This window comes from Equus asinus, chromosome X (genome assembly GCF_041296235.1).
Source record: "Equus asinus isolate D_3611 breed Donkey chromosome X, EquAss-T2T_v2, whole genome shotgun sequence".
Lineage (NCBI taxonomy): Eukaryota > Metazoa > Chordata > Mammalia > Perissodactyla > Equidae > Equus > Equus asinus.
Window position 1 is genome coordinate 60,880,028 of NC_091820.1, and position 144,179 is coordinate 61,024,206.

General features: G+C 39.0%; 1 long non-coding RNA gene across 1 annotated transcript; it reads right to left on the reverse strand.

Annotated features, from left to right (window-relative positions):
* Nucleotides 1-4,435: 4,435 nt before the first annotated feature.
* LOC106846919 (uncharacterized) lies at nt 4,436-105,310 on the reverse strand. Its single transcript, XR_006522865.2, has 5 exons — nt 105,032-105,310; nt 103,335-103,387; nt 7,706-7,905; nt 6,786-6,975; nt 4,436-6,280 (listed from the first exon to the last, which is right to left on the reverse strand). It is a non-coding gene; the product is annotated as an uncharacterized lncRNA (long non-coding RNA).
* Between the last annotated feature and the right edge of the window lie 38,869 nt (nt 105,311-144,179).

A 144,179-nucleotide genomic window follows, 5' to 3' on the forward strand; every position in this document is an offset into this window, starting at 1 on the left:
TGCTGGATCATATAGTATTTCTACTTTTAATTTTTTGAGGAACCTCCATGCTATTCTGCATAGTGGCTGCACCAGTTTACATTCCCACCAATAGTGCACAAAGTTTCCCTTTTCTCTACATCCTCACCAACACTTGTTATTTCTTGTCTTTTTGATAAGTCATTCTGACAGGTATGAGGTGATACCTCAATGTGCTTTTAATTTGCATTTCCCTGATGATTAATGATATTGAGCACCTTTTCATGTACCTGTTGGCCATCTGTATGTCTTCTTTAGAAAAATGTCTATTCAGATCCCCTGCCCATTTTTTAATCAGAGTGTTTGATTGTATGAGTTCTTTATGTATTTTGGATATTAACCCCTTATCAGACATATGATTTATAAATATTTTCTCCCCTTTGGTATGTTGCCTTTTAATTTTGTTTATGGTTTCCCTTGCTTCACAGAAGCTTTTTAGTTTAATATAGTCCTACTTGTTTATTTTTGCTTCTGTTACCTTTGCTTTTGTGTCAAATCCAAAAAATTGTCACCAAGACTGACATCAAGGAGGTTACTGCCTATATTTTCTTCTAGGAGTTTTATGGTTTCAGGTCTTATGTTCAAGTCTTTAATCCATTTTGAGTTAATTTTTGAGTAAGGTGTAAGATAGTGGTCCTATTTCACTCTTTTGCTTATGGCTGTCCCAGCTGACTTTTTCTTGATTTAGCATTTACTCATTTGCTATAAACTTTTGACTATTTTACAGAGTTCTTAAAAAGTTGATTCTGACAGATTTTTGCTCAGTTATTCAGTGTTTCTTTGGAGGAATAGGCTCTTGGTGCTACCCACTCCACCATTTTTGCTTCCCCTCTGATTCTTTTAAACTGTGCCAAAGGCTTTTTTATCCTCCAGTGGCAGCTAGAGTAGGCAACTCTGGACCTGTTTTGCATTAGCCCATTCAGAAAGCCATGAGAACCTCGGCCTGATGCCTGAGCTATCATATTGAGTGAGATGTCTCTAGTGAGTGTCAGCCCAATCCAAAATTATGTTTCTCACTCTCTTGGTAAAGAACTTTCAAAATCCACACTCACATATCCCTTCCAGGATATCTTCCTATATTCATTATAAAATCCTGTAATTGTTTGCTGGGTGGCATTCTTTTTGTTCTTACTCTAATTATTCATATTACTCTGTGGATATTTAGTTTTAATTATATTTAGGTGTAAGCTAAAATTATCATGGAGCACATCAGGAGGAAATAGCACTTTCTTACCACAAGAAGAAGAATTTTGATGGGGTCTGTGTGAGAAGTCATTAACTACTCCAGTACTCCCAAGTATCCCCCTTTCTAGTTGCCAGGTTACAAAAATCAGAAACCAATTTTATCTTAAGCAGAAAAAGTAAATGGAATTTATTGGAATGAAACTAGGATATGTCACAGAACCTACAACAGCAGTTCTGGTGACCTCAGTGAGAGGCATGTTTGAGCCTTCTTTCTAATGCCTTGCCATTAAAGTGATACGGTTATCCACTTTTAGTCTCTCTGTGTCTAAGTTCAAAATTACACTTTTACAAGAGAGAGAATCTGATTTACCCTGTTTGAATTAAGTGTATCTACCCCTAAACTAATTGTCTATGGCCAGGAGGAATGGGAACAGGATCATGTAATACTTGTTATATATTAGGGAATATATTATGCATAATATATGCTTTGGTCTGAATGTTTGTGCCTCCTCAAGATTTATATGTTGAAATCCTAATGCTCAATGTAAAGATATTACAGGTGGAGCCTTCAGGAGGTCTTTAGGTCATGAGGGTGGAGCTCTCATAAATAGGATTAGTGTTCTTATAAAAGAGATCCCACAGAGCTCCCTAGCTCCCTTCCACAATGTGAGGACACAGTGAGATGTCGGCAGTCTGCAACCCAGAAGAGGGCTTTCACTAGAATTTGACCATGCTATCACCTTGATCTTGGACTTCCAAGTTTCCAGAACTGTGAGAAATAAATTTATATTTTTTATGAGCTACCAAGGCTGTGGTATCTTGTTATAGCAGCCCGAATGGACTGAAAATAAATCTAGAGATATATTATATCGATATTATAGATAATAATACATGTAAGACATATATTAAGAGATTTAATAGGAATTGGCTTATGTGATTGTAGGGGCTGGCTAGGCAAATCCAAAATCCACAGGGCAGGTCATCAGGAAGTACAAGTTAGATGCCTTGGGCATAAGCTGAAGCTGCTATCCACAGGCAGAATTTATTCTTCTTCAGGGAAGCTTCTGCTCTCCTCTTAAGGCCTTTCAACTGATTGGATAAGAGCCATCTGTGTCATGTAGCACAATCTCCTTAATTTATTACAGACTTTAATCACACCTATTAAACACCTTCTACAACAACTAGATTAGTGTTTGATTGAATAATGGGGGACCATAGCTTAGCCAAGTTGACACATAAAAATGACCACCACATTGAGTGACACCCCGTCTCTGTGACTCTAGGTTCACCTCTGTAGATTAGAACAAAGTAGTAACCAGAAAAGGAGGAATTGCAGAGATCTGAGGAGGCAATCCTATTGGTAGTACCCTTAAAATGCCCACTCAACAGCTCTAAAGTTCACATAAGTAGCAGTATAATTTATTGAGACATTAATTTGTGGAGGGTTTCCATCCATCTATTTTGTCCTATCTCATTACAAAAACAAAGTCAGGCCTTTTGGTACTCTCTTGCCTCAGAGGAGTTAGAACCAAACCCAGAAGATATCTACAGAAAATTTCCTTTTTTGGTAAAAAAACTTCCTCGCTCATAGTTGACATAGAAGCTACAGAGCCACCAGATTTCAAGGGTAGTAAGCAGGCATGGACAATGAGGATATCATTGGTAACCTCCATTGTTCAAGCACCACACAAGCCTCTCATCTTCTTCTCTTAGGATTTATAAGAAGGAGGGACCTCAAAAATGACTTCATTTAATTTCCCACCAGCTTAGTGGGGTAAAAATTTGAAGGTAGATTTAAATAAACATAAATAAAATAATGTGGCATTTCTTGCACATTCATTTGTGAAGTTAAGACTTATAACTTTGTAGTTATGCTACACATATAGTAAGTTTAGCCACAGAAAAATATTTCTCCCCCCATCCCAATTCTAAATTTGTAGGGAAGGGACTCTAAACAGCTCAGCTGATGTCCACCCTTGATCCAGTCAACTATGATCATAGGAATAATGTAATTACTAGAGATCATAAGAATAGTATAATATTGGGGCTGACCCCGTGGCCGAGTGGTTAAGTTTGCTCGCTCCACTGCAGGTGGCCCAATGTTTCGTTGGTTCGAATCCTGGGCGCAGACATGGCACTGCTCATCAGACCACGCTGAGGCAGCGTCCCACATGCCACAACTAGAAGGACCCACAACGAAATATACAACTATGTACCGGGGGGCTTTGGGGAGAAAAAGGAGAAAAATTAAAAAAAAATCTTTAAAAAAAAAAAAGAATAGTGTAATATTGATCATTATGGTGATAGGAATAGTCTTATATAGAAACATGGCCACTAGGAACCCATCCCTGTGACCACGTAGATTGGGAATGTTGTTTCCCAGAGGAAGTGTGGGGTCATCAGTTTAAAACATCAATTACAGGGGCCAGCTCGGTGATGCAGCAGTTAGGTTTGCATGTTCTGCTTCAGCAGCCCAAGGTTGGCTGGTTGGGATTCCAGGTGTGGACCTAGTACTATTCATCAGGCCATGCTGTGGCAGGCATCCCACATATAATATAGAGGAAGATGGGCATGGATGTTAGCTCAGGGCCAATCTTCATCAGCAAAAAGAGGAGGGTTGGTGGTGAATGTTAGCTTAGGGCTATCTTCCTAAAAAAAAATTTTTTAAATAAATAAAATAAAATAAAATAAAATATCCACTATAACACCATCATTGACTTCTTCCACTCAGTCAATTCAGAGGGTGTCATCATATGCCTATTTATTATCTGGTCTCTTCAGAAGCTTCAGTTTGAGTCATCTTTTAGAAGTAATGCAGCTCCAAAATCTGACTATTTTAATGCCAAGTCTCTCTGCCCCATAGCTCCAAAGTTAATATCCTAAATACCCAAATCTTCCTCCTGATAGGTACCATTGATAAAGCCACCTCTAATTGGCCTTCCAGGGATATAGGCAGATATCCCATGTCGACATCTACTATACATTTTTCCTAACAAAAAAATGTAAGCCTGGTGTTTCTAGAATCTTGACTACTAAGGAAGTTGTTGAGATGAGTGGACCTGTTCATTCTACAGCACATGGGAGGATATTTTTTCTCAATTGGGTATGTGAGGATTATTCGTGGCTTCTGACTACCATCTGATTGTTTATTTTATGTGTCTGGCATTTATGAGGAAATACTAGATAAATAATGAGGAAATACCACATAAATTATCACTCAATCAATCATTAATTCAATCAACAAATATTTATTAACTGCTTTCTACTACTAGATACTGGAATCGGTACTAAGTATACACCCCATCTCGATCCATCGATCTTAAGCAACAAGGTTATACATTTCACAACCATGATTATACTGCAAATAATATGATAGCATCACCTTAAAATGCCACAAATACTCCCCCTCACATTTAACCATATAAATACCCTTCTCTTCTCACAAAGCTTACCAAAGAAGAATATATGTTGTCCAGAATATAATGGTATCAATATAGTTCAAATAATACAATGACATCAATATAAAATGCTAATGATATTCTCCTTCACATTTAACAATACAACCCCTCACCCCAGGAAGCTCACTTGAAAGGTTATACATGTTATACTCTAAAGGAGCATTATCAAAACCAAGCAACATAAAATGTCAACTATCCTTCACTTTGTAACATTTAAAACTACTAGCCCCCTTCTATCAATTCAACCATTTCTTCACAAATGAATTAAACTCCCAAAATATTTACAAAGAATCTTCCTTCTTCCCCCTTGCATTATCTTCTCAGTCTTCTCAGACCCAACTACAGTATTCAAAGTCCTAGCTGGAGCCAAGGTCTCTTCTTCAGTTGTAGACTGTAGTGCCCTCTGGTATAAGTAATGAGCCCTGCTACTATGTTATTCCAACCCCCGTCTCTCATGTGTCTTGTAATTTTCAAGTTTTCTGATCTGATACCAAGAATCTCCCTTCTAGCATCTACTGCTGCAGCAGATAACAACAAAAACATATTTCGAATACTGTATTTCTATACAAATCTCTTCCCACTGTCAAGTCAGGCTCTTAATCCTCCAGATAAAGTCCCAACATAGATAGAAGATGTTTTTATACAGCTTTCATTTAAAATGTTTAATCCCAGGGAGAATGATCTCATTCTCAAGAACTTGGTTTGATTCTGGGTCTCTTTAGCAATTGCACCCTGTGATTTCTTCCACTGAAAGTGACAAGGCACCTCCAAAGTCTTTCATGAGTTTCAGCTTTCTAAAGTTCAAAGAATAGCTATCAGAGCATATAAGAATATAACATCAGTCCCACCTTCATAAAAGCTCGTAAACAAAATAAAATTTCTGAACTAAATGTGATCCTTGAAGTGGCTAATACTCTAAAGGCCCATCTCTTATATAAGAGCATTTCCCAAGCAAAAGTGATATTCCTAGAGCTACATTTTTATTAGAAAAATAGTCCATAACAGAAACTTAATGTTATTTGGACAAAGGGGAGAGAGAAAGAACCAAAGAGAAAAAACAAGTGCCATTAAATTCATGACAGCTTCTCAGCTTCTACAAAGTTTTAATTTAAATCTTCCATTTAAAATTCACCACTCATTCAAAATACCTTCTCTCTTAAGAAGGGCACCTAAGAAACACTGAAACACTCCAGTATTTTAGAAAAATTTAGAAATTTGCAATATTGCCACCTCTCTTTTTAGGTTTTTCCTATGACCCCTACCCTACACACACTGCCTTTTAGTTTTCAGCTTACGTACTTAAATCTATTTTTCCACGGTGCCTGACATACTCTCCATTTTGGCCTGCAACGCACTCCTGCTTCCTGTGTTCCAGCCTTCTTTTATTCCGAATTAGGATATGTATACAGGGACCTGTTAGGGTCTTTCCCTACTCACTTCTTAGGCACGCTACTGGAGAATTAGCATTTATGGCAGTATGTAGAAGTAATGCTTGGTGTCCAGATGTTCTTGGGGCTTTGGTTTGCGAACAGTCCCTGGGCCAGTTGTTTGAATGTAGTGGCATGCTGACTGGCTGTTCCCCCTGGCAGATCTGATGAATGGCAGCTGGTCAGAAACACCTGGGTGGGACAAGCAAATATTACCAGATTGTAGTCAGAAACCATGAATAATTCTCACATGCCTAATTGAAAAAATATCCTCCCAAGTGCTGTAGGATAAACATGACCAGTCATCTCAACACCATCCTTAGTTGTCAAGATTCTAGAAACGCTAGCCTTTCAGACTGTCTTAGGAAACGTGTATACTAGATACTTTTGAATTTTATCATCTTCGTAATTTTTTTATAAGGAAGCCTTTCTATATAGATTTCCCACTTTTATTTTCTGAGGATGGAGTTAGACTGGCATTGAGGGTGTTGCAGGTGGTCTGTGGAAAGAAGAACTTATGAATACACATTGATCACCTCTAGCTCTCCTTTGTATCTGATAGTTAGCTTTTACTTTCCTATTTAGGTTAGTGCTATCCTCCATTTGTACAGTGTATCCAAGCTTCTAATTCATACTGTAGGGGATTTAGGGAAAAAAGGTGACCCAGACAGTTGGGTGAAAATAAAGAGAGTCTTACCTGAAATTATAGTGTGTAGCTCTCCAGTAGGAATACAAAACATCAGGTCTGAAGGAAGGTGCCAGATGAAGCCAGATATGCACATCCATAGTAACTGATCAAGCTTTTAAGCAGGCATGAGTTGAGGATCAAAAGCCAAGGTGTAAAGTCAAATGAGGTTCAGAGATGTTGGAAACAAGGAGCAGTAGGCCTAAGCAGAAGTGGTTCATATTATTCTCAAGAAAAGAGCATTTCACCTTCACCCACAGCTGACTTTTTGAAAATTAATAGTCTGTGTTTGCTTGGACAAGTTGGTCCAATGAAGAGGCTGAGTTGAGATAAACATGTGTCCTGAAGAAACCCTTCCCTAGGCAGAGCTTGGGTTTTTACAGGTTTACCCATAGAAAGCTCTAATGCACTATAATGCATTCCTGGGGTGGTAGAGGGTTTCCATGACTGCTTTTGTGATCTTGACCCCTTCAAGGGAGCCAAGTACCAAAATTGGCCATTGTCTCACCATGATTATGGCATCTTTTCCATAACTGAATGCTCCTTCTTAGGTTGGAGAAATTAGTAGGATATATGGTGGAAGGGCATACCAGCTGAAGCATAAAGCATAAAAACTGGAGTGAATGTTTATAAATTGGCATGGATATACAGTATAAAATTGTAGGGAGGAGAAACAAATGGGGTCTCCCATTCAGATATCCTTGCCCACGTCTTTGTATTGGTTAGAATACTCTTTATATGTCTCTCTATATACTGTCAAGATATTGGTGAAACTAGGAGATACAAGGAGGTAGCAAGATTGGCAATCAAAATTGCTCTGAAAGAGAATGTTCAGGGTGCAGAAGTGCAGTGAATTGTTATAAGGGAATATCACAATGGATACCCCAGTTGGATTATCATTAGGAGACATAGCAGCAGTCATATTCCAGTACCTTGTTTGGTACACATGATCTGGACATTAGTCTGCAGATGTTTGGCAGGATGATGTAGATACATGAGGCTTTCACCAGCAGGATTCTTATGTGCAATAAAAGCAAGGGATACAAACTAGGCACAGTAGTTAAGATCTGGCAGTTGTAGATCCCATAAAAGTAGAAGGTTTTCTTCAGGAATGAAGTATCCATGGCCTGTGCTGTAAAGGAGATGAAAGAATGCAATTTTCATGGATAAGGTAGCCATGGAGTTATATTCTTCTTGTGAACAAGATGGCCATTACTAAGACAGTGAAAAAGGTGAAAGACTCTTATTATCAAGGTAACCATGACTGATACATACAGAAGATGTAAGTCTTCTTTCATGACAAAAGTAGCCATAGGCCATTGCAAACTGAAAGTGAAAGATGTGAACAAAGTAGCCATGGTCAATGCTGACAAAGAAATAGAAGATTTGTTCATGAACCAAGTAGAAACACTGGTTGGAGCAGTAAAACAAATGGAAGATTTCTTTTTTGAAAAAAGTAGCTAGGTGGTGAGTACAAAGAAAATGATGAAAGATTTATTTTGTGAAGCTATGGTTGGTACAAATCGGGAAACCAAAGACATTTTATGATCCAAGTAGACATGACTAGCACAGACTAGAAAGCAAACCACATTCAGGCTGATATAATAAAATACCACAGATTGGGTTGCTTATAAACAACAGAAATACAGTTCTGGAGGCTGGAAAGTCCAAGATCAAGTCACTGGCAGATTTGGTGTCTGCTGAGGACCCACTTCCTGGTTCATAGCTAGCTGTCTTTTTGCTATAATCTCACATGGCAGAAGGGGCTGAGGAGTGATGTGGGGTCTCTTTTATAAGGGTACTAATCCCCATTCATGAGGTCTCCACCTTCATCATTTAAGAACCCCCAAGAGCCCCACCTCCTAATACCATCACCTTCAGGGTTAGGATTTCAACATATGAATTTTGGGGGGACACAAACATTCAGACCATAGCACACATCTTTTGTGAACAAAGCATTACCAATGATGTTGAGAAAGAGGTGAAAGTCTCCTTTCCTAAATAAAATAGCCATGGCCAAAACAAGGAGCAACAGGGAAGACTTTCTAAAAAAAAATGTATTCATGGTCATTATAGGCATGGGAGGTTGAGCAATTATTCACGAACAAAGCACTTGTGGCTGGAGCTCTTTATATAGTTTTTATTGTTGATTTTCAATAATATATAATGTACAAAAATAGTACTAGCCAACACTTCAAGTACTTTAGTTTTAGGTGTTTTATATACATTATTGTATTTAATCTTGAAAAAAACAAGGAAGTAGGTATTACTGCTACTGTTATCCCCATCTTACAGATGAGAAAACTGAGGTGTGAGGTAACTAAATTAATTGCTCAAGGTTATACAGTTGGTAAGTGATGGAGCCATACTTCAAATCCAAGCAGTATAACTGTAAACATTCTACTCCTAATCACTTTATGATACCTTCTCTACAGGAAAGTTGGAGACTTATTTAGTGAAAAAACTAGCCATGGCGAGTTCAAAGAGGGAAAGAGGAGACTACTTTTCATAACAAAGTAGCTATGACTGAAGCATGTCAGGAGGTTGAAGACTTCTTTCATGAATACTGGAGCCATGATTGGGGCAGACAAGGAAGTGGGAATATGTATGTGGGGGATGGGTGTGTGAGGTGGGAAAGAAGGGAGAATTTGTCTCAGCAAGGTCATAAAGATGGAATACTTTTTCCTAAATAAGGTAGTTATGTCCTTTGCAGGCATGAGAAGAAGAGTCCTTTAATCAATAAATTTGCTGTGGCTGGTGAAGATCGAGAGGTTGGAGATAGAAGATGTGTTTACTAAGTATGTTGTCTATATATATTGCAAAAGAAATATGAAAGATTTACTTCATGAACAAGGTGGTCAGCTATGACAAGTTTAAATTGGGAATTAGAAGACCTTGAATGAGCGAAGTAGCCATAGCTAGGCAGATATGAGGGATGGAAGACTACTCTTTTGGACAAGTGACCATTGCTGATACAAATGAAGATGTTGGAAAATTTTCTTTAAGAATGAGGTAACCTTGTCTAATTTATAGAACAAAACAATCATTGCTGAGATGCTCAGAGACTAGGAAGACTTGCTTCATTATTTTAAAAAAAGAAAAAGAAAAGAAATTTATTCCCAGTCCAGGACATAATGATATAAGACTTTTCATTAATAAAGTAACCATAGATGAAGCAGGCAGGGATGAAAGGTAGAAGACTAGTCACGAACAAAATAGTCACTATTGTGACAGCCAACAAGATGAAATAAATTTTGTTAAGTTGCTATAACCAGAACATATAAGGAAATGGAAGACTTTCATCAATAAGGTAGGCATCTCCAAGGTAAATGGGGCAGTGGGATGATAAGATTTATAAATAACATCCCTGCAAGCACTGCACAAAAAAGATGAAAATTTTCCTGTAAGACCTTTCTCTTTTTCTGAACAAAGCAGCCCTGTTCAATGAAAATTGGCTGATGAAAAATTTCTCTCTTGAATCAGGTTGTCATTGACAGGGTAAATTAAAAAAGTCAAAAGCTTATAAATAAAGCACCTGTAGCATTTGAGGCTAGGGAAATAGAATGATTCTTTAATTAAAAGAGGAGGGGCTTGCCTTGGTCAATCCAGACATAGAAGTAGAATAAATACTCAAAGAAACAGTGGTAAAAATGTTCCAATTTTAGCAAAATCATAAGGCTACAGATAAAAGAAGCTGAATGAACCCAAAGAAATCTATGCTGAGATACATCATAATCAAGCTCATAAAAACTAAAGAAAAAAAACCTTGACACATTTGTCAGAATGGCTATTATCAAAAAGAAATAAATAACAAGTGTTGGTGAGGATGTGGATAAAAGGAAACCCTTATAAACTTAGTGGGAACATAATTTAGTGCAGCCACAATGGAAAACAGTATGAAGGTCCCTCAAAAGACCAAAAATACAGGCCAACCCAGTTGCCAAGTGGTTAAAGTTCTACATGGTCCACTTTGGTAGCCCAAGTTTGCAGGTTTGGATCCCAGGTGCAGACCTATTCCACTCATCAGCCATGTTGTGGAGGCATCCCACATACAAAGAAGAGGAGGATTGGCACAAATGTTAGCTCAGGGCTAATCTTCCTCAAGCAAAAAAAGAAAAATAGGAAGATTGACAACAGATGTTAGCTTAGGGTGAATCTTCCTCACCAAAAAAAAATAATCAAAAATAGAACTACCATATAATCCAGCAATTCTACTTCTGAATATTTATCCAAAGAAAATGAAAACACTAACTAAAAAACATATATGTACCCTTATGTTTATTGTAGCATTATTTAAAATAGCCAAAATATCAAAGCAACCTATGTCCATTGCACTCTTGGTGGAATGTAAATTGGTACACTTGCAATGGAAAACAGTATGGAGGTACCTCAAAAAAACTGAAAATAGAACTACCATATGATCCAGGAATCTCATTTCTAGGCATATACCTAAAGGAAATGCAATCACTATCTGGAAGAGATATCTGCATTCCCATGTTCTTTGCAGCATTATTCATAACACCCAAGATGTGGAAATAACATATATTCATTGATAGATGAATTGATAAAGAAGATGTGGTGTGTATATATATATATATATATATATACACATATACATACATATATACACGATGGAATATTACTCAGCCATGAAAAAGAATGAAATATTGCCATTTGTGACAACATGGATGGTCCTATAGAGTATTATGCTAAGTGAAATAAGTCAGACAGAGAAAGACAAATACCATATGATTACGCTTATATGTGGAATCTAAAAAACAAAATAAATGACAAGCAAAACAAAACAGAAACAAACTCATAGATACAAAGGACAAACTTGTGCTTTCCAGAAGGGAGAGGGGTGGGAGGATGAGCAAAATAGGTGAAAGCAGTTAAGAGGTACAAACTTCCTGTTATGAAATAAATGTCATGAGATGTAATATACAGCATAAGGAATATTGTCAATAATATTGTAATAACTTTGTATGGTGACAGATAGTTACTAGACTTGTCATGGTGATCATTTTGCAATGTATATGAATGTTGAATCACTAAGTTGTATATGTGAAACTAATAATATTGTGTGTCAACTATGCTTCAATTAATAAAAAAGAAAAAGTCTTGACAACAGTGAGAAAAATGACCCTTTACCTCTGGAAAAACAGCAATTCGAATGACAGCTGGTTTTTAATCAGAAATTATGTGGCCCAGGAGGAAATGGTACAACATTTTTTAAGTGCTGAAAGAAAAGAACTGTCAACCCTACTCTGCATCCAGGTAAATATTCTTTAAAAATAAAGGGGAATGTAATTCTCATGAAGTGCTGTTGCAAGGTAATATCGATTTGGGTATTCACATAAAAATATTACTTAACAAGTAAAGAAGAATACTAAAGAGTTTTCCTTTACAATTATTTCATTGCTGGTGAGGCTGCATATATATTTTGGGTTTCTTTGCCTTTTCCTTTCTCTATTGAAAATTGACTGTGAAAGTTCTTTGCACAGTTTGTATACTGGAGTCTGAGTGTTTATTCTTGTTTTTGATTGCATACTTTCAAACAAAAATTGAAGTCTTTTTCACCAAAAAAGAAGGGTAAATACATTCTCAGAAGAAAAACTAAGAAAATTTATTGCCAACAGACCAAACCTAAAAGAATGGCTAAAGAAAGTTCTCTAAACAGAAAAGAAATAATAATATGCTTCAATGAGCAATATGATGATGCTTAAAAGTAAAAAAATAGAAAGTTTTAGTAAAGAAAATGAAAATCTCAATAAAGAAAAGATATAATGAAGAATCAAATAAAAATTTTAGAATTTGAAATATAAGAAAGTAAGAAAAACAATAAAAAGAGTAATAATATGAGTAAATACAACAGACTTTCCTTCTCTCCCTGAGTTTTATAAATTATGTTTAACACTTGAAGCAAAATATTAAAATGACATTTTCTGATGTGATCCTCACTGAATTCAGAGGAAACATTTAAGATAATTATATCATAAATGAGGAAGGATAAAAGGCTATAAAGGGAGGTAAGATTTCTATGTTTCACTAGGACTGGTAAAATGTTGACACAAGTAGACTGTGGTAAGTTGGGTATATATAATGTACTAACAAAGAACAACCACTAAGAGATACACACAAAAACACCATAGAAAAATAAAAATGGAATTCTAAAGATATGTTCAAGTAATCCACACTATGGCATAAAAAAAGAAAACAGAAACAAAAACCAATAATAAAATGGTAGACTTAGGCCCTAGCATTTTAATAATTATACTACATGCAAATGGTCTCAATACACCAATTAAAAACTAGAGATTGGAAGTGACATCAGGAAAATGGCAAGTGGACAACTTCAAACTCCTGTATCTCCATAGAAACATCAACTCCCCAAAAAATCAAGAAACTAACTGTCAGAACTCTGGATACCAAAGGTTTACAGTAACCAAGTAAATGCTTAATCAAGAAAAAGCCAACTTCAAAAAGGCAAGAAAGTTTTGTACGTTTTTTACTTTCTCTTGCCTCCCCTCCAGCTTGGCACTAGTCTTGAAAATGGGAGCCCATATTCCTAGTGTGAGACCTTGGTCTTCTGTTCCAGAGGGAGCTAAGTAGAAATGATTTGCAAATTATTGTGTTTTTCTGTTCTAAACTGCTTGGAGACTACATGGAGGACTGACACAAGGCACTTGACTCTGTGTTGCCCAACTGGAAACCCACTTATGGTGAAAAAGTGTCAGGCATTGCTCAAAAAACATTTTAAGGCTACTGAAAAACCCAGAGCAGCCTGGAGCAAAAGATTACAGTTGAGAAATACAATAGACCTCCTATAACTACAGGGAAAGCCATGGAGGAAGTTTATTTGGGAAATTCGGGCATTAAAAAGGGCAAGCAAAAGCACCAGGACAGTATGCATGCTCAGAAAAGACCTGAGAAGAAGACCCTAAGCTTTCATCACTGGATGATCTGTATGTTCAATGGAATAAGGAAGTGAGGGATGAGATAGCATTTTAAATGGCCTAGCTAAGTATTAGAGGAGTCCCCCAGCACAAAACTAATCTACACAGACTGAGAAAAGTGTTTCTTTTATTAAGCTACTGGAGTTCAAGTAAAATTCAGCTACAACATGCATTGAACACAAGCTAAGCTTTCAACAACCAAGAACGGCATGCCCTAGGGAAAGTGGAGAATCTGAATTCAAGAGTTACCATGTTATAATATTCAAATATCCCATATTCAATAAAAAATTACAAAGAATGCAGAGAAACAGAAAAGTATGGCCAATTTGAAGGAAAAATTAATTGAAATAAACTGTCCCTGACGAAGCCCAGGCATTGAACTTACTAGAAAAATATTTTAAATTAACTGTCTTAAATATACGCAAGAGGCTAAAGGAAAGCAGACACAAAGAACTAAAGTAAACCAGCAAGATGATATATGAACAAAATGAGAATATCAACGAAGAGATTTAAATTATAGAAATGAAGCAAATAGAAATTCTGGAGCCAAAAAGTACAATAACAGAAATGATTTATTCAGTAGAGGAGATCAACAAAAGATTTGAGCAGAAAGACAAAAATCAGAAAACTTAAATATAGGATAATTAAAATTATTCTAAGAATAAAGGAAAAAAGAAGAAAGTGAACAGAGGCTAATAAACTTGTGGGAGAGCATCGAGCAAACCAATATATACATTATGGCAATTATAAAGGAAGAAAGAGAAAACAGGACAGAACAATTATATGAAGAAATCATAGTCAAAAACTCCCAAATTTTATGAAAGATATGAATCAACACACCCAAGAAGCTTAAAAAACTTCCAGCAGGAAACACTCAAAGAAATCCACAAGACATGTAATAATCAAATTGTCAAAAGACAAAAACAAATATAGAATCTTGAAAGCAGGAAGAGTGAAGTGACTTATCACATAAAAGGGATGCTAATAAGACTAACAGCTTATTTCTTATCAGAAACCATGACGGCCAGAAGACAGCTTAATCACATATCTAAAGTGCTGAAGGAAAAAAATTGTAAACCAATGTTATAGACTGAATTGTATCCCCTAAAATTCACATGTTTAAGCTCTAAGTCCCAATGTGACTGTATTTGGAGATAGAACCTTTAAGCTTGTAATTAAAGTCAAATAAAATCTTAGGGTGCCCCTAATCCAATAGGATTGGTGTCCTTATGAGAAGGGACACAAAGAGTGTGCACACACAGAGAAAAGGCCATGTGAGGACACAAGAAGACAGTCATCTACAAGCCAAAGAGAGGAACTTAATGAGAAATCAACCCTGCGGGCACCTTGATCTTATACTTCCAGCTTCCAGAACTGTGACTGTGAGAAAATAAATTTATGTTGTGTAAGCCACCTAGTCTATAGAATTTTGTTATGGCAGCCCTAGTAGTCTAATACAGCCAAGAGTCCTATACGCAACAAAACTATCTTCAAGAATGAAGAAGAAATTATGACATTCCCAGGTAAAAAAAAAAAAAAAAAAAGCAGGAGCCAGCCCCATGGCCAAGTGGTTAAAGTTCTGCACACTCCACTTTGGTGGCCCAGGTTTACAGTTTTGGATCATGAGTGAGGATCTACTCCACTCACCAGCCATGCTGTGGAGGCATCTCACATACAAAGTAGAGGAAGATTGGCAACAGATGTTAGCTCAGAGGAAATCTTCCTCACACACACAAAAAACAGCTAAGGGACTTTATTACTAGTAGACCTGCCCTACAAGAAATACTAAAGGGAGTCCTTCAGGCTAAAATGAAAGGACACTACACAGTAACTCAGTCATCTGGGTGAATAAAGAACACTGGTAAAGGCAACTATGTAGGTAAGTATTAAAGCTTGTATTATTGTATTTTTGGTTGGTGACTCTACTTTTTTCCCTATTTGATATAAAAGGCAAATTCATAAAATAATAATCATAAGTCTATGTTACCAGGCACACAACATATAAATATGTGATTTTAACAATATAAAATTGTAGGTACAAAGATACATAAAAGCATGTTTGTATACTATTGAAACTAAGTTGGTATTACTCAAACTAGGTTTTTGTAAGTTTAAGATGTTAATCATAATCCCTGAAAGAGAAACCAAGAAAATAACTAAAAATTACTCAGAAAAGGGGAAAAGGGAATAAAAATGGTACACCACAAAAAAAGTCAAGTAAATACCCCCAAAAGGCAGTAATGGAGGAATTGGAGAGCAAAAAGCATATAAGATATTCAGAAAATAATACCTAAAAAGAAGTCCTTCATGTAATTACATTAAATGCAAATAAATTAAACTCCAAAATTAAAAGGCAGAGATTGGCAGAGGGATTTTTGAAAATGACCTATTGATATGCTGTCCACAAGAGACTCATTTTTAATACAAAGACACAAAGAGGGTGAAGGTAAAAGGATGTAAAATGATATTCCATGCAAATAGTAACCAAATAAGAACTAAAGTGGCTATGTTATGATCAGAAAAAAAATAGATTTTAAGTCAAAAAAGGTTATAGGAGACAAAGAAGGACATTATATATTGATAAAAAGTTTGATCCATCAAGAAGATATAATGACAGTGGCATCATCATTATGGTGGCACAAGACATCCCATTTGTCTCTTCCCTTCAATCTGCAATAAGTAAAACTTCCAAAATTCAACAAAGGCTACATTACCCAACACATCAGGACATAAGACAGATCCACATATTGGTACATACAAAGGTGGGTGGATGAGAGCACATAGAGGAGGTAAACTAGGGGGACAGGAGAGGTGGTGCCCATGATCCTGGCTGCTCAGCTGGTGCAGCTAAGTCAGCTGTTCTTAGCCCAGAGAACCTGGTAGAAGCATCAGAGGCACACACACAACTCTGGCCTCCCAGCCACTGTGATGCCTATGGACGCAAGGAGCAGGGTACCAACAGAGGTAGAACCCTGCTATCCAAACCCCTTAACCATGGCTCAGAGCCCAATAATAGCAGCAAAGGCATGCACACAACTCTGGCCTCCCAGCCACAGGAATGCCTGCAGCCACAGGGAATAGAACAACAGTAGAGGCAGAGCCCCATAATCCTGAACTCCTAGCTGTAGCTCAGAGCCCATTAGAAGCAGTCTAGGTGCATGCATGACTGGCCTCCCAACCACAGTGGTGCCTGCAGACACAGGAAACTGGACACCAGCAGAGGCAGAGCCTCACAATCTCAACCCCCCAGCCACAGGTCAGAACCTAGTAGCAGCAGCAGAGGCACACACACAACTCTGGGATCGCAACCACAGCAGTGCCTGCAGCTGCAGGGAACCAGGCAACAGGGGAGGTAGAGCCCCATAATCCCAACCCGTTGGCGATGTCCCAGAACCAGGTAGCAGCAGGAGAGGCATGTACAAACCTCTGGCCTTCTGACTGCAGCAGCACTTGAAGCCACAAAGAATCAGACAACACCTGAGGTGGTGCCCTATGAACTCAGTGTCCTCCCTCTTCCCTCACCACAGTGGTAGTGCTTGTGACCCAGGTATCCTAGATGCAGTGGAGGCATCCCCATTCCTGTGCTCTCAGCAGTGAAGTTAGTGACCATAGTGACACCAGCAACAGCAAAGCATCAGTGGCCCCCAGAGGCACTGGCAGCAATTATGAGGGTACCAGTGACACCCCTAATAGAGGCAGTGGAGAATGGAAAGCGCTGATCCTCAAATATAACCAGAGGCATATCAGGTAAAAGAGACTGGTGCTATAGTACCACCTACTGAAAATCAAAAGAAAGGTCCCTGATCACCAACTGCTTGAATAGTTCGAACCAAAGCAAACAAAGCTATACTTCAATAAGAAAAGTGTTTGCTACAACAAATGCACTGGCAGAAGAATAACTCATCAAACACCACAAAAAGCCATGTAACACGGCAGAACAAAAAGAAAACAACAATTCTTCATAAACCAGACATAAAGTCATAGAAGAATGTGATTTGAAGAATGTAACTGACAAAGAATTCAAAATAGCTGTAATGAAGAAACTCAACGAGCTACAAGAAAACTCAGAAAGGCAGTTAAATGAGCTCAGGAATGAAATTAACGAACAGAAGGAATACTTTGCCAAAGCAATTGAAAGTCTAAAAAATAAAATTCTGGATCTGAAGAACTCAATAAATAAGATGAAGTATATATTTGAAAGCATTGGAAGTAGACCAGACCATATAGAAGAGAGAATTAGTGAGCACAAAGATAGAAATCTAGAAACGATGCAACTATAAGAGAGAGAACTGTGATTTTTTTTTAATGCAAAAATTCTATGAGAACAACCTGACTCCATTAGAAAGAGCAACATAAGTATAATGGGTACCCTAGAAGGAGAAGAGAGAGAGAAGGGAGCAGAGAGTTTATCTGAAGAACTAATAGTTGAGAACTTCCCAAACCTGGGGAAGGAATCTGATATACAAATCCATGAAGCAAATAGAACACCGAATCATCTCAATATAAAAAGACCTTCTCCAAGACACATGATAATAAAACTGTGAATGTCATTGACAAAGAAAGAAGATTAAAGACAGCCAGGAGGGGAAACAATGATCTACAAGGGAACTCCATTAGGCTATAAGTAGATTTCTCAGCAGAAACTCTCTAGGCCAGGAGAGAGTAGAATGATATATTCAAAATATTGAAAGCTAAAACTGTTCCCAAGAATACTTTATCCAGCAAAGTTATCCCTCAGATATGAAGAAGAAACAAAGGCTCTCTCAGACAAACAAAAGCTGAGGGAGTTCATAGCCAGTAGGCTTGCCCTACAAGAAATGTTGAAAGAAGCTCTCTTACCTGAAACAAAAAGGCAAAGGTAAACAAAACCTTGAGCAAAGTGATAAATAGATAGACAAAAAAAATTGCAACTCTATATAAGAATAGGTTGGTAAACAATAATAACACAAAAGTTAAAGGGAAAGAAAGCATTAAAAAAACAATAACCACTTCAATTTGGTAACAAACTCACAACATAAAAAGGGACAATTTGCAACAACAAAAACATAAAAGAAGAAGAGAAAAAGAAGAGAACCTGTACAGGCAAAAGAAAATAAGATGCTATCAGCAGAAAAAGGACTATCTTATCATCTATTAGATCTTTTATACAAACTTCGTGATAACCACAAAACAAAAAATTAGAACAGAGACATGAGACAAAAAAAGAGGAAACTGAGAAAAACATCACAGAAAACCACCAAACTGAAATGTCAGACAGAAACAAGAAAAAGAAACAATGGAAATAGAGAGCAACCAGAAAACAAAAGACAAAATGGCAGGACTGAGTCCTAATATATCAATAATCACCCTAAATGTAAATAGGTTGAATTCATGAATCAAAAGACACAGAGTGGCAGGATGGATTAGAAAAGAAGACCAAACAATATACTGCCTCCAGGAGACCAATCTCAGCTCTAAAGACAAACATAAGCTCAAAGTGAAGGGGTGAAAGATGATTCTTCAAGCAAGTAGCAACCAAATTAAAGTCAGACAAAATAGACTTCAAGCCAAAAAAGATAACAGGAGACAAAGATGGATTTATATAATGATAAAGGGAAGAACCCATCAACAAGACATACATTTATGAATATATATGCACCTAACATAGGCGAACCAAAATACATAAAGCAATTATTAACAGATATAAAGGTAGAAACTGACAGCAACGCAATAATAATAGGTAGGAGACTTTAATATCCCATTGATATCAATGGATAGTTCATCTAGACAGAAAGTCAACAAGGAAATATTGGCCTTAAAGGAAACATTATACCAGATGGACTTAATAGATTTATAGAGAGAACATTCCATCCAAAGGCAGCAGAACATACCTTCTTCCCAAGCAAAACAAATTAGGAAGCAAAACAAGTCTCACTAAATTTAAGAAGATTGAAATCATATCAAGCATCTTTTACAACCACAGTGGTATGAAACTAGAAATCAACTATAAGAAGAAAGCTGGAGAGGGCCAGCTAAGTGACACAGTGGTTAAGTTTACACTCTGCTTCAGTGGCTTAAGTTTCACAGGTTCGGATCCTGGATGCAGACCTATGCACCACTCATCAATCCATGCTATGGCAGCATCCCACATACAAAATAGAGGAAGATTTCCACAGATATTAGCTCAGCAACAATCTTCCTCAAGCAAAAAAAGAGGAAGATTGGCAATAGATGTTAGCTCAGGGCCAATCTTCTTCACCAAAAAATAAACAAACAAATAAATAAATAAATAAAAGGTGCCTCAGGAAAAGCAAAGCAGGAACTTGTGGTGGAATCCTAAGCTCAGGTCCTTAGCTCAATGTCAACTTTGGATGTGGGCAGGGTTGTCATACTGTAAAATACCTAGACAGCAAGAAGATTTAATATCTATCCTTCTCAAATGCTTCCAAAAAATTGAATAGAAGCAGATGCTTCATAACTCATTTTACGAGGCCAATGTTACCCTGATAACAAAACCAGAAAAGGAAAACACACAAAAAATAAATTACAGGCAAATATCACTGATGAACACAGATGTAAAAATCCTCAACAAAATATTAGCAAACCAAATACAACAATGCACAGAAAGATCATATACCACGGTCAGGTGGGAGTTATTAGAGTGATGCAAGAATGGTTCAGCTTCAGAAAATCAAACAATGTGATATACCACATTGACAAAATGAAGGATAAAAATCATATGATCATCTCAATAGATGCAGAGGAAGCATTTGACAAGATCCAATATTCACTTGTGACTTTAAAAACTCTCAATAAAATGGGTATAGAAGAAAATTACCTCAACATAATAAAGGCCATATATGACAAACCCACACATAACATCATATTCAATGGTGAAAACTGAAAGCTATTTCTCTAAGAACAGGAAAAAAGCAAGGATGCCCACTCCCATGACTCTTATTCAATATAGTATTGGACATTCTAGTCATAGCAATTAGGCAAGGAAAAGAAAAGTTATCCAAATTGGAAATGAAGAAGTGAAACTATCACTATTTGCAGATGACATGATGTTATATATAGAAAACCCTAAAGAATCCGCCAAAAACTATTAGAAAAAATAAACAAATATGGTAAAGTTGCAGGGTACAAAATCAATAAACAAAAATCAGTTGCATTTCTATACACTAACAATAGACTAGCAGAAAGAGAAATCAAGAAAACAATCCCATTTACAACCACAACAAAAGGAATAAAATACCTAGGAATAAATTTAACCAAGAAGGGGAAAGATTTGTACACTAAAAACTATAATAAATTGTTGAAAGAAATTGAAGAAGACACAAAGAAATGGAAAGATATTCCATGCTTGTGAATTGGAAGAAATAACATAGTTAAAATGTCCATAGTACCCAAAGATATCTACAAATTCAATGCGATCCCTATCAACATACCAGTGACATTTTTCATGGAAACAGAACAAAGAATCCTAAATTTTATATGGAACAACAAAAGACCCCAAATAGCCAAAGCAATCATGAGGAAAAAAGAAGAAAGCTGCAGGTATCACACTCCCTGATTTCAAAGTATACTACAAAGCTATAGTAATCAAAACGACATGGTACCGGAAGAAAAACAGACACACAGATCAATGTAATAGAATTGAGACTCCAGAAATAAACCCACAGATATATGGGCAGCTAATTTTCAACAGAAGAGTCAGGAAACAACAATGGAGAAAGGAAAGTCTCTTCAATAAATGGTATAGGAGAAACTGGACAGCCAGGAGCAAACGAATGAAACTCACCCACTATCTCATGCTATACACAAAAATTAATTAAAAATGGATTAATGAATTGACTGTAAGACCTGGAACCATAAAACTCCTAGAAGAAAGCATAGGCAGTACACTCTTGGATATCAGTCGTAGCAGTGTATTTATGAATATATCTCCTTAGGCAAGGGAAACAAAAGTAAAATTAAACAAATGGGACTACATCAAACTAAAAAGTTTCTGCACAGCAAAGAAAACCATGAACAAAATAAAAAGCCAACCTACCAATTGGGAGAATATATTTGCAAATCATACATCAGATAAGGAGTTAAGATGAAAAATATACAATGAACTCATACAACTAAACAACAACAACAAACAACCCAATTAAAAATGGGCAAAGGATCTGAACAGATATTTTTCAAAGGAGATATACAGATAGCAAATAGGCACACAAAAAGAGGTTCAACATCACTAAGTATTAGAGAAATGTAAATCAAAACCACCATGAGATATCACCTCATGCCAGTCAGAATGGCTATTACTAAAAAGACAAGAAATAACAATTGTGGGAGAAGATGTGGAGAAAAGGGAACACTCGTACACTGATGGTGAGACTGTAAATTGGTGCAGCCTCTTTGGAAAATAGTATGGAGATTCCTCAAAAAATAAGATTAGAACTACCATATCATCCAGCTATGCCACTTCTATGCACTACTATGTTCATTGCAGCATTATTTACAATCTTCAAGACATGGAAACAACCTAACTGCCCATTGATAGATGAATGGATAAAGAAGGGGTGGTATACATATATACAATGGAATACTACTCAGCCATGAAAAGACAAAATCTTGCCATTTGCAACAACATGAATGGACCTTGAGGGTATTATGCCAAGTGAAATAGTCAGACAGTGAAAAAGTCAAATAAAGACAGATACCGTATAACTTCACTCATATGTGCAGATAAAAAAGAACAACAACAACAAGCAAACACATAAATACAGAGAATAGATTGGTGTATATCAGACAGGAAGCAAGTGGGGGGGGCGCAAAGGGGGTTATTTGTATGATGATGGATAGAAACCAGACTTTTGGTGGTGGATACAATGTAGTGCACGCAGAAGTCAAATTATAATGATGTACACCTGAAATCTATATAATGTTATAAATCTCAATAAAAAAGAAAATATAACAATTATATATGTATATGCACCTAACAACAGAGCCCCAAAATGTAAAAGCAAAAGTGAACCACGTTGTAGAGAGAAGTTGACAGTTTCACAATAACAATTGGAGATTTGAGTATCCCATTCTCAAGAACAAATAGAACAACCAGACAGACAATCAATAAGGAAATAGCGGACTTGAGCAAGACTATAAACCAATTAGACCAAACAAATATTTATAGAACACTACATCCAACAACACAGAACACATTCTTCTCAAATGCACATAGAACATTCTTCGAAATAAGTCATTTGTTAAGCCACAAAACAAATCTTAATAAATTTGAAAAGATTGAAATCTTACAGAGTATCTTTTCTAGTCACAATATAGTGAAACTAGAAATAAATGACAGGACGAAAACTAGAAAACTCACAAATATGTGTAATTAAATGATACACTTATAAATAACCAATGGTCAAAAGAAGAAATTAGAAAATATCTTTAGATAAACGAAAATAAAACCAGAACATACAAAATGTATTGGTTCCAGTGAAAGCAGTGCTCAGAAGGGAAATTTTTAGCTGCAAACGCCTCCATTAAAAAAATCAAGAAAGATCACAAATCAATAACCTAGCTGTATACATTCAGGAACTAGCAATAGAAGAGTAGACTAAACCAACAGCTTTCAGAAGAAATAAAATATTAATTATTATAATGGAGAGAAATAAAATAGAGAATAGAAACAAAATAGAGGAAATTACTGAAGCCAAAAGTTATTTCATTGAAAAAATTCAACCAAATTTACAAACTTTTAGTCAGATGAACTAAGAAAAAATAGAAAAGACTCAGATTACTTAAAATCAAAAATGAAAGTGGGAACATTACTAACAACCTTAAAGAAATAAAAAGGTTCATAACAGAATAATAGGAAAAACTGTATGCCAAGAAATTGGATAACCTCAATAAAATAAACAAATTTCTAAATACACAAAAATACCAAATTCACTCAAGAAAAAACAGAAAATCTGAGCACACTTACAACAAGTAAGGAGATTGAATCAGTAATCAACAACCTAACAACAAAGAAAAGCCTAGCTCCAGATGGCTTCACTAGTAAATTCAATCAAACTTTTAATGAAGAATTAAGACCAATTATTCTCAAAAACTTCCAAAAAATGGAAGAGGAGGGAATACTTCCTAACCATTCTATGAGACCAGCATTACCTTAATACAGAAGCCAGACAAAAATATTAGAAGAGAAGAAAACTAGACTAATATCCCTTAAGAACATAGATGCAAAAATTCTCAACAAAATACCAGCAAACCATATGCAGTAGCATATTTAAAAGATTATACACTATGGGGAAGTGGGATTTATCCCAGATATGGAAGTGTAGTTCAACACAGGAAAATCAATCAAGGTAACACACCACATTAATAGAATGAATGGGGGGAAAAACATGGTCATCTCAATTGATGCAGAAAAAGCACGTGACAAAATCCAACACCCTGTCATGATAAAAAAAAAAAAATCAATAAACTAGGAAGAGAAGGGAACTTCCTTAACATGATAAAGGCTGTATATGAAAGCTCACAGCTAACATCATACTCAATGGTGAAAGACTGAAAGTTTTTCCTTTAAGATCAAGAACAAAACAAGGACGTGCACTTTCATCACTTCTATTCAACAAAGTACTGGAAGTTCTACCCAGAGTATCAGGCAAGAAGAAGAAATAAAAGGCACCCAAATTGGAAAAGAAGACATAAAATTATTCTATTTACTTACAACATGATCTTATATAGAGAAATACCTAAAAAAGTTTTTAAACTAATACAGCTAATAAATCTAATCAGCAAAATTAAATTCTACAAAGTCAACACTCAAACACCCTCAAAAATCAGTTTTATTTCTCTACACTAGCAGTTGTATAGTTGTATTTCTATATACTAGCAATCTGAAATGGAAATTAAGAAGACGATTACATTTACAATAGCATACAAAAGAGTAAATTATATAGGGATAACTAGCCAAGGAGGTTGCTATAGACTGAATGTTTGTCCCCTCCTCACCAAAGTTCATATGTTGAAACCTTAACGCCAATCTGATTGCATTTGGAAGTGGGGCCTTTGGGAGATAATTAGGTAGTGAAAGTGGATCTTCATGAATGGAATGAGTGCCCTTATAAGAAGAAAAACAAGAGAGAGAATTTCTCTATCCACCATGTGTGGATACAGTGAGAAGATGGCCATCTGAAAGTTTGGAGGATTGCCCTCACCAGGAACCAAATTGGCTGACACCTTGATTTTCAACTTCCCAGCCTCCAGAACAATGAGAAATAAATTTCTGTTATTTAATCCACGCAGTCTTTGGCATTTGTTATGGCAGCTCAAGCTGACTAAGAAATGAAAGCCTTGTACACTGAAAACTATAAAGTATTGTTCAAATAAATTAAGAGATCTAAACAGAAATACATGTCATGCTCATGAACTGCAAGACTTAATAAGTTAAAATGACAATAATACCAAAAGAAATATACAGATTCAATGCAATCCTTACCAAAATACCAATAGCGTTGTTTTTGCAGAAATTGAAAACCTCATCCTAAAATTCAAATTGAATTTCTAGTGACTCAAAATAGTCAAAACAATCTTGAATAAGAAGAAAAAAAGCTGGAGGACACTCTTGCTGATATCAAAACTTACTACAAAACTATAGAAATCAAGATAGTATGGAAATGGCTTAAGGATAGACATAAATCAATGGAATAGAATTGAGAAAGCAGAAAGAAACCCACACATCTATGATCAATTGATTTTAGCAAAACTCTCAAGACTATTCAATGGAAAAGAAAAATAGTAGTCTCTTCAACAAATGGTGCTGACAAAACTGGATATCCATATGCAAAAGAATGAAAGTGGAACCATACCTTATACCATATAGAAAACAGCTCAAAGTGGACCAAAGACTTCAATTAAAGGGCTACATCTGTAAAACTCTTATAGAAGAATGCATAGGATTAAATCAGCATGACTTTGGTTTCTTAAATATGACATAAAAGCATAGGCAACAAAAGAAAAAATGGATAAACTGAACTTCACTAAAATCACAAAATGTGTGCTTCAACTGACACTATCACGACAGTAAAAAGACAACCCAGAGGATGGAAGAAAGATATTTGTAGGGGCCAGCCCCATGGCCAAGTGCTTAAGTTCGTGTGCTCCACTTCAGTGGTCCACAGTTTCACCAGTTCAGATCCTGGGCACAGACATGGCACCGCTCATCAGGCCATGCTGAGGCAGCATCCCACATAGCACAACCAGAGGCACTCACAACTAGGATACACAACTATGTACTGGGGGGCTTTGGGGAGGAGAAGGAGGAGAAAAGAAAGAAGGAGAAGGAGGAGAAGAAGGAGGAGGAGGAGGAGAAGGAGAAAAGAAGATTGGCAACAGATGTTAGCTCAGGTGCCAATCTTTAAAGAAAAATTTGTAAATCATTTATCTGATAAGGTTTGTTATGGGCTGAATTGTGTCTTTCCAAAATTCATATGTTGAAGCCCTAATCCCCAGTACCTTAGAATGTGACTGTATTTCTAGATAGGGCCTTCAAAGAGGGAATTAAGTTAAAATGAGGCCGTTAACATGGGCCTCAATCCAATATGACTAGTGTCCTTATAAGAAGAGATTAGAACACAGACAGAGGGACAAACACATGAGGACATAGTGAGAACGTGGCCATCTGCAAGCCAAAAGCAGAGGCCTCAGAACAAACCAAACCTGTTGATACCTTGATCTTGGACTTCCAGCCTCTAGAATTGTGATAAAAGAAATTTCTGTTTAAGCCACCCAGGCTGTGGTATTTTGTTATGGCAGCCCAGTCAAACCAATACAGGTTTAACATTCAGAATATATAAAGAACTCCTAAAATGAAACATCAAACAACCCAGTTGAAAATGGGCAAAGGATTTGAACAGAAATTTCTTCAAAGAAGATATATAAATGAATAATAAGCTCATAAAAAGATTCTCAACATCCTTTACTCCTAGGAAAATGCAAATCCAAACCACAGCAATGAGACCACTTTACACCTACTAAGAGGGCTATTTAAAAAAATGAAAATAGCAGATGTTGGCGAGGATGTGGAGAAACTGGAACACTCATGCATTGCTGATAGAAATGTAAAATGTTACAGCCATTGTGGAAAACTGATTGCTCCTCAAAAGGTAAATATAGAACTACAATATGACCCAGCAATTCCACTCCTAGGTATATACTCAAGAGAATTGAAAACAGGGACTCAACCAAATACTTGTATGTCAATGTTCAAAAAAGAATTATTCATAATAACCAAAAGATGGAAACAGCCCAAATGTCCATCAATAGATAAATGGATAAACAAAAATGTGGCATGTACATACAATGGGATATTATTCAGCCATGGAAAGAAATAGATTTTGATACTTCTTGTAACATAGGTGAACCTTGAAAGCATTATGCTAAGTGAAAAAGGCCAGGCACAAAATGTCACATATTTTATGATTCCATTCATATGAAATATCTAGAACAGGCGCACTCACAGAGATAGAAAGTAAACTAGAGTTTACCATGGGCTGGGGGAATGGGGTTTGGGAGTTACTGCTTAGTGGGCACAGAGTTTTCTTTGGGGTGATGAAACATTTTGGAAATAGCAGTCATGGTTGCACAACTATATTAATATAATAAATCCCACTAAATTGTACACTTAAAAATTGTTAAAGTGGCAACTTTTACATGTATTTTACCACAATTATTTTTTTAAAGATTTTATTTTTTCCTTTTCTCCCCAAAGCCCCCCGGTACATAGTTGTGTATTCTTCGTTGTGGGTTCTTCTAGTTGTGGCATGTGGGACGCTGCCTCAGCGTGGTCCGATGAGCAGTGCCATGTCCGCGCCCAGGATTCGAACTAACGAAACACTGGGCCGCCTGCAGCGGAGCGCGCGAACTTAACCACTCGGCCACGGGGCCAGCCCCAAACCACAATTTTTTTAAGTTAAAAAAATAGAGATTGGCAGAGGGTAAAAAAAACTGTGACCCAATTATAGGGAGTCTACTACAAGTTCACTTCAAATATAACGATATAGGTAATGATTTTAGCATGATACAACCATACAGACATTGGAATTATAAAACTATAATAAAATAAATTCACGTGGTTTTATGCCAGTAAGTTTGTGATAATTCATTATGGCAGCAATAGAAAGCCGATAGAAATACAAATGACCACATATCACTGATTATGAAATACATCATTTTGAATAACACTAAAAGTAATAAGAAAATTGAATTTTTAATTAACAAGTCCACCTAAAAGTATTTCCAGGTTTAGAGGCTTTCACTGCAGAATTCTAACATGTATTTAAGAAGAATGAACACCAATTCTACACAATGTCCTCCAGAAAAAAGAGCAAGAAGACATACTTCCCAGATCATTTTATAAAATCAGTATTATGCTGATACTAAAACCAAATAAAGACAGTACAAAAAGGAAAACTAGAGACTAATATTACTTATGAATGCAGATGTAAAATCCTGAACAAAATGTTAGTGTGGTAGGCTGAAAAATGGCACTCCAAAACATATTTCCATCCTAATCCTTGTTTATCTTATATGGGGAAAAAAAGGGGAGGACTTGAAGATATGATTAAATTAAGAATCTTGGTTTTGGTTTTTCTTTTCTTGTTTTTTGTTTTTCCTTCTTTGTTGGGTCTTTTTATTTATTTATTTATTTATTTATTTATTTTTATTGCAGTAACATTGGTTTATAATATTATATAAATTTCGGTTACACATCATGATATACTTCGAGTTCTGTGTAGATTACATCATATTCACCACCCAAAGATTAATTACCATCCATCACGACACACATGTGCCTAATCATCCCTTTCAACCTCTTCCCTCCTACCTTCCCCTCTGGTAATCACCAATCCAATCTCTGTTGGTATGTGATTGTTTTCTGTTGTTTTCATCTGCTACCTATGAGTGAGATCATACGTTATTTGACTTTCTCCTGCTGACTCATTTCGCTTAGCACAACACCCTCAAGGTCCATCCATGTTGTCACAAATGGCAGGATTTCCTTGTTTCTTAGGGCTGACTAGTATTCCACTGTGTATATATACCACATCTTCCTTATCCATTCGTCCTTTGATGGGAACCTAGGTTGCTTCCAAGTCTTGGCTAGTGTGAATAATGCTGCAGTGAACATATGGGTGCACGTATCTTTATGCATTCCTGTTTTCATGTTCTTTGGAAAAATAGCCAGTAGTGGAATAGCTGGATCATATGGTAGATCCATTCTTAAATTTTTGAGGAATCTCCATACTGCTTTCTACAGTGACTGCACCGGTTTGCACTCCCAGCAGCAGTGTAGGAGAGTTCCCTTCTCTCTACATCCTCTCCAACACTTTCTGTTTCATGTCTTGTTAATTATAGCCATTATGAGGGGAGTGAGGTGATATCTCCTTGTAGCTTTGATTTGCATTTCTCTGATAATTAGTGATATTGAACATCTTTTCATGTGCCTGTTGGCCATCTGTCTATCTTCTTTGGAGAAATGTCTGTTCAGATCTTTTGGCCATTTTTAATGGCTTGTTAGATTTTTTTTGTTGAGCTGTATTAGTTCTTTATATATTTTGGCTATTAACCCCTTATCTGATATATGGTTTGCAAATAGCTTCTCTCAATTGTTAGGTTGCCTTTTCGTCTTGTTGATGGTTTCCGTTGCTGTGCAGAAGCTTTTTAGTTCGATGTAGTCCCATTTGGTTATTTCTTCTTTTGATTCCCTAGTCCAGACCGACATGCTACTTGAAAACATGCTGCTAAGACCAATGTCAAAGAGCATAATGCTTGTTTTCTTCTAGAAGTTTCATGGTTTCAGGTCTTACATTCAAGTCTTTAATCCATTTTGGGTTGATTTTTGTGCATGGTGTAAGATAATGGTCTACTTTCATTCTTTTGCATGTGGCTGTCCAGTTTTCCCAACACCATTTATTGAAGAGACTCTCCTTTCTCCATTGTATGTTCTTGGCTCCCTTGTTGAAAATTAGAGGTTCCTAACTGTGTGGGTTTATTTCTCGGCTACCTATTCTGTTGCATTGATCTGTGTGTCTGGCTTTGTGCCAGTACCATGCTGTTTTGATTACTATAGCTTTGCAGTATATTTTGAAACCGGGGAGTGTGATACTTCCAGCTTTGTTCCTTTTTCTCAGGGTTCCTTTGGCCATTTGGTGTCTTTTCTTGTTCCATATAAATTTTAGGACTCTCTGTTCAATTTCTGTGAAAAATGTTGTTGGAACTTTGATAGGGATTTCATTAAAGCTGTAGATTGCTTTAGGAAGTATGGACACTATGTTAATTCTTCCAACCCAAGAGCAGGGAATATCTTTCCATTTCTTTGTGTCTTCTTCAATTTCTTTCAACGTTTTATAGTATTCAATGTACAGATCTTTCACCTCTTTGGTTAAGTTTATTCCTAAATATTTTATTATTTTTGTTGCAATTGTAAATGGCATTATATTCATAATTTCTCTTTGTGCTACTTCATTTTTAGTGTATAAAAATGCAACAAATCAGTTGGGATTTTGTATCCTGCCACTTGACTGTATTCATTTATTATTTCTAAAAGTTCTGTGGTGTATTCTTTAGGGTATTCTATATATAAAATCATGTCATCTGTCACTATTGTGACAGTTTCACTTCTTCTTTTCAAATTTGGATCCCTTTTATTTATTTTACTTCCCCAATGGCTCTAGATAACTTCCAACACTATGTTAAATAAGAGTGGTGAAAGTGGGTATCCTTGTCTGGTTCCTGTTCTCAGAGGGATAACTTTCAGTTTTTCTCCATTGAGAATGATATTAGCTGTGGGGGTTGTCATATCTGGGCTTAATTATGTTGAGGTGTTTTCCTTCTATATCTATTTTATTCAGAGTTTTTATCATAAGTGGATGATGTACCTTGTCAAATGCTTAGTCTGCATCTATTGAGATGCTCATGTGATTTTTATTCTTCATTTTGTTAATGTGATGTAGCACATTGATTGATTTGCAGATGTTGAACCATTCCTGCATCCCTGGAATAAATTCCACTTGATCATGGTGCATGACCTTTTTAATGCATTGTTTTATTCAATTTGCTAGTATTTTGTTGAGGATTTTTGCATCACTGTTCATCAGTGATATTGGCCTGTAATTTTCTTTATTTGTGATGTTCTTGTCTGGTTTTGGCATCAGGGTAATGTTGGGTTCATAGAATGAGTTAGGAACTTCCCCTCCTCTTCAATTTTTTGGAAGAATTTGAGAAGGATAGGTATTAAGTCTTCTTTGAGTGTTTCATCGAATTCACCAGGGAAGTCATCTGGTCCTGGACTTTTATTTTTTGGGAGGTTTTGATTACCAATTCAATCTCCTTACTGGTGACTGGTCTATTGAAATTCTCTGTTTCTTCTCGATTCAGTTTTGGAAGGTTGTACGATTCTAAGCATTTATCCATTTCTTCTAGGTTTTCCAATTTGTTGGCATAAAGCTTTTCATAGTATTCTCTTACAATCTTTCGTATTTCTGAGATGTCCATTGTAATTTCTACTCTTTCATTTCTGAATTTTTTTATTTGAGCCTTCTCTCTTTTTTTCTTGGTGAGTCTAGCTAACGGTTTGTCAATTTTGTTTATTTTTTCAAAAAATCAGCTCTTGGTTTTGTTGATTTTTTCTATTGTTTTTTCAGTCTCTATTCAATTTATTTCTGTTCTAATTTTTATTATTTCCTATCTTCTACTGATTTTGGGCTTTGTTTGTTCTTCTTTTTCCAGTTCCTTTAGGTGCACTGTTATATTGTTTATTTGAGATTTTTCTTGTTTGTTGAGGTAGGCCTGAATCACTATAAACTTTCCTCTTAGAACTGCTTTTGCTGTATCCCATAGATTTTGGCATTGGTATTTTCATTTTCATTTGTCTCCAGGTATTTTTTGATTCCTCCTTTGATTTCTTCATTGACCCAATCATTGTTCAGTAGCATTCTGTTTAATCTCCACATATTTATGGCTTTTCTGATTTTCTTCCTGTAGTTGATTTCTAATTTCATACCTTTGCGGTCAGAAAAGATGCTTGCTATTATTTCAGTCTTCTTAAATTTATTGAGAGTTGTTTTGTGGCCTAATTTGTGATCATCCTGGAGAATGTTCCACGTGCATTTGAAAAGAATGTGTCTCTTGCAGTTTTTGAATGGAGTGTTCTATATATATCTACTAAGTCCATCTGGTCTAATGTGTCATTTAAGGCCAATGTTTCCTTATTGATCTTGTGTTTGGATGATCTATCACACCATATCACACCATAAGTGGTGTGTTAAATTCCCCTATTATTATTGTGTTAGTGTCCATTTCTCCTTTTATGTCTGTTAATACTTGCTTTATACATTTAGGTGTTATTATCCTACATTGGGTTATTATCCTACATATTTACAAGCGTAATATCCTCTTGTTTGATTGTTCTCTTTGTCATTATGTATGCCCTTCTTTGTCTCTTGTTACAGCTTTTGTTTTAAAGTCTATTTTGTCTGATATAAGTATTGATACCTCAACTTTCTTTTTATTGCCATTTATATGCAATATCTTTTTCCATCCTTTCACTTTCAGTTTGTGAGTGTCTTTAGATCTGAAGTGTGCCTCTTGTATGCAACATATATATGGGTCTTGTTTTTTAATACATTCGGCCACCCTATGCCTTTTGATTGGATCATTTATTCCATTGATATTTAAAGTAACCTTTGATAAATATGTACTTACTGCCATTCTATTACTTTTTTTCTGGGTGTTTTAGTAGTTCTCCGTTCCTTTCTTCTTCTCTTGCTCTCTTCCCTTGTGGTTTGACGTCTTTCTTTAGTATTACGTTTGAGTTCCTTTCTCTTATTTCTTTATTTATTATCAGTTTCTGTTTCATGGTTACCATGAGGTTGATATATAATCATCTATGTATATAGCAATCTATATCGAGTTGACGGTCTCTTTAGTTTGACCTCTTTCTAAAAGCCCTACTCTTTTGCTCCCATCCTCCCACATTTTATGTTTTTGATATCATATCTAACCTCTTCGTGTGTGTGTGTGTATCCATTACTTTCTCATCATTAAAATAGGTAATTTTAGTACCTTTGTCTTTTGACCTCCATATTATCTTCATAGGTGGCTGATCTGCTACCTTTACTGTATTTTTGTATTTACCACTGATTTTATTGCCTTTGTTTTTTGATAATTTTCTTATTCCTGTCTGTGGTCTTCTCTTCCACATTTAAACAAGTCCCTTTAGCATTTCATGTAAAACTGGTTTCTTGGTGATAAACTCCTTTGACTTTTGTTTTTCTGGGAAACTCTATCTCTCCTTCCATTCTGAAAGATAACCTTGCCATGCAGAGTATTCTTGGCTATAGGATTTTTCCTTTCAGCACTTTAAATATATCATGCCACTCCCTTCTAGACTGTAAAGTTTTGGCTGTGAAGTCAGCTGTAGCCTTATGGGGTTTCCTTCTTTGTGTCACTTGTTGCCTTTCTCTTGTGGCTTTTAGGATTCTCTCTTTATCTTTAATTTTGGACATTTTAATTATAATCTGTCTTCATGTGGGCCTCTTTGGGTTTATCTTGTTTGGTGCTCTCTGTCCTTTCCATACTGGGTGTCTGTTTCCTTCCTTAGGTTAGGAAAGTTTTCAGCTATTATTTTGTCAAATAGATTCTCTGCCACTTTGTCTTTCTCTTCTCCTTCTGGGACACCTATAATACGAATGTTAGTGTGGTTGATGTTGTCCCAGAGCTCCTTTAGACTGTTCTCATTGTTTTGAATTCTTTTTTCTTTGATCTGTTCAGCTTGGGTGATTTCCTCTATTCTTTCATCCAGCTCGTTCATCCATTCTTCTGTATCACTCTGCTATTTAGTCCCTCTAGTGAATTTTTCATTTCCAGTATTGTATTCTCCATTTCTGATTGGTTCTTTTTTGTTTTCCAATTCTTTGATGACATTCTCACTGTGTTCATCTATTCTTCTCCCAAGATCAGTGAGCATCCTTATGACATTTTGTTTGAAATCTTTGTCAGGTAGATTGTTTATTTCTGTTTCACTTAGTTCTTTTTCTGGGGTTTTGTCCTGTTCCCTAGCTTGGAATGTATTCCTTTGCCTCCTCATTTTAACTCTTTCTCTGTGCTTATATCTATGTATTAGGTGAATCAGCTATGACTTCTGATCTTGGAGAAGTGCTCTTATGTAAGAGATGCCATTTGAGGCCCAGCAGTATGCTTCACTCTTGTCACCCATTCCAAATATTCTAGGAGTGACCCCTGGGGGGACTACATGTGTCCTTCTGTTGTGGCAGGGTTGCTCTTGCTGCAGGTGCCCAGGAAGTCTAGGCTTTCCCCCTAGCCAGCTGGTTGTAATTCTCAGCTGCTTGTGGCTGCTATGGACCCTTCAGTTGCTTTATTGGATTTGGGGTGCCCCAGCACAGTTGGCTGCAAGGTCTAATAGCAGACTCCTGCTGAAGTTTTTCTGTTAAGTGAGTAGGCCCCCAGTGTGACTGGTTCCTAGGCTCAGGGGCTTACAATTGCTTTACACCTCCAGCCTGCAAGGCTGTTGTCAGCTCCCTCAGGATTGCAGCTGAGTGGGACTGGCCCCAGGCATGTGAACACCTAATTGTTTCAGGCTTTGGAAGGCAGGTCTGATCCCCTATGTGGCTGTTTGTGAAGCATAAGTCTTCTGTTGCTGATAAGCCCCACAGCCCACATGTCCACACATACTGTTAACACAGTCCTGGGCTGTGCACATGTCCCAGCTCCCTGGAGCATACCCTGATGCCCTACTGCAGAGGCCCCCAACACACTCCACCAATGCCCAAGCCACTCCACCACTCCTCACACATGCCCTGCACCACAGATGCAGATCTACTTGCCTGCCTGCAGAGGATCCAGGCACCCAGTCTATGCAGGCTGACAAGTTACCTGAGGGCATGCTGTTGGGTGGAGCCAGTCTCTAGGGCAGGCTGCCTGCCCTGGCTGAGCTGGATTAAATCGGGCACTTTAGCTCTTGGGGCAGACCCTGGGCTAACTGGCCAGGGGAAGATCTTCAATGGTGTCTGCCAGTGTCTGTGTCAGCACGACTGTACTAGGTCACAGTAATGGCTGCCACCAATATCTCTTAGTCCCTGGAGAGGTCTCACCACTCACCAAGATGCACCCAGAGCCTATCAGGTGGGTCTCTTTTCATCACAGGACTTTTCACCTTTCATTCTGTTTTTTATGACTTTATGTTTTTTTCTGAAATGGGTGAATTTGTGTGTGGGTCCTTTAAGAGTCAGCTTTTTTTTTTTTTTGCTTATGTCCAATAGCTTTTTTAGGGGTATTCCCCATTGTAGTTAATAGCCAGCAAAGCCAATATTATAAGACTTGTCTCAGTTGTGCTGAGTCTGAAGGATGCTTATAGTGGTAATTCTCCCCCATTCAGGTACTCCACTCCTCTAGGGAATGCTGCATACCTTAGGGTGCTCCTGGCCAGTTGGGAAGTGCTGCAGCATGTCAAGGTGGCCTTTTCCTCTCCAGAATGAATTTCTGCCTCTTCCATCTCATTCAGGACTGTCCCTTGTTGCAGGGCTTATTTTTATCCAGATTTCAGTTGTCTCTCAGGGGTAATTGTTCCAAGATTAGTTGTAGCTTGGTTGTGTTCTTGGGAGGAGGTGACTTCAGAGTCCACCTACACCACCATCTTGACATCAACCTCCTAAACTAAAGATCTTGAGATGGAGAGATTATCCTGGAATATCCAGGTGGGCCCTAAGTTCAATCATGCATATTCTTATAAGAGAGAGACAGAGGGAGATTTGATACAAACACATATGAAGATGAGAAGGTCATATGAAGATGAAACAGAAAGAGATCTAAAGATGCTACACTAGAAAATTAGAGTGCTGCAGCCAAAGATAAGGAATGCCAACAGCCACCAGAAGCTAGAAGAGGCAATGAATGGATTCTCCCCTACAGCTTGTAGACAGAGTGGGGCCCAGATGGTAGTTTGATTTTGGCCCAGTAATACTGACTTTGAACTTCTGGCCTCCAGAATTGTGAGGGAATATATTTCTGTTCTTTTAAGTCACCCAGTTTGTGGTAATTTGTTGCTGTGTCCCTAGGAAACTAATACAATTAGCAAATATAATTGAGCATCATAAAAAAAATCATACACCATAACCAAGTGGGATTTATTGCAAGGATGCAAGGTTGGGTCTATATTCAAAAAGTAATCAATATAATCTACCATATCAACAAGCTAATACTCAACAAATTAGGAATTGAAAGGAAATCCCTCAACCTGATAAAGGGCATCTACAAGAAACCCACATCTAACATGATACTCATGGTGACAGACTGGATGCTTTCCTCTAAGTTACGGAATAAGATAAGGATACCAACTTTGGTACTTCTATTCAACATTGTGCTAGATGCTCTAGCCAAGTCAATTATACAAGAAAAATAAATAAAAGGTATCCATACTGGAAAGGAAGAAATAAAATTTCTCTATTCACAAATGACATAATTTTGTATATAGAAAATCCATGAAAAAAACTATCAGAATAAACGAGTTCAGCAAGGTTGCAGGATACAAGGTCAATATAAAAAATAAATTGTATTTCCATACAGTTACCATAAACATCTGAAAATGAAATTAAAACAATTCCATTTACAATAGCAAAAAAAGAATAAAATAGGAATAAATTTAATGAAAAAGTGCCAAATTTATTCTCTGAAAGTGATAAAATATTGTTAAAGGTGACTAAAGAAGATCTAAAGAAATAGAAAAACATCCCATGCTTATAGATAAAAATATTTAATATGGTAGGAGGGAAATACTTTCCAAAATGATCTACAAATTCAATGCAATACCAATCAGAGTCCCAGCTGAGTTGTTTTTTTACACAGAAATTGTTTTATTCATTGTAATGGCTTCACGTGGTATACTTTATTTTTAATTTGGTTTAGTTTAGTTTATGATCAACAATTACAATTCCAAAGGTGATTAAATAATACAATCTATTGGGTAAATGATGCTCTCTACACTTACCTTATGCTATGTACAAAAATTAACTCAAGATAGATCACAGGCTTAAAGGGAAGAGCAAAACCTACAAAATTCTCAGAAGAAAACATAGGAGTAAATCTTTATGATCTTGGATTTGGCAAAAGCACATACAATAAAAAAAGATAAATTGGACTTCATCAAAATTAAAAACTTTTGTGTTTCCAGGGATACTGTGAAAAAGGTGAAAAGATAATCCAAAGAATGAGAGAAAATGTTTGCTAATCATATATCTGATAAAGTACTATATCTAGAATACATAAAGAACTCTTACAATTAAATAACAAAAAGACAGATAACCCAATTAAAAAATGGGCAAAGGCTGTGAATAGACATTTCTCCAGAGAATATCTACAAATAATAAATAAACACATGAAAAGATGTTTTCCATTTCCATATGAAAGTCCAGAATAAGAAATATATAGAGACAGAAGTAGATCAGTGGTTCCTTAGAGATAGAAGTGGGGAGGAATAGGGAGGTAATAGCTAAAGAATATGAGTTTCTTTTTCAAGTGATGAAAATGTTATAAAATTGTGGTGATGATTGCACATATCTGTGAATATAGTAGAAGTAATTGAACTGTACACTGTAAATGGGTGAATTGTATGGTATGTAATTATATATCAATAAAGCTGTTTTTTAAAACAACTAAAGTTATTGTTTAATGGTTACAGTATTTCAGTTTTATGAGATGAAAGAGTTCTGGAGATGGATGACGGCGACGGTTGCATAACATTATGAATGTATTTATTCACACTGTACTGAACACTTAAAAATGTTTAAGGTGGTAAATTGTATGCTACGTGTATTTTACCACAATAAAAAAATTGGGGAAAAGGTAAGGAAGAAAAACAAGCTAAAGGAGAAAAATCATAGGATCTTATCATTTGATGCAGAAAAAGTGTTTCACAAAATTCAACACTATTTCAGGCTAAACACTCTCAGAAAAATAGGAATAGAAAGAAATTTATTCAATTTGACAAAAAGCATCTACAAAAATACCTATAGCTAACAATATATGTAGTGGCAAAAGACTGAATGCTTTCCTCTTAAGATAGGGAACAATACACAGATGTCTACTCTCAGTACTCTTATTCAACATAGAACTAAAATTTCTAGCCAGTGCAATAAAGTAAGAAGAGGAAAGAAACAGCATATAGATCACAAAGGAAGAAATAAAACCACCCTTATTTACAGATGACATGATGGTGTACATAGAAAATACCAAGGAATTTACAAATTAAACTCCTAGAAATAATAAATGAGTTCAGCAAGGTAACAAGATACAAGATAACATACAAAATCAATGGTATTTTTATATACTGACAATGAACATGTAGACATTGTAATTACAAATATAATACCATTTGCAATCATTCAAAAAGTTAGTTGTTGCAAGAAGTCTTTAAAATCATTGTTATCCTCATTTCGCAGATTGGAGTAATGAGGACCTAAGAGATGCAGTGACTTGCCCAAGATTATATACCTAAGTAGTAGATAGAAGATCTGGGACTAGAACCCAGAGTTTTTGCTTCCTAGTTGGATGCTCCTTCTCTACATTTCATAGTATTTCTCATGCCATGCTCCCTCACTAATAATAGAATAAAATGATACCTAAAAGAGATTTTTTTTAACTCTTCCAGTTGATATAATTTGTTGTATATAAAATTCAGTAATATATTCATTCATCATTTCAACAAACATGTACTGAGATATTACTATGTTACAGGTCCTGGGCTAAGTAGCGTGGAAATATCTGAGGTATTCGAAGAGGAATCACTACTCAATAATTCTCATTAAATAAATCTCTAGGAACACTGCTAGATATAGCGGTTTGACTGTTTCTGAGACCTATTTATAATTCCACATTTAAAAGAGGTTACCAGAGATCACACTATTCATTTCCTACTGCCAAGTAGAGGTACACCCAACTTAAGATGACTATAAGATATTATCAGTGCTAATATAGCATCAAGCACTGATCTAAGCACTACACACACACACACGTGCACACACATACCAGAGTCATTCAATCCACACAATAATTCTAAGAGATAGGTGCTATCATTTCCACTTTAGAGATGATAAAATTAAGGCATAGGATGATTAAGTGACTTGTCCATGACCATATAGCTAGTAAGTAGCTGTATATACAAAGTAGCTAGTAAGTATGTACAAATGTTAGCCTATTGCTACAGACTTACAAAAGAAAGTTTTGTCCTCCAACTTCTTCCTCTGGTCAAATCCACACTTCTCTTAGATGCCAACAAAGTCCAATTCCCTTCAGATAGTCTGTCTGCCTGGGCTTGGGTTTGGAGTTCAGGAATATTCAATCATGCCATAGTAGATTCCCTTGACTCATCCTTCTGATTACTCCTGAGATGGGGTGGGCCCCTAGTAAGACCTTGGAAGAGGATGGCTCCAAGATGCTTATCCCCACTGACCCCTTAGGTAATCCACCCACAGCCTGGATCCAAAGCTCCCATTAGTCTGGCCTTATCTGGCATAGCTGCTCCTCTTATTCTTGGCCAAGATGGAAATTACAGCAAACTGTTTCATGGTTTTTGGCAGGCTCAGCAGTGAGGAAAGCTGAAGGCTCATGGCAGACAGGTGCAGAGAAACTGAAGGTGGAGTATTCCAGCCACTGCCTTCATGGCACAAACACAGTCAATTTGGGGGTTAGAAGTAAGGAGTAGGGTGTGGAAACTAGAAAAAAAGATCAAAGACTAACTTTTTAAAAACCTTTTCACTAATTGTTTGTATATCCTAAGAAACTGCTTTATATCTTGAAGGTAAATTTTTGCCCCAAAGGTAGATATATATATATATCAGACTCTACATATGATTCCAAAAATAGACAATACAAAGATAGGATTGGGAAGATATGACTTTTCAACAGCACGGATTTTGCAGACTCAGGCCCAGTTAGTTTATTTTGAGTTCAGGATGAGTTAGCAAGATGTTAAAAATGCTAATGTAAAGTTAGGTTGTATCAATAGGAGCATAAGTCTCAGAATTAGAGAGGTGATATCTTCACTCTATTCTGGGCTGCTAAGACCACTTGAGATATTGTTTTTACTACTGGATGCCATACTTTATGACATAGGTAAACTGGATCATGTTACAAAACAGTAACCAGAATGACTGGATGAGGAGGAGCCTGAAAACTACTTAATGTGAGGAACAATAAAATGACCTAGAGATATTTATCATGAAGAATAGATTTAGCTATTTTTAAGGGCTATAATAGACAACCGAAATTAGGCTTGTCCTATATAATACAAATAAGAGCAGGACTACTGGGTGGAAATTCCAGATAAGTGAAGATTTTCTAACAAATCTGGAAATGTGCCAGAACTCAAAGAGAAAAGTCTTAAAATCGGTTTTAAATTGACTGGCTACAGTGATTTCTTACCAAAGGCAGGAAAAGCAACAATAATCTGGCAGGAAGAGGTATCATCAGAGGGCCCAGAATGCTAATAGGCAAGGCTATCAATTTCATTGAGTTGAGAATGAAAGTAAACTCAGAAAGAACCCAAAAAGTCAGAGTGGGAAAACAAAAGAACAAGAGCAAAGCAAGATGGAGTCCTAGACAATATGAGTGGAAACCAAAAAATGAGAAGAAATGCACACAGTAGTTGCAGACAAAGTCCAGTTAGGAGAACCAAGAGAGAAACTAGCCACAGCCAGAAACAGCAATGGCAATTGAATTTTACCTAGCAAGCTATGTTATGGCTCCTTCAGAAATAGAAACTTTTTGAGAGGGTGACTCAAAATGACAACTGATTATAAAGGTCTCTGCCCCCAAGCTGTTGAGGAATCTTAAAGCTAGAAGACACCTTAGAGAGCATATAGTCTATCCTCTGTTTCAGTTCTATGTTTTAAACTCTATTTTATGCAGTGTTCAGTGCACCTGTCCATAACATGCTAGTTTCAAACTGACAACCAGGCAAAGCACACAAACTTCACACTTGAGCAACACCCTTTACCCACAAGACAACTAGGTAGCCTTCCTCATTAGGGCAGAGGTCTTTTACAATATTGCAATGTACTTCATCTGAACACTATTTTGCATGCCAACTACAGGTCAAACTCCAAGGACTTCCTGCACCCTGTCTCTTTCCACAACTTTCTCCACTGCATACAATTAACTTAGGTACTAAAAGAAGTGTAGGTGGACTTCCAATTATTCCTTCAACAGCCAAAGGACTTATATAAATGACCAGAAAGAAATAGTAGTCCTCAAGTAATCCTACGATTCCGGAAATAATATGTAGCTGCTCAGCCAATCCCTTTTCCTCATGTTGCAAATTCCATAGCCTTTTGGTTAAAACAACCAGATAGTCTTAAGATCTGTCTCATCTTCCACTGATCCTCAGCCAAAGTTGGTTCCACACTCTAGTCACCATAAAAAAAATGGCCCTTTTTTTGTACAAGTAAAAGTAAAAGGGAGATGCATACATACAGGACTTCCTGTCTGGACAAGATAGTGTAGATACATATCTCTCTCCTTTTCCCCCACTAAGTACAATTGTAAGTGACAAAGGAGAACTCTGAAAGGTAGAACTAGTTAGGGACACCCAGAATTGTTAGGAAAACACAGCAGCAGGGTGCCTTACATCATGCCATTCCACAGAAGAAAGTAACCCAGGCCTGGCATTTCCTGACCCCCAAATTAACAACAGAAAATGGTGCAAGTAGGCTAATTCATTTCCCAGATCACTTGGAGTCCTGCCTACAACAAGAGACCAGCCTAGCACCACAGGTAAGGGGGATTGATCTCCCCACTGACAATAAGTAGCCAGGAGAAGAACTCCCCTTCCCTGTAGGGCCTGAAACTCTCCTCTCCCACCAAAAGGCACTGGTGGCCCTGAGGAAGAGATCCAACCACAGCAACCCATTGGATTAGGAAGCACTCTTCATCCCCACAAGCTAGAGACTCCATTCCCCTACTTAGAAGCACCAGACAGCCTTGCTCGGGGAAGGCCCTTCTACCCCTTCAATCAGCACCAACTAAGACCAGTAGGACGCCCAGTAGCACAAGATAAACCAAGAAGATGAGAGTAGCACTAGAAAGGTTCTGAAAATTACACTTTCACTGAAATCACAGCTTACAAAAGTAGACCAGGATCTGCATGTTAAACCTAAACAGGGTGACTAATTACTAAAATTGAAAATTTAAATGGGACCCAGAATCTGCTAATGTAATAGAACAACTCTCCAGGAAGCAATCACAAATCACCTGTCATACCAAGGACAATGAAAACCACACCTTGAATGAGAAAAGACAATCAACTGATGACAGCATCAAAATGATTCAGATATTGGAAATATCTGACAAGGATTTTTTTTTTATTAAGGTTATAAAAGTTAACATCATTGTGAAATTACAGTTGTACATTATTATTAGTCATGTTGTAGGTACACCACTTCACCCCTAGTGCCCTCCCCCCATCCCCCTTTCCCCTGGCAACCACCGATAAGTTCTCTTTGTCCATATGTTAACTACCACCTATGAGTGGAGTCATACAGAGTTTGTCTTTCTCTGGCTTATTTCACTCAACATAATACTCTCAAGGTCTATCCATGTTGTTGTGAATGGGACAACTTTGTCCTTTTTTATGGCTGAGTAGTATTCCATTGTATATATATACCACAACTTCTTTATCCAACCATCAGTTGCTGGGCACTTAGGTTGGTTCCATGACTTGGCTATTCTGAATAATGCTGCAATGAAGATAGGGGTGCATGGAGCTTCTGAAAATGCTGATTTCAGGTTCTTAGGATATATACCCAGTAGTGGGATGGCTGGGTCATAAGGTATTTCTATTCTTAACTTTTTGAGGAATCTCCATATTGTTTTCCATAGTGGCTGCACCAGTTTGCATTCCCATCAACAGTGTTTGAGGGTTCCCTTTTCGTCACAGCCTTTCCAACATTTGTCATTCTTGGTTTTGGATATTTTTGCCATTCTAACAGGTGTAAGGTGATATCTTAGTGTAGTTTTGATTTGCATTTCCCTGATGATTAGTGATGATGAGCACCTTTTCATGTGTCTATTGGCCATCCGTATATCTTCTTTGGAGAAATGTCTGTTCATGTCCCTTGCCCATTTTGTAATTGGGTTATTTGATTTTTTATTGTTGAGTTGTCTGAGTTCTTTGTATATTATGGAGATTAACCCTTTGTCGGATAAATAACTTGTGAATATTTTTTCCCACTTAGTGGGCTGTTTTTTGTTTCAATCCTATTTTCCCTCTCCTTAAAGAAGCTTTTTAGCCTGATGAAGTCCCATTTGTTTATTCTTTCTATTGTTTTCCTCATGTGAGGGGTTATGGTGTCCGAAAAGATTCTTTTGAAGCTGATGTCAAAGAGTGTTCTGCCGATATTCTCTTCTAGAAGACTTATTGTTTCAGGCCTAATCTTTAGGTCTTTGATCTATTTTGAGTTTATTTTAGTAAATGGTGAAAAAAATGGTTGATTTTCATTCTTTTACATGTGGCTGTCCAGTTTTCCCAGCACCATTTGTTGAAGAGACTTTCTTTCCTCCATTGTAGGCCTGCAGCTACTTTGTTGAAGAGACTTTCTTTCCTCCATTGTAGGCCTGCAGCTCCTTTGTTGAAGATTAGCTGTCCATAGATGTGTGGTTTTATTTCTGGGCTTTCAATTCTGTTCCATTGATCTGTGCATCTGTTTTTGTACCAGTACCATGCTGTTTTGATTACTGTGGCTTTTTAGTATGTTTTGAAGTCAGGGATTGTGATGCCTCCAGCTTTGTTCTTCTTTCTCAGGATTGCTTTAGCAATTCGGGGTCTTTTGTTGCCCCATATGAATTTTTGGATTCTTTGTTCGATTTCTGTAAATAATGACATTGGAATTCTGATTGGGATAGCATTGAATCTGTAGATTGCTTTAGGTAGTATGGACATTTTAACTATGTTTATTCTTCCAATACATGTGCATGGAATGTCTTTCCATCTCTTTATGTCGTCATCGATTTCTTCCAAGAAGGTCTTGTAGTTTTCATTGTATAGATCTTTCACTTCCTTGGTTAAATTTATCCCAATGTATTTTATTCTTTTTGTTGCGATCGTGAATGGGATTGAGTTCTTGAGATCTTTTTCTGTTAGTTCATTGTTAGCATATAGAAATGCTACTGATTTATGTATGTTGATTTTATACCCTGCAACTTTGCTGTAGTTGTTGATTGTTTCTAATAGTTTTTGTATGGATTCTTTGGGGTTTTCTATATATAAGATCATGTCGTCTGCAAACAGTGAGAGTTTTACTTCTTCATTGCCTATTTGGATTCCTTTTATTTCTTTTTCCTGCCGAATAGCTCTGGCCAACACCTCCAGTACTATGTTGAATAGGAGTGGTGAAAGTGGGCACCCTTGTCTTGTTCCTGTTCTGAGAGGGATTGCTTTCAGTTTTTGTCCGTTGAGTATGATGTTGGCTGTGGGTTTGTCATATATGGCCTTTATTATGTTGAGGTACATTCCTTCTATACCTATTTTATTGAGGGTTTTTATCATAAACGGATGTTGGATCTTGTCAAATGCTTTCTCTGCATCTATTGAGATGATCATGTGGTTTTTGTTTCTCATTTTGTTAATGTAGTGAATCACATTGATTGACTTGCGGATGTTGAACCATCCCTGTGTCCCTGGTATAAATCCCACTTGATCATGGTGTATAATCTTTTTGATATATTGCTGTATTTGGTTTGCCAAAATTTTGTTGAGGATTTTTGCATCTATATTCATCAGTGATATTGGCCTGTAGTTTTCCTTCTTTGTGTTGTCCTTGTCAGGTTTGGGGATCAGGGTGATGTTGGCTTCATAGAATGTATTAGGGAGTGCTCCATCTTCCTCTATTTTCTGGAACAGTTTGAGAAGGATAGGTATTAAATCTTCTTTGAATGTTTGGTAGAATTCTCCAGAGAAGCCGTCTGGTCCTGGACTCTTATTTTTGGGGAGGTTTTTGATTACTGTTTCTATTTCTTTACTTGTGATTGGTCTATTCAGATTCTCTATTTTTTCCTGATTCAGTTTGGGTAGGTTGTATGAGTCTAGGAATTTATCCATTTCTTCTAGGTTGTTCAATTTGTTGGCATATAGTTTTTCATAGTATTCTCTTATGATCCTTTGTATTTCTTCAGTATCTGTTGTGATTTCTCCTCTCTCATTTCTAATTTTATTTATTTGAGACTTCTCTCTTTTTTTTTTTTTAGTGAGTCTGGCTAAGGGTTTGTAGATTTTGTTAATTTTTTTGAAGAACCAGCTCTTTGTTTCATTGATCCTTTCTACTGTCTTTTTTGTTTCAATATCATTTATTTCGGCTCTAATTCTTATTATTTCCCTCCTTCTACTGACTTTGGGCTTTGTTTGTTCTTTTTCTAATTCCGTTAGGTGTCGTTTGAGGTTATTTATGTAAGATTTTTCTTGCTTATTGACGTGAGCCTGTATTGTAATGAATTTTCCTCTTAGGACTGCCTTTGCTGCATCCCAAATAATTTGGTATGGTGTGTTTTCATTTTCATTTGTCTCCCGATAATATTTGATTTCTTCTTTAATTTCTCAATAATCCATTGTTTGTTCAGTAGCATGTTGTCTAGTCTCCACATTTTTGGCCCTTTCCCAGCTTTATTCTTGTAGTTGATTTCTAGTTTCATAGCATTGTGATCAGAAAAGATGCTTGATACTATTTCAATCCTCTTGAACTTATTGATGCTTGCTTTTTTTCCCAAGATATGGTCTATCCTTGAGAATGTTCCATGCGTGCTTGAGAAGAATGTGTAACCTGCTGTTTTTGGATGAAGTGTCCTATATATATCTATTAGGTCCATCTGATCTAATTTTTCATTTAATTCTATAATTTCCTTGTCGATTTTCTGTCTGGATGATCTGTCCATTGGTGTTAATGTGGTGTTGAGGTCCCCTACTATTATTGTATTACTGTTGTTGTCTCCTTTTAGTTTTGTTAAGAGTTTCTTCATGAATTTTGGTGCTCCTGTGTTAGGGGCATATATATTTATGACTGTTATGTCATCTTGGTGGAGAGTCCCTTTTATCATCATATACTGCCCCTCTTTGTCTTTCGTTACCTGTTTTGCCTTGAAGTCTACTTTGTCTGATATAAGTATGACAAAACCTGCTTTCTTTTGTTCATCATTGGCTTGGAGTATTGTCTTCCACCCCTTCACTCTGAGTCTGTGTTTGTCTTTGGGGCTGAGGTGTGTTTCCTGGAGGCAGCATATTGTTGGATCTTGTTCTTTGATCCATCCTGCCACTCTGTGCCTTTTGATTGGAGAGTTCAATCCATTCACGTTTAGTGTGATTACTGAAACGTGGGGGCCTACTGTTGCCATTTTATCACTTGCTTTCCGGTTCTTTTGCATTTTGTTCTGATGGAGAGCTGTTACTTTGTGTTATTGTCCTTCTGTTTATCTCCTTTGTTCTAGATTTTGTAACCCCTTTCCTTTTTTTGATTTTTCAGGAATGAGGTTCTTCCTGAGCAATTCTTGAAGAGGAGGTTTTGTGGTGATGAACTCCCTTAACTTTTGTTTATCTGGGAAAGTTTTTTTTCTCCATCATATTTGAAGGATATTTTTGCTGGGTAGAGTATTCTTGGCTGCAAGTTTTTATCCTTCAGAGTTTTGAATATTTCATTCCAATCTCTTCTAGCCTGTAAGGTCTCTCCTGAGAAGTCTGCTGATAGCCTTATGGGGTTTCCTTTGTAAGTTATTTTCTTCTTCCTGGCTGCCCTTAGTATTTTCTCTTTGTCATTGACTTTTGCTAGTTTCACTACTATATGTCTTGGGGTTGGTCTTCTTGCATTAATAAAGTTTGGAGATCTATTGGCTTCTGTCACATGAAGTTCCATCTCTCTTCCCAAGTTTGGAAAGTTCTCAGCTATTATTTCTTTGAACAGGCCTTCTGCCCCCTTCTCCTTCTCTTCTCCCTCTGGTATACCTATAATCCTTATGTTGCGTCTCCTAATTGAGTCAGATAATTCTCGGAGAGTTTCTTCATTTCTTTTTAGTCTTAATTCTCTCTCCTCCTCTGCCTGAAGCATTTTTATATTCCTATCCTCCAAATTGCTAATTCTGTCTTCCATATTATCGACCCTACTGTTCAGAGAGTCCAGATTTTTCTTAATCTCCTCCACTGTGTTCTTCATCTCCAGTATTTCTAATTGGTTCTTCTTTACGGTGTCAAGCTCTTTTGTGACATAGCTCCTGAACTCATTGAGTTGTCTATCTGAATTCTCTTTTAGGTCGTTGAGTTTTTTCATAATGGCAGTTTTGAAATCATCGTCATTTAGGTTGTAGATTTCATTGTCTTTGGGATTGTTTTCTGGATGCTTATCATTTTCCTTCTGTTCTGGAGATTTAATATATTTTTTCATACTGCTTGATGGTGTGGGTTTGTGCCTCCGCATAGAGATAGAGTTTAGTCGCTGCTTCCACTTGTTGCGACTGGTATGGGGGGGGCAGCTGTTTAGACTGCCCCAACAAGGAACCCTGTCAGCTGTTACTGACTGGGTCTGGACCCCTCCTCGTAGTCACAGTGGTCCTATGGGGTCCCTCGTCGGTTGTAGGGGCTATACAGAGGCCTCAGGATGCTGGTGCCTACTGCTGCAGCCCACCTAGACGCGCTCCCTCCTTGTGGTCTGCAGCGGTGTTGTGGGCTTTCCCCTCAGCCAGGAGCAGGATCACCTATAATCTCCGATTTGTCCCTAACAGAGCCCACCAGATCACACTTGTCCACTATAGGTCCCAGCAGAGCTATGGGTATCTTCTGCAGTCTGTCATTAGCTCACTTAGCTGTGCTGCTTTTGCCCCAGGGCCTTCCTGCCTTGTGATTGCCAGTTGGGACCTCTCCACTAGCGCTGTGCAGAGGCTTTTCCTGAGGCTGCCGTCAGAACCTGGATTTCCCCCCTGGGCTACATAGTCGTTTCACCGGAGCTCTACTCTGCCCCACTTTACTCTCACGGGATCTCTGGGAGCCCCTTGCCTCGTCTGGGACATGGCCAGAGTCCATAGGCCTGGCGGTGGCTTGTAAGCTGCTGCCTTGCGGGGAATTATGCTCTAGGGAGCTTCCTGGTGTTCCAAATGCTGTGCAGGGCCTCCCTGCCGATGGCAAGCACAGGCCCTCCCTGCTGGGGGGGTGTGGGACCCTAGAGCAACCCCCTGGGCCACGGAGCCGGGTGTTGGAGCTCCACCCAGTCCCCAGGCACGTCCATGGGAAGTCCGGGCACCCCCTGTACCGACCTGTGCACAGAAGACCGTGAGCCCAGCAGAAGTTTGTGGCCTGGAGCCACCCCGGGGGATGCGCCCACTGGGAGCTTTTCTTTTTCCTGGATTCTGGGCGTGGCCTCCCTGCTAATGGCGAGCAGAGGCTTTCCCTGCTGGGGAGATGCGGGACCCCGGAGCCTTACCCTGCGCTGCAGAGCCAGGTGCTGGAGCTCCAACTATGTCCCCAAGCACATCTACGGGAAGTCTGGGTGCCCCTTGCACCAAGCCAAGCACCGGAGACCATAAACCCTGCAGCAGCTTGCAGTCTGGAGCCGCCCCAGGGGATCCATCCACTGGGAGCTTTCCTTTTTCCTGGATTCTGGGCATGGCCTCCCTGCTAATGGCGAGCAGAGGCTTTCCCTGCCGGGGAGGTGTGGGACCCTGAAGCCTTCCCCTGCGTTGCAGAGCCAGGCCCTGGAGCTCCAAACGTGTCCCCAAGCACGTCTATGGGAAGTCAGGGTGCCCCCTGTACTGAGCCGTGCGCCGGAGACCATGAGCTCAGTGGCAGCTTGCGGTCTGGTGCTGTGCCGGGCCCGTCAGGAGCTTCTCTTTGTTATGGCTTCTGGGTGGGGCCTCCCTGCTAATGGTGAGTGGAGGCCTTCCCTGCCAGTGGGTGCGGGGCCCTGGGGATTTACCCCTGGGCTTAGGTGTGATCGTGGGGGGCTTGGGTAGCGGTGTTGTCACCTGTTTCCACCGTTGCTCCACTGGTGAGTGCACACTCCTGCCCTTGGTGCTTGGCGATGCTATGGTGGAGTCTGCTGGAAGAGAGCCTCCTGCAGGAACTAGGCTGTCTGGGCGTCAGGGGTCGGGGGTCGGAGAGTTTTCACCTATTTCCACCTCCTCCTGGGGGGAAGTCTGTCCACATTCCGATGTGTAGTAGCACGAGACTTTTAGGCATCTTGAGATGCTATCTGGATATCCTTTGTTAATCGGTGAATGTCCAGTTAGTTGTAGATTCGACAGGGGAGAGACAAAGAAGACCTCTCACTCTGCCATCTTGGTCCCGCCTCCAAGGATTTTTTTTTTGGAGGAAGATTAGCCCTGAGCTAACATCCACCACCAATCCTCCTCTTTTTGCTGAGGAAGACTGGACCTGAGTTAACATCCATGCCCATCTTCCTCTACTTTATATGTGAGACGTCTGCCACAGCTTGGCTTGATAAGCAGTGAGTAGATCCGTGCCTGGGATCCAAACTAGCAAACTCTGGGCCACAGAAGCAGAGCACATGAACTTAACCACTATGCCACTGGGCAGGCCCCTGACAAGGATTTCTAAAGCAACAAGGATTTTAAATCAAAAAAGGATTCAACAGAGATTTCAAATTATTTCAAAACAAATGAACACAGAAAATCTCAGCAAAGAAAGAGAAGTTACAAAAAATGGAAATTATAGAACTAAAACATATAATGGAAAAATTTTAAAAACTCACTAATGAGCTCAATAGTCAAGTTTAAATGACAGAGGAATAAATCAGTGAATTTGAGAACATATCAATAGGATTTACCCAATCTGGACAACAAGAAAATGAACAGTTGAGGAACTTGTGGGACAACAGCAAGATCCAACATTTGTATCCAAATCCCAGAAGAAGAGGAGGAAGAGTAGAGTTGAAAACCTCTCATATTTGTTGAAGGATATAAACTCACGGATTCAAGAAGCTAAGCAAATCTAAGTTAGGATAAACCCAAAGAAATCTATGCCAATCCACATCGTAATTAAGCTTCTGAAAACTAAAGGCAAAGAAAAATTCTTGAAATAAAAAAAGTAAAGAAGGAATACATCAAGATCTGGGCAATTTTACACTAACATAGTCACCATTGCTGGCTTCTATACCTGGAGGTATGGAAAAAATGTGATCCAAAGACAATGTCTACCAATAATTTTATCCCTCACTTCATATTCATCTTTTGCCTCCCATTTCAGTTTCATTTCCATAATATCCAAAAGATTGTGGAGCAAATGTGCTCAGACTTCCTGAGACTGGAAGATCTACCCTAGAAAACATGCATCCTGTCACCAAGCTAGAACGCTCCATGTCTGCTCTCAACACTTTCCCATTTTATGCTTTATGTCCTTGAGCATTTTTTGAGTTCCAGAGCTTCTACCTCATCCCCTGAGATGATGACATCATTTGTTTTGTCTGCTAAGATATTTTGCACCTTGTCAGCATATATTCTACCACCCCTTATGAATTCCATGTTATTAATCTTACTTTTTCCCCTGGTACCAGTCCAAATAATTATTCTCAATTTCTCATATTTGTGGGCTATTATCATAGTCCGCTCCTCTCTCAGACCTTAGCAGTAAGCCAGTCTCCCTATCCTTAGAGCCTTCAAGCTGCTTCCATCCATCAGGAAGTCCTAGACTCTATGTGGCTGATCCCAGTTATCTTTCAATAACTACCTTGAAATTTCTCCAATTTGCTGACATCTGTTTAAAAGCAGGACACACCTGGGCCTTCCCTGGGCTTCCCAGTGCTAATGATACCAGAGTCGATAGAATGATAGAATATTTCCATGACAGCAGAATTAAGGAACTGATGGAAAATGCCACATTTGAACTCTAAGTTTCTCTAATCTTCCTGTACCTCTATTCATTCCTTGGTTTCTCAGGGAAAAGTGATTCAGGATCAAAATCAGAAAGTTGGTCCAACTTGCCATTCATTCCCATTTTATCCCATACTCTCTTGATGCTGCTAGTGCCTTCTGTCTCAGAGGAAATTGATCTGATAAATGTATTTATATCCAAGCACTGAAGACTTAAGATGATATACCTTCATGGGAGATTGCATTTTGAAGGAAGCTGGGAGAAGGCAATAATAAACCCAAACAGTAGGGTATATGACTAAATTGGCAATTCTGAAAAAGAACTGTGGTTCATCACAAGAAGCAATGTGATGTAAGTAGAAAAGGGCTAGAATAGGAGTCTGCCACTGATTTACTCCTTAAAGACTTAGCACTGACAGTGCGAATTTGAACAAATCATTTCACCTTTCTGGACCTTGGAGGACACTCATTGGTATGAAAGAGTTTGGACCAGCTGACATTAAGATTCCTTCCAATACTTAAATTCTATGAGTTGCCATGATGGAGACCTTCCTAAGAGGCTTCAAATAACACCACAAACGCTATTTCAATTGCCTATGAAAAAGCTGGTCATGAATATGAGCTATTATCTTCCCCAGCTATGAGAGTGCAGAGAGTGAGCAATTAATTCTGCCTAGGGGCCTTGAAATAAACTTCACAGAGAAGGTAATGTATGAAAGGCAAGTAGTATTTTTTTCAGGTGGCAAATGATAGAGAAGGACATTCCAGGCAGAGAGTAAAGTATATGAAGTAATTTATCAGTATATAAGAATGCACTATATTCAAGAAATAGGGAGTAATTGGGTGAGGCTGGAGAATAGGGTATATGGAAGTAACAGTGGGAGTTAAATCTAAGGTAGATTAGGTACAGATTGTGAAGGGCCTTGAATGAAATTCTCAGTGTTAGGAATTAATCCCATAGGGTTAATCCCAATGTATAGTTACTGAGGATTTGTAAACTAGGGAGTGACAGGTTCATATCTGCTCTTTAGGACAAAACCTCTGGCTACAGCATAGAGGTTAGATTTGAGGAGAGCAGCCTGGAGGCAGAGAGGCTTGTTGTTGCAGAAATCTAAATAGAATGTGATGAGAGCCTGAATCTCTCTTTCTAGGAGAGAATGAGGAGGTAATGGGGCAGAGAAAGATGGGTAGTACCTTTGGGGGGAAAGTAATATCAAGTTAACCATGTAGTTCTCCCAGGGCAAGAACAAAGCCTTTCACTTCTTTCTGTCTCCCATAATGCTCAGTTCTCTCCTGGGCTCACAATAGACATAGGATACACTAATCTCCAAGAGTTGAAGACTCAAGAAGTTTTGGCTAGTCTTCTAAGCTAGCTTTCACTTCAGGAAACACAGTATTGAGTATGGAGCAGTCCACATAGAGATGTTCCAAGAGAATCAAAAAGTCTGGTTTGGACAACTTTAAGGTCTTGTTTTCTTTCTTTCTTTTTTTTTTTTTAAGATTTTATTTTTCCTTTTTCTCCCCAAAGCTCCCCGGTACATAGTTGTGCATTTTTAGTTATGGGTGCTTCCAGTTGTGGCATGTGGAACGCCGCCTCAGCATGGCCTGATGAGTGGTGCCATGTCCGCGCCCAGGACTTGAACTGGTGAAACCCTGGGCCGCCAAAGCTGAGTGCGCAAACTTAACCACTTGGCCATGGGGCTGGCCCCAAAGTTTTATTTTCTTGATAAAGGATTAATTTGGCAGTCTCTATTGACAAGGCAGGACTAGGCTTTAGTAAAAGGCTTGTAAGGGCTTCCCAGGAGATTTTTGTGCATCTATTGATTAGAACCTTATTTCTTGGACCATATTATCTGTTGTTACTTTTATCAAAAATTACACTTTAAAGTTTATTTAACTACTCCCCCTTCCAGCTTAATACAGGGACCCCTTCCATAACATCCCTGACAAGTGTTATCCAGCCAAGCATCTGCTTAAAAGTCTCCAGGGATGGAATACCCACTACTTCCCAAGGCATCTAGATTCAGAACCTAAGGGGAGAGGAGTTTAGGTATTTTATGACCATGTACTAATTTTCCAATGCCAAGGCAAATATTTTGAGTATGCAGAAGTTTGTTCTTGGCACCTCTCAACCCTCTACTTCCACTTTAATAGCATTCTAGCAAATAAATATATTTAAAGCATTCTTTATTTTAGTAATACTTATTGAACTCTTACTATGTGCAGTGCACTGCTGTGGCTGGGCAAGGGAAGAAGAAGGTGGCAGGGTGGGGAATGAGAGGAGATAGAGAAGGAAACACATTACCCTCGATGAGTTTAATATCTAGTAGGACCAGATCACTGGTGCCAAGTACAGCCCAAGCCACTGGTGTCAAAGATCATTTACCAAGCTAGGTATGATTAGGATCATGGCTTATCCTCCTGAGAAGGGACAAAACCAACTTTTCCAATAAATCATCTAAATTTACCCAGTGGCTTTCCACATGATGAAAAGTGTTTATCTCCTGCTTTCAGTTTTTGTTGGCATACCACCACCTACTCTATGGCTGGCTTGCAGATTGTCATAGTGAATGATGACCTCCAAATACCACCCTCTCTTGGCCTATTAATCATGAGTACTGTCCAGTAGAGAAACTACATTTTAAAATGCTTCCTTAAGGTTTTCAGTATGTGTTGATGGTATGCAATCTAAAGAATATCTAAAACCATTACCCTCTCCCTGCTGGGACCAAAAAGCTCTCTACTTTCCATGAATTGCCAAGAAACACTATTAGCATTTGGCAGAAGGGGTAAAAAACCACTATATCACCATGTTTCTGTTTGTTATTTTTCAAAGTCCAATAGACTTTATTAGCAGGAGTATCCCATTCTGCCTTTTATCACCTGGACTGTTACTTACCCACAAATAACTTCTTCTTATGTTTGGAAATCATTTGTATCTTATGATTATGACCCTCTTTCTCAGTATGAAAAAAATCCAACGTGTTGTGGTGAGGCTTTCCAATTTTATTAGGAAGAGTGTCTTAGAGTTCTATTTGTAAGAACCATGAATTCCACATGAACAAAGTAAATGAAATATAATTTGTTTGTTTCAATGACTCAAGGTTACCATCATAAGCATGAATCACTGTACTATGCTGTGCTACTCTCAGGTGTAATTAAACTGTGTAGGTGAATTAGCCCCTGAGTTAACTGATTCCAGATTACTATTCTTTTTTTTTAATTTTTATTTTTTTCGGATGTACATCATATTTCAAATTCTGTAAACATTACATCATGTTCACCACCTGAACACTAATTATAGTGCATCCCCTCACATGTGACCCTAATCACCCCTTTTGCCCTCCCCCCTCCCCCCTTCCCCAATGGTAACCACCAGTTCAATCTCCAATGCTATGTGGTTTTTTTGTCATTTTTATCTTCTACTTATGAGTGAGATCATATGGTATTTGACTTTCTCCCTCTGACATACTTCACTCAGCATAATACCCTCAAGGTCCATCCATGTTGTCACAAATGGCCGGATTTCGTCATTTCTTATGGCTGAGTAGTAGTCCACCATATATAAATATCACATCTTCTTTATCCATTCGTCCCTTGATGGGCATCTAGGTTGCTTCCAAGTCTTGGCTATTGTGTATAATGCCACAATGAACACAGGGGTGCAAGTATCTTTATGTGTTTGTGTTTTCAAGTTCTTTGGATAAATACCCAGCAATGGAATAGCTGGATCATATGGTAGATCTATCCTTAATTTTCTGAGGATACTCCAAACTGCTTTCCATAGTGGCTGCACCAGTTTACACTCCCACCAGCAGTTAACAAGCGTTTCCTTCTCTCCACACCCTCTCCAACATTTGTTGTTTCCTGTCTTGTTAATTACAGCCATTCTGACCGGAGTGAGGTGATACCTCATTGTAGTTTTGATTTGCATTTCCCCGATAGCTAATGATGTTGAGCATCTTTTCATATGCCTGTTGGCCATCTGTATATCTTCTTGGAGAAATCTCTGTTCAGATCTTTTCCCCATTTTCTAATCGGATTGTTGGTTTTTTTGTTGTTGAGCTGCATGAGTTCTTTGTATATTTTGGATATTAACCCCTTATCTGATATGTGGTTTGCAAATATCTTCTCCCAATTGTTAGGTTGTCTTTTCGTTTTGTTGATGGTTTCCTTTGCTGGGCAGAAACTTTTTAGTTTGATGTAGTCCCACTTGTTCATTTTTTCTTTTGTTTCCCTTGCCCGGTCAGACATTGGACTTGAAAATATGCTGCTCAGACCAATGTCATAGAGCATACTGCCTATGTTTTCTTCTAGAAGTCTCATGGTTTTGGGTCTTACATTCAAGTCTTTAATCCATTTTGAGTTGATTTTTGTGCGTGGTGTACGGGAATGGTCTACTTTCATTCTTTTGCATGTGGCTGTCCTGTTTTCCCAACACCATTTATTGAAGAGACTCTCCTTTCTCCATTGTATGCTCTTGGCTCCCTTGTCGAATATTAGCTGTCCATAAACATGTGGGTTTACTTCTGGGCTCTCAATTTTGTTCCATTGATCTGTGTGTCTGTTTTTGTGCCAGTACCATGCTGTTTTGGTTACTATGGCTTTGTAGTATAATTTGAAATCGGGGAGTGTGATACCTCCAGCTTTGTTCTTTTCTCTCAGGAATCCTTTGGCTATTTGGGGTCTTTTGTTGTTCCATATAAATTTTAGGATTCTTTGTTCTATTTCTGTAAAAAATGTTGTTGGAACTTTGATAGGGATTGCGTTGAATCTATAGATTGCTTTAGGAAGTATGGACATTTTAACAGATTACTATTCTTAATTCTCCCCACTTTTATCTCTTCCTCACTGTAAGCTATCCCTTCTTGTTGCTATCAGCATGTCTGTTTCTAGACGAAATGGCTGCTGCTTTCTTCAAATGGATTAACTAGTTATTTTATTCTGTTTCAATGGATTAACTAGTTATCTTATTAACTGATCGAGCTAAAAATTAATGGATAAAACTATGGATCTGCCAGCATTAAATGAACCTAAACTCCTCTCCAAGCAATGTTTTCAGCCTGTATCACCTCTCAAAATAACAAGTTCCATATGCTTATCACCCCTTTTTTTCCCCTAAATTTACTCGAAATTTTGGTATGCAGGAATATAGGCAGCCCAATGAAGGATTCTAGAATTTGGTAAAAAAAAAATCCACAGTCACCTAATCCATGTCCTTACAGACTTCACTGAAACCTCTTTTATTTCTATCTGTCTGAAAAATGAGGTCCAATCTTTTTAGACTATCCTTGTATGATGTCTTATATGATATGATCCTTATCTTTTGCTATTGGTACTTTTTGTTACCCTTCTTCCTTTCCCACACCTTTCTTTTTCAGGATCATTATGTTATTCCTCATGCAGTGATAAGGCATTTGGGCAATGCCTCTCTGTATTGCACACTGCAAAGAATATCAGTGTCATTTACTTGTAACTTAATAGATACCATCTTGTATTCTTCTTGGTCTTTGTATCATCAATAGCAGTCAATGTTGACTATTTAGTAGGCAAGGTACACAGAGAAGAATAAGCATCTGTTTTTCAGGACACTACTAATTACAAATAGTCTACCCAAATTTTCAGATGATGTCCTCCAATTTTTGGTTTGGAAAATATGGTCACCATAAGTACAAGGCATACATGAAAAATATCACACAATAAATAATTAGATTGGTGCAATCCAGTGCTAGAAACACAATGAATTTAAATAAGTGCTAGAGGAGTTCAAAGAAAAGACAGACCAAAGTGGCCTGAAGCAACTAGAGGGGCTTCACAGAGGAGATAGGACTGAGTGGGGCCTCTGAGAGGTGAGTCATATCTGGATACAGTGGGGAAGGAAATGGGGGTGAGAGTCATCATCTGAACAGATTAAAGGACTCATTTATATGACTGTGACTCTCAAATCCTTCTTAGCAGCATCTTATCATACCAACCAATTCCTTGGCACGTATATTAGATTCTGAGGTCAGTTGCAGTTGTCAGAAGGCCCTGCCCAGCCACTCAGAGGTTTCCTTGTTGGTCCCACATCCCATCTTGCCAGCTCATTTTCTAGCCTCATCTTACTGGGCTCCAAGTTCCACTGGTCAATCAGAAGTTGACCAAATCAGTTTAGTTGTCTAGATGGACTAGAAATGTTCTGGCCTGAGTGGGTAAAGAATTCTAATCAGCGATTTGCTGTGACCTTAGCACTCAAAGGCTAGACTGATTTAACTTTTTCTTCTTCATCTCCAAATTGGTTTGAGGTGGTTATGCAGAAATAACCTATAAAAGACAATGCTCACATAAACCAATAAGTAGATCACTTCAAAATAGTAAATGAAAACCAGATAAATTTGGGCAGAAACCAAATATGTAGAAATAAACAATTATACCGTGTTTAGACCCTGGGTCATTAGTGGGGAAGTGAGCAAGGACAGACAAGAAAGTTTCATGTTTAGACAGATTGAGGTTGATAAAAGTTATTAGGTTTATTTATTTATTTATTGCTGAGAAAGATTCAGCCCGAGCTAACATCTGCTGTCAATCTTCCTCTTTTTGTCTGTGAGCCACTGCCACAGCCTAGCCACTGACAGATGAGTGGTGTAGGTCTGCACCTGGGAACCGAACCCGGGCCACCAAAGCAGAATGCACCAAACTTAACCACTAGGCTACTGAGGCTGGCCCTAGGTTTCTTTTGAGTGGCCTAGGAAAGCTTGGAGGAGTTAGGATACCAAAAACTACTTGGAGAGAGCCTTGTGAGCTGGGGGAAAAGCAAGGGATCTTGGGCTAAAGCTTGCAAATGTGAATAAGAAAATTTGGATGGGGCCTTAGAGTATGCGACAAACAACATCCCCTTTATTCTTATTTATTGGTTTCTTTTTTTTTTCAGGTGAAGAAGATTGTCCCTGAGCTAACATCTGTGCCAATCTCCCTTGATTTTTTGTATGTGGGACGCTGCCACAGCATGGCCCAGTGAGTGGTGCATAGGTCCATGCCTGAGATCTGAACCCTCAAACCCTTGGCTGCCAAAGCAGAGCACACAAACTTAACCACTACACCACCAGGCCATCCCCATTTATTGGTTTCTTTTATCTCTAGTGCCTCTTAAAATGAGCATGTCCAAAGCCCTGGATCACCAAACAGCTGGTAAAAATCCAGTAAAAAGTGAGAGCTATGAAAATAAGGCAATGCTATTATTACTAGAATTATGATTATTATCTACACATACAAACAGATAAATAAGTAGAATTGTTAAAATAAATGTTACAATCCAGGGATGGCATAGGAATGGCCAGTTAGTATCTTGAAGGGTTCCTACATATTTCAGGCATCTTGCTAGTTGCATATATGTTACAGGCATTGTGAACAATTTCTAGGAATGACTTACAAACATTATACACATTGCCTAGGAATTGTTTACAACTCCTGATTTAACATTCTGCCTGTAACATAAATACCAGTTAAAATACAAAGAACTTGATCATACACTGGCATCAAATCAGAAGGCAGCATTTCTGCGGGCCTGTCATATAACCAGAAGATTGATTTGCATATTACAAATGTAACATAGCATAGGTAATGGCCAAATAACTATACTGTACTTTTTAAGACCTATATGCAGAAGACTATGTATGAATTGACTGAAAGAACCTAAGTACAAGAAAAATTTGATTCATTGCTTTTAAAAGTAAGCTAATTTTATAACCACTAAGTTGTATAACTCTAAGTCCAAACATATAGTGGATACATATAAAAAAAGCCTAACTGATTTTTTAATTCAAGTTTTCTTTTTTTACTTCACTGTTTTTTAAATACATTAACTGCTAACTTAATGTTTATTTTAAGAACATACCAGAACTTGTACATCCAAATGCATGCTGTACTTTTCAAAGTAGTGCCCTTGGGAATATACATACTTATTCTGATTATGCTGCTTTTGCTCAGAATATTTTTGAAATGTTGCTTTTGGAACTGCCTTCAGAGCCAGTTTATGAACTATACAATTAAAAGTCATTACTTTCTTATATTTCAAAAGATAATGTATATGATATACATCAGCTATACAACATATTAGCTATATAAATTATATAAACCAGATTAATCTGATAAATCAAAATACAGTCATATTATTCTTATGGCCCTTTCCCAAACCACCCCCTGAGCCTTTTCTCAGGCTAGATCCAAGACCATCTCCTCCCCCTCTACCCAACCCTCCCTCCCAGAAGATACATCCAATTGAAAAGTATTGATCATCATTTGTTTCAAAAAGCTAGAATTAACTTACCCTAATAAAGTTTCTTAGTATACTACATTTGGCCAGACTACATACTACATTTGGCTAGAATGTAAGCTTCCTCATAGCAGGGGCTTTATCTGGTTCACTGCTGTATCCCCAGTGCCTAGAACAGTGTCTAGCTTATTGTAGTTGCTCACTTAACAAATATTTGTTGAATGAATGAATGGATGGATGAATTAATTAAATTCCTTTAAGACTCATTATGGATCAACAAATATAGATGGACAAATGTGAAATACCAAGGTGATGGCTATATTGCAAATAAAACCATGCTTCCACCTGAAAATGAGCCCAAGATATCAGTTTAGCAGTGGTTAATAAAGATCCTCATGGTAGTTATAGCATGTCTCTGGATTAGGAGCTGGTAGCTTAGTGTGACTTTAGAGGCCGGCACCATGCCCCCTGTGGACCAGTTTGCTCATACCATATTCCATTCACATGTTAGGCCTCTGGTACAGGCCAGGTGGCTTGCAAATAAGTGCCATGGGGTTTTATTTTCAAGGGCAGTTACTGAAACTTAGACATCTAAAGTGGCTTGGGCTAGGTCACCTAAGCAAATTAATGAAACGTGGAACAGCTCGTGTCTGAGATAAGAGAAATAAAATACCAGATCCCTGCACTGCTCTGGTATTTATCCTATTCCAAGCTAAAATTACAGTCCTGCAATCTTCCTCCTTGATACCATCACCTTCTACATAAGCTGTGAAATCATGATCTTCACGCTTTCTTCAGCTCCTTAATTCATTTGGGAAAAGCCATTATTGCCAGCAGCGATAATAGTAATAGTAGTAGTAGCAGTAGTAGTAGTAGTTGTTGTTATCGTTGTTGTTGTTACAGTTGTAGTAGTTGTAGTAGCAGTAGAAGGAGCAGTAAAGGTAAAAGTACTTCTGCAGTAATGTTAATAACAATATTATCTACCATTTATTGAGTGCTTAATACATGATATGTGCTATTCAAACTCTTTACGTGTGATATCACTTTTAGTCCTCTTCACAAACCTATCAGGTATGTAATATTATTATCTCCATTTTACAGATGAGAAAACTGAGAGTCTGAGAGGTTAAGTCACTCAGCTAGTCAGGGGTCTAAGCCCTTGCTTGCCTAATTCTGAAGCTGAGGCACTGAAGCACAACAGAATGCTGTCTTCTCAGCATTATCCTGTTATCTGACACATCCTTCCCCTGGCCCACAATAAAGTTACAAGAAAAATTTGAAGAACCACCGTAGTTCAAACCTTGAAGTGATTTGGTTCTACTTATAGCATTCAATAATAATGGTTGCAAAGCAACACAATCCTAGAGACTGAACATCTGTTTTAAGGCCTTGAGTGAGCATGTTTTTCTGGAATATGCCCTTAGAAATGTCTTTTGAACATTTGTTCAAACAAGCTGAGGTCTGGACACCCTCTGACGCCTTTCTCGATTGGTTATGTGCCAAGTATGACATGATCCTTCTGCATGTGGTTTGAGTTAGGTAGAAGAATTATACATGCTTGGGACACTGGGCAAGCCCTCCAAAGCTGCCCCTAGGTCCAGACAAGTGGGCCTACTTTGGAAATGGCAGCCCTGGGGTGACTAGACTGGGACCCCTGATAGGCTGGGTCACCCCAGAACCCCCATTGAGAAGTCAGCCTTTGCCTGACAGCTAGGACATTTGTGTTCTCTTAACCTTTCCTTTGCCTTATGCCTGCATATTTTCTGGTCTTTGGGACAGGTTCCAGAAACACCCAATGGACTTCTCATGCTTTGTGGCTTAAGAGTTTAAGGAGCTCTGAGCCTAAACAACTAGCCTAAGGCTGCCACGGCCTTACTTTCCTGCTACAAGCCACTTGTGCTCTACCTGCTGTACCATGAAATCATTAGGAAACTGATTAATGTCATTGGCAGGTGCCTCAGTGCACATAACTGGAAGGGACTACAATTCCAGACAGTTTTACAGCTTTGGCAGGACATAAGTATACTCTGTGGATAGATTGAATGTCACCTCTTGGCCTGCGTTTGTGGGAGATGGCTGCAGAGTCCATCAGCAAAGCTGCCACGTGGCCAAGTACATATGAGTGATGGAAACATGACTGTGGTAAGAGGCCAAGGTTGGTAATGAGGGAGGAGACATTAAACCTAGGGGGAATCCCTGAATTCCCAACATCTGTGAGATGGATCAGATGAGGCTAGAGGGCAAAAAGCAATAGAAAAGTGTTCAGCTAATACAGGTGTATAAGGAAAGAAGCAAAGATCAAATCTTATGTTGTGGCCAAGGGGAAAGCTACAGGTGTCAGATCTGCTTTAACATCCAAAGTAGGAGATAAATATACAGTGGGAGTGCTTCTTTAGATACAAATCTAATTATGGGAATATCTTTTCTTAGTCTGCTATGAACTTCTGAAATTTCCTCCAAATATTCTAGGAAGTCCTGCAAACTGATGCTATTCCTTCTTTACCTCTCTTAATGCAAAATGCAGTTGTACCACTAAAAACTGAGGCTATCACCTCCCTGTAAACTTGGTCTAACACTACTGATAGGAAAATAAACTAAGCTAAAGGTTGTTATAAATTTTTATTGATTGAAGTTGATAAGGTTTGGAGGAAATGGACCAGATAGGAGGTTATTACAATACTTGCAATGAGAAGTTATGAAGGCCTAAATGAGGGTGGTGGTAGTGAGTGTGCAAGGGAGTTGCTGGTTTTGAGAGAGACTATGAAGGAATATCCACGCGACTTGGCAACTGGCTCAATTTAGCAGGGTAATGGAAGAATCAGAGATATTGCCAAGGTTATTAGTCTTAGTGATTGGGAAAATAAAAATGACGGTGCCAGTAATAGGAACAGTGAATTCAGGAGAAGAAAAAGGTCTTAGAGGGAAGATAAATGAGTTTGAGGTGCCATATTGAGAGACAGAACAGGCAATTTGAAATTCTAGTCTGGTATGCAGGAGAGGTTTGGTCTGGAGATAAAAATTCAAGCAGGCATCACTTGCCTGCTCCTTCACCTAAGTCCGAAACTTCTGGCTCCCAATCCCTACAAGCAGAGGCCATACACAAAGGATATTTGAAACTTACTTCCTTCTCTCTGCTTCTGCTGCTATTCTTCCCTACTCCCCAGGTTCTTCTGCCTTCTAATAATCTCCAGAACCTTACAGTAGAGAAACCTAGTTGGCCTCTTTGTGTATTCCAAGCATTCACTGTAAATGTCTAGTTTTAAGAATGGTTCTTTATATTCCCAAACACATGTCATTTGTGAGTAATAAGTGATCCAAGCAGATTACATTTATAGAAAGTTTCAAATGCTTTGAAAATTATTTATACCAATTAAAAAATAAATACGCATGCGAGAAACCTAGAAAGGAAAGATCAGATGAGTGCAGTAGAGTTATAGTGACCATATTTTCTGAAGCAAAAATGAGGCATTGGTTTCTGACGAAAACAAATTGATTTACTGAAGTCCTTTCTGATTGAATGAGGCAATTGGTAGATGCAATTGGAATAGTGAAATATTGCAATTACCAGGATTGGTAATTATTGCAATTTGGACTGTTTCTAGGACAAGATATTTATCCTGGGAAATCTGGGAGGTACATAGAGTGGAATATTAATAATGCAATGCATACTTCATGTGTTAGTACTCCAAAATTGTTTTCGTTTATTATTTTATATTCCATAACTTTCAGTTTAGGATGCCTGATAGTCTTGGTATTTGCTCCCTATCTAAAGAACTTTGAAGACCCAAAAGTATTGAAGGTCAGAGTGAAAAGGTACTTTGGAGATCAATTAATCCCACTACTTTTTTAATATTAAAAAATTGAGGGTCAGAACTAAGCAATTTCTCGCCTACATCAAGTAGTCAATGGCAGAACTGGGACTAGAATCCAAATATCCTAACCTTCCAAACATCATTTTTCTAAACACCAAGCCCCCATTTTGGCAACAGCTTTTCCACTCTTTCTTCACATCTCATCCCTACCCTTTCCTTTGGGAGTCCCTGGAGGAATGGGGCCCACTGCTAAGAGGGTACAGTGCAAACTGCAGAAACCCCAATGCCTATCATGTCAAATTCCTTTGATCTATAGCAGCAGCACACCCTCCCCTCACCCAGACATCTCTCCCTCTTCTCAGTTGAAATACCCACACCTCTGTTATAGCAGATGTCTTAGGGTCAAATGGAACATCAAGGGGAAACTCAGGTGGAACTTGGATACCTGATATTCCCAGCATTTGCATTCCCAGATGATTACAGGTTGAGAACTTTGCACACACCCAGACTGCTGGAATACCAGCACATTTCCTCCTTTCCAAGCTTCTCCCAAAACTGTTGCAAGGGCCAAATCTCCTATTTAGGAGCAAAGATTCTCTACGGGAAGAAAATTCATTGCTGGTAATACCTCATTCCTTGAGCTTTATTTAACTCCTCCCTATAGATGAGCAGGAAAATGATATTACTTTGTATACTTACAAGAAGTGATTTGCCCAAAATCAGCACAACATAGCTAGAACCTTGGACTCACACTTCACATGTCTGAGATCTTTTCTCTATTCCCTACTGCTTCCCAAGGCTGTGAGAAAAACCAATGGCCAGGAATGGAACAGGGATAGCTCACACTCCCTCATGTATGACTTCTTTACATGGAGCCATATTCTATAATTCCACTAATCATGCATCACACTTTAGTTTCCCCACTGAGCCTATGAGCTTTTGAGCTTCTTGGAGAAGGGACTATAGATAGATTGTTCTGTCTATCCCTAGGGCCTAGGATGTGGTCAGTAAGTACATCATAAACACTCAAATAAATGCATATTGAACTAAACTGAAGGAATGAGTGAAATAGGAAATTAGAATGGAAAGAGAGGCTAGGACAAGAGTGTGGAGGGCTTTGAATAACACTCCTGGAGTCTAATGTTTCCAAAATAATCTGTTACTGTGCATCGTTGTGTCTTAACCAAAACAGAATGCTTTCAACATGGGGGTACAGCTCCATGACAAGCAGGAATTTTGAAAACCATCTCCTCATTTACTTGAGTGCCTGCACAAAAGGCATTCAGCCTTTTTTTTTTTTAAATATTTGACTAACTCATAGTTCCCAGGCACTCACTCCAATATGTCGCAAGCAATTTGATTGAAGTATTGCATATACCTTGGGCCTGAGACCAAGTGTGAGAAATTTCACCCCATCAGAAAAACCATTGAGGCAGCTTAAGGTAATGGAAACTGGTGATTTGGACTAAACCTGTATCTTTCCATCTCTGTTTTTGGTGCCTGGATAACGCCTTTGAAGAAATAAAGCCTTAATACCTTGGAGTTAAAAGAAGAAAGAAAGACAAAATGGAGAGGATATGGAGATATGTTCTAGTCTTTAATTCAGGTCCCAACTGAGATCTAAAGAGTAACATAAATTTTCAAACCAAGGGCACCCCACAGGCCAATATGTTCCATTGTCCCCACTCAAGCTTAGAATATCTGCTCTTTAGACTGAAATATAGCACTATCACCTTTCCCCTTGTCTTTTCCTATGTCCCCAACCATCTGTAGTATATTATCAACACAATACGTGTCAGAGAATTAATTTGCTAGTGTTGGAAATCAAACACTAAAGGCTAAAGGTAAATAAGTTACAGGCATATAGTATAGTTATCCATTACATTTTAAATCACTTGGTTGTAGGAAAAGGAGTATCAATAAGAATACCTAACATTTATACAAAGCTTTACCATTTTCAAAGATCGTTTGTTTTAAGTTAATGTTCACAATATTAAGAGTAGGTATTCATATTAGTCTGCTCAGGCTGCCATAACAAAATATCACAGATCCAATGGCTTAAACAATACACATTTATTTTCACACAGCTCTGGAGGATAGAAGTCCAAGAGCAAGGCGCCAGGGATGGTTTCTGGTGAGACTTCTCTGTCTAGCTTGTAGATGGTCACCTTCTTGCTATGTCCTCACATGACCTTTCCTCTGTGCTTGTGTGGAGAGAGAGCTCTCCAATGTCTCTTATTATTATGAGGTCACCAATCCTATCAGATTAGGAGGCATTTATACATCATTTAACCTTAATTACTTCCCTAAAGGCCCTATCTCCAAATACAGTCACATGGAAGGTTAGGACTTCAATATATGAGTTTTGGAGGGATATAATTCAGTCTGTGACAGTATTATTAACCATACTTTACCGATGAAACTGAGGCTCAAAGACATTTAATGATTTGTACATACTAATAAGTAATAGAAGCCAAGACTAAAACTCAGAACTGTTAACCCCTAGTCCTATGTTCTTTCTACTATGTCATATTGCCTTATTGAATGAGTTAGGAAGTATTCCTCTGCTTCTATTTTCTGGAAGAGATTATAGAGAATTGGTATAAATCCTTAAATGTTTGGTAGAATTCATCAGTGAATCCATCTGTGCCTGGTACTTTCTGTTTTGGAAGGTTATTATTGATTCAATTTCTTTACTAAACATAGGCGTATTCAGATTATCTCTCTCTCCTTGCGTAAGTTTTGGTAAATCGTGTCTTCCAAGGAATTGGTCCATTTCATCTAAGTTATCAAACTTGTGATCACAGTAGCCATGAGATCAATAGTGCTGGTCTCTCTGTCATTTCAAATATTAGTAATCTGTGTCTTCTCTTTTTTTTTTCTTAGTCAGCCTGTCTAGAGGCTCATCAAGTTCATTAACCTTTTCACAGAAACAGCTTTTAGTTTTTTTGACTTTCTATGTGTTGATTTCCTGTTTTTAATTTCATTGATTTCTTCTCTAATTTTTATTACTTCATTTCTTCTGCTTACTCTGGGTTTAATTTACTCTTCTCCTAGATTCCTGAGGTGGAAGCTTAAATTAACGATTTTATTTTATTTTATTTTATTTTGAAGATTAGCCCTGAGTTAACTGCTGCCAATCCTCTTCTTTTTGCTGAGGAAGACTGGTCCTGAGCTAACATCTATGGCCATCTTCCTCTACTTTATATGTGGGATGCCTACCACAGCATGGCGTGCCAAGCAGTGCCATGTCCACACCCGGGATCTGAACCAGCAAACCCCGGGATGCCGAAGCAGAATGGTGCACTTAACCACTGCACCACTGGGCCAGCCCCTAAATTACTGATTTTAGATCTTTATTCTTTTTTAATATATGCATTCAGTGCTATAAATTTCCCTCTAAGCACTGCTTTTGCTGCATTCAACAAATTTTGATGGTTTTTTTTTATTTAAAGTAAAATATTTTTAAATTTCTCATGAGACTATTTCTTTGACCTATGTGTTATTTAGAAGTTTGTTGTTTGATCTCCAAGTATTGTGGGTTTTCCAACTATCTTTCTGTTGTTGATTTCTAGTTTAATTCCATTGTGATTTGAGTACACACTTTGTATGATGTTTAATATTTTAAAACTTGTTAAGATAGTTTTATTGTCCAGAATGTGATCTTGATAAATGTTTTATGTGAGCTAGAGAAGAGTGTACATTCTGCTGTTCTTGGATAAAGAATTCTATAAAATACTTATAGAATTGATTAATCCAATTGATCGATAGTGTCATTCAGTTCAACTATGCCCTTACTGATTTTCTATCTGTTGGATCTGTCAAGTACTGATAGATATGGGTTGAAATCTCCAACTATAATAGTGGGCTCATCTATTTCTCCTTACAGTTCTATAAGTTTTTGCCTCACATGCCTCGACACTTTGTTGTTGGCAGCGTACATATTAAGGATTTTTATGTGTTCTTAGAGTATTGACTCCTTTATCATTATATAATGCCTCTGTTTATCCCGGTAATTTTTCTTGCTCTGAAGTCTGCTTTGTCTGAAATTATTATAGCTATTCCAGCATTCTTTTGATCAGTGTTAGCATGGTACATCTTTCTCTATTCCTTTACTTTTAAACTATAGTTTTCCTTATATTTAAAGTGGGTTTCTTGTACACAACACATAGTTGAGTATTTTTTTAATCCAATCTGAAAGACTCTGCCTTTTAATTGGAGTATTTAGACCATTGACATTTAAAGAGATTATTGATATAGTTGGATTAATATCTATCATGTTTGTTATTGTTTTCTACTTGTTGCCCTTGTTCTTTCTTTCTTTTTTCATCTTCTACTCTATTTCTGTCTTCTCTGGTCTTAATCAAATATTTTATGATTCCATTTTCTCTCCTTTTTTAGCATATCACTTAAAATTCTTTTTTACTTTTTTTAGTGGTGGCCCTAGAATTTGCAATATACATTTATAACTAATCCAAGTCTACTTTCAAATAACACTATACCCCTTCACAGGTAGCAGAAACACCTTATAATAGAGCATTCTGAATTCATTCTCCCCAGCCTTTAGAACATTGCTGTCATTCATTTCACACATGCATAAACTATAATCACCAGATACATTGTTACTATTATTACTATTATAAGCAAACAGTTATCTATCGGATAAATTGAGAAGGAGAAAACTAGTATATTTTATTTTATCTTCACTTAACCCTTCTCTAGTGTTCTTCCCTTCTTAACATAGATCCAAGTTTCTGACCTATATCTTTTTCCTTCTTTCTGAAGACCTTTTAGCATTTCTTGCAAGGCAGGTCTACTGATTCTCTCAATTTTTGTCTGAGAAAGCCTTTATTTCTCTTTCAGTTTTGAAGAGTAATTTCTCTGGATACAGAATTCTAGGTTGACAAATAGAAATGGCAAGCAATAGGATATATTGAAGTATATGAGGAAGCCATTTGGTGTAAACCTAACTTGGCCTGACTTTGTTTTTCCAAATGGGCCAAATGTGGCCATTGAGCATGCATTGTATATCTGCTTTAAACATTTACTATGGGAAGAACAAATGCCCTTAAGATAAAGGTGCAACTTCACCCCACATTGTCAATTTCCTTAAGCATAAGCATCTTTCCTTAGGCTAAGAACTGATTGCTGTGCTCACCTGTGACCACCCAGCTCACCTGTGACCACCCAGCTCGAGACAACAGACCTGCCACCCTACTGTGTCCACCGAGACAGCAGACCTACCTGCTGTGTCCATCAATCGCTGTGCTGACAGAACAGTGTTGTGACTATTGTAAAAGGGACATTTCGATCATATGTGAAACATCCTCTTTGAGGGTATATAACCACTCTGTACACCCCACTTCTTTGGTGCCCTTTCTTCCTTTGGGAAGAAAGGCCCCGGGCCATGGTCCTCACATTTTAGCTCAGAATAAACTCACCCCAATTTTCATTTATGGATTATTTTCAATGACAAGGTTCATGGGCTTTTTTTTTCAATACTTTAAATATTTCATCCTACTCCCTTCTGCTTGCATAGTTTTTGAAGAGAAGTCTGATGTAACTCTTATCCTTGCTCCTTCATAGGTAAGGTATTTTGTTCCTCTGGCTTCTTTCAAGATTTGTCCTTCATCTTTGATTTTCTGCAGTTTGATTATGATATACCTAGGAATAGATTTTTTGGTAGTTATCTTGCTTGTATTTTCTGGGCTTCCTGGATCTGTGGTTTGGTGTCTTTAATTAGTTTTAGAAAATTCACAAACATTATTACTTTAAATATTTCTTCTGTTCCTTTCTCTCTTCTCCTTCTAGTATTTGCCTTCTGCATATGTTAGACCTTTTGTAATTGCCCCATAGTTTTGGGGTATTCTGTTCTATTTCATTTTTTTCTCTTTGCATTTCAGTCTTAGAAGTTTCCATTGACATTTCTTCAAGCTCATTGATTCTTTCTTCAGTTGTATTCAGTCTACTGCTTTTGATGAGTCCATCAAAAGTTATTCTTCATTTCTATTATAATGTTGTTGGTTTATAGCATTTCCTTTTGATGCTTTCTTAGAGTTTCCATATATGTGCTCATATTACCCTTCTGTTCTTGTATGTTATCCATTTTTTCCATTAGAGCCCTTAGCACATTAATATACGGGAATACCTCAGAGATATTGTGGGCTCAGTTACAGACCACCACAATAAAGCTAATATTGCAATAAAGCAAGGCACATGAATTTTTTGTTTTCCAAGTGCATATAAAAGTTATGGTTACACTATACTGTGGTCTATTAAGTGTGTAATAGCATTATGTCTATAAAAAACAATGTACATACAATAATTTAAAAACAATTTATTGCTAACCATCACCCAAGCCTTCAGCAAGTCATAATCTTTTTGCTGGTGGAGGGCCTTGCCTCGATGTAGAAGGCTGCTGACTGATCAGGGTGGTGGTTGCTAAAGACTGGGGTGACTGTGGCAATCTCTTAAAATAAGACAACAATGAAGTTTCCCACATTGATTGAGTCTTCCTTTCACAAACAATTTCTCTGTAGCATGCAGTGCTGTTTGATAGCATTTTTCCCACAGTAGAACTTCTTTCAAAATTGGAGTCAATCCTCCCAAAGTCTGCTGTTGCTTTATCAACTAAGTTTATGTAATATTCTAAACCTTTTGTTGTCATTTCAACACTCTTCACAGCATCTTCACCAGGAATACATTCCATCTCAGGAAACCACTTTCTTTGCTCAACCATAAGAAGCAACTCCTCATCCATTAAAGTTTTATTATGAGATTGCAGCAATTCAGTCACATCTTCAGGCTCCAGTTCTAATTCTAGTTCTCTTGCTATTTCCACCATATCTGCAGTTACTTCCTCCACTGAAGTCTTGAACTCCTCAAAGTCATCCATGAGGATTGGAATCAACTTCTTCCAAACTCCTTTTAATGTTGATATTTGACCTCTTCCCATGAATCACAAATGTTCTTAATTGCCCCCAGAACGGTGAATTCTTTCCAGAAGTTTTCAATTTGCTTTGCCTAGATCCATCAGAGGAATCTATATGGATTCCTATCCATATAGGAAGGAACTATCTATGGAAGCAATAGCCTCATGAAATGTATTTCTTAAATAATAAGACTTGAAAGTCAAAAGTACTCCTTGATTAATGGGCTGCAGAATGGATGTTGTGTTAGCAGGTGTGAAAACAACATTGATCTCATTGTACATCTCCGTCAGAGCTCTTGGGTGACCAGGTGCATTGTCAATGAGCAGTAATATTTTGAAAGGCATCTTTTTTTCTAAGCAGTAAGTCTCAAAAGTGGGCTTAAAATGTTCAGTAAACCATGTTGTAAACAGATGTGCTGTCATCCAGGCTTTGTTGTTCCACTTACAGAGCACAGGCAGAGTAGGATTTAGCATAATTCTTAAGGGCCCTAGGATTTTCGGAATGGTAAATGAGCATTGGCTTCAACTTAAAGCCACCAGCTGCATTAGTCCCTAACAAAAGAGTCAGCCGTCCTTTGAAGCCTTGAAGCCAGGCATTGACTTCTCCTCTCTAGCTATAAAAGTCCTAGATGGCATCTTCTTCCAATATAAAGCTGTTTTGTCTACATTGAAAATCTGTTGTATATGGTAGCCACCTTCATTAATTGTCTTAGCTAGCTTTCTGGATAACTTACTGCAGCTTCTACATCAGCACTTGCTGCTTCACCTTGCACTTTTATGTTATGGAGATGGTGTCTTTGCTTAAACCTCATAAACCAACTTCTGCTTGCTTCAAAGTTTTCTTCTGCAGCTCCCTCACCTCTCTTAGCCTTCATAAAATTGAGGAGAGTTAGGGCCTTGCTCTGGATTAGGCTTTGGCTTAAGAGGATGTTGTGGCTGGTTTGATCTTCTATCCAGACCACTAAAGCTTTCTGCATATCAGCAATAAGGCTGTTTTGCTTTCTTATCTATCATGTGTTGACTGGAGTAGCACTTCTAATTTCCTTCAAGAACTTTTCCTTTGCATTCACAACTTGGCTAACTATTTGGTGCAAGAGGCCTAGCTTTGCCCTATCTCAATTTCAACATGCCTTCCTCATTAAGCTTAATCATTCCTAGCTTTTGATTTAAAGTGAGAGACATGCGACTCTCCCTTTCACCTGAAAAATTAGAGGCCATTATAGGGTTATTAATTGGCCTAATTTCAATATTGATGTGTCTCAGGAAATAGGGAGGCCTGAGGAGAGGGAGTCAGGGGAACGGCTGGTAGATGGAGTAGTCAGAACAAATACATTTATCAGTTAAGTTCACCATCTTATATGGCTGTTGTTCATGGCACCTCACAACAATTACAATAGTAACATCAAAGACCACTGATCACAAAGCACCATAACAAATATAATCATAATGAAAAAGTTTGAAATAGTGCGAGAATTACCAAAATGTCACAGAGAGACATAAACTGAGCAAATGCTGTTGGAATAATGGCACCAATAGACTTGCTCAATGCAGAGTTGCCACAAACCTTCATTTTGTAAAAACCACCATATCTGCAAAGTGCAATAAAGTGAAGTGCAATAACACTAGGGATGCTTATAGCTGTTTTATATTCCCAGTCTGATTGATTATTCCAACATCTCTGCCACATTTAAGTCTGGTTCTGATCCCTGCTCTGTCTCTTCAAACTGTGATATTTTTGTCTTTTATCATGTCTTTTAATTTTTGGTTGATAGCCAGACATAATGTGCCAGGTAAAAGAAACTGAGGTAAATAGGCCTTTAGTGTGAGGTTTTATGTTTATCTGGCCAGGGGTTAGGCTGTGTTTACTTTAGTTGTTTACTAACTGTAGACGTCAGAGACTAAAATTTCTTCTGGTGCTCTTTTTTTGTCTCCTTTCTTGTCTTTGGGTTTCCCTAGAGACTTCTTAAATAAGATCTAAAACATGCAGTTCTTTCAGTTGTATTCCTCTGCTATTAGACAGAAACCTTATTGGTGTAATGGTAAGGTGTGAGGAGAAGGGAATCAATCTACAATCAGTGAGCCTCTGACCCTGGCCTGTGACCTTCACAAGTGCTTCTCGGTTTTTACCCCTTTGGGTGAGACAGGAAGGCTAGGAGGGACTGGAGTTGGGTATATCCCTTCCCCCAGGCCACTGAAAATTCCATGAATAGCAGCGAAGCATTGTCTGATATAGTGCCAGAAAGTGAGAGGATGGAGTAAAAAAGACTGGGCAAGGTTATGCTCTGTTGTACACAGGGTCACTAGCAGTTGGAATCAACTCGATGGCACTAATAACAGGTCACTTAGGCTCTGGTAAAACCGCAGTCAGTTAGGCTATGGTAGTATAGTTTCCTTTGAGGGCAGGACTTATTAAGAAGAGGAGAATGTTCTGGACATATTTCAAAACGGCTATTTTCCCCCTCCCTCTGTTGGAAACATGAGGTGACTTCTCGGATCCTCACTATCAGAACATGGTAGGGTTCCAGGAGATAAAACTCATGAAAATGTGGGGGCTCCCCTAAAACTGGTCCCCCTGGAGTTTTAACTCACAAGGTTGTCCACACTGAGCCTCCAGCAATTAGCCAATTATAGTTTGTTTTCCTACCCCAGTGCTAATTCCAGTGGTAGTCTCTGCTCTGGAATTCTGCTGTGGTAAGTTGTGATTCTCTGTATTTGCCTGTGTGTCTCTCCAGTTTTGGGGTCAGCAGTTTTCTCTTTGACCTCAATCCTCTGGTGCATCTAAGAAGAGTTTCAACTTGATTTTTAGTTTTTTCCTTTTTTCTTGTTATGAGGACAGGAGTGATGACTTTCAAGCTTCTTACATGCCAGAAGAGACACCAGAAGTCTCACATTACCTCATCATACAGGATGTATTTCCAGTTCCAGCCACTTTCATCTCTAAGCTCTTTAGCTTGCTCTTGGAATCCCTAGTCCTAGGCAACCCTCAAGCCTATCCTGCTTAGTTTCAAACCCCCTTCACTCCATGCTTCACCTAGTTTCAGATCAAAACTGCCCAGTCTCAGCATCAACATCAACCTATTAGTGGAAGATACAATTAAAACTTTTGTTTGTGTTGCTCCATTACTAGTTTTGGTTCAGGTCCAAATAATTAGCCACATCTTTGTACTAGTTCCAAGACGTTGTTTATGCACACTTTTGTATTCCCTATAGAGTTTGGCACATAGTAGGTATGACACAAATGGGGGATTTCTTTTAAAGGATTTTTTCTAATGACTAGGGCAAATTCTATAATGTGTATGATCAATTCCATGTGTTTGGAGAAAGCCTTATGTTTGGGGATGATCAAGAAAGTCTTCATGATGGAGGCTGAAATTGAATCTTGCCCTGAAGAATGCATAGGATTTATATTGACTGAGAGGAGACTGAAATGGCATTTCAAATTTTGGGCACAGCATGAGCAAAAGTGCAGAGACAGGATAAGAAAAAACATCTGCTCTGTGGGACACATTCTGTCTGCTGTTAAGAAGAACATTATGGGGACAGCTCGGGTGACTTGAGAGCTTTGAAAACATGAACATACTCCAGAGTTGATTAAGTGTGGTTACATGGAGGAAGTACACCCAGTTTGGAAGATACCGACTGAGTCAATAACAAGCAATGACCAAAGTCTTATCACAAAAGATTTAAAATATTTCTTATGATATTGAGAAGGTCTTGAGTTTTTGTGGGCCCGGGTAGAGGTGTATATGTGAGAGAATTTGCTAACTGAAGTTCAGAGAGATAAAGCAACTTCCTCAGTATCACCCAGTAAAGTGTGGAGCCAGGATTCAAACCAGGTCTGTCTAACTTAAAAAAGATCATGTTACTTAAATAACATTGTGCTTTGTCTAAATAAGAGAAGTCCAAATATGCAGTGGGTTGCCTTGTAAGGGAGTGACTACATTGAACTCCAAGTGTGAAGCCAGAGGCTGGATTACTATTAGGAAAGGATTTCATAGAGGTAATTCAAACATGAGGGTTAAAGAATGAGGTGTACCTATTGCTTATCTATTAAAGATCCCTTCCAACTTGGAGAATCTCTGATCCAATCTAAATGTTAAATGTTTTAAGGGAACTTTTTACTGTTATACTTTCAGAGTAGATGCACCGACACACACACACACAAACAGACACACATATATACACTAATTAAACAATAAAAAACTTTTTCTTCCCAGCAAAATTCCCCAAGTATCCTTCCTTGGTACTTATATTTCAGCTTCCCAATGTTCTCAATCACTATCACCTAAGGTTTTCTACCTGGCAAATGTTAGTTCTCAGAAGGCTTCTTTTACTCTAAAATAAATTATTGGGCCCTCTACTCGGGAATGTAGATCCTATAGAGTCCTCCAGACAAAACTCAGGTTGTCATAGTTACTGCAAGGTAAAATGGCTGTGTGGTGAGTACACTGGGAGTGCACACAATAGCTCATCGTGATAGGCTGAGCCTATCACTGCAGTGATTTAGAAACATAGAAGAAAACTGGTCTCCATTGCTTGAAATCAAATCAAAGATATCAAGGGTGTCACTGCACAAATTTTGGAACTGTTAAAATCTTATAATTTGTTGCCTTAACACTAGTGGTGTGATCCATTAAGCACTGTCAAGAAAAATGAATATTTACAGTGCATGGTAAACATTGTACTCTGGTAATTAAAGCACCTGTAGAAAGTACCTTTGGTGATAGAGCCTCTGATTTCCTCTCTGAGTCCTCATCCTGGCTGTTGGACAGAGTGCCATTTCATAGCTATAATGATCAAACAAATTTAAATAAAATAGATCTTTTGCTTTATACAGAGAGGAAGATAGCTTGAATCAGGCCTGAATAGCTGTCAAGAAAAACATCTTGGTTCATCTCTGTTCCCTCCCACCATCTGGGTTTAGGATCAATAACCTGGAACTAGGATGGCTGTCAGGAGCAAGTCTTTAGTTCAGACAGCAAGATGAGAATTTGGAATGTTATTTTTTTAATGACAATAGAATTTAGTTTGCTTAGCATAACCTAATTGCATTATCCTATTCAGATCTTCTCTATAATTTCCCTTAGTTTTTACTTCTTTTGCTTTTGATTGAGTTGTAGAAAGCTTTCCCCCTTTCCCCCATTCTTTCTCTCTCTTCCTCCAACTAAAATTATGAGAATAACCTACTGTTCAGGTCAGTCAAATAAACTTCCTTCTGGAATTGAGTATGAGAGATGGGAAACACCTCTCCCCTACTGGAACATAAATTGATTCAGAAAAGTCTGACCACATTAGTTGAGGGTCCCCAACTAATAATTGGCTTTAAAATAATAATAATTTCTTAAAAACAGCAAACTAGGCCTGTGCAATGAATGCTCACTTCCATTCCATTTCTACCAACCCCATCCTCTAGCAAGGAAACAAAGGATATAAACACAATCTTCATATCTAAAGATTTGAAAAAATATCTGGGGTCAGAAATCACCATTTGGCCATAAATTAAAGGCAAGCTGGAGTTACAAGTTGCAGTCCTGTGGTGAAAGCCTCTGAACCAGGGCAAAACAAAAGCAGTTGTCCACAACCAACAGTCTTTTTCCAGAACTGAACCCGACTGAAAATCTTCCAAAACAGATTTTGAGCCGATTTCTTTGAGGAGTCAGTCTTCCAAAGATTTCCCAAAGGGCTATTACTAAATCTAAGACAGTGAATTCAGTTCTCTCTCTGTCCGGCTGCAATTCCTCTACTGGATATCATCTTGATATTAGAAGAGAAATGAACTTGACTCTTACAGCTTGTTCTTTGAATCTTAATGGTTCTGAGTTTATGCAGCATGAAATCCTACCTGGAAAGGCTGTCAAAACCAAAAAGAATAAGGTCACAGCTTTGGGAATCTGATATGGGGTCTTATCCAATGTGTGACTGAATTTTTCCAACTACTATGCCCATTGTGTTAGGAAGATAAGAATGAAGTATTTTTATCTATGATTTCATACACTTAACTTTACCACGGGATAAAAGGTTTGCTGAGATGAGAAGGAGGCAGGAGCAGACCTAAGCCTTGAGCTGCCACTATGGGGCTCATTGTCAATGGAAATGCTAGACATTAAACAACAATAACAACAACACACATTTCTACTGAGCTCTTACTATGTATCTTCACTGTTTTAGTGGAAACAGAAAAACAAAAGTCACATGTCCTCAAGAAGCTCTTACAATCCAATAGGGTAGACTCTCCCCAGACCCTCCAGTTTGTGCTTCCCTATCACTGTGTTCATAGGACAATTAAAACTCTTATTGTCATCTATTTTACCCATATGTTTATAACAAATGTCTCCCAAGTTGGGCTGTCAGGTCTCTGAGGGCAGTTCTTTTTACTTATATATCCATTACACCCAGCAAAGATAGTGGATAGCCACTGAAAAATGTTTAAATGAATCAAGAAATTAACAAATGAAAGAATGGTATGGACTACACAAAACAAAATCAGGAATTGGTCAAGGTTGAAAGCTTCTAATCTCATCTTTCTTCAATATACTTTCTACACTTCTATCAGAGTGAACTTTCCCACAAATTTTGTCAGATCACTGCCCTAGTTGAATGAGTCTGCACTGCCTTCGAGATAAAACCTGAACTACATCAGCATAGTACAGAAGGCCATCCATAATGTGCTCTCTGCCTGCCTCATCTCTCACCATAGCATGGGTCATACTATTGTAACCATGACCGACTCTCCAACTAGACTATAAGTTTCTTGGGGGGAAGAATCTTATCTAACTTATCTATATGGTATCAGTGCCTAAAGCAACATGTCTTAATACCTACTAAACATTTACTGTGTACCAGATCCCCCCAGTGGTACTGGAATGCTACCACATATTCATTTATCCTCATATTCTCTTTCAATTAACTGTGCCTTATAGCCCTTATAAAATTTGTCAAACAATAAGTCCACATGCCATTTATGAATCAGTAAACTCAGCTTTTAGTCCTGGCTGTTCTACTATTTAGCTGAATTTAGCTGTTTCCTTACTCATAAAAGAAAAATACTGTCACCTGTACTTTTTATCTTCTATGATATTCTAAGCTGTCACATTTTCTGGAATGTGGTAGAGTATAAATAAATATCCACATACACAAGTATTGTAAAAAGCAAATAGTGTAATTATATAAATGTAAAATGGTAGAGTTAAAGATAATTTATATAGATTATATATAAATCTGAAGCCAGATTGTCTGGATTCAAATGTGAATCAAGGGTTCTCTTGTTATCACTTTCTTCATCTGTAAAGTGGAGATAATAATTGTACCTACCTCTTAGAGTTGTGTTAAAGATTAAATGAGTAAATTCATGTAAAATGCTTAGAACATTACCTAGTATGTAGTAGATACTCAAGAAGTGTCAGTCATTTTTCTTCCAGTTATCTGTGACTTCATTGTGGCAGTGACTGTCGAATTATCCATCCAGTGAAAAAAATCAGCTGTACACCTCTGATGGCTGCCCAAATCTTAAGAGCCAAACCCCTGCATGCTCAGAGACAGACCTAAATTCTACCTCCAAATTCTAGCCAAAATGTAATATATATGGCCAACTCTTGAGAACTTTCCAAATACTTAAGGTATGCCATCTGGTGCTCAAGATTGAGTACATTTTCATTTATTTGGAAACTTTGTGAGTTTGCCCCAGTAACTAGGGATAGTTCCAAGTATACATATTTCCAGTGTAAGAGCCAACTCCCCTCAAGTAGGTGTGATATGAGGGGTTCCCCAAAATTTGTTTTCCAATAAATCCCTACTAAACTTCTCTGTCCTACTGCCCCCCTGCCTGATAAGAAAGCCAATTGTCAGAGCCCCTTTGAGTCAGCAAGAGCTCCAGAAAATGAAAGGGTGAGGGGAGCTTTTTATGTTTACCCCCTCTCAGAGTTGTAAATAGGGTAACTGAGCTCCCTTGAGCCAGTTCAGCTAGGATTATATATTAGGACAGTTTCCAAATCCTCTTCAAAGGATATCATAGAGAATTTGATTTGGAAAAGAAGTCGAGAAGGGGGGTATGTACAAAGATAGTAAATGTATTTGATTTTAGATATTTGAATTTGCAGTGTAGGTGGAACCAGTAGTCCTTATTGATCCAAAAGCCACAGACCCCCAGGGATGGAAGATTTTTACTATTTCTCAAAACAAAAGAGAATTTGGAAAATTCGATTTGAATGGAGGGTAGGACGTAGCGGTAATTTTGAAAGGATGAAAGAGATTTGAGTCCTGTTTAAAATGCTGGAAGAATGGACCTAGATGGGGCAAGGAAAAGAATTCATCAAGTGGCTTCCTCTAGAAAAACTGATCCAAAGATGAGATACAAAGATAAGAAGTCACTACTTGGCTGAACTCTGATTGCCTCATCCCTATCCCAGACACACTTTTGCCGGTAGATAGGGTAGTATTGTTTTGGTTTCCAGGAGTCTGTTAAAGTTGAATTTATGATGCTTTGCAATGAATTCTAAGTATATTTTTAGTATGTATGTTTTTCTCTACCCTCCTTCAGTTTCTCTACCCTCTTTCAGTTCCCTACCCTCCGTATGTCTGATGTTACTTTTGAAATGACTGGTTGCTTCTGCAGATCACACACAATTCCCAATAACTAATTTTAACTTTTCATCTGGTTCCAAGAATAAGCCAGTGCCCAGCAGAGCTGATGTTGCTTTTGGAAAACTGCACTCTCCCAAAAGAGAAGTGCAGCACGAGCCTCCAATTCATCAGACCAATGGGCCTCTCTGGGTACAGTTAATAGGCCTAGATAGGAGACATGTGGTGTCTGCAAGCCCAAAACTTCTCAATTAGACTCTCAATTCAGAGTTATTCCTTTTGAACTCTTACACTCCAAAGAGACAAAAATGTCCATTTCTGTAACTCTTTTCCAACTTTGCTTAGGGTCAACATGGTGCTATCAAATCAATCATTTTGACTTAACAGATTAGTTAGTTGTCTCTAGCAAGGAAAGAGTTGATTCAGTCCTACAGCCAAGTCCATTTTTCAAGTCAATCTAAAAAAAATTAAGTCACTTTGGTCAAGGAAACATTTTGCCAGTCAATTCAATCAAGCAATTACTTCAGTCAAATAATTTAGTCTAACAGGTCAATTCTGTCTCACAACTCATTAATTCAGTATAACCATTTATCGGTCCTGTCAATCAATTCATTCAGCCTATCAAACAACCATATTTAACAGATTCTATTCACTCCATCGGATGAGTTGACAAGAATAGACAAAAATGCTTTAGGGGTATGGGGAGAAAGGGGACACAAAGTTCCTAAAAGATGTGGGAATCATTCCTGCTCTCTTCCCTGGTGTTGAATGCACCTAGCCAAAGCAAACTCATAGAAACCCTGAACTAAGGAATAATGTGTGGGAAAATAAAATTTCAAATAATAATTTATTGTTAACATGATATATTCAAGACAGACTATAGGAACAATTTTAGATGTATCATTCACATCTTAAAACGGTGGTTCAGAGTTTTCAGTTCTACTGTGAGAAAGATTTTAATTTTATCCTTAATAGACCATTCCATAAACGACTATCGGTAGCATAAAAACACATTTAGTAAGAAAATTACCACACATGGGTAGTGAACCAAAATTTACACAAGCTTAGGTCTGCTCACTGGTAGCTTATATTCTAAAGCGGAGTCAAATGCAGATTTATAGGAAATATATACAACCAGATCAAAACATTAAACCCAAGATATGAACAAACATTAAGATGTATGCATCCAGGTCAAAGACAAATATACTCTAGGAGTAAAGACAGGATCAATAGGAAAGTTTTTCTGTTCAAATAGTGTGGTATCAAGAGAGGCTTCACCTCTCCTCTCACTAATTCCAGAAGACCTCATAAAGTTGGAAACCCCTCTTGATTTAATCAGGTCCTCTTACACACTAACTTCCCCTTCATCCTACCATGTATATACCACATGTCCATGTGGTACAGACCCTGGAACATTACTAAATTCCCTAGAATATATCTTTTTGCTTCTTCTAGCCCCACTCCTACCCCAGTGTATTATGATTTCCAGTGAAGATTTAAATTATAAGAATTCACACTAAAAACCTTCATTTCAGGGCACACGCTCACCAAAAATATGTCCTTTAGTAGCTGCAAGGAAATATCTGTATTTCTAAAGTGTTCCTTTCCACACTTAAAATAGAAAAATGACATATTCTTCAAAAGGACACAGGAATTAGGAATATGGAGTCTTCATTGCACAATCATCTTTTCTTTTCCTATTCTAAACCAAAATAATAGAAGAAAAAGGAAAAACATAGTAGTTCAACATGTATTAAGCTCCTGCTTTGCCAGACTCTAAGCTTTTTGAGAGCAAGAACTACATATTTTCATTTTAAAGTCCCCACCAGAATGTTTGGACACAACATACATTTAACGTATATTTGATGACTAAATGAATTAATGAAAGGCACTTTGTAGCCAGCAAATATGACTAAGACATGGCTCATTCTTTCAAAGAACTCATAATATAATAAGAAGAAACAGTTGTAGATGGTTTACTAAAATACCAAATAAGCATTATAATGGAAGCAGAGAATAAGGACTATGGGAGTAGAAGGAGAGCGGTTAATTTTGACCAGGAGCATCTGGGAAAGCCCCCTGAAAGAGGCAGCACTTCAGCTGAGTACCAGTTCAGACTTTTAGGCAGCCGTTTTGACACCAGGAACTTTTTGACCTGGCTACTTTAACCCAGCCATTTTGATGTGGCCTAAAACAACAAACCATTATCCTTCCAGCTGTTTTATAAATTACCAAGTAATATGTAAAACAGATGACCTTACTCTATTCTTGACACTCACCTAATGCCAGCCTCTACCCCTGGGAAGGCGGAGGTTCAAGAATGGAGTGAGATTTTTGTGCACTTATGTTTTTCAGGTACCAAGAATAGTGTGTTGACCACCCTTGGTCATTTCATAAAAGGCCAACAATTATACTCAGTAGCTACTGTCCCACTCTCCAAGAATTTACTTGTATCTTAATAGACGCTTCAAATATCCTCATTTTTCCCTAACAGTCAAAGATGCTGAGGAGAGAAGGTATTTGAGCCACATTACGATCTCTTATTCTTAGATCCAGTCTATACAGGAAAGCTTCAGTTGAATTTCTAACAGTAATTTCAGGCATCTCAGTAATATACATATATTTAAAACCATACTGTTCCTTTAAATGAGGGTTTTAAAAAACATGACTGATATCTCCTTAGAAGCTAACCTGGCTGGTTCTAACAGATACAGATTTTTTAATTCTTTTTTCTGAATATAAAGGTAATACATTCGTCAAATTTTTTAAAATAAAGAATCAGTAAAGGAGAAAGTGAAAGACCTTGCTAACTAGGATTGGAGTTAGGTAGAGATGTGTGTTCTACACATCAACTTATAAGTTTAAAACAATAATAACCATTCTTAATTGGAACAGTTTCATCAAAATGACCAGGTCAAAATGTCCTGCTTTAGATTTTTGACAGTAGGAGATGGTGGTTGATTTGTAAAAGATGGGAGACCAGAATAAAAGAGACTGATTAGTTAGTGATAACTAAGAACATTACCAGAGTAAGGAAAACTATGTCATCAAATGAGACTCTACTAATGCCAATAGCTTACAGAGAGATACATAGTGACTTTATAAAATGGAGAAGTGGGGACATTTCAATACCCCATGAAAGTGAGAGAGAACTTAAAGCAATGAAGGCAGGATGAAATTAAATGACATAAAAATAGATAAGAAAGTTCTTATTTGTAAGTATGTCTTTATATTTCTGTAAACCTTACTATACATTATGTACTATAGCATATCTAAGAAAAAATGGAGATTAACATGTATGATTTTATTTTACCCAAAGAATAATATGCTAAATGATCTCTATACCCAATCATTCGGAAGTAAAGCATGTCTAGCTAGTGGGTCTACATGGTGAATATAAAAGATCCCACCAATACCCTGCTGCCCAATATCCAAATACCAGGAAAAACTAACCAGGGGGCAAGCTTATAAATCTGAATCTATGTAGCAGTGCTTCTTAACTTTCGGAGGATTCCAGATCCTCAGAGAATCTGATCAAAGCTAAGGACCCCAGAAAAATGTACATATACAAGATACATATGAATGTTTTTGCATACAATTTCTGAGTGTTCATAGACTTGAGGTTAAAGTCTTCTGTCTTGGTTTCTTTTCACCTTGAGCATGGTGCTTCCTTTCCTGGCTAAAGATGTAACATTCTTACCTGGATGCTAGTGGTGGGAGCTGATAATAAGGCCATTCTCCTTGCTTTCTCTGTGCTTCAGGTACTATGCTGATGAAATGTGAATAGTGACAGAGCTCAACTTTATTTAGTGTCCTGGGGAAACTGGCATGTTGCCACAATTGGTAACCCTGTCTTGGAGGCTAATGTGCCAGATCATGTATAACAGTAACATAGTAAAAATAACAGAACAGGAACTCCCCAAACCTTTTTTTACCCAGCACATTGACAGGCGTGCAAAACCCAAATGTTGGTATAATTTTTTTTGCCTTCCTTCTACATTAATTTTTCTTCCTGATTTCAATTAGCCAAACTTGAATGGAGACATTACAGACAGTTCAACCCCACCTCAGAGCTGTGCAGACAGCTCTTGCTGCCAAGCTGTCTATCACCAAGACAACTAGGCCAATGTGCTTTGCTCTGGGTAAATACCTCATCAGGGCCAGTTGCAGAGAAGCCTCTTTGCAATGACCTTCCATCAGACTAAATTCCTTACTCTTAGCAATCCAAAATATTTTTAAAGTACATGTGGTATAAATAATCATTAATATTTTAAAATAATTCTTTATGCCGATTAACAGGAGGCTTATTTCAAGAGAGAGTCTCATATGAAGGCAGGTTGATTTGAGGGGACTAGAAAAACTCTTTCCTCCCCAGTAAGTCTGAAGTTTGCCTAGTTATGAGTCATTATTATTTTTTTCCTTTGCATTAATTATAACTTTCTTCCAACACCTTCTTGTCAGCCACAAATTACCCCCGAAGTGATCATCAGTAATATAGCAATCTTCTCTCTCCAGCATCTTGTCTTTAAAATATTTTGGGTAAGAAGAAATGATAAAAGGTGAGGTGGTTGGTATTCTTACCCCAAGTGAAAAATGGAGATGGGTTAACTTTTTGGATCCAGTGGCATTCAACAAAGTGATATTTTTGATGAGTTTGGTACATGTAAATGAGTCAAAAACAGAAAATTTCTACCTCCAACAGATTGAAAGAAAGTCTTAATAAATCTCAGCAAAAATAATAATAATAACAATAATTCTGAGTTCTTGGTCCTTAGGGACCTAGGAGAGGTGCCAAATCATTGTAGTACTCCTCCCATCCAGGCTCCATTACCACGGATCCACCCTCAGGAGCTTTCTGAGCAGCCCCTCACAGTTTTATTGTTTGTTGGTCTCCTTGGCTGCAGGTGTCTGCTAATCAAAGGCTTAAGAAGGTGTGGGGTTTAGAAGTCGGCAGCCCTGACTGGAAGGAAAACTTTCCATTCAGCCTTGGGCAACAATACTGGAGCTTTTTTTGAATATTGTAATCAACTCTGTGCCAAGTGGGGCCCAATCTCCCCCTGCACAGCCCCAGGAATCCAAAGAAAGAAGTGTTTTCAATTCTCTCCAGAACGTCTGATCTCCCACACTGCAGACCAAATAAAAACAGTCTGGGCCAATTGTGCCTCCTCCTACCCCCATCTACTGTGGAATCCGCCTGGGAGAAACTCAGGAAAGTTGGCCTCAGGCCAGCACTGGCCTTCTGTAGAGACAAAAGTTCCCTCACCTTCCCTCCATGGACTGTCCTGGACACCAAAGGGAGAGGCCTCACCTCAGATATCCCACGGAGAGGGGTGGCTGTGGGGGTCAGGGCAGGACCTACGATGATGTCACTGGGATATCAAGACCTAAAAGTTTCTAACACCTGAGTTGGTATTTTCTGGGCATTTACCATTTTGTTAGTTATATTTTCTCTTATTAACTAGACTGGGAGGAAAAGTAGAAAGAGTTGCTTGGGAGTTTAAATGGCTAGAGATTGAATCTCAGCACGAATGCTTACTAATTATAACATTAGACAACTTATTTTACAGACCAAGGCTCTCAATCTCAGTTCTCCCAGTGACTAGCTCTGCGACCTTGGCCAAATCCTTACCCCAACCTTGGTCTTCCATCATAAAAATGAGAAGATTGCACTAGAAGATCTATAAGGGCCTCTTTAAGTCTAGTCGTTTAAGTCACTTCTAGGATCTTGAATTTGGAAAACACTCAAGTGAGATTAGACACTTGGAAGTTATTGTCGACCCCACCCCAACCTCCACCAACTTCAACAGGCTTTGGACATAGCTCCCCAAGTCATTTTTCTTGGAGGGTCTTCTAAGCCTAGAAATGAGAAGGAGGAACAGGCAATGCAAAGCTAGGTCAGCAACAAAAGTTCAGGTGACCATGCTGAAAGCAAGAGCGGCTCGAAAACGCAGGTTTCCAGACCAGAAATACTAGTTTATGAACTGATAATAAGGTAATAGCAACTTTTCCCTAAGAATGTAACCAAGCAAAGCTCCTCAGGTGGCTGAGGGGTACCCTGGAGAATATGGCTTAAAACCACCATTGTCAAGGCTCAGGCTGGGGCTACAGCTAATGCATCCTGAGCATGTTAAGGGAAGAGCAAGTGGTCTAGCAGAGGGGAATCAGGGAACATGAAGGAGGCTGGGAAATTTCTTGAGGACAGAACTATAGAAGGAAATACCTCTCAGAACCCAACAGAAGAACACAAGGAAAGAAAGTCCTTTCGTGCTGCAGGGGTTATCAACTATATGCCAGAGGAGACGATGCCAAAGGCCTGGATAAACCACAGACAAATATTGGAATGAGGACTCTTGGAAACTAAAACTCCTTTCAGGATCTAAACGAACAAAAGGTTAAAAGGCTAATCATGAAATTTCAGATACTGTCATAGTTTGTTAGGGAAAACAGTTAGGAGAATAGAATGGGATAGTGATGTTGTAAAGAATCCCATAGAACTCTTTTTTTTTCTTAAACTAGAATGGTCACCACTGAAAGCTGTTTGGGGTAGGAATATGAGGGAGAATAGAGTGGAATTCTAAGCAATATGATGCTTACAGTAGAAATACAGGCTATTTTCATACTCAAAATATTTTAGTCTGAACTTATTAAAATAAATCTAAAATAAAACTAAATTTAAAAAGAACAAGGCTAAACTCAAACTTATGTTTTTGTGTTCATGACACTAAATAAACAGATTCTAGTGAATTCTCCCTTTTTAACTAGTTGGTTGGTATTGTATAGATGCAGCCAGCATCTAATATGCTTTCAATTGTGTCCTCAGCCCTCAACACCCTGGGGGTCTGAAATCTCAGCCAACTTTGCAATTTAATCCAAAACGCAAAGCAGTTCGGATTCCAAGTAACCTGTTACCCTCTGCTAGCAAAACATCACTCGTGGTTTGAAAAATACCACTTTTAATAACCCTTTTTCAGTTTCCTGGCAGGTCCCCAGCTTCACTTCAAAGTTGATTTTCCCCAGTGAGAGTACATCTGGAAGAATCCAGAAGTGCACTGTGCCACACTCCTACTACCCCAAGCTGTGAAGGCCCAGGTTTAGGGCAATGAAGAGGCTAGGGTGGGAAGGGAGGCAGGGGGAGGGGCAGGCTGCGGATCACAGAGAAGTGGCCTCAGCTCAGGCCTTCCTAGGGACAAAACAATGCATCACCCTCAACAGTGAACAACTGGAGAAACTGAATCCAATTTGAATTTTGGATTATATCATTTTGACTTATTTTTAAATAAATTTGATAAAAAAGAAACCACTCTAATTTGTGCTGCCTTTTGAGTGGCACATTTTTTTTCAGTGATCCACTCTTTAGATGTCACATAAACAGTTGCCAAGAAAATAATCTATGAAGAGAGGCACTGGAGGCAGGAGTGGAGGCAAGGAAACAGAACTTCATCTTTGGAGACCTAGGTCTCTGAAGACACATGCAGACTAAACCCTACTTAAACTCCAAGACAGTAGCCTCGAAGTCCTGAATTTACTCTTGCATTTCTTGCCCAGGACTAGTGAAGTTGGGGTTGCCAATAAAATGACCACTTTGCTCAAAAGTTGTATTTAAAATCCAAGTCTTCTTAAAACAGCAGAGTAGGATTTTGGCCAGAAAGCGCTTTCTAGTACAAACACTAGTGTACTTTTACAAGGCAGGTAAAGCCCAAAATTGTGTTGCTAATTAATTTTATATTTCCTCCAGCTACCTAGAACCAACAGCAGCCCAACATTCCCCAATTGGGAATTTGCCAAGAATTCAGATAATGCCATTTATGGACCATGCCAACAGCTGAGGTCATGCTTTCTGTCTAAAGGGAAAAAAAGAAAGAAAAAATAAATAGGGAAGGATTCAAGGAAAGCACATATTAGGGGATAGGGGCATAAGGGAGAGGAAAGAGACAAGAGGTAAAAATCTTTATATAGCAACCAACCCCAAACAGACACACATACCAGTTGAGAGGCTGGAGGCTTTGAGTTTCTATTATTTTTGGGTAAAAGTGAAACAAAACAGGAGAACACAGTGGTTGTAGGCAATGCTACAGAAGCAACAACTTGATCTCAAAGAAATAACCTTCCCCACACACGTACAAAAAAAGTAAAGAACGTGAAAAGGGAAAGGCCTGATGTTTTGTATCATGGCGGGTGCACATGTTCCCTGTTATGTGTATGCCAGGAATGCGAATGGCTTGCTACTCGATTTTGGGTTCTGGAATTATGTCTCTTTTTTTTTTTAACACAAACTCAGATTCCAAGGACTAGAAAGAACCTCTGTAAGTTACAGTATCCTGAACATTAGAACTAGAAAGGACCTTGAATGTCACCTAATCCCTTTGTCCCCATTCTAGGGATAAGGAAAATGGAGAAGTAATTTGGCCAAATATCACACAGTAAATTAGTGGCAGAGTCAAGACTAGAACCTAGATCTAGTGGGGTAGTTCCTAAATATCAGTTCATAATGAACATTTCACTGGTCCAAGGGAAAAATGAGAACAAGAAGAATTATGTTGTGTTTTATAAAGTTAAAAATTTTTAACTTTTTAATTTTAAGATTATGTACTTTCTACTTTTTTGATGCTAAAATATCCCTTCTTTTATGAAATCATGATAATCACAGAGAATAGTTGTTCTTTTATAATGCCCTTAATTATAAAAATAACAAATTGGCAGCCCTATGTGAAGCCTGAACATTTTTTGGAAAATATTTGGTGTGTGAAAACTGTAAGTCTCTGACTACTAGTACAGTCTAATTCCCTGGTATCAGGCAGGCTATCACCACTCAATTCAAGGTCTCTTCTGACCCTAAGAGGTTTTATACCCACTGAATACGCAACTGAAGCGTCACGTAGTGAACAAAGTGTCAGAAAGAGACTGGTTTGGCTGGGATGTGGAATGGAAAACAAACTAGAAAAGGAAAGAAGCATATGGCAGAACATGGAAAAACAAAGTGGTTTGTGTTCAATGCCTCATCCTGTTTTTTGTTATTATACCTTCAAGTTACCATAATACCTTGATTTAATAGGCAATAGCTCTTCTACTATATATTACATTTTTAACTTGTGGCTTAATTAAAATTTCCATCATGAGGAAAAAAGGCATAGACACTCAATTTCTGTGAAGTAGGCACTTTGTATAGAAGAAGCTAAGGGAAGTTAAGTGACTTGCCCAAGACAAGTTAGTTCATATGGAATTGAGCCAGGAATAAATTCTAGAATTTCATTCTGGATCTCATAATCCTTCCTTGAGTCCACATTTTTATCCTGCATGCATCTTAACTCAGTTTCTGGGTATGCCCCATGAGCTGGCCAATGACCCTGTGGTCTGCACCATCTGTCTCCAAAGTGCCCAGCATCACCACTCTAGGTGCCAGGCCCAAGAAGCACTAAGCTCCAGGACCCAGAAGGATTACAAGGTTACCGGGAATATAAAGGCCTCTGGCTCCTGGCTACTCACTGATATGATTTGTGGGGCATAGGCGTCTCAATAGTCCTATCACTGCAGCCACTTGCTGCTACAGATTCTAGCCAGACAAAGTGAACCAGTGAGAAGTGAACCAGTGCATCAAAATGTACACCCAAGCATCATCATCATCATCATTGTTATCAAATTTTCAGTGATCCTCATTGAGATGAATTGACTTATGGATTATCTAGGTTAAATGTTTCATTCTAGCCCTTACCTTCCACCACTCAATCACGACCAAATCTGATAATCCAAACAAATTTTAACATCAGCCTAAGCCAAATAGAATTTTAAAGGTAGAGCAAGTAATACTAACCAAAAATATCACATAATATACTCCAAAGCCAAACCCAAATGTCTTTGAGATTCTTGCTATTTGGAACTGTCACTGTTTTGGATTGCTGCTATTTGGGATTCTGGCTATTCGGAACAATCCCATCACTATACCCCTTTACGTGAGCAGGAGTCACATGTTTTTTAAAGCAGATGGCAAAGACTGCCTTCTAGCTCCTGGTTATATTGGTAGTTAGTAAGTTCCAGGGTCTTAGGAACTACATACTAGTCATTTAGCTGTGGCCCAGCCAGAAACTACCTTCATTCATAATAAATAACCTTTGAAAAAGAAACCGGTATCTCTATCTGGACAGGCACACCCCAATACAGATCTCGGGCTTGGCCTATCAATAAATATTTATCTCTTAGACCCTAGTAAAATAAAACAGGGCTCAGGGGCTTTGAGTAAAACAGTCAGCTTCCCAGACTCACATGGGAAAAAAGTTAAAGGGTGGTAATGAGCCATTTAAATGCCTGTCTGCCTATGTTACAATAACATGCCCTTTTCATTCCTTTTAACAGCTCCCAAAGGGTACTGTGGACAGCCCCAGTTAGTGGATACTTCTCCCACTCCACAGAAAGCAAATCACTTCTTCTCTTTCACCAAACTTTTTTTTAAATAGTTATTGGGGTTTTCGCTTTCCTTTAAGTTTTTTCTTTTTGTTTTGTTTTTCTTTCCTTTATGCTTTTTGTCTTTGGGGACTTTTTCTTTTCATCCTTTATAGTGTTTGGGTTTTTTCCTCTTTGTTGTTTTTGTTGCTGCTGCTTCTGCTGCTGTTGTTTCCTTTCCTTTCCTTCTTTTGCCTATTGTTTTTCCTTTATTGTTGTGCTTTGGGGTAATCTCCTTTTCTGTTTGGAGGGATTTGTTTTACTTTGTTGTGTTTTTGAATTTTTGGGGTTTTTTAAGTTTTTTGTTTTTGCTTTGTTGTTTTGTTTTATGGAGTTTTTCTGTGTTTGGTTTATTTGCTTCTTTTTTGTTTGGGTTTTTTACCTAGGTTTTCTCTTTTTTTCTTCTTTTTATTTTTTATTTGCTTGGGTTTTTTTTCTTTTTTGTATTTCTTTCCATGCTTTTTATTCTGTCTTTGGCTTTTGGGTCTTATTATGACGTTTTGGATTTTGGGGGGGTTGGATTTTTTAGAATTTAGGGTTTGTCTTTTTCTTTTAAAGTTTTCCCTTTTTCTATATTGTTTCTTTAATTTCTTTAAAAAAAATTTTTATCTCCTCTTTCTTATTGAAGTGCATTATTTTTCACTTTTTTCCTTGCCTTCTCTTGACTTTTTTAGTAATATTTTTACTTTGGAATCATTTTAGATTTACAGAAAACCTGCAAAGATAGAACAAAGTGTTCCCATATACCCAACATCCAGTGTTTCCTATACTAACATCTTACATTAGTATAGTACATTTGTTACAATTAATAAACCAATTTTAATATGTTATTATTAACTAAAGTCCATACTTTACTCAGATTCCCTAGTCTTTACCTAAAGTCCTTTTTCTTCTCCAGCATCTCATTCAGGATACCGTATTACAGTTAGTTGTCATGTCTCCTCAAGTTCCTCTTGGCTCTGACAGTTTTTCAGACTATCCTTGTTTTTGATGATCTTGATGGTTTTGAGGTACTGGTCAGGTATCTCATAGAATGCTCCTCAATTGAGATTTTTCTGATGGTTTTCTCACCACTAGACTGGGGTAATGTGTTTTAGAAAGAAAGACCACAGAGGTGAAGTGCTCTTCTCATTACATCAAAAAGGTGTGCATACTATCAACATGACATCACTACCGATGTTAACCTTGATCATCTGGTCAAGGTGTGTTTGCCAAGTTTCTCCACTATAAAGTTACTTTTCTCCCCTTTCCATACTGTACTTTTTGGAATCAAGTCAGTAAGCTCAGTCTACACTTTGAAGGGGAGAGTTTAAGCTCCGCCTCCTGGGGAGGGGCAGGTATCCAAATAAATGATTTGGGATCCAGCATCACATTCTTTATTTTGGTGCTCCAATTATTCCACCTTTGGCCATTGGAAGTTCTTTCAGGTTTGCTCCTGTGTTCCTTTGACATTTCCCCTTCTTTTTATTTTTTCATTTAACTTTTTAAAGTTATTTCCTCCTCTTTTTTCTTTTACATTTGCTTCAGTTTCCTTTTTCACATCTATTTTCTTTCTACTACTATTTTCCCCTCCTGTTTTCTCTCCTCCATTAGCTTTTTTTTTCCCTAAAGATTGGCACCTGAACTAAGAACTGTTGCCAATCTTCTTTTTTTTCTGCTTTTCTCCCCAAATCCCCCCAGTTCATAGTTGTATATTTTAGTTGTGAGTCCTTCTAGTTGTGGCATGTGGGACGCAGCCTCAACATGGCCTGACAAGCAGTGCCATGTCCACGCCCAGGATCTGAACCAGCGAAACCCTGGGCTGCTGAGGCAGAGCAAGCGAACTTAACCACGTGGCCACGGGACTGGCCCCTCCATTAGCTTTTAATATTTTCTCCTTTCCTCCTTTTTTCTGTTTTCCTTTCCACTTATGTTTTTAAAATAATTTCCTCCTTTTCCAATAATCTTTTTTTTTTTTTTTGCTTTTTTCTCCCCAAATCCCCCCAGCACATAGTTGTATATGTATATTTTTTAGTTGTGAGTCCTTCTAGTTGTGGCATGTGGGATGCTGCCTCAACATGGCCTGACGAGCGGCGCCATGTCCGTGCCCAGGATCCAAACTGGCGAAACCCTGGGCCACTGAAGAAGAGCGCATGAACTTAACCGCTCGGCCACAGGGCCGACCCCACCAACATTCTTTTCATTTTTTTTACATAACATTTTCTTTATTAAAATTTTTAAATACATTCTATATAATAACAAGTTCATTGTAACTAGTAAAACAATATAAAGTTGCAAAAAGAAAAATGTACCCTCATTCCCACCCTCTCAGCCTCACTCTCAATATCTGTGGTCATCTACCGGATTTCATAGCACCCTTGTAAATCTCTGTGTTCCTTCACAAGAATGACCAGACGACCCTATGTAGTAACTCTTGAGGGTCTGCTAGCTTCCTTGACAACTCAATTTCTCCAAAAGTCATAGTCATTAAACTGAAGATTGGCTGGAACGCCAAAGCAGTAATCAGACATCTAATGCCTTTCTTACATAGAAACATTCACATTAAAATCACATTGGCTGGCTATGACTAGAGAAGTATTCTACAAAGTCCTTCTCTAGGACCTTCTAGTTCCTAGCATCAAGACAGTGTGTATGTATGTATGCATGCAATCCCAAGCTCTCTGCTTCCAAACTCAGGGAGCTATTGGGAACCCGGAGTAAGAAGTGAGCGGGAGCCTAGGGAAATTGAGGGGAAAGGTCTTGTCAGAAATGAGATATTCATGTAGATAGAAGGCTCCAGGAAGACACCAGAAGCTTCACAACTTGGGACCAAAAACAGGGGTGGCCTATTTGAAGGCCCCATTCTGTCTTCACTCTCTCATCTTAACTATTTCCTCTCCGTCCAGGTATGTTTTCTGGGAAGTTGACATTCCAAGTCTAACTCCATGTGCAGCCAGGCCAAGTGAACCAAAGTCTTGTAGATCAGCAAGTGACCTTATAGATCTTCTAATTCACCTTTTAACTTAACTATAACAAGCAGTTCCCTCAGACTAACAATTAGAAGTGAGGGTGAGGGTTTAGACTGGGAATAGAGAAAGGATCTAGGTAGTATACAAGGGTTAAACCAGGAAAAGATTTTCATTTTTAGGGGGGTTGATATACGACCTTGAAGGGAAGAGACGAGATGGCACTGAGAAAGATGAAGGGGCACAGGCAAAACTAGGCCAGTGTGTGGGGCAAGAGTGTGTTGTTGTCTATTATTAAAAAAGAATTTGTAATGAATTCCAAGGGCACAGAAAACTCTTTTGAATAACCAAACATCTACATGATGGTTTTTTTCGGTTGAAATAGAATGTTTCTGTTAAAGCAGACACCTAGCAGACCTCAGACTTTGGAGATTGTTAAATCTCCCATTTAATTAAAAGTATAGGTAGGAATGGTGGCAAAGGTCTAAATTTTTCTCTTGGAATATAAAGTATAGAATGTATACTTTAGAGGTTTGTTATGAACTTCTTTGGAATGTTATAGGATACAATAAGCCCTCTTAGGGGAAAAGAAAAGGCAAAAATTGAAGCAGTAAGCTCTTCTGTTAAAGTTTCTTTCCCCTACCCTAAGTCTTGTCATCTGTAAAGGAGTGTTAGAATGTTATTTAGGGGAAAATGGAAAGACGGGGAAATGGAATTTTTAGAAGAGTATTTGGAAACTTATTCTCCTTTGCTATCTGTGTGGGGTTTTGTTTTTGTTTTTAGTTTTGAAAGGGTAATCCATGCATATGGTAAACATGCGCACAGTAATGCATGCACATAGTTAAACTTGCTAGAGGAAAACATTGTTAAAAGTTCCTGTGTTACCTTCCAGAGATAATTTATATATTTACAAGTATATATATGCATATTATTCTAGTTTTAGATGTTCTAAAAACCTCTGTGAAGGTTTCTGTCTGTCAGGTTTGCCTCAGAGCAACACCTGATTCCTATGGCATGATCTAAACCATGTGGTCAAAACCCTCTCCAAAGATTCAGCTAGGCAACAGTCTCTACCTTAACGTATATACCCAGGACAGAAGCTACTACAGCAGGGGTAGAATGGGGATAAATCCTGGGAAAACAATGTATAGCTCTCTTAGGAAAGTAAGGATACTAGCACCTACCTCACAGGGATGTTGTAAGTCTTGAAAAAAATAATACGCATAAAGTGCTTAAAACAGTGCCTGGCATAGAGTAAATGCTATATGTGTTAGCTGCTATCATCATCATTTTAATCGTTGTTGTTTGCAGTTGCTACTGGAAGAGGACAGCTTGGGGCTTCTTGAAGCTATTTCTTATTTTCTCCAGGTTTTCCTCACAAGTACCTCCAAAGTTGGGAGCCTCTATCTGTTACTACTCTTCCTCTGGGATACCTCCCTCACCAGGATCTAAACACTGGAGCAAATTGGTAACCAAAATTGTACCTCAAAAGCTCTTCTGGACACAAGGAAAACTTAGCCTCACTGCCTGACAGTTCTCTCACAGCATCAATGAGATAAGCTGATTCATATGTTATTACTCACTACTGTTCTTGTAAAGACCGTGGAAATGCATGTCCAGACCAGCAGCTCACCACACGTTCTGGGGAATTACTCAGCCGAGAACATGTTGTTTCCATCTCTTTTGTGTGATTCAGTTTCTCCTCATCCCTACATCTCTCACTGCTTCTGAGAAATTGCATATTACTGGCTAGCCACAGACACTGCACTGCCTTACCCTGCTGACTAGGCCTTTAGGAAACTAGTGCTACCAGGACATGCTAGACTCTACAGTCACAGGTCAAACATCATCTGCAGCCTGAGTCTGCCATCTCATTCCCTTAGAAGCCCTTCAAGGAGAGGAAGCCAAGCTCAGAGATACCCAGCACATCTTTCACCCACTTCTTTGCCTGAAAGGGTAGGTGATGCCAACTGAAACACTAGCTTTTTCCTACCAATGAGTCTCATCACTAGCATCTGCCTACTTTCTAGTTTCTCCCAAACAAAAATTGAATGTTTGGCTCCTAATGCAAGTCTTTGTACCATCGTGGAGGAACTTTAACATCCATAAATATAAAACATACAGCACCACTTTCTTGGCTCAACTCCAGTGACCTTTCCCTGTGCTTCAGTTGTCCACATCCATGGCCACATCCAGGGTCATTTCATCACTCATAACTGCTCCACCTTTAAGATATTAAATTCATATATCCCACTCTCTGGTTACTTTTTTCCCCATTAAAAGCTTTTACTTCCTCATTCCTACTACTCCTATACTTTGGTCTCCTGTTTTCTCCCAATTTATCAGTCCCCTCCAGCCTAACTTTATTCCCTGATAGGCCTTGGCCCTACAATCCACTATCTTTGTCATACTCTTAACTTACCACATTTTGACCTGCTACCACCTGAAAACTCATGGTCTCCTGTTTCAGGAAAGTTCTCAGTGCCACATAAGAATTTTTCCAAGAATTCCTGGCCAGCTTTATCTCTCACCCTTTCCTATACCCTCAGACATCTCTGTCCATCAATCAGTGCCCTTACTTTTGAACCTTCACGCCTTCCCTCTCTGATGATTCTTCCTCCTCTGCACAACAATATGTTCAGATCTCTCATCATTTAAAAAACAGTCCCACAACCTTGCCTCTCTCTGTTTGCTGCCCTCTCTTTCCTTCTCTTCCTAACAAAGCTTCTTGAAAGAACAGTATACATTCATTGTCTTCGCTTCCTCTTCCTATACTTACCGTCCACACACTGTAATCTGGTTCTGTTTCTGGGATGGGTCACCTCTTACCCTTGTTCGTACCTCTGCCATAAAACTTCCTACCCTATTGTAACCACCACTAAGCCTAAGCACCTCAAAAAGTAGGACCTTGGGGGCTGGCCCCGTGGCCGAGTGGCTAAGTTCGCGCACTCCGCTGCAGGCGGCCCAGTGTTTCGTTGGTTCGAATCCTGGGCGCGGACATGGCACTGCTCATCAAACCACGCTGAGGCAGCGTCCCACATGCCACAACTAGAAGAACCCACAACGAAGAATATACAACTATGTACCGGGGGGCTTTGGGGAGAAAAAGGAAAAAAATAAAATCTTAAAAAAAAAAAAGTAGGACCTTGTCTAACTTATCTATGTGGTCCCAGAGCCTAGAACAGTGCTTGATTGATAGGAGGTGCTCAATAAACGAATTATGTCACAAACACTTACTGAACACCTACTAGGAACCAAGCACTGTAGCGGCTCTTTTAGAATCCACAACACTTAGACACCTGGAATCCATCACCAAAACTATATTCGAGCACCTTTATTCTCACAAAAACTTTCTCCCCTTTATGAATGTTAAGTTAGTACATTTAATTAAGCCACACAACCCTTGCCCTGTGCTGTCCTTACTTACAGTAATCATTTAACATTTGTTAAATGAATGCCTGATAGATCTCAACAGACCCAAGAGCTCCTATTGTAAATGGCCACAGAGGGGCCTATTCAGGGATCTGGTTCCTTACAGACAGCTTTTTGGATTTTTAAGAGCCATTTCTAAACAGTTCCCTAGAAACACATTCATTTACAACTCTATCACAATATTGCTGATAGTTTTCCTAAGCTACTACCCTGTTTACAACTCCTCCCTTTCCTTTATCTTCAATTTCTCTCCCTTCTCTCTAGACTTCTTCTCCTCCACCTATAAACAGATGCAAAAGTCTCTCCTACCCACAAATAAAGAAATACTATATTAGAAACTCTCTCTTGACCCCAAGGTCACACTTTACCTAATACCCTTCCTTTCTCCAATCATCTTTTGCAAGACTAGTCTACACTTGCTAGCTCAAAATTCCCATCTTCCCACTGGCTCCCACATCAAGTGGTCAGAAAAGATAGGATATGGGCTAGGTTGGTCAGGAAAAGCTTCATAAATAAGTAAGGACATTGTTCACAGGGCAAAGTCTGAGATTAAGGTACAGAAGATGTAAATGTTTGGGGGGGACTATGAGGTTTTTCTCTTTTGTTTTTAGTCTATTTTAAAATTTTCTTTTTAAAGCAGGTAACACATGCATATGATACACAGTTCAAAAGGTATAAAGTGAAAAGGAAGTGTTCTTCGTACTCCCATCCAGTTCCCCTCTCTAGAGGCAACTACTCTTAAAAGTTTCTTGTGTATCATTCCAGAGATAGTTCATGCATTTACAGATATTTACATAGATGGAGTCTCTACACACAATTGTGGAAAACAATAGGAAACGCCATGAGAAGGATGAATTGACAAGCACAGGAGGAGGTGTTGAAGAATTAGGAAATATCATCTTCCCTCCAATATACTCTTCCTCTTGAGTCCCCACTTTCATTAATAGCCTTCCCATCCTCCCAAGTTTCCAAAGCTCAAAGCTTCTGAGCATCTCTCATTGGTACAGTGGTCTGCAGTTTACAGAGCACTGCCACAGCCCTTATTTCATCTAATTTTGGTACAACCTGTAAACTAAGCAGAGTCCCAATGGTTACCTGCACATTACAGTTAAGCTGATTAAAAATCCCTCCACTCTTGCTACTGCTACATCCAATTTCATTTCCACAAAGGAAATTACATATATCCACTCCCCATCGCCTTCACTATCCCACCCTCCTTCAGGCCCTCATTACTTCTCAAGTGTAAAATTGGAATAATTGCCTGCTTTATGGCATTGTTAAGTACACTCAGTAAAATTAAATGAGATAAGAGCTGTAACACTGCAACAAATTTTTGTTCTCAACAAACATTTGTTCCTCTCTCCTTCTCCCCCCGCCTTGATCCATTCTCCACATTACATACATGATTCATTAAATAATGTAGAATTCTTGAATTTTTTTCTGTGTCCATCCTCTATTGATCTCAACATAACAGCATCAAAATGTGACAACTTACCTGGACTCTGGGGAAAAGCACTAGAAAATTCTAGGTGCAGATATACCAAAGGAAAATCACTCTCAGTGCCTCTCAAAGTCATTGCTTTTACAGATTAGGGTAGCAGCATCATTGACATTTAGAAGTGAAGAAGGTCAAGATCTGCCCTGCATTTTCCACCCAGAAAAATCCTGCATATCCTTCATTACTCAGTTCAAATGTCACCTTCTTGAAGCCTTCCAAGATCCTGCCCACATCACCTCTTCACCCAGATCTGAATGACTCTTTCCTTTCTCTGCATTACTAAAGGTGGGGGGAGGCAAAGAGAGAAGGAAGGAGGGAAAGGCAGAGAGGGAGTGAGGGGGAGGGAGGGACAGCGAGTGAGAGAGGGAGAGAAAGAGGAGAAGAAGGAGGAGGAGGGGAGGAGGAGGGAAAGGGGAGATGGGTAGAGAGAAGAGAGGGAGCCCAACTTCCATCCTTCCCTGGTCTAGTCCAGCCCAGTGGTTCCCAGTTCCCTGTTCTGATAAAACTCATTGTCCCACCACCCAAAATATGCCCAACTGAATAAGGCTGAAATTATGGTTACCAAGCAGCAGCTAAGGGGATCCCCTCCCCGCCTGGTTCCTGTTAGAAATTAAAGACACATACAATAAAATATGCTTTACTCTTAAATAAATTTATTTATTTTCAGGTTGATTTAGCTTTTGACAAATAGAAATGGCAAGCAATAGGATATATTGGAGTATATGAGGAAGCCATTTGGTCTAAACCTATTCGGGATGATTTTGTTTTTCCAAAAGGGCCCGACATGGCCGTTGAGCATGCATTGTATATCTGCTTAAGCATTTGCTATGTCCCAAAGACAAGAACAAAATGCCCTTAAGATAAAGGTGCAACTTCCCCTACATTGGCATTTCCTTAAGGATAAGAATTTTCCTTAGGCTGGGAACTGATTGCTGTGACCACCCAGCTGGAGACAACAGACCTGCCACCCTGCTGTGTCCACCAAGACAGCAGACCTACCTGCTGTGTCCATCAATTGCTGTGCCGACAGAGCAGTCTTGTGACTATTGTAAAAGGGACATTTCAATCACATGTGAAACATCCTCTTTGGGGGTATACAACCACTCTGTACACCCCAGCTCTTTGGTGCCCTTTCTTCCTTCCTTGGGGAAGGAAGGCCCCAGGCCATGGTCCTCACATTTTGGCTCAGAATAAACTCACCCAAATTTTCATTTATAGATTGATTATGGATTATTTGCATCGACATTTCTGTATATATAATTTTAGCATAATTTAATTTTATCATATATTTCATAATCTGCTTTATATCAATTAAATCATGAATATTTTCCGATTTCATTAACTTTTCTTTAAAAATATTTTTAATAGTTTTGTAAGTCTTCTATCTTGTTTCCATCTATAATATATCTGTTCTCCTATTCTGGGGCTTTTCCATTTTCATTCCCATTCCTGTTACAAATAGTTTTACACTGAAGGTATACAAATCTTTATCTGAACCTTTATTTCCTCAGGAAACAGTCTTAAAAGTTGAATTGCTGAGTCATAAGATATTAAGTTTGTTAGAGCTGTTGATACATACCATCACACTACTTCCCAAAACAGCATAGCAATTTAATGCGCTAGCAATGTACAAGAATGCTCATCCCACTGCACTCTCACCAGCACAGAGTACTACCTTTTCTCTTTTTTTTTAATTTGATAGGCAATAAGAAATGGCATGCCACCATTGCTTCAATTTTATTTCCTTGATTACTAGTAGAATGGAAGAGTCTTTCCAATAATGTTAATATACATGGTTTGTATTCCCTCTTCTGCAGATAACCTATATATTTCCCTTGTTCACTTTTTGACTGGGATCTTGCTATTTGTTTTTTATCAATTTACATGTATTTTGATATATTTAGCATGTTATATAGTAATCATAATTATATACAGTCGATTCTCATTATTCAAGTAGTTATGTTTTATAAAGTTATGCAAACACTGAACTAGCAAATCCTGAACCACTGTTCCTGGGGAAATACAGAATTAGGCTCCTGTGAGCCTCTGCCACAACATTTTTGTCAACAAATTAATACATATCTTGTTTATGTGTGATTTTGTTTAAAGACACTATTTAATATATATTGTTGAGTCATTAACATTGAACTCATGATATACAGCACTATAACCCATGCCTGAACTAAGCTTATCTAACACACGTATTTTCTCCGTAAGGCACATCACAGCCTTCTTGCACTCAGGAACCCTAGATAGCACTTCAGCAGTATGCTTGGGGGATATTTTAAATAGCAAAATCACCAAGAAAAAGCACAAAAATGTGAAAAACATGGCACTAAATAGACCATGAAAAGCACACTTAATTACAGTATGACAGCTGAAGCAAGAAGGCAGAAAATAGCCTTGTTGGACCTCAGCTGGGAACATGCACATGGAGCAATTCAAACTTTCTGCCACTCTGCACATATCCATGAATGACCACAAAAGCACCACAAGTATTGATTTTGGTGATACAAATAAATTTTAGTAAGTAGATTGTTGCACAGTTTTCCAGCCTATCATTTGTATTTTAATTCTGTTCATGCTACAGAGATTTTCATTTTTATATATGCATATATATAACCCTGTCCTTTGTGATATCAAATATTTTTTTAAGTCTATGCAAAGGAGAAATAATTTATTCACCTACATTTTCTCTAATTTTTAAGTCTTTAATATTCTGTATAAAACTCTTTAATACACCTGAAATTGAGTTTAATGGATAATGTATCAAATCTTTTTGGGAGGTGACAAATCAGCAGTCATCAATCAATGAACCTCACCTCTTGAGCCCTGTATCATTCTGGTTCCCAATGAAGTACCCTTCTAAACACAGGTCAGCCAGTTCCAGAGGTTCTAAGAAGCTTCAAAAAATGGAAAAGCAAGGGGAAAATGTCTTACCTTTTCCACTAAATCCAAGTATTGGATATCAAGAAATGAGATGGGGCTGGTGATACCTTACAACCACTTCATGGTGGTATTCTGCAGTGAAGCAGGGCCAGGCATGGGACTAAAAGCCAAGTCACTGCCAGGGACTAGAATGGGCCAAACGCAGTTCTTTCCATGTCATAGGACAGTGTTTCTCAGAGTATTGTAAAGGACAACCTGCATCAGAGTCACCTGAAGTGTTTGTTAAAACAAAGATTCTTAGGCCCCATTGCAGACCTATTGAATCAGAAGATTGGTGACTGGGCACCCAGAATCTGCATTTGTAACAAGTTCCCAGGTAAATCTTATGCATGATGATGTTTGAGATCCACTGCCACAAACAATCACTATTTCATGATTGAGGGGTCAATAATATGGCTTATCAATAGCACTTGCTAGAAGACTTAGGAGGTTTAGTCAGCGACATACATAACATGAATCAGTGATGAAACAGAGACCAAAAATAAGCTAATGCAATCTTAGGCCACACAAATAAAAGTACAGTGTCTAGAATGAAGGAGGTAATTGTCTTGCTCTTACTCCATACCATACCAGGAGTACCATATGGTTGCTTTAGAACACCACACCTCAAGAGTAATAAAACCAAAATATGATATGTCCTCAAAAGGGGAACTTGGCTGATGAAGAGGCTGGAGTCCAAGACAAATGCAGAATTGTCAGAGATAATTCTGACACCTAGGGATGTTAAGCCTAGGGAATTGAATAATCGGGGTAATATGATTGTCAACCTCACATAGATGAAGAGCTGTCATTTGGAAGAGATCTCTCAGCCTAGGCTGTGCCACCCATGCATGCAGTTTTATGTAACTTCCCCTTGGCTGTTGATTCTCAATTTGTGTCTCCAGACTGGCTCATTCTCTTGAGCTTCACCCCTTCCTAAATCTCTCCACCTGGATTTTCCACAAGTACTTCAAATTGGCCATGGCTAAAATCAAACTATTAGTATACCCATTTTCACAGATAATGAATCTGAGGCTCAAAGAAGTTAAAGAATTTCCCATGGGTTCCAGTAAAGAAATTAACCCAATCTAACTTTAAAGTTTACGCTCTTTCTGTTTTTATTATGCTGGCTTTTATAACACTAGGAAAAAAACAAACCAGAACATTACATATCTATTTGTAGCTCAGAAGCAGAGTAGCAAGTTTCACAGGGGAGTTAGTCCTTCCTGAAGAACAAATCTACTCTAAAAAGCTTTAATCCTAAATTCACTGGATTACATTTTTAAAAAATAAATCCCCAGCAATATCAGGGGCAAAATTATTAAGTGGAAGAAGTTGGAGAAGCCCTTTTTCCTCTCTGGACCACAGTTTCCTGCTCTTCAAAATAGACAGGCTTGTCTGGACTTTGAAGATCTTTACATCCTCTTACAGCCATGCCATTCTGAGAGTCTATGGAGGACAGTGTTCTGTATAAGGTACAGACATTATGAATAAACAGTCATGCCATTTAGACTGTGTAATAGCTCAGCTGCGTTCCAACACCATCCTCCAGGACCTGCTGGACTAGAGGCTGATCATATATCTTCATGATATTCTCATCTACTCCAGGCACCCAGCCCAGCATGACGCACTTGTCCACACAGTCCTGCCTCGCCTCTGGCAATACCAGCTGGTTACTTAACTGCAGAAGTGATCAGGTAAAAAGTAGAAATTTTGTCACATTTTTCCTTACATAGGGTTCTGATGTGCTCCCCCAAAGTCACTTACTAGCTGCATGACCTTGGGCAAGTCACTCAACCTCTCTGAGCCTCCGTTTTCTCATCTGTAAAAGAAATGCTAATAATAAATAATTCACCTGATTGTTGTGAAGATTAAGAAATAATATGTGTAAAAGCACCAGGCATATACTAGGTGTTTAGTAAATGTTTCCTTCCTTCAGTGTTATCGTTGGCTGGGCCACACCAGGTGACCCCAGGGTTTCCCTGGATTCACTAGTTATTATCAGGTTTTACCCTATGCCTCTTCTTTCTGATCACCACCCTCTCCATCAACCAGACAAAGAACATTCAAGAAATGCTCATGGCAACTCACTCAAGCCATTGAACTGTCACAATTTAAGGCTGCATTTGAGGTTTTGTAGCAAAACTTAAATCCCTAACAAGTAGTCAGCCAGCTTCTGCTTAAACATTTCCTATAATAGACAGCTCATTCCCTTCTATCATATCCCATTTCATCTTCAGTCAGCTCCGCTATAACTTCCACTTAACAATCCTAATTCTGTCCCTTGGGGTCACATTGTACAGATAAAATCCCATTTCTTATTACACCTGCAGATACTGGAAGACAGCAATCATGCCCCACTCTGCCCACCAGGCTTCTCCTCTTAACCTCTATTTTGTCTTTGTCCCTCTTTAAAAGACAACTGCCATAACTGAGCACAATACTTGAGATGTGGTTCTACAAACTCAGAAAAAAGTGGAATAATAACCTCCCTCATTCTACACTCTATACTACTATTAATGCAGTCTTAGTTTCCATTAACTTTTTGGCAGCCATATTAAACATATACTCTTCCCGTAGAATTGCAAGCTTTTTCTAATTTTATGAAACTTAGGCAAGATGTCACATTTATTCTTACCAAAATAATTTTGTTTTTTGAACCATCTCTGCAGTCTAGTAAATTTTTCTTGAATTCCTAGTTCTGTCATCCAGTATATATACTTGCTCTCTCACTCCAGTTCTCTCTTAATGTTTGATGAGCATACTTTTCTACATCTCCACCTAAGTCATTAATTAAAATGTTGAAGCCAAGACAGAGCCAGGTAGAGAGCCCTCGAGGCTACCACCAAGGATCTCTCTTTGTAATAGTGAAGTTCAATCTTTTTTCCGCCTTTAACATATCTGAGGGCCCTTCCTGCTACCCATTCACATCAATCACAGTAGCTCACAAAACATCAGAGATACCAAAGGAGGAAAAGGCCTTCTAAAGGGGAGTACTGTAAGGGAGGGGGAAAGGCCTATGTGGTTCAGAAAAACTCTCATCCAGGTGATTCTGATAAACCTCCCAGAGAATGTGCTCTTATTCCTCCTGCCTATTCCCCCCCACACACACTTCTTAAGAATTCCTGCTCCAGAGAAACATAGGGTCAATAATTAGCACTCTTTGTAAATGGTTTCCTCTTCTGTATGATGGAGCTAATAACACATAGGTCATCAGGCTGTTGTGAGGATGAAACGACTAATGCACATAAAGTACTTAGCACAATGCCTGGCACATAGTAAGTGCTCAATAAATAGTAGTACTTTTTAAAAAACCATTTCAGAATCCAACTAAAGGAACAATATTCCAGCTCATGTTTCCTCCATCTTATTCACCAAGATGTCATAAAAATAAAAATCTTTGTTATGTACCTTGCTGCACTACAGGTATATTGTAACCATCACATATTTACATCTATTAGTCAAATGACCCTACCAAAACAGGACGCTTTTACAAGCCCACAAATCTGAATACAGGACACAGCTCCCTAATGAGGCTATTATGAATATATTGAATTTTCTTTTCAATCTCTGGCTCTACTGCCTGACCTGGCTCCCACCCCCCGCACCTACGAATGGCAGAATCAGGACCTCCATCTTCATGAAGGCCCACATCATTGCCCTTCCTGTTGCTCCTTTACCTGATCATGCTGTTTTCTTGGAGGGTGATGGAATCCAGGTGAGGTATTCTAGGCTTGCCTTGCAATAAAATAATTTCAAGATGTTTGTGGCTAAAGAACAGATTGAGACACCTCACCCTGTTTACACCAGGCCACATCTATCACCTATCTCTCTGACATGATCTCCCCCCACCCCCCACCTTGGGTCATTACAGTTTATGATACTACATACCACATCTCAGGATTTCTGGTGGCCACAGGTCCGGGAAGAAATAGGAACTGAATCTGGAACCAGAGATATCTGTGAGTCTGCAACACTGGAAGCCATTTTATGCTGTGGCTCTTCTGAGTGTCACTTTAATGATAATCAACATATTATCATAAAAATAACAATTGCTCACATCTATATTGTGCTTTATAGTTTATAATGTACTTCAATGAACAATTTCTCCTTTGCTCCTCAAAACAGTTCAATAGCTTCATTTGGGGACAATATTGCTGAAAATTTAAAAAGAAATTATCTTTATCAAGTTAAATTATGTATTATTTTCCCACACTTACACATACGTACACAAAAATAATCCTTGCCACACAATCTAGTTTAATCAAACAAAAATGTTGAATGGCAGCTACTTTGCTCCAAAAGGCACTAAACTCTAAGGCTACTATTTTTTAGGACAGATGATATTAATTTTATTTTACAAGTGAGAAAAGCAAGTCTTCGGGAGGTTAGATAATTTGCTCAAGGTCCCCATACCAGAACAGGATACAGAGCCTGGGTTATCTGACTCCAAAACTTCTGATTTTTCTTTTCTACCTCAACATTTGGAAGTATGCTTCAACTTCCTTGACTAAAATGGCCGCCACCCTATCATGTCAAGAAATAGGCAGTGGCTAACTGAATCCATCTTCCTAAAAGACATCTTTCAAATTAGAGGATCCTAAACCAAATTCTCTCACAGAAGGATCAATTTCCCTCGCAGACAGCTACGTTCCTATGCCATTCTAGGAATCCTTTCATTTCTACCTCACAGGTAAGCAGCCTAAGAGCCTCATCCATCTGCAGAAAAGATGTTGAGACATACTGCGCCAAAACGGAGCTCCAACCCCACCCTGAATCTTGCAGCATTCTGTCACCTGTCATCAAAGCATCTCGCCTTCTCACTATCCGACTGCAGAGATTTTGCACAAATTAGAAATGCTACAGTCTATAAAATTTTCGTTTTTTATCCTCCATTTTTTTCAATCTCTACCATTCACACTGCAGTCCCCATGAAAGACAAACACCTGGAAGAAATCCAGACAACACAGGCCAATTTCTACTTCAACTCACAACAGTAAGGAAATATATAATCAGTCCCACAGGTGAGAGATTAGATACTATTCTCAACCTACCACCTTTTATACATCTCTGAAAATTACAACTCAATTCTAATTAACTGACTCATTCACCTCATGTCTTTTCTTCAAGATTTACTAGTCCTTTCTTCTAACTTAAATAGTATCCTTAAACAGGTAAAAAGCATCATGACCATCCACAGTTAAAGGGGTGGGAAGGTTGTCATTCATGGTTTGGGACTCTAATAATCGCAACCTGAGATGGGCCAGACACAAAGAATGGCCCCAGGGGCTGGCTTGCAGAACCAGGCATTACCTGAGCCACATACAACCCAGTCTCAGCTCCAGCCAGATGGGGCTGCTGGATGGTACCAGCTCTCACACTGCTTCCCAGACATACCATGGCAGAAACCAAAATCCTACCTTACCTCCTCAAAATGGTCTCTTACCTCTCCAAAAAAAAAAATAGGTTTGGGTGCAACTAATCTCTTTTGAGCCTCCCCTCAACCACCTCTGGCTCCTATATTTTCATGTCTCATTTGACCTATTTTCTTTCCCAGTTCTCAACTCAGTTTCATCTTCTGTAAGTACCTGATTCCTTGCTTTGGTTCGAATCAGCATTGTCTTCAGCCATCTTCCTGGGTTTACCGACCTCAGGCTCCAGCTCTGCAGAATTAGCTTAAAACAGGTCAAAATAGATTTGAACTGGTCAGAACTGAGTTTTCCTTGTGAGAAAAGATTTGAACTGGTAAAGAGCAAGTTCTGACAACTTTAAAGCCATTTGGGTGAGTTTTACATTGCTACTGCAAGAACAAGCCACAGAAGGGATAAAGATGAATCAGGAATGAAATGAAGCAGCTTCAATCTGCTTAGAAGACTGGGGGGGGGGGGGAATGGGGGACGGGGGGAGGGAGGAGGGATACAAAAAGGACCTGATGCTAAGGACCATACCATTTGTGGTGGCGATGCTGGAGGGGGAATCAGAAAGGACTGAATAGTCTGTGAGGTAGGATCAAACCACTGTAGACCCCGGGGGAGGAGCTAAAAGAAACTGATGCTCAATGACGCAGGATCAAATCATCAAATCATTGGCATGAGACAGGAGGGGGAAAGATGTTGATGCTCTCCAGACAGGATCAAACCACTGAGATGTATAGGGAGCTGAACAGGCATGCTTTTCTATAAGGTATCATCAAACCACTCTAGGGTAAGGATAGAAAGAAGAAAGGAGAGTAAGAACATAAAGGACTTAGTAGTCTGTGAAACAGGATCAGACTACCGTGGAGGATTGGCAGAAAGGGGATGCTTCTAAGAAGAAGGATCAAACCACTGTGGAAGGGAGGGGAGCAAAAAAAGCTGAAATTGCTTGAAGCAAATTTAAATTCCTTTTAGTAAAGTGAAAGAGGACATGATATTCTGTAAGACAGAATTAAACTCTGCTTTCATAGTTAATAAAGGGCATTTACATGTATTATCTTTCTGCTTTTACTCTGTCCTGATGGCTGGGTCAAACCATCTTCCCACAAAGGCCTGTGCAGTAATTCACAGCTGCCCCTGATGGTTGCTAGGTAACAGTTTAGCAGCTGCCTGATGAACTTTGCCCTTTTCACATTAACCCTTGGGTTTCTGGAAGGGAAATAATATGTACACAGATTAAAAAGTTGAGAGAGTATAGTCAAATGCTAGGTGGGGAAGAGTGGGAGACAACCACACAGACCTTCAAAAATAAAAGGAAAACAGCAAGTAGTTGGAAAGTGATGGCTATGTGTAGGAAACAAAACTCACAAAAGCACAGTCCTATAGACTTAGAAAGCATCAAGTCCAAACCCCCAGAAAACCTTTGTGTCCTGCTATGGCAGCCCTAACCAGTGGTGCTGAATACCTTTGGTGAAAAATGAGTAGTTCTAACTTCCTGGGAAATCTATTCCATTTTCCTACAATTCTGATTTTTTATTATTATTATTTTGAGCCAAACTCTCTCCTCCATTGTTTCCACCCAGTAGTCTGAGTTCTGTCTTCTAGAGCAGAAGCTGGCACACTAGACCTTGCGGGCCGTATCCAACCCACTGCCTATTTTTATGCAGAGTGTGAGTTAAGAATGGTTTTTACATTTTTAAATAGTTGAAAAAAATCAACAGAAAAATATTTTGCGGCATGTGAAAAATTACATGAAATCCAAATTTCAGTCCATAAATAAAGTTTTGTTGAAACAAAGCCATGCTCATTCATTTATGTATTATCTATGGCTGCTTCCTGCATCCAGAGCAGAGTTGAGCAGCTGCACTGAAAACCTTATGGCTCTCAGAGCCTAAAATATTTACTATCTGGCCCTTTACAGAATAAGGTTGCTGATCCCTGATCTACAGCAACTAAGAATCAGTTTTCAATAGGACTCTGCTTAAGTAAGAATGTAATGAGAATGCTAGATTTGAAAGAGAGTGAAGAGACCTCACAAAGAATCTCAAATTCTCAAAGGGAGGGACGGGACTGGTGCCAAAGTCCTCTCAGCCCACAAATAACTTTGAGTCACTTCTCATGGGCTTCAGGGGATAATGAGTGGATTTAGCCTGTATGGAATTGCTGGGAGTCTCCAAGAATGAGAAAACAGCTGGAAGAAAAGGTTAGGATCAGAGTATGAAAGGCCTTGAATACCAAATACAGTTGCTTGGCTATCCTGAGAGCAACGGAAGAGCAACTATTGGGTTTCAGACTGGGATACGGTTGAGTGACAGGGTAAAAGAAGGACTCAAAGAAGATGATTCATGCTACCAGATGTCACACTAGTTCTATTTCAGCTCTAAACAAGTTGCAGTGGTCTGAAAAGGTCAGGTCATTCTGCTCACTCAGGTTCAGAACCATCTCAATATAGGTATCCTAGTCTGAACGCAAGCTTGTTGGAAGCTAGGATCCTACAGTAAATCAAATATACATGTTGGGTCAGCTTCAAAGGATTTCTGCCTTAGGAGCACAAGAGAGCTCTCATCACATATTTATCTGATTCTTACTCACTTTTCAGGACCCAACTCAACCCATATCTCTCCGAGGGCTCTTGACCTTCTCTGAACTCCTTCAGCCCTTCTTTGTGCTACTCACAAGGTCCTCACTCTACCTTGTCTCATACTGAAAGTATCTCTTTGTGAAAATGGCCTGTTTCCCCAGAAGCTCTAAACAAGTTGCAGTTGAGAATCCAGAAGACAGGAACACTAACTGATACCTCTCTGTGTTCCCATGGTATCTGGCTGGTTGGTAAGGATATTGATCCAACTATCCAGTGGTCCCTCAGTGTGAGGAGACCTCCACTTAGAGGACCTCAAGCACTTTGGGAGGTATGTCCACTCTAGCTACACAGACACCTTCCAAAACTGCATAGCCTGGGAAGGGGTGAGGCCCAGTGATGTATTACAGCCAGTCCTAGACTGCAATGATCATGCAAAGAGCAGCTAGCTCTTTCTGGCCATGATGCCATAAGGACCTCAGCTCCCCATCGTTCCTGCCTTCATGAGCTCAGGGCTAAATGCCTTGATCAGGAAGACAAAGCCCACAGTTCTGGGTGCCAGGCATCCAGTCCCATTTTCCATGGCCTCTGTTGATCCTGGATGCAACCTTCAGGCTGGACTCAACAGATTCAGAACAAAAATAGGCCCTTGGCTAGAAAGACTGGCTTTCCACAAAGTGCTCTTTCCCCCAACGGCCAAAGCAAACGCCGCCGGCCGAGGCTAAAAGCCAGCCAGCCGCTCCCGACCTCTGCTGGCCAGCACCAAGGAGGCCCAGAGTCAACAGCGCGTGGACAGGTCTGCTATTTCATTCCTTCTCATTCCTCAAACATCAGATTTCCCTTCAGTGAATCTAAACAACCTAATAGAACTAAAGTCACCTCTAGCCTCTAGGAAAATGTTGAAGATCCCCAATGGGCCTCAATTACTGAGAGTTAGAGATTCAGCACAGCCCCCACCTCCACTTCCCTCAGCCTCTCAAAGGTACCCAAGCCCACAGGCCACCTTCTAGAGTCTCTCTGTTTAAATTGCTTTCCTCTGATCCCCTAAGTGAGAGGAAGGAAGTATGCAGGAATAAGCTATCAGTACCCACTGTTCTTGCTGGCTCACAGCCCAAACTGAGACTCAAAACAGAGTTCAATCAATCATTTTTCTTGAATTAAGTAGCCAACCTCCCCTCATCATGATAGGGTTTCAGACACTGGCTGAGAAGGACATGGAGAGAGGAAAAGGAGGAAAGGGAAGGAAAATGAGAGTGGGAAAGGCCAGGCAGAGAGAGAGGAAAGTATTTTTGAACTAACATAGAGAACTCTCTTCTGAAAGAATGGCTTTTGGCTGTTGAGTGAGAGTAGAGGAGTGGGAAAATCTTGGCAGTGGTAAAGCTAGAAGATGGCACTGCTTTGAGAATGAAGTTTTCTTGTCTGTGCACATAGAAATCACTCTCCCCTTGCAGACTGGACGAGTTGGTGCTGACTTAGAAGAAACCTGGGACTACAAGTGATTACTACCAAAAATGGAGTCATCCCTCCTCGGGGGTATTCAACATCTGAGTAGAACTACTAGGTCAACATCCTTTTTGGTACCCAAGTCCTTTCCAATAATAATCACAATCGTTTTACCATAATAATAAATACCATATACTTAGCACCAACTATGTACTTGGCAATGGTCTATTCCCAAACTGTGGACCAAGGCACCCCAGAGTACCATAGCCAATTCACAGGGGTACTGTAAGATATTTTAAATTTTTGAGGGAAACACAGTGACATCTGTTGGACATGGCATGAACTACTACTATTAAGTTTTTCCACCTAATTACTTAATAAACAGAAGTGTTAAAGTATTTCTTTTGGCTTAGGAGTGCTGTGAAAACAATTACTGACACACTAAGGGCACAGCGAACCAAGAAACTTTGGGAACCTTTGCCATATGCATTACATGGATTGCCTCACACAATCCTCAAACCTTATGAGGTAGGTCTTAATATTGTTTCCATTTTATAGATAAAGAAACAAAGGTTACAAGAGATAAAGTAATTTGCCCAAGTACCCAGCTAAGTGATGGCAAAGCAGAAGTGAGATCCTAGATGTGGCAGACTTCAGAGACTGTGCTCTTAAACCATTCACAACACTACCTTCCCATAATTAGCTTTATCCACTATCCTCATTGCATATGCAGGCTATGAAGAATGCCTTGATCAGGCAAGTGACCTTTCTGTTATGGAAATAGTGTTACTCCTCTAGAAATCCAGAATTTAGTCTCTAAATTAACACACATACCATAAGAAGCACAGGAAAAGGAATGCCATTTAACAGCAAGAATTAGACAAATATGAAGCATAAGCTGAAATTGGGGCTGTCTTCAAGCTATTTGAACTGTTCAACTGCTTTTGAACTAATTCTTTGGGATATTTCCCTATAATCTTACCCTAAATTTTACTTATCCTGAACCACCAAGGTGCACTTTTGTGTTATGGTGTGAGAAACAATGTTCTCTACCCCACTGGATATAAAAGAAGCAGCATCAGCCTCAGTTGCCACTGGCTTCCCTCTTGCCAACATGAGGGAAGCTAGCCATTGGACAAGGCCAACATACAGAAGAGGGAAGAGTCAAAAAAATCACAGAGAAAAGGAGCAGAGTCACAAGTGAACTATGTTTGAAGCCTGTCCTATTTGTAGACTTTTCTGTTATATGAGCCAATAAGTCCCTGGTTTGTTTCAGCCAGTCTAAGTTGGGTTTTCTGTATTTTGCAAACAAAATCATCCTGTGTAATAGTTACTCTCCTAAAGTACCTAGCACAATGTTTGGTATACTCATCTATAAGAGCTGAGTCCCAATGTCAATTACCAATGAAGTTTGTTCTCAACCTCCAAACAGAATTTATTGCTCCATCCTTTGTGTACTCATGGCTCATTATACATAACTTTACTGTATAGCATATCACATTGGGTTATTTATGTACAGTTACTTCTTTACCTTTTATCTCTCCCACTGTAAGGTAACTCTGTGGTGCCTTATAATATGCCTAGCACATAGGTGATGCTCCATAAGCATGTTTTGATCTGAACTGAAATGAAATATTAAGCATTCAATCAATGTTAGTTCAATTCTCCTTCCTCTGGTAGGCAGAATAATACCTGAAAGGCCCTATTCATACTGTAAACTCTGAGGACCCATAGACCTGACCCACTCCAGCCCCAGGCACATGCACAACAACTACAAATGCTAATAGTCAGTCTACTGTCCTAGCATCCAACATCTTGCACCAGATCTGACAGAAGTCAATCAAGAGGTTGCTGGGACAAGGCATGGGCCCCACCGAACCCAGCCTAGACAGTAGGAGCACAATATTGGCCACCACAAATGCAGCCAACTCTCCAATCAGAGCAGCACAAAGATATTTTCAGGAAGGCCCCCAAAATACACCCATTCAATTCTCTCCTTGCTGCTCCATCTCCAAGTCTGCAATTCTACCATAAGAATTTGATGGTGTTAACTGAGAGCTTTGGCCTTTTTCAACTGCCAATTCCTCTCTGTACAGTAGTTCCCCCTTATTCTGAATTCCCACAGTGCTTTGCACACTTTTCCATTATCACTTCTCTTATTGGCTTGTGATCTGTATACGTGTCTGTCTTTCCCACTAGACTGTGAGCTCCTTGAGGGTAAGAATGTGTTTTCTCAGTCTGCATCCCATGGACCTAGCATAGTGCCTAAAAAAGAATAGATGCTCAGAAAGTGTTTGTTGGAATGAATTACTGTTGAATCCCCCTCAAAAGAATGGGTTAGATTTATGGGTTAGACTTAATGCCATTTTTTAACCTTGATACCTCCTTGTGTAGTGAAAAAGTTTAGGAATTGGAGATGGTGGTAGAAGACATGGATTTGAGCCTGTCTTGGCCAATTACTAGCCCTATATTTTTATATCCTATATCCCTATATCCTTGCTTAAGACCTGTAACCTCTCTGAACCTTAGTTTCTTCACACTCACAATGACGGCAATCATAAACATACCTCACAAGGTTGTATTAAGGAGAAAGTGTACTGTCTAAGGCCATACTTTGTAAACGTGGTATCTTGTGAAAAAGCTGAGTTATTATATAACGTAATTTAACTGAAAGGGTTTTTTTTAAAATAATTCTTTTTGCTTAGGGTTAGATGGGGATTCCTTCAAAGAGCTGCAGAAAGTGCCATTATGTTGCTGGATATGCACTGAGGGGTTTTTCATGGCTGTGGGCCTATTCTCCCTGCCCCCATAAGATAATAAACAGCTGTCATTTTTCCTTAGCCATCCTCCCTCAGCAGTGTTCAAGGCTGGCAAACAGCAGTGGGAACAACCCAGAACTGGCTCTTAGAATCAGCACTAGGTCAATATTCTTGCAGATGAGAGTCCTTCTGCATTCAGCCACATTTCAGTTAATATTAACACCAATTTATGTTTCCTGAGCACCTGCAGGCTGGATGGTAAGAGAAGCCACCTAGGAACAGGGATGATGATGGGGAAAAAGTCACCTCTGAGTGCCAAACTAAAGCCTGCCAAATTGAACCACTTACTGCTCCTCATACATGCCCTGTGATTTTTCTACCTTTGGATCTTTGCTTTGTGCTCCAGAGGTCTGAAATGGCCTCCTTCCACCCCTTTCTCAATGTCAAGTGCTAACTGTCTTTCAAGGCCTGGCTCAAATTCTATCTTTATGACTCTTTCCCTATATACCTACCCCTGCCCCTTCATCTGAAATTTGTTCCTCCCTCTTTGATATTCCCCCAAAACACTCAGTTTCTGGCACTTACTGATGCGGGCTTGGTGAGCTGAGGAGTTGAAAGAAAGATTTCTTGGACTCTCAAGGTCTGGTAGTAGTGCCCCTTTATTCAGAGAATAGCATGGAGTAGCATGGGGACAGGGCCCATGAACAGTAAAGAGCTACAGCATGGGGACAGGATCCATGGGCAGTAAAGAGCTGCAATGGGTTGACAGTAGGACTAAATTTATAAAGCATAGGTATGTGAGTTATTTCTTTACAAGACAAAGGAAAGATCATGTAAAAATAAGACGTTAAAATGGTATCAGTGCAGATGGGGTCTGGTTATTGGGTGGGCCTATAACTTTGGATAAGAATCAGATCAGATCAGATCAGGATGTCCTATGCTTCCCAGAGGATGATATAGATCAGTATGTAGGGCAGGACACTTTGGGCTTTTCTCCCTGGGGCACTCTTGATCCTCATCACTTACTACTTTTCTATTATCTCAGTTAGTGTCTCATCAATTTATCCGTTCCTCCTAGGCATTCACCATCATTTGCCTGAAATATTAGTTACATTCTAAGTAGTCTCCCTGCCACCAGCCTTTCCCTCTTTCAGTCTATACTTCATGCTATTGCCAAAGGCAGCTTTCTGAAATGCAGACCACTCCTCTGATTTAAAATTTCTGATGGCAGGAGAAACACTGAATTTGGTAACATGGAAATATCTTCTCAAGATGGTGGTGTAGGCAGACTCTGAACACACCTCCTCCCATGAACACAACCAGGTCACAACTATTCTTGGAAAAATTACCCCAGAGAGAAAACTGAAAACTGGATAAAGAGAACCCCCAAACAAGGGACAGTCCTGAGTGAGGTGGAAGAGGCAGAAATTCCTTCTGAAGATAAAGAAAGCCACCTTCATGAGCGGTGGAGCTTCACACTCAGCTGGGCGGGAGCCACCATAAGGTACAAAGCCTCCCCTGGAGAAGCAGGGACCTTAGCATGGGCACATTACCACTATAAGCACCCTTCAGACTCAGCACAACAGAGATGAGTGTCGTACGTACTATCTGGCTTTGCTGGCTATTAACTGCAATGGGGAATACCCCCAGAAAAGCTATCAGACATAAGCTGAAAAAGTCGGCTCTTCAAGGGCCCATGCACAAATTCACGCATCTCAAAGAGCAACCTAAAATCACCAGAAAGAACACTGCACCGTCCTTTGGTGAAAAGAGACTCATCTGGTTGGCTCTGGGTACATCTTGGTGAGAGGTGAGACCTCTCTGGAGACTGAGACACTGTTGGCAGCCATTGTTGTGAACTAGTACAGGTGTGCTGACACAGATGCTGGCAGGTGCCATTGAAGTTCTTCCCCTGGCCTGTTAGCCCAGGGGTCTGCCACACCCACTAGAGCACAGATTTAATCCAGTTCAACTCGGGCAGGCAGCATGCCCTAGGGACTGGCCCCACCCAACAGCAAACCCTCAGGCTACTTGTTGGTCTGCATAGACTGGATGCATTGATCCTCTACAGGCAGGCCAGCAAGCATGTCCAAATCTGTGGGGCAGGGCCTTGTGAGGACCAGGTGAACTGTGGGGGAGTGTCAGTGGAGAGGTGGGAGCCTCTGCAGTGAGGTGACTAGGTACACTCCAGGAGGTCAGGAAGTGTGCACAGGCCAGGACTGTGTTGATGGTGTGTGTGGAACTGTGAGGGGTGGGGCTTGTCAGTGGCAGAAAACCTGTGCTTCACAAATAGCCACAAAGGGGATAGGCCTCACCTTCCAAAGCCTGAAACAATTGGGTGCTCCCATGCCTAGGGCCAGCCCCTTTCAGCTGCAATCCTAAGAGAGCTGACAACAGCCTTGCAGGCCTGAGGCCTATAGCAACTATAAGCCCCTGAGCCTAGCAACCAGCTACACTGGGTACCTACTCAATTAACAGGAAAACTGCAACAAGAGTGTCCTATTAGACCTTGCAGCCAACAGTGCTGGGGCTCCCCAACCCTGATTTACAGACAGCTGACCAGGGAGGAAAAGACTAGAATCCCAGGGTACCTGCAGTAAGAGCAACACTGTCACAGCAGAAGGGCACAAGTAGCCCACACAGTGGTCACTCCTGAATCATTTGGACTGGTGATGAGAGGGAAGCACACTGCTGGGCCTCAAAAGGCATCTGTTACAGAAGGCCACTTCTCCAAACTCAGGAAACATAGCTGACTCACCTAATACATAGATATAAGCACAGAGAAAGAGTTAAAATGAGGAGGCAAAGGAATACATTCCAAGCAAGGGAACAGGACAAAACCCCAGAAAAAGACCTAAATGAAACAGAAATAAACAATCTACCTGACAAAGAGTTCAAACAAAAAGTCATAAAGATTCTCACTGATATTGGGAGAAGACTGAATGAACACAGTGAGAACATCAACAAAAAATTGGAGAGTATAAAAAAGAACCACTCAGAAATGAAGAATACAATACTGGAAATGAAAAATTCACTACAGAGACTCAATAGCAGTGTAGATGATACAGAAGAACAGATCAGCAAGCTGGATGAAAATCTAGAGGAAATCACACAAGTTGAAGAGATAAAAGAAAAAAGAATTAAAAAGAATGAGAACAGTCTAAGGGAACTCTGTGACAATATCAAGCATACTAACATTCATACTATAGGTGTCTGAGAAGAGAGAGACAAAGGAGCAGAGAATCTATTTGAAGAAATAATAGCTGAAAACTTTCCTAACCTAACAAAGGAAACAGACATCCAAGTACAGGAAGCACAGAGAGCACCAAACAAGATAAATCCAAAGAGGTCCACACCAAGACACATTATAAATAAAATGTCCAAAATTAAAGATAGAGAATCCTAAAAGCAGCAAGAGAAAGACAACAAGTCACATACAAAGGAAAGCTCATAAGGCTATCAGCAGATTTCTAAGCCAAAACCCTAAAGGCGAGAAGTGAGTGGCATGACTTATTTAAAGTGCTGAAAAGAAAAAAACCTACAGCCAAGAATACTCTATCCAGCAAGGTTATCATTCAGAATGAAAGAAGAGATAAAGAGCTTCCAGACAAGCAAAAATTAAAGGAGTTTATTACCAAGAAATCAGTTCTACAAGAAGTGGTGAAGGGACTTATTTAAGTAGGGAAGAGAAGACCACAAATAGGGAAAAGAAAATTTTTTTTTTTAAAAAAAGCAATAAAATCACTAGTAAAGGCAAAAATACAGTAAAGGTAGCAGATCAACCACCTATGAAGATAATATGAAGGTTAAAAGACAAGCGGACTAAAATTACCTATTTCAATGATAACAGGGTGATAGACACACAAACTAAGAGATTAGATATGATTTCAAAAACATAATGTGGGAAGAAGGGAGTAAAAGAGTAGAGTTTTTAGAAAGAAGTCAAGCTAAAGAGACTAGCAACACAAAATAGATTGCTATATATATAAAATATTATATATGAACCTCACTGTAATCACAAATCAGATGCCCATAATAAACAAATAAACAAGAGGAAAGAAATCAAACATATTGCTAAATAAAGCCATCAAACCACAAGGGAAGACAGCAAGAGAAGAAGAGAGGAACAGAGAAGAACAACTAAAACACCTGGAAAAAAGTAACAAAATGATAATAAGTACATATTTGTCAATAGCTACTTTAAAGGTGACTAGTCTAAATGCTAAAATCAAGGCATAGGGTGGTCTATTGAATAAAAAGAAAAAACCCATATATATGCTGCATACAAGAGACACACTTCAGACCTAAAGACACTCACAAACTGAAAGTGAAAGGATGGAAAAAGATACTCCATGTAAATGGCAAAGAAAAGACAGCTGGGGTAGCAATACTCATATCAGAAAAAATGCACTTTAAAACAAAAACTGAAACAAGAGACAAAGAAGGGCACTACATAATGAAAAAGGGAGCAGTCCAACAAGAGCATATAACACTTGTAAATATCTATGTACCCAACACAGGACCACCTCAATATATAAAGTAAGTATTAACAGACATAAAAGGAGAAATAGACAGTAACACAATAATAGTAAGGGAATTTAGCACTCCACTTACAGCAGTGGACAGATCATCCAAACAGAGGATCAATAAGGAAACATTGGCCATAAACAATACATTAGACCAGATGGACTTAGTAGATATATATAGAACATTCCATCCAAAAACCGCAGAATACACATTTTTTTCAAACTCACATGGAACATTCTCCAGGATAGATCACCTAATAAGTCACAAAGCAAGCCTCAATAAATTTAAGAAGATTGAAATAATATCAAGCATCTTTTCTGACCACAAAGGTATGAAACTAAAAACCAACTAGAGGAAGGAGATCAGAAAAGCCATAAATATGTGGAGATTAAACAGACTGCTACTGAACAATGATTGGGTCAATGAAGAGATCAAAGGAGGAATCAAAAAATACCTGTAGACAAATGAAAATGAATGTACAACATGCTAAAATCTACGGGATAGAGCAAAAGCAGTTCTAAGAGGGAAGTTGATAGCGATTCAGGCCAACTCAACAAACAAGAAAAATCCCAAATAAACAATCTAACAGTGCACGCAAGGAACTAGAAAAAGAAGAACAAAGCCCAAAATCAGTAGAAGATAGGAAATAATAAAAATCAGAGCAGAAATAAATGAAATAGATACTAAAAAAAAATAGCAAAAATCAATGAAACCAAGAGCTGGTTCTTTGAAAAGGTAAATAAAATAGACTAAACCTTTAGCTAGATTCACCAAGAAAAAAAGAGAGAAGACTCAAATCAGTAAAATCAGAAATGAAAGAGGAGAAATTACAAGAGATACCTCAGAAATACATTTCTAGAAGAAATAGATAAATTTTTAGAATCATACAACCTTCCAAAACTGAATCAAGAAAAAATAGACAATTTGAATAGACTGATCACCAGTAAGGAGGTCGAAATAGTAATCATAAATCTCTCAAAAAATAAAAGTCCAGAACCAGATGGTGTCCCTGGTGAATTCTAAAAACCTTTCAAAGAAGACTTAGTACCTATCCTTCTCAAACTCTTCCAAAACATTAAAGAGGGGAGGAAGGCTCCTAACTCACTGTATGAAGCCAACATTACCCTGATACCAAAACCAGACAAGAACATCACAACAAAAGAAAATTACAGGCCAATATCACTGATGAACATCGATGCAAAAATCCTCCACAAAATACTAGCAAATTGAATACAACAATACATTAAAAAGATCATACACCATGATCAAGTAGGATTCATTGCAGGGATGCAGGGATGGTTCAACATCTGCAAATCAATCAACGTGATACACCACATTAACAAAACGAAGAATACAAATGACATGATCATCTCAACAGATGCAGAGACGGCAAGTGACAAGATACAGCATCTCTTTATGATAAAAACTCTGAATAAAATGGATATAGAAGGAAAGTACATCAACATAATAAAGGCCATATATGACAAAACCACAGCTGATATCATTCTCAATGGAGAAAAACAAAATAAACATACAAGAATCAGCTGCTTTTTTATTCACTAACAACGAAGTAGCAGAAAGAGAAATTAAGAATACAATCCCATTTACAATTTCACAAAAAGAATAAAATACTTAGGAATAAACTTAACCAAAGAGATGAAAGATCTGTACACTGAAAATTATAAAACATTGAAAGAAATTGAGGAAAACACAAAGAATTGGAAAGATATTCCATGCTCTTGGATTGGAAGAATTAACATAGTTAAAATGTGCATACTTCCTAAAGCAATCTACAGATTCAATGCAATCCCTATCAAAGTTCCAATGACATTTTTCACAGAAATAGGACCAAGAATCCTGAAATTTATATGCAACAACAAAAGACCCCATTAGCCAAAGGAACCCTGAGAAAAAAGAACAAAGTTAGGGGCCGGCCTGGTGGCACAGCAGTTAAGTTCGCACGTTCTGCTTCTCGGCGGCCGGGGGTTCACCGGTTCCGATCCCGGGTGTGGACATGGCACCGCTAGGAACGCCATGCTGTGGTAGGCATCCCACATATAAAGTAGAAGAAGATGAGCACGGATGTTAGTTCAGGGCCAGTCTTCCTCAGCAAAAAGAGGAGGCTGGGCAGATGTTAGCTCAGGGCTGATCTTCCTCAAAAAAAAAAAAAAGAACAAAGTTGGATGTATCACACTCCCTGATATCAAAATATACTACAAAGCTATAGTAACCAAAACAGCATGATATTGGCACAAAAATAGACATGCAGATCAATAGAGCAGAATCAAGAGCCCAGAAATAAACCCATACATCTATGGACAGCTAATTTTCGACAAGGGGGCCAAGAACATACAATGGAGAAAAGGAAGTCTCTTCAATAAATGGGGTCAGGAAAACTGGACAGCCACATGAAAAATAATGAAACTAGACCACTATCTTACACCATACACAAAAATTAACTCAAAATGGATTAAAGACTTGAATGTAAGACCTGGAACCATTAAACTTCTAGAAAAAAACATAGGCAGTACACTCTTCGACACTGGTCTTGGCAGCATATTTTCAAGTACCATGTCTGACCGGGCAAGGAAAACAATAGAAATAATAAACAAATGGGACTACATCAAACTCAAAAGCTTCTGCACAGGAAAGGAAACCGTCAACAAAACAAAATACAACCTAACAACTGAGAGAAGATATTTGCAAACCATATATTTCATAAGAGGTTAATATCCAAAATATATAAAGAACTCATACAACTCAACAACACATAAACTAACAACCCAATTGAAAAATGGGCAAAAGATCTGAACAGAGATTTCTACAAAGAAGATACACAGATGGCCAACAGGCATATGAAAAGATTTTCAACATCATTAACAATCAGGGAAATGCAAATCAAAACTACAATGAGCTATCACCTCACTCCCATCAGAATGGCTATAATTAACAAGACAGGAAACAAGTGTTGGAGAGGATGTGGCCAGAAGGAAACCCTTATATACTGCTAGTGGGAGTGCAAACTGGTGCAGCTACTATGGAAAACAGTATGGAGATTCCTTAAAACATTAAGAATAGATCTACCATATGATCCAGCTATTCCACTGCTGGGTATTTATCCAAACAACATGGAAACACAAATGCATAAAGATACATGCACCCCTATGTTCACTGCAGCATTATTCACAATAGCCAAGACTTGGAAGCAACCTAGGTGTCCATGAAGGGACAAGTAGATAAAGAAGATGTGGTATACATACATAATGGAATACTACTCAGCCATAAGAAATGAGGAAATCCGGCCACTTGTGACAACATGGATGTACCTTGAGGGTATTATGGTAAGTGAAATAAGTCAGCAGGAGAAAGTCAAATACCATATGATCTCACTTATAAGTAGAAGATAAAAACAACGACAAACAAACACATAGAAACAGAGATTGGATTGGTGGCTACCAGAGGAGAAGGGGGTATGGAGGAGGGAGAAAGGAGTGGTTAGGCACATGTGTCTCCTGACTGTAATTAGCAATTGTAATTAGTCTTTTGACGGTGAACATGATGTAATCTACGCAGAAATCAAAATATATAATGATGTACACCTGAAACTTATATAATGTTATAAACCAATGTTACCACAATTTAAAAAATCTATCAGCTCCTGGAAAACTATTATCTTAATGAGCCACTTATAACATCATTATTTAAAAGGGTTAATCTACTCTTGTGTAACCTATAAAGTGGAAGATAGAGAAGCAGGTCCAATTCTCAAGTAACCATGGTCTGGATCAGTGTAACACAGCACATATGTTTTAGTCAGACAGGCTTAGTTTCACATCCTAGCTACACAACTTAATAGCTGTGTAGTTTTGGGCAAGTGACTTAGCCTCTCTGATCTTCAGTTTTCTAATCAGTAAAATGAGGATAATAATAGTTTCTACTGACATAGAGTATACTCAAGATATAACTGATGAAGGAATGAATGAATGATGAATGAATGCATTGAAAGTAGACCATTTAGCAGTGTGCCTGACATGCAGCAGATGCCAGACCCCTTTCTCTAAGATCATGGTCCCATAAGTGGTAAACATGTCCCAAATATTCACTGAAAATGATAGTCCAAAAGTTAAGTGACTACCTTTGTATCTAAATATGTTGCTTCCAAGTAGAAAAAACACTGAGTTGAAGGGTGGATTACCTGGGATCCCTCATTCATTTATTCTTCCATTCAACTAATCAAGAAATATCTGTAAGCATCCATTACATGCCAGTCCCTGTGCTACATGCTAGGGATATGGTGGAGAACTAAAATTGACAGTTCTTGATCTATAGTACTCACAATCTACCAGAAGAGACAGACAAGTAAAAAATTATTATAATGTAGCATAACAATGGCCATACTAATAAGAAAGTCTTGATTCCCATGGGAGTTAAGAGGCAACTAACTCATTCTGAGTAAGAAGGGAGGTGAGGGGAAGGTTCCCAGAGAAGGCAATATTGGAGGTGGAAATTGAAGAACAAGCAGGTGTCTACCAAGTGAAGAGGAGTAGGGGAATGGAGTATGGCAGGCAGAGGGAATAGCACGTGCACAGACCAGAGCTAGAGTCTTCAAAGACCTAAAAAATTTCAAAGTTATTGTAGAATTCAGGGAGGAGTGGGAAGAGATAGAGATAGTGGAGAGCTAATCTGCACAGACCATCCAGAACTATGTAGGCCAAATTCAAGAGCTTGTTCTTTCATCCTAAGAGCAACTGGAAAGGGTTTTAAACAGGAGAGTGTCATAATCAGCTCAACACATTAGAAAGGTCACTCTGACTGCTATACGGAAGATAGACTGGAGGATGAACTGGAGGGCCAGGGCTACAGTAGAGAGAAGTGGACTGATCAAGAATGAGGTAAGGAAGAAAATCATCCAGACTTGCCAGTTGACTAGAAATAGAAAGGAGTCAAGGATGCTGCCTGAGTTTTTTCCATTCTCATTCTGGTACTGTCACTTAATAACTAACTTTGGCCAACACCTCACTTTGCTGAGCCTCAGTTTCTTTGTGTATCAAATGGATGTAATAACTCCTGGTGTACTTGCCTCCACCATATTAGGGAGACTCAAATGAAATAAAGGCTGTGAATGCTTTTTCCAAGGTACACAGGGCTATGAAACAGGAAGCCTGAGGATAACTCTTGGGTTTAGGCTCACTGCAAATGCAAGCTCTTGATAAACAGGTGACAAAATGCCTAGTCCTGTGACATTTTCCCAGGTTTTCTCCTCTTTCTTTTTTTTTAAATGCTCCATACAAGAACCCTTGTAAAGAAAGAGCATCTTACTCTACTCTCAGGAGGATATGAGCCCTGAGGTCTTGCAGCAGTGCTGGGTTGCCCCCAAACCATCCATACAGTTATCCAGGCCTTCTCATGAGTAATGCAGGGCTGTTGATCTGGCTAGTGGCTAACACACTAGACAGCACATGTCTAGATCTCAGGAGGCTGCTAAGTCAGAGAAAGGAGCACCAGAGCACAGGTAGAACCAAAATGAGCTCTGATGCCACAGCAGAGGCTGTTTGTTCTCTATACTCTCTGAGACCCCCCTCCCAGGAATATGCAGCCTAAGTACCAAACTGACCCAAAAGAAATAAGAGGCTTGAAGACTCCAAAGCTAAGCCAATGGTCTCATAATCCAGGCAGCTAATGAAGGCAATTTCTGGAGTAGGATTAGCAGCAGTCCAGGGCATGATGGTAAGAGGCAATAAAATTTATCTTTGGCATTCTCCACCTTCCTGGCACCCCATCTGTCACCCCTGATTCCAACATCTTGTTTCCCATTATCACAGGACTTTGCTTCCAGTTGGCTGTCAACCTCTCCTTGATAAGATTTTAGGGTATCCCCACTTTCATATCAGGCTATGCTACTGCTTATACCACCATTCTTCCCTTTGCCCTATGACTGTCTAAATCCTTGGAGACTTTCTCATACCCTGCCATTCTACCAACACCATGGTACAGGGGGAAAGGATAGAAGAGCAACTAGTTTAGTTCCCTACATCTGGGGGGGGGGGGTAAGAATAAATTCCTAACATCCCTTCATTTCCCCTAGGACATTCATCAATTTCCCCCACATCTTGTTCTTAGTCCATATATGTGAGCAGCAGGTATTAATAGCTCCACTTTGAATGGAAGAAGCTGAGACACAGAGAGGTGATGACTGACTTGCATAAAGCCACTGTGCAAGTTGATGGCAAAGCCGGGACCTAAACCCAGGTCTCCTGCCCGCCGCCCCGTCGACCCCCCACCCTGCAGCCAGCTAGAGTCTGTATCCAAGGGAATATGGCTCTCCTTCAGAAGATGACTTCTTCCTTATGGAAGCCAGTCAGTTGAAATGCAACCAGCTGCAAGCAAGGATCCACCCAGCAGGGGCCTGTTCCACGAACACCTATATCTCACCCCCGGTCCCAACCCCAGAGACCCAGTTTCAGGCCTGAAAAATGCAAGCACTAGCCAGGCTTTTGGGGGGGGGTCAGAAGCTAGTCCCCTCCTCCTCTTCCCTTCCAGATCCCTGGAGCTTGAGCCTTGGAAAAGCCACGCACTACAGGGAGGGGGCCGCCGCATGACAGCTGCAAGCAGGTTATTCCAGAGAACGTTGAGATGGCAGGAATATTTTCCAGTTGAAATCAACCCAATTCCCTTTGCGTTTGAGTCTGGGGAACATTCATGATGAAAATCTAGACAGCATGACATTGTATGAACTCTGAAAGCTGGGCTGATGCTCCTCTGGTTGGTGTTGCCTTTGGCTCACACTGAAGACCCAGTCAGAGTTCTGGAAAGGTCTGGCCAAAGCAGCTTCAGCCAGATACCCTGTGCCATCCATATTTTAAAGACTGTTTATGTGTAGTGGTGACCTGGTCTCTCAGTCAACGATTGGCTTTTTATACTGTTTAAGGAAGATCTGGGGTTGTAAGCCTCATCACTTGGGCTAGCCCAGGGGAAGGGAGCTCCTTAGCTGCACCTTTGTTCCAGGGACCCAGGGTGAGGAGAAAGAATGGCAAAAAGGAAACACGGCAGGCTGCAGGCAAAAGTGACATATGCCCACTCAAAGTATCACTGGCACCAAACAGGGGGAGGGTACAGGGATATGAGCAGGCAGAGCCAAGGATTTTCCCACCAAGTTCTTTCAGTACACTCAAGAGAGACAGTATGGTATTGAGGGAAGGACCTTAGATGGAAATGAAAAGAAATTTAGTTTCCTGACTTTCTATCTCCTTCTACATCCCAGCTTGGGCCCTGCCTGAGATCTGAGAGGGTCTTTAGTATGCTCATAAAAATGACCACCACAACCCCAACAGCACAAGTAGAAGCATGAAATATTACCTGGAAGGCAGAAGAAGTGGGCTGTGCCACTCACGGGCTGCATGACAAGTTACTTCCCCCACTCTGATCTTCAGTTTCATCCCATTAAATTATAAGAATAATAAGCTCTTCCTACCTCACAAGGCTCTTATGACAACTGAATGAGATAATGAGTATGAGTTAGCTTTAGAAGCTGTAAATTATGAAGCTTGTAGCTAGGGTCCCTAGAGCTGACTGGGTGACGCAACTGGCATGGTAACATGTATAAGTTACTTCCCTGGACATGGGGCTTTGTGAGAGGAATGAAAGAAAGTGCAAAACACCTCCTAAACTCTGGGACTCTGGCTCATAATACATAGAAATCAGAGTACAAAATAAAACCAGAGAGCAGAGAGCAGCACTGAGCTTTACCAAGGGCTGGTCTGAGTGCAGTCCAGGGAGGAGATCTCCACAGTGTTATATTCCGGGGCCAGGAAGGCTCCAGCTCCCAAATATCCCCATTACTAATGGCTGAAATCCCAGAAGCAAAACTATGTTTTTGCAGCTAAATTGTTTCTTCTGTTAAAAATACAAATGTACTCATGGCATGGGAAGGGGGTCTGGTCTGTGGCATTTCCAGCCTACATTTGGGGCTGCTTCTAAGTTGCTTTGCTCCCTCCAAGTACTCTCCCACTCCAATCCACCAGGTACTGCTGCACTACACGATTTGAGTAACCTTCCTAAATTGTAGGTGATGCCACTCCACGGCTCCAGAACCTTCAGCAATATCCCATTACCTACAGGAGAAAATTCAAAAGCTTAAGCCTGTTATTCCAAGTTCTCTATAGTCTTACCCTAGCCTCCTTCCAGCTGTACCTCAAACACATGCCTTTTAAATTCTGTATTTTGGCCAAACTGCTCCATTCTAGAAGCCTCAAAGTAAATACACATTACAAGGGAAACACACTGTACTAGAAGCCAGGAGAAATGGTTTCCAGTCCCATTAACTTTTTGGGTGACCTTGTATAAGTCATTTATTCAACCGTAATGCCTGGAGTATTGAGATCACTTGGACAGTGTGTTAAAATCCATTTGTTACTGGGGGATGGTGGTGGGCATAGGGGGTGAAGGGGAGCATTTATATGGTGATGGACAAGAAATAATGTACAACTGAAATTTCACAATGATGTAAACTATTATGAACTCAATAAAAAATATGTAAAAAAATCCATTTGTTACTAAATTAAAGTACAATCATGTGCTGCATAAAAATGTTTCAGTCAACAATGGGCCACATATACAACAGTGGTCCCATAAAATTAGTACCATATAGCCTAGGTGTGTAGTATGTCATACCACCTAGGTTTGGGTAAGTACCCTCTGTGATGTTCACACAATAATAAAATCACCTAACAATGCATTTCTCAGAACGTTTCCCCATTGTTAAGCAACACATGACTGTATAAATGTTTGTGAGTGACTTAATTTTTATATTCTACTAGAGAGTCTAGGTCCTCCATATAATGTCATCTGTATTCACTGTTTTTCCAATATGTTTTCCAGAATGGGGAGGAAATGACTGGTGTTAGAGCCAGCACCCAGGGAGTCACCCAGAACCCTGGATAAATATAAGGATCCTTCTAGTTTTAATGCTATGACAAGCTGAGATCACATGCTTTTTTTTTCTCTTTGTGCTTCTCTTTCACATTCATCCCTTAAAATGTTCTTCCACCTTCTGAAAAGTGTTTAAATCTTCCCCATTCTTTAAAACCTAATTCAAAACCTCACTGCCACTAATACCAGAAGTTCTTCCCAATGCCACAACCCCCCAGCCCACAGTGAGCTTCCCCACTCCCAGTCTCTAATACTGGCTATGCCTATTCTCTGGTTCTTCAAAAATAGTCATCTTGTAATTTCTTCTCTGTCAACCATATAAAACAATTTGCCTTACCTAACTTACCTACTCATACAGTGTATAAGCTCCTGAAGGTATCTCTCTGTCTTATTGGCCTTGAGAGAAACTCCATAGGGGATGAGGGGTAGGGTAACAGGATCCTTGCTTAGGGGATGGAAACTGGCTGCTGAAATATGGCTTAAAATCAACAGGAGCATCATCATCATCATCATCGTCACCATCACCACTGTCACTCTCAGCATCCCTAAAATGTGTAGGGCAGAGTTAAAAATGCATTTTAATATCCACTATCTCATACAATCAAAGAAACAAAGCTGGGAAGGCCTTAGATGATTCCAGTCCAGTGGTTCTCCTTGCCTGGAGGGCTTGTTAAGACGCACATTTCTGGGTCATATCCCCAGAATATCTGATTCACTAGGTCTGGGATGAAGCCTGAGAATTGGCATTTATAACAGGTTCTGAGGCGATACTGCTGCTCCTGGTCCAGGATCACATTGAAAACCACTGATCTAGTCCAATCCTACCAGTTTACAAAGGAGGAAAGAGAGGCCCAGATAGAGGAAGAGACTTTTATCCAAGTTTACCTCACAAGTCAGTGCCCAAGTTGTGACTCCTGACTCCTAAGCCAGAGCTCTTTCTTCACCACCACAGCTAAACCTCCTCCCCTCCCTTCCCTTCTTTTCTCCTTCTCAAGGGTGCAGTGAAGAATGAATTAAATGCTGTCTGGAAAAGGTCTTGGGTTCCACAAGGCTAAGATGTTCACAACCAGGTGGCAGTGTTATTGCTCTGCAGAGACATCTGATCCCAATTAGGCCTCTCCTCCTCTCTGCCTGGACTCTCATGTTTGGATGATCCCCTTTGCCCCCTCCCCCTCCCAGCTGCGTCTGCAACAAACAGCCACTTTTCTTGGCCCTGAGCCAGCTTGGGCCACTGTTACTAGCTTTGCCTTCCCTGAGGCTGTGTGCACATGGAATGGCCCAGCTCAGCCAAGGGGACTGTGGGGGAGGGGGAGCTGGTTTGCTTCAAGCAGGGCTCCAGAAAAGCCTGAGGTTCAGGTTCCACCTGTGACCTGCACCATCCCCAACCCTCCCCAGGCCCAGCCAAGAGCAGTCTGGAAATTGCAGGCTGTACACAGGTCCTATTGGGGATGGAGGGTGGTCTACACTTTTTCCACTGTGCACCTGGTCATATGTACAAGGGCTCAGTGCTGGGGTCATACTATAGATTATCCAGGGGTCAGCAACCTATGGCCCACATGTTGGATTTTATCTGTGGCCTGTTTTTGTACTGACCACGAGCTAAGAATGGCTTTTACATTTTAAATGGGTTTGGAGAAGAAGAAAAAGAAGGAGAAGGAGAAAGAAGAAAAGACGGAGGAAGAAAGAGGGAGGGGAGGAAGAAGAGAAGACAGAGACCATAGTGGCCCCCAAAGCCTAAAATACTTACTATCTGACTCTTTACAGAAAAAGTTTTCTGACCTCTGGACTTTATAACTGATGCCAAGGGAACCTTCAAACTACAGAATGTCAGAATAGAAAGGGCCTTGAGAGCTCACTTAGTCAAGGATCAAACTGCATTCCTTGGTGCCCTGGGGTTCTACAAGTGGCTTTAGGGATGCCTCTGAGGTGACCTGAGCCTCCACCTCTTATTCAACCTGCTTCCCCAAACAGAGAAGCTACACTGATTTCATTTTAAGAATGATTTTTTTCTGCTTTAAAAAATATTGAAAATCACTGGCAGAAACTGAAGCCACTCATTTTATAGATGTGAAAACTGAGGACCAGAGAAGGAAAGGGTCATATTCAAGATCACATGACTCAAAACCAGAACCAGAAGAGAAACCTAGGTGTGCTGACACCCCAGGTCAATTATCTTTACACATCAACAAATAAAGGGGGACACAACCATTAACAATGGTAATTACTATTTGCATAGGATTTGTCACTTTACAAAGTGCTTTCACATGTTTATCATCCCAAAAAATAGCACGTATTAGCAGGCCTTTGTTGATTCCACCAATAGAAATGATAAACCATTCTAGAACATCATATCATCTCATCCAACCCTCTTATTATACAGGTGAGAAAACTGAGATCCAGAACATGTGGGTGACTTACCCAAGGTATACAATAAACCAGTGGCCTCACTCTTTCTATTGCACCACACTTAGAAATCAAATAACACCAATCTGGAAAAAAGACCAGAGCTGTTTCTTCCCAGGGGATTAGCTTCTACTACTTCCCAGCTCTTTGATAAACTGTGGCCTAAGAACTTTCATGGAACTCTCTTTTCTCTCTACACTTAGTCCCTATTATCTCATCAGTTCTAATGGCTTAAAATGTCATCTGTTTGTTGACTATTCCCAAATTATATCTCCAGCCAAAAGTTTCTCAAATTTCAGACTCATATGTCCAATTGACTATTTAACATCTCAATTCAGATGTTGAATAGACCTCTCAAACTCAACAAGTCCAGAACGAAATTCCTGATCTCCCTATCTTCAAAAGAGAGCGCATGCTCCACCCACAGGGAAGAAGCATCAATGGCTTGGAGACCACTTGAACCAAAACAAAGAATAAAAGGCATTGGCAAGTATAGTGATGAGTGAGATGTTACTTATATGGTATAAGCCAAGTTCTTTTCCAAAAAGGAAGAAGCTGGACTTTAACTGTCTCCTTTTTCCACCAGAGTGTTCTAGGAGAGCAAAAGGTCAATCTCAAACAGCATGAAACTAAAAACAAATGTAAAAGTGGTTTGTGGGATGTTTTGCTCCTTTGAAAGTTACTATGAGGGGTAGTGTAAAAATGGAGGTAATCTAACCCAGAGATTGATGATTTCTGTTTATGACTAGAAGAGTGTGGGTTAGTCATATGGAGGTGAGAGGAGATAAGAAGACAGTATGAACAGGAAGCAATTAGAAGGGAGGGAAGTGGAGATAATCAGGCCCTGAGCTCCCATACATCTTGGGGCTCAGGCCCAAGGAAATCTCCAAAACCCCCAAATGGGGTCTGAGGAGGCAAGTGCACCCTCCCGTCCTCAAAGCTCTGGACTCTCCCTTCATGACAGCCAGCTGCAAACACTCTGGCCCACATTGCAACTGAACTCTATTTATAACAGACCCCTGACCTCTTAGTCTTTTTGGAACTTCCCTGTACAGGACATAACCAGCTCAATGAGGCAGTATGGGTTGGTGGAAAGTACTGGACTTGGAGTCAGAAAACCTGGGTTCCAGGCCCAGATCCTCACTAACTTTCTGTAAGAATGTCCCTTACTCCCAACTTGGGCTTCAGTTTTATCACATTAAAAATAACAGGGCTAAGAGTATGCGTCTGTTTCCAAGCAAGTAGGAAGCCTTCAGCATCTCAGTCCCTACTATGTGTTTTCGCCACATTCAGTCAGCCCCATTCAAATTTCTGTACTCCACACCAGCAAATATAGAAAAAAGTGAATCTCCTGTACAAACTACTTGCTGCGTGCCCCTCTCAATAAGGCCTAGATATAGAAACCTATTACTTAATCCTCACTCATTTTTAGATGGAGAAACTAAAAACTAAGGCCCAGAGAAGGAATGTAATTTTCCTAGTCACAAAGGAAGCTAGTGACAACAAACATTGCTGCCCAGTCTTGAAAGGGAACCACCCCTGAGTGAACTGAGGTTGATGAGAGCTCTCACAGGAGGAAATCAAAGAGGCAACTGCGACATGCTAAGGCCACAAAGCAACCTAGTAGATAGAACCCTGGGATGAGAGTCCAGGCGTTCCTTTATCTCTAGTTCTACCTCTGTCACCAACTAGCTGTGTGGCCTTGGGCAGGTCCCCTTCAACTTTTAGGGTTTCAGATTCCTCATCAGTAAAATAAATGAATTGAGGTAGACATTCTCTAAGGACCTATCCCCTACTGTTGACACTCTATGAGATACGATTCTATGAGCTGAGTTCCTTTGAGCTTGAGCTCCTGATGTGGTTGGCCCCAAGGAAGCTTATAGCAGGATGCAAGGCTAATGAGGCTGTGATAGAAGATCTAGCCACCACTCCCAAGAAAATGATCAGGCCCCTGCAGACACCTGGAAAACAGTTCTTCTATTTCTCACTGAACCATATTTTCCTGGTGGATTCCTTCAGAACCTTAGAGACTCAGCCTTAAGCATTATCTCATCTGTGAAGCCTTCTCTCACTCCCTGGAACAGAACTGATCACAGTTTCTCTTGGACCAACACCATGCTTTGTATAAGTGCCTCCATTAGAGCATTAATATTTCTAAATTAGCCTTCCATTTATAAAATGAATAAATGGCTATAAATACAGTAAAGAATGAGTATTGATGAACAGGAGATAAAAGTTGGAGTCAAGTGTTAAAGGGCCTTAAAAGCTAAGCAGAGAGGCCTAAACCAGATGAGGGTGCAGTAATAAGCCAGTGATAAGTAATTTTGTGCAAGGCACATGGTGAAACAGGTGTTCATTAAGGTGAGAGTAAAGGCGTAGAGGTGGGAATGATGCTGAAGTTCAAGTGCCTGTCTATGTGCTGAGCGGGTATTGGGAAAAGTGAGAACCCAGGCCTGACCTTATGTGGCCCACACTAAACTGCTGGCCAATTTCACACTGCAAAGATCTCTTTCTTTTACACTAAATGGTCCCCAGTAAAGTCCTCTAGGCCATGACAAATAGTTTTGAAAGGATCTCTGGGCAGCTCCATGTAGGAGCATGAAGACTAGGTTGGGCAAAGGAGGAGCGGTTAGGGATAGGACTATTACTAGAAGGCAGTAGGGTCAGTAGCCCATTTTGCTTTGGGACCATTTAGGAGGTAAGAGGGAATGAGAACAGCTGGGTCCAAGCCCCAAACCACACTGTACTGTGGTCTACCTCAGGAGTCAGCTCAGGGACGGCCCTTATACACACACACACACACACCCCTGGCAGCCCCTAGTGCTTCCATGCAGCAGGGGAAAACCAATCTTCCCAGCAGCCTGTGCAAAGGCCAAGCAGCTGAGAGGCCCATAAAGAGAAGATTCAGAAGGTACAGAGGATGCAGGGAGTGGCCAGGTACAGTGACCAGCAAAGATTTTGGATTCCTACTTCAAAGTGGGCTTGACCTGGTACTGCCAAACAAGGCAGAAAAAGGTCCAGCTTGATTTTGGCCTGACTTCAGAGGGGGCAATAAGTGCCCACAAACAGCCTGCTATGAAAAAAGTATCTGCTCCCTCTGGAAAATCATGGCCTTTAGCACATTCCCCAGAATGACATCAACCAGAGAACAGTGCCAAAAATGTGACTTTCACGTTTCTGCAGCAATAGACGATTTCCTCTCCCAACTTGGCTCTTTTTCTTATATGTATAAATAAAGGAGCCGGTCAATCGTTCAAAAAATATGAACATCTTAAGCACTTCCAGGCTTTGCAAGTAGTACTTATTAATAGAAGCAAGTGACCATGCCTCTAGAAATGTTATTTTATGTATCCCTTTTCTGGTTCCTTAAAGGAGATTTATATATGCAGCCATGCTGAACTGAAATAATAAGAGTTGACACAATGACCGCACCAAAATGGATTTTTTCCCTACTTGATTTATACCACCAACCTTGTACATGAATGTTCCATTTGGTCTGCCCAAAGACTCTTAAGCTTGGGGGCAAGGAACTGGATGTGACCCAGCCCATGATGACTGAGGATAGATTCAATCAGGGCAGAAGAAGGAGGATGGAAACATCACAGAAGCCTAGCTGTGTGACTGGCCCACTGTCATTTCAAACTTACCCAAAGATCACTCTAAAGTCTAACAATGAGGGAAAAGCAATATTCATTGTTCAGTATTTGCCCTCAACTTCTATCCTCTCACTCTTACCTCCTGGCCTAATCTGCCTTTCTTCTCGAGCCTTAGAATTCCTCTAAACTCTGGAAATGATATATGCCTTACTCCTTCCCTACCTGGACCACTATCTTTGTTTCCTCTCCACCAACCATTTGCCTCATCAGCCCTCCCAATATGACAGAGCCTTAGAGACCCCACCAAGCTTCATAGCTTAAGTCTAGTTCATCATAGGCAACAGTCTTTCAGTGTGAGCTATAGCTGGGGTTATAAAGGGAACTAAGACCCAAAAATGTTTCCACCTACTCAGGTGAGGTGGGGTTTCTGATTTACCTAGGACTAAATGGGCTACTTACTAATCCATACCTTATGTGAATAGCCAGCTCTGCTGCTAAAAGGATTTTGTCCTACAGCTGCTGGTGATATTCAACTAGTTATCTAGCCAAGAGAGGGCTGCCCCATTCCAGGAAGTGGCAATAGAGTTGCCAAAATAGAGGTCTTTGTGGCATAAGGCTGGAGTGAATTTTCATTCAAGAGCACGTGAGTTCACAATCAGGCGCCAGAGAGCCAAGAAATGCCAGGTAAGGGACTGCATCAATGATTAATTCAAAGTCAAAAACAGGTCAAATTAAGCTGAGACCAGTTCTTCAGCTTCCTGGACTTCAAGAGACAACTTAAAAGACCAGATTTTCTACATAACTTTGATGAGGATGTTATCCATTTTAAAGAAGTATAAGGTGATCCTTCCAAAATTATATGAGAATCTAAAGGATGTCCTTGGGGCTTGCTAGCATACCAGCTCTAATATGCACTGACTTAGTTGAGAGCCCATCAAAATAACCCATGGGGAAATAGCGTGTACCAAAACCTCAACCATGGCCTGATTAAATTTGCATTTTACAGATTTAGTTAAGGGTTGGAATTATCATGAGTGTTCTGGGCTCAGTCAGTTTCTTAGAATAAATCAAGCAATGTATTTCAGTGATTAAGTGCATGGATTTCACAGTAAAACAGACCTGGGCATAAGCTTCCTTGATATATAACACAGTGTAAGGTACTTAACCTCTCTATACACCAGTTTCCCAATTTGTAATATGACAATAATGATAGTACCAACTTAATGTTTGTTGTAAGGACTAAACAAAACAATATATATAAAAATCATATATATACCTTATATATATACTTTATATATATATACATATATATTTGTGTGTGTGTGTATATATATATATACACACACATGACTCAGTGTAGTGCTTGGCACATGGTAAGGAATCAATAAATGGTAACTATTATTATCATCTAGATGATTATCTCTTTATTGGGTCAAAAGATATATAAGGCTTAAATCACAGACACACACGTAGAACATTATAGAGACCAGATGTCATGAATCTGTGTCCGTAGTGCCTGTATGTGGTTTAGAATTCCAACTCACAAGTCCACAAATAACACTGTTAGCCTCAAAAGGACCAGCTTTGTAAAACTGGTAGTAATAAAAAGTTGGTCAAGCAAGTTGAGGACAGTAATCACACTGCAGGTCTAGTAGTCATTACAGAGCAGGACTTCCCTATTCTTTATGATGAAAATTACATGTGCCTAAGTAAGAGAAGTGGAAGAATGAAAGGAATCTTGGCAAAGGTTGAACACAAGGAAATGCTAAAAGACTTGGCCATGGTCTCTATGTCCTCAAGTTTTTTTCTAGTTCAGGATCATCTGGAAGTCTGGAAGTTGAACTCACTCTCACCTGAATCACCAACTTATCCTGCTCTAGCGGGTTATTCCTATCAGCATACAAACAAGAAAAAAAAAGGAACCCTCTCATGACCCCATGCTCCCTTCCTGTTACTACCCAAATTCTCTCCTATTTATCTCAGAAAAACTTTTTCAAAGTATTGTCTAGAGTCCTTGTGTCCACTGCCTTATCTCTGTTTCTAAACTCAAACCACTCCAATTGCAATTAAAAATTAAATTCCGAGGCTTGCCCAGTGGTATAAAGGTTAAATTCACACGCTTCATTTTGGCGGCCCAGGGTTCATGGGTTCAGATCCCAGGCACGGTGGGACTTGCACACTGCTTGTCAAGCCATGTTGTGGCAGCATCCCACATACAAAATAGAGGAAGATTGGCACAGACGTTAGCTCAGGAACAATGTTCTTGAAGCAAAAAGAGGAAGATAGGCAGCAGATGTTAGCTCAGGGCCAATCTTCCTCACCAAAAAAAAAATTTAATTCCACTGAAACTACTCTTGTCAAGGTCACCAATGGCATCCATATTACTAACGGGTAGAAACCTCTCTGTCTTCATCTTATTCAAGCACTGGGCAGCATTCAGCCTGCTTAATCACTCTCTCCTCTCCTTCTTGAAATACTTTGTTCTCTTATCTTCTTGGAACCATATTCACCTGGTTCTCCTCCTACCTTACTGGCCTCTCCCTCTCATTTTCCCTTACTGGTTTCTCTTCCTCTATCCCATCTCTAAATGTTGGCATGTCCCCGTATTTGACACTTCTCTTTTCCGTCTACACTCTCTCCCTAGAAAATTTTGTCCAGCCCCACAGCTTTATACAGACCATCTATATGAGGATGAGTACCATCTTTTAACTATATTCCTAAACTCCAGACTTGTATACCCAACTACTTAATTTACCTCACCACTTGCATCTTCAATAGGTATCTCAAACTTAATGTGTCTGAAACAGAAATCTTGATCACACACACACAAAATCTGTTCCTTCTCCAGTCTTTCCTATCTCAGGAAATGGCACCACTATCCATCCAGTCACTCAAACCAAAAAAGGGGATAATTCTTGATTCTATTCTTTTCCTATAGTACTTCACCCATCCCATCAGATTTTCCTACTAATTCTTCCTTGAAAAGGTATCCCAAATACATTCACTTTCCTCCATATTCACTGCTAACACTCTACTCCAATCATTTCTCTTGCCTAGATTGCCACAACAGCCTCCTAACAGGTCTCCCTACTTACATTCTTGACCCCATATGGTCCATTCTTCAAAAGCAGTCAGAGTCATCCTTTTAAAATATAAGTTAGTTCATTTAATTTCCCTGCTTAAAGACCTCCAATAGCTTCCTATTACTCTCAGAATAAAATCAAAATATTTTAACACAAAAAAACTAGACCTTATTTGATCTCTCTCTACCCATTTCATCCCATACCACTCCCTCTTTATCCCTATGCTTTAGCCACACTGGCCTTTCTGTCCAACTGATATATCACACTCCTTCTAGTTGTTCCCTCTGTCTTCCCCCAGACTTCACATGGTTGGGTTCTTATTGTCATTCAGATATCAGCTTAATGTCACCCAATTACTCTATATCCTATCACCTTATTTCCGTTTACCTTAACACTAATCATTATCTAACATTTTCTTTTTTATTTATTATCAGTCTCCTCCCATATCAAATTAGAATGTAAGCTATACAAGAATAGAGACTTTGTCAGTTTTGTTCAACACTGTATTCTCTACCACTAGAACAGTGTCTAGCATGTAATAAGCTCCATGAAAGCAAAATTTTGTTATGTTCATCATTATATCTCCATGGCTTAGAGCAGTGCCTGTCATATACTAAGTACTCAATAACTATTGGTTGAATAAAATGAATAAACAGTAAGAATGCAATAAATATTTGCTAAATTAATCCCAGTCTAGGTTAGGCTAGCCAAGTGCTCATTCAGATCAATTGTTTTTCTTAGGCTCAATAATACACAAACTGTGAGCCTTAAAAATATTCATAACATAGAAAGAAAAAGTAATCCTGTAGACTTCTCTCATTCCTTACTTTCATCATCAGTCCTCTGCTGTTTAGAGACACAGATTCTAGTCTCTTTCAAGCAATTCTAGAAGCAAGCCTTCACACTCAGCTATTACCACCGAGGCACACAAAATTTCCTCACCCAATCCCTGGACACTATCACTGACCATTTCAGAAGAATCAGTCCATGTTTTCCCTGGAAGTGTTGATACTTCCAGAATGTGACTCATGCTAAGGAGGATGATATCACTACCATAATCACCCTTATGAATATGCCAATGACATGACACCTCTTCTCCCATTTCTGGGCAAAGATGGAGGATTAAACATACACAATTACCTTCGTCTCCCTTCAAAAACCTCCTTAAACAGTAGTATGGGATTTTTTCATAGGGCAGGAGATTTTAAGAGCTTTATGTGGAGAATCTGACTCATCTACAAAGAAAGACCTCTGGTATTGACATTGTGGATTTCCCAACTAAATAGCTCAAGCTAGATTATTTTATGGTGAAGCCCACAGATTTAAAGCCCTAACCACTTGCACAAAACTTCTAATAAACTTTTTAATTTAAGAAAAGCCTCTAATAAATATGCAAGGAATAAAAGAAACAGAAAAAATCAATTTGTGAGAAGCAGAGGTGACGCAGGGAGAAGAAAGCATCAATAAAAAATTATAATAAATAGCCTCAAAGAAATTAGAAGATTTTGAATCCATCAAACAAGAGAAGTCTGCTATAGAAAAAGAAAACTAAAAAGGGCTCTTGGAAATTAAAGCTAAGACAACAGAAATAAAAAGTTCAATAGAATGGTTGGATGATAAAATCAAGGAAACACTACAGATGCTAGAGAAAAAAGACAGAAATGGAGAATAAGACAGAAAAGACAAGAAAATTAGAGGACTTGCCCTGGAAGTCCAATATCCAAATAGTATGACTTCCAGGAAAAGAAAAGAGAAAAAAAGGGATTAAATCATCAATGAAATATATTTTTTTAATTTCACAAAACTAAAGAATATGAGTTACTGGACTGAAGGGGCCCACAAATGCCTAGTACAATGGGTATAAACAGGCCCACATAAGGCATATCATCATGAAATTTCATAACACTGGGTACAAAGAGAGGATTCTACAAACTTCTAGAGAGGAAAAAAATGTTTCATCTAGACTCAGTATGGTAACAGACTTGTCAATAACAACACTAGCGGCTGAAAAGCAATTTAGCAATTCCTTAAAAGTTCCGAGGGACAGTTATTTCCAACTTGAAATGGTCTCTCCAGACAAAGGCTCAATTAAGTGTAAAGGCAGAATAAAAAATTTTCAGACATTAAAGAATAAAAATAATTACTTTTCTCAGGAAACTACTAAAGGATGAACTCTACCAAAACAAGAGAGGAAACCAAGAAAGAAGATACAAGATCCAGAAAACAGGGAAGCCAATACAAGAGAGAGCAAGAAGAATCCTTGGGATGGTGGGTTTTTTTTTTTTTGTATTTAGTATAGCCTTCTTATTTTTTTTTTTATTTTTATTGCAGTAGTGTTGGATTATAACATTATATAGCCCTCAGATGTACATTGCAATATACATCAAACTCTGTGCAGATCATATCATGTTCACCACCAAAAAATAATTATAATCCATCATCACACATGTATGCCCAATCCCCTCCTCTCCCCTCCCCCCTCCCCCATGGTAACCCCAATCCAATCTCTGTTGCTATGTGTTTGTTTGTCCTGGCTTTTATCTTCCACTTATGAGTGAGATCATATGGTATTTGACTTTCTCCCTCTGGCTTATTTCACTTAGCAAGGATGATGGTTACGGGAAATCACAATACAAGAGCTGTACAGCAGGCTCAGGAAGCAACTAATCTATATTGAGGTGGAATAGAACTCTCTGGGAGAGACTGCTTCCAGAAGATAAAACTGATAAACTGCTTAATGCATCTGAACATATTTAAAGGAGATTTATACAACTGGGAGAGAGTGGGGATAAATTAGAACACTAAGCACACCAAATAAAACGAAGAGAAAGTTAATTTCTAGAAAAACAAAAAGTCGTACAGTCACATGTCACTTAACGACAGGGATACGTTCTGAGAAAAATGTGTCATTAGGCAATTTCGTCATTGTATGAACATCATAGAGTGTACTTACACAAGCCTATATGGTATAGCTACTACACACCTAGGCTATACGGTATTAATCTTATGGGACCAATGGCATATGTGCCATCTGTCATTGACCAAAATGTCATTATACAGCACATGACTGTATATGAAAAGAAAAATATTCATAGTATAGCACATGGCTTTTGTGAATAACTTTACTTGGTCATGATCATGTACTCACTGAATATCAGTAGAATGAGGGGACAGGAAGTGTACATATGTGCCGTGAGGGTGCAGTGAAAGAGTAAAATCCTCACTTTCCATAGTGAGAAGTCAAGAAATAATGTCTGAAATTGAAAAATCAAGAACTAGCAATATAAAAGTGTTATTTAGAGATCTGAAGATAAATACCAAAAGAATTAGCTGAAGAGGTAGAAATGGTTGCCTCTGAGGAATATAAAATGAAAGGAGAACAAGGAACTGATCTTTTTCTAAACAAAGCCTTGTTACTTAACTCTTGAAGCTCTTTACATTTTTGTTCATAACTACACATCACTTTGATAAAAATAAAAACTAAATTTGAATGTGATATGACCCCTGGGTTAGAGATTCTATAAAGCTGCCTGAAAGCAAAGCCATCAAGGAATTCAGTGGTAAAATCTATAGCAGGGGTTTATTCATCTACTGTCCCCACCAGGGCTCAAGTTCTCTATTAAAATTAGAGACTACATCTACCAGATCCCAAAACCCAACACATTTCACTAATCTGACTTTCTAGATCAGCTCCAGGTAATTGTAATATATACCAAGAAAGGCTTGTTGGGAGACATAAATCTAGTTCAAATTCAAGGGGGCAATGAGTAAAACAGCCTTATAGTTAAAGATTTCAAGTATCAGGAATACAGAGTATTCCCTTTAAGCCTAAGTAATATGCCTTCTATTTTTTTTAACACTTAATGAATGGCATCTCTCTGTACCTGCACTATCCACCTGGCTGACATCTAGGTATTTATTAATTCCTGAGACCCAGTTCAACCTAACTCACATATCCACATTCACACACACTTATTAAGTACCTGTTATGTGCCAGGAACAAAGCTAGACAGTAAGAACACAAAGATAATGACACAGAGACCTTGCTCTTAAAGTTCTTCATGTCTAGTAGGGAGTTGCAAACACAAAAAATAAATGTAAGATGAACACAGATGCAAAAATACTCAACAAAATGCTAGCAAATTTAATCCAACAATACATAAAAAGAATTATATACCACAATCAAGTGGAATTCATACCATGTATACATGGCTAGATCAACATTTGAAAATCAATTAATGTAATCCATCACATCAACAGGCTAAACAAGAAAAATCACATGATTATATCAACAGATGCAGAAAATGTATTTGATTGAATACAAGACCCATTCATGATAAAAACTCTCAGAAAACTAGAAATAAAGATGAACTTCCTCAATTCGATAAAGAATATCTACAAAACAAAAACTACTGCTAACATCATGCTAAATGATAAGAAACTAGAGATTTTCTACTAAAATCAAAAACAAGGCAAAGATGTCCACTCTAACATTCCTCTTCAAAACTGTACTGGAAGTTCTAGCTAATGCAGTAAGACAAGAAAAGGAAATTTAAAGTTACAGACTGAGAAGGAAGAAATAAAACTTTATTTGTAAGGTGGTTACCAGGGGAAAGGGGGGTGGGGGGAGGGCACTAGTGGTGAAGTGGTGTACCTACAACATGACTAATAATGATGTACAACTGTAATTTCACAAGGTTGTTAACTATTAATAAAAAAAACTTTATTTGTAAATGACATGAGCATCTATGTAGAAAATGTGAAAGAATCAACAACAAAAACTCCTGGAATAGAAATAGACCCATATAAATATAGTCAACTGATCTTTGACAAAGGAGCAAAGGGAAAGCAAAGGAGCAAAGATAGTCTTTTCAATAAATGGTGCTGGGACAATTGGACATCAACATGCAAATAAATGAATCTAGACACAGATCTTACACTTTTCACAAAAATTAACTCAAAATGGATCATAGGCTTAAATGCAAAACACAAAACTATGAAACTCTGTAATGTAAGTGCCTGACATTAAGTTTTTGATTGTTGAGACATCCATTTCAAAAGACATCCATCTTTTTTTTATTTTTGAGGAAGATTAGCCCTGAGCTAACTGCTCTGAATCCTCCTCTTTTTGCTGAGGAAGACTGGCCCTGAGCTAACATCCATGCCCATCTTCCTCTACTTTATATGTGAGATGCCTACCACAGCATGGTGTGCCAAGTGGTGCCATGTCTGCACCTGCGATCTGAACCGGTGAACTCCGGGCCGCCGTGAAGCAGAACGAGCGAACTTAACTGCTGCGCAGCTGGGCCAGCCCCAACATCCATCTTGATTTAAACATATTGCCAGTTGTATCACAGCTACTAGCAAAACAACTAAATAAGGACTTAGGTTGCCCCCACCCATGAAGTTTTCCCTTTCAGAAAGTCCTGGAAAACCTAGATAACTGACTGCTTCAATAACCCCACTTCTTTCTTCCCACACTTCTCATTCTTATGCTTTAAATTAGCCAATAAAGTGTGAAACTGCAAAACTCTAGACACCCTACCCTCAAACCCTAATAAAAGCAGAGCCCCAGGTTCGTTCTCTTCCTCCCCTCCTCTATGACCTCACTGTGTGGTCCTTGGTCATGACCTGTACCCTCCAGGACTTGTGACTAATAAATCTTGTTCCTCAAAGTTCCCTAATGGTTTTGGCTGAAGTGCATTCTGTGATTATAAGAAGAACCACAAGGGCCGGTCCAGCCAGAGTCTTGGCCCCAGTAGGGGAAATGTCTGTTGGGACTCGTTAAGAGTAATATGGGCCCAGGCATGTGCCTCAGGCAATCCTAGCCAAGAGCATCACCATCAATAGGCTGGGTCCAGCACAACAAAATCCTAGAAGACAATATAGGAGAAAACTTAGATGAGATTGGGTATGGTGATGACATTTTAGATATAACAACCAAGGAATGATCCATGAAAAAAATAATTGACAAGCTGGACTTCGTCAAAATTAAAAACTTCTGCTCTGCAAAAGACAATGTCAAGGACACATCCGATAAAGGACTGTTATCCAAAATATACAAAGAACACTTAAAACTCAACAATAAGAAAATAACCAACATGATTAAGAAATGGGCCAAAGATCTTAACAGACACCTCACCAAAGAACATATACAGATGGCAAATAAGCATATGAAAGGTGCTCCAATTTTCCTTCCTACCAAGTAAAAAGCTGAACAGAATGAAAAATTAACAACTCTTCTTAGATCCCTAAGAGAGGGGGGACACAAGGCAAACTGCTATCTCCAAATTAGAGGGACAGACAAGCAAATACAGGGAGTCAAAGTTTACCAAGGCAGAGACTCACAAGGTGAAATCACCTCAGAAACCAGTGTCAGGGTAGGAAAACCTGAGCTGTAATTAAATTTCTGGAGGCTCAGTGTAGACAACTATGAGAGGTAAAAACTCTGGGGGTACCCAGTCATGGGGGGGCCCACAATATTGTGACATCTACCTCTAGGAGCTTGATCAGGTTCCCACAATAAACATCGGGGGGGGGGAACCGTCATGCTTCTGGCAGGGGGAGGGGAAAGAAACTATTTTGAAATATACCAGAGCACTTTGTTCTTCTTTACAAGACCTGCCCTAAGGGGAAACTAGTTCACAGAGCATAACCTGCTGGGGTATTATCAGAGACTAACTGACCTGAGGGAAGGAAAATACACAACTTCAGTTAGTTCTAGTCTTCCATGTGGGAAAAGGGAAATACCCAATTCCAGCCCACTTTAGCCATCCTGTCTCACCCAAGGAAGAGAGAAAACTGAGAAACACTTGTGAAGTTCACAGTCCAGAGGCATAGGCTCACTAAAAGACCTAGTCATAAGGCTAGTGAATGCTTCCCCTCCCCCAACACCTCACTACCATATTACTAAAGGCCAATTTACAGCAGGTCTTTTTACTCAGAACATCATGTCTGGCTATCAAGAAAAAAATTACAAGTCATATGAATAGGCAAAAATCACAATTAGAAGAGACAGAGCAAGCATCAGAAACAGACATGGCAGGGATGTTGGAATTATCAGACGTGGAACTTTTAAAAACTATGATTGATATGATAAAGGCTTTAATGGATAAAGTAGATAACATGCAAGAACAGATGGGAAACATAAGCAGAGAGATGGAAATCCTAAGAAAGAATCAAAAACTAATGCTAGTGATAAAAACACTGCAACAGAAATGAAGAATGACTTTGAGGAACTTATTAGTAGACTGGAAACTGCTGAGGAAATAACCTCTGAGCTAGAGGATATATCAACAGAATCCACAAAAACTGAAAAGCAAAGAGAATAAAGACTAAAAAAAGCATAACAGACTATCCAAGGACTGTGGGACAACTGCAAAAAGGTGTCACATATGCATAATGGGAATATCAGAAGGAAAGGAAAGAGAAAAAGGATTTGAAATTATAATGACTGAGAATTTCCCCTAAATTAATGTCAGACAACAAACCACAGATCCAGGAAGCTCAGAGAATACCAACCAGGATAAATGCAAAACAAAAATTATACCTAGGCATATCATTTTCAAACTACAGAAAATCAAAGGTAAAAAAAAGTTCTGAGAGAAGCCAGAAGAAAAAAGGTGTTCCACATCATATGTCATCAGGGAAATGCAAATTAAAACAACAATGAGATACCACTACACATCCATTAGAATGGCCAAAATCCAGAACACTGACAACAACAAATGCTGGTGAGGATGTGAAACAACAGGAATTCTTATCATGGCTGGTGAGAATGCAAAATGGTACAGTCACTTTGGAAGACATTTTGGCAGTTTTTTACGAAGCTAAACATACTCTTACCGTACAATCCAGAAATCATGCTCCTTAGTATTTACTCAAAAGAGTTGAAAAGTTATATCCACACAAAAACTTGCACACAGGCAATTATAGCAGCTTTATTCATAATTGCCCAAACTTGGAAGCAACCAAGATATCATCCTTCAGTAGGTGAATGGATAAAGGGTGGTACATCCAGACAACAGATGTTCAGTGTTAAAAAGAAATGTTATCAAGCCATGAAAAAACATGAGGAAGCTTAAATGCATATTACTAATCAAAGAAGCCAATCTGAAAAGGCTACATACTCCATGATTCCAACTATATTACACTCTGTAAAAGGCAAAACTACAGAGACAGTAAAAAGATCAGTGTTTGCAAGGGTTTGAAGGAGAGAGAAATAAAGAGTCAGAGAACAGAGGATTTTTAGGGCAGTGAAAATACTCTGTAAGATACTATAGTGATGGATACAGATCATTATACATTTATCAAAACCCATAGAATGTACAACACCAAGAGTGAACCCTAATGCAAACTATGGATTTGGGTGATTATGATGTGTCAATGTAGGTTCATCAACTTTAACAAATGTACCACCGTGGTGGGGGATGTTGATAATGGGGGAGGCCATACATGTGAGGGGCAGGTGGTATATGGGAAATCTCTCTGCTTTCCTCCCAATTTTTCTGTGAACCTAAAACTGTCTTTAATATAAATAAATAAATTATAAGAAAGTGTGATAGGTTGTGCCAGAATGCTTCTGTTAGTCCCTACATATTTATTCTTCACCATTCTCTCCCATGCTCTAAACTCTGGAGGCTGATCTGTATGTACTGCACCAATAACCTCTCTCCCTCTGGCTTCTGGATGGGTTTAGTCAATGTGGAAAAACAACAAGAGACTTAAAGGTCAGGAGATGAGATCAGGAAATTGATTTCCCTGGATCCCTCGCTGTGGGGTAGCCATAGGCTGACTGCATCTCAACTCTTGTCAGTCAGTTTTCTCCACACATCCCTCTATGTCTTCCTTTTAGGACTACGGATAGAAATGGCATCCAACTGCTACTAGCCCTATGGTACTGCACTATCTATCCCTTGTATGCCACTAGTAAACTCTCTTCAAATATCAAATTTAAGTGTGCTGTTTCCTGCCAGGACTCTGAGAGATATGTAGATATACTAAGTGCTGTGAAGGCCTAGAGGGGGAAAAAGTTAGCTCTACTTAGAGAGAGAGGTCATGAAGGGTCGATGCTTAAGTAAAGTTGTGAAAGATGAATAGGAGTTTTCCAGGAAGACTGAAAATGAAAGAACCTTCTGAGTACACAAATCTAGATGAGTAAAAGCATAGAGCCATAAAACAGCTTGGCACTGGGCACATTGAAAGAATCATAAGAACTTCCACATAAGTAAAGCTTAGAGTACATGGGCAGAGCTTGGAATAAGATAAAACAGGAAAAGATGATATTTGTCACATCTTCTGTAGGCCCTAAATACTCAACCAACCACCTATTGCTACATTTGATTTCCAAGGAGTACACTCAGCACAAAGTCCTCTTCAGGCAAATATATAACCCCTAATATTCCTAGCCAGGACTTTGGCCCCAAGTTTTCATGTATCACCTACCCTGATGAATTGAGCTAGACCTTGAGAAAACCTTAAGAGCACTTGGGCTCTCTCGAGGCATCTGAATGAGACCTTTCTAGCAGGGACTGAGCAGAATGAAAAATTGTAGAGTGGTGATGCTTCATACATATTTGAGGATTTTAGGTTCTCCACAGGAACAAAGAATTGATATGATAATGGGATGTGATTTACATTTTAAGTTGTATAGTGTGATGGACAACTGTGAGGTATTTTATAGTGCTGGCACTGTATTGTTTAGGCTACATTGATGCTATTATATTGTGTATGTTGAATAACTGGCAAGCTTGGTTGAAGAAATATACATATTATGATATGATAAATGTGACTTTTGACAACAAAGGATGGCTTTGGAGTAAACTTAATTGAAAGAATATTCTGATATGGTGGATTCTGGGGACCAACATTAAAGAAAATATTTGTAAAATGCCTTGAATAACTGTCCTGCCAATCTCATTGGTCCCTGGTGTATCAACAAGACAGAACGGAGAAATGGAAAGCAGCCTGATGGAACTATAGAAAATATTTTTCTGAGACAATGCT